This window comes from Bidens hawaiensis, unplaced genomic scaffold, assembly GCF_021521415.1.
Source record: "Bidens hawaiensis isolate Kalapana, Puna unplaced genomic scaffold, B.hawaiensis_p1.1 tig00000904_1, whole genome shotgun sequence".
Classification (NCBI taxonomy): domain Eukaryota; kingdom Viridiplantae; phylum Streptophyta; class Magnoliopsida; order Asterales; family Asteraceae; genus Bidens; species Bidens hawaiensis.
In genome coordinates this window covers 4,515,808-4,625,127 of record NW_027491052.1, presented here as the reverse complement: position 1 = coordinate 4,625,127, position 109,320 = coordinate 4,515,808, and the positions used below count along the sequence as shown (strand labels likewise).

The 109,320-nt window shown below is 35.8% G+C and overlaps 6 protein-coding genes and 2 pseudogenes across 7 annotated transcripts; 5 read left to right on the top strand and 3 right to left on the bottom strand.

Moving 5' to 3' along the window:
• Window positions 1-20,568: 20,568 nt before the first annotated feature.
• Window positions 20,569-22,781, top strand: LOC143546202 (uncharacterized). The gene is made up of 13 exons (XM_077037914.1): window positions 20,569-20,655; window positions 20,761-20,843; window positions 20,936-21,017; window positions 21,072-21,131; window positions 21,206-21,335; window positions 21,428-21,657; window positions 21,745-21,837; window positions 21,913-21,984; window positions 22,071-22,103; window positions 22,169-22,309; window positions 22,397-22,453; window positions 22,539-22,631; window positions 22,740-22,781. The coding sequence occupies exons 1-13, from the start codon at window positions 20,569-20,571 to the stop codon at window positions 22,770-22,772; spliced, it is 1,194 nt and encodes a 397-aa protein (XP_076894029.1). The 3' UTR covers window positions 22,773-22,781.
• Window positions 22,782-24,599: 1,818 nt separating this feature from the next.
• Window positions 24,600-25,399, top strand: LOC143546195 (uncharacterized; annotated as a pseudogene).
• Window positions 25,400-30,333: 4,934 nt separating this feature from the next.
• On the bottom strand, window positions 30,334-34,576 carry LOC143546553 (uncharacterized). The gene is made up of 8 exons (XM_077038205.1): window positions 34,289-34,576; window positions 33,608-33,738; window positions 33,443-33,500; window positions 32,796-32,930; window positions 32,103-32,705; window positions 31,866-32,009; window positions 31,322-31,456; window positions 30,334-31,085 (listed from the first exon to the last, which is right to left on the bottom strand). The coding sequence occupies exons 1-8, from the start codon at window positions 34,343-34,345 to the stop codon at window positions 30,507-30,509; spliced, it is 1,842 nt and encodes a 613-aa protein (XP_076894320.1). The 5' UTR covers window positions 34,346-34,576; the 3' UTR covers window positions 30,334-30,506.
• A 7,208-nt stretch (window positions 34,577-41,784) lies between these two features.
• Window positions 41,785-44,276, bottom strand: LOC143546185 (putative E3 ubiquitin-protein ligase SINA-like 6). The gene is made up of 2 exons (XM_077037904.1): window positions 43,968-44,276; window positions 41,785-42,444 (listed from the first exon to the last, which is right to left on the bottom strand). Exons 1-2 carry the CDS (start codon window positions 44,274-44,276, stop codon window positions 41,785-41,787), a joined length of 969 nt encoding a protein of 322 aa, XP_076894019.1.
• Window positions 44,277-56,643: 12,367 nt separating this feature from the next.
• Window positions 56,644-57,054, top strand: LOC143546175 (uncharacterized). The gene has a single exon (XM_077037895.1). It carries the CDS (start codon window positions 56,644-56,646, stop codon window positions 57,052-57,054), a length of 411 nt encoding a protein of 136 aa, XP_076894010.1.
• A 6,787-nt stretch (window positions 57,055-63,841) lies between these two features.
• Window positions 63,842-67,033, top strand: LOC143545713 (protein PIN-LIKES 2-like; annotated as a pseudogene). The gene is made up of 3 exons (XR_013137479.1): window positions 63,842-63,948; window positions 64,731-65,721; window positions 66,697-67,033. The product of XR_013137479.1 is annotated as a protein PIN-LIKES 2-like (transcript).
• Window positions 67,034-75,314: 8,281 nt separating this feature from the next.
• On the top strand, window positions 75,315-78,653 carry LOC143545702 (uncharacterized). Its single transcript, XM_077037541.1, has 7 exons — window positions 75,315-75,431; window positions 76,274-76,440; window positions 76,515-76,697; window positions 77,056-77,097; window positions 77,187-77,267; window positions 77,843-77,923; window positions 78,304-78,653. The coding sequence occupies exons 1-7, from the start codon at window positions 75,350-75,352 to the stop codon at window positions 78,367-78,369; spliced, it is 702 nt and encodes a 233-aa protein (XP_076893656.1). The 5' UTR covers window positions 75,315-75,349; the 3' UTR covers window positions 78,370-78,653.
• Window positions 78,654-102,613: 23,960 nt separating this feature from the next.
• On the bottom strand, window positions 102,614-106,733 carry LOC143545695 (serine/threonine-protein kinase 12-like). The gene is made up of 11 exons (XM_077037534.1): window positions 106,368-106,733; window positions 106,186-106,278; window positions 104,714-104,797; window positions 104,533-104,624; window positions 104,330-104,450; window positions 104,157-104,236; window positions 103,449-103,511; window positions 103,276-103,365; window positions 103,116-103,182; window positions 102,816-102,898; window positions 102,614-102,741 (listed from the first exon to the last, which is right to left on the bottom strand). Exons 1-11 carry the CDS (start codon window positions 106,623-106,625, stop codon window positions 102,630-102,632), a joined length of 1,143 nt encoding a protein of 380 aa, XP_076893649.1. The 5' UTR covers window positions 106,626-106,733; the 3' UTR covers window positions 102,614-102,629.
• Between the last annotated feature and the right edge of the window lie 2,587 nt (window positions 106,734-109,320).

Sequence of the window (109,320 nt, the reverse complement as noted above, 5' to 3'; positions counted from 1 at the left end):
TTTTTTATTACTAAAAGGCTGCTTATAATAGTAATAATGATGATATAAATAATATTAGTAACAATAATATTATTTTTATTTCGTTGTCATTATTAGTATTTATTAATTATTAGTTTGTATTTATTATGAGTATTTATTATTTATTTGTATTTATAGTGCACATGTGGCAAAGTAGAGGATTAGAAAGCCTTATGAAGTGACACATAGTATAGAGAGATGTTAGGAGAAGCCATGTGACATTAGGGGTTTTCTTTTATTACTTATGTAAGATGTAAGATTTTATGGTAATAAGTTTGGATTTTAAATTTTTTTCTTTTGTAACGAGTTTGAGTATTAACGTTAACTTCTATTAATTTTCTTGTTAAATTCTAACAAAATAGTTTAAATACCCATGACTATTAAGAAACCAATTATGATCGTAAATAAATGAGAACTTTGGTGACGTAAGGCTATCATAGTGACAGGCAAACCGTGGGCCGCGTCACCTTAATTTTATTTTTTTTTTGGTTTTTTTATCGATTTTGTAACGAACCAAAACCGGCTAGATTCACTATCACAGTGCCCCGGCGTCGACTCATCGCCGCAATGTCGAGAACTGGCAACGCTCGGGTTTTACTGTTTTACTAACATCTAAATTTTATCAACCGTTTTGTTTAGTTATGGTATTGTAACAAACGTAACCGAAACCGGCCAAATTTGTGTGGACTCATCGCCGCAATGCTTGAGTTTTACCAACACTCGTTTTACATTATAGTGTAATTACACTGTACTACTAATGTTGTAATTTCAACATACTCTAATTACAACATAGCGTAATTACACTATACTTATACTGTAGTTTAATTATAGTATTTGAACACTATGTTGAACAAACTTTATTATACTACTAAATTATACTACTAATAATATAATTAATTACACTATATGAACTTTAACTTGTAATATATAAATTACACTACTTGTTTCAACTAAAGTAATTATTATGCAAATGGTGTAGTTATTATGTATGTTTCTTCTTCCTTAAATAGCCCGCTTCAAATTCATGATGGTTCAAAAATCGCCATGTAACTAATAAATTGATTAGCAAATCATGATGGTTCAAAAATTGAGTTTTACATCTGATGTATCTATATAAGTATCCTTCGCCTCAAAAATCACCCTGTTTTTAAAAAAAATGATCAATCATGTTAAACTGATTGTTAAATCTGACTCACAAGGCTTAATTGAACAATCAAATATGATTTGCAAGCTTCAATTTATCCATAAAAAGCTTCATTCGGCCTATTCAGATCTACGACTTACTCTACATTCGATCGATTCAAATCATATGATTCAGATGGGCGATTTGATAAGCTCAGTTCATCAATCGATTTGTTTATTGCACTCCACAGTCGACTAATTTATTATTACGATGTTGCCACCTTGTATTTTCTGGGTTTCCTTTGATTCACACGGTTAGTATCAATTTTAGTTTGTATTTGATCAAAACCCTATATAAATATTGTACTTTTTAAGTAAATTGCATAATCAGTCTTTCACCCAATTAAGTTAAATGATTACTCATTCAAATTTGAAAAGTCTGAAATGTCCTTAATCTTAATAGAAAAATTTACAAAAGTTGTTGTTAATACTTAAACTTGTTACAAAATTGAAGCTTAAAACCCAAACTTGTTACTTTGAAACCTTAGTACCCAAAGTTGTTACTTTACTCAAACCTCCGACACCATTTGTGTAATTATGTCTTTATACAATTAAAATACAAATTTATTTAAAATATATATCTATCTACTTATTATTTCAATAAAATAAAATAATTGTGACACATGTCATCACCATATTTCATTTAACAATTTCCCCCCACCAAAACCCCTTAATTGTATATCTCATAAATTAAGATATTTAATTATAATTAACTAGTTTTAGAGTCCGTGTTACACACGGGATAATTCAAATTATAAAATTATAAGTTAAAAAAATTACATAGCGTATATGAAAAAAAATGTATTACATCTATTTTGTATCTATATAATGTGTACATAAATTGATTTTATTTATATCACAAAATGATTTTTTTAAATGAACTTAATAAAAAAAATGTCCGTGCAAAAACGTACCCGGGAATGCTTCTTTTTATTGAAAAATTCATTCTCGGTGCCATATATGTATACTTGAAAGACTTTTGGTTATGAACCAATTTCGGAAATAAAGCTTCTCATACGATAGTAATGCTAACCAGTCAACCTAAATACAAAAGGAGCGTTTCCTTTATTGATACATTTATCAATTTACCACCCATCAAAGGAAAGTAGAACATTAAATTGTAACAATGGATGTTCTTCAAAAGCTATGTTTTTCTAAGCTACACCATGAAAAATTTTTTGATAAGTTTTAGAGGGCTTGTCGACTTTATCATAATGACAACATAAAAAATAACATGTTAACCCATTCAATTTTGTGAATATTCATTTGAGCATAGTTTTACATGACATGCTTCTCACACAACGTTCTGATCACCATTAAAGGAAAAATTAATGTTTACATAAATATTTCAAACTTGATAAAAGTTAGAAGCATTGATAGGAATGGGAGTGGTACGTCGAAAGTGTTCGCAATCTTTTCTTATATTTTAATAGTTTAGGGAAAAATAGTCAGTTTACCAAATCCTGAACCTTTTGATTATTTCAAAAAATACCTTTAAAAATAAATTTGAAACCCGAATCATGTTTAAACTTCTAACTTTCTTACTTTTGACATTTTAAAGTCAACACTTTGAACCCATAACAAATTTGACGATAAATCTATTTTGCATTCTCAAACTTTTAAAAATACTCAAAATTTTCATTTTTGACCCCTTACAAATTTTAACCAATGCAGTTAACCTGTACCAAACAATCAATTTACCAACTTTTGGATCGTAAAATCAAATTTAAGTTTCACAAAAAAACCCGAAACAGTTTTCATTTCAAAAACATGATTTGTTGTTGATTGTTGAAATTCACTAAGTATTTTGAAATATATAGTAAAATAATATGTTAATATTTATATTTATAAAAATATTGTTAGGACATGAAATGTCACATGTATGTCCCCAGTTCTATCAGGTTGGTTCAACATGAAACCAACGATCGTGAAACCAAGTTAACGTACTGAAAATGTCAAACGAAGCTGATTCGATCGAATCAGTGACTGATTCGATCGAACCAGATCTCATTCGATCGAACCAGGTCTCATTCGATCGAACCATATCTCATTCGATCGAATGAGTATCTCATTCGACCGAATGAGTCTTCGGTATATAAACGTTACTTGGGAAATTTCACATGTAGAGAACAGAATACACACTCACGAACCAGCAGCCTACAGAAACTCTCTCGACTGCTCTTCGTGTTCTTGGTCGTTTCCTCCAATCCTAGGCGTCAAACCCCTTTAGGAATCGTAACTACGTGTCCATTGATCACCACCGAATCGCCGTGTTAGAGGATTCCGCACTCTAACACGTTGCCCCGTGAATCGTTGGGAAACCGAGTCCCGAATCGGTCCTACAAAGTGGTATCAGAGCCACGGTTACCGCTAGAAGGGTCTAACAACCGTTCTAGCAAGCCGAGCTCTTGATTTTATGCGTTCTGGACGTTAAAATGTTGGTGTGTTCTTCGTGTTCTTCGCGTTTTCTGGGCTGGCGTTGAAGGAGTCGAATCAGTCCATTCGATCGAATGAGTTCCCCATTCGATCGAATAGGCCTATTCGATTGACTGATTCGATCGAATCAGTCTTCCCGCTCAAAAGTGTCAAATTCAAACGCCAGTTTTCCCGCCCATTCGATTGTCTTCATTCGATCGAATCAGATTGTATTCGATCGAACTGGTTTTCCCGCTCAAAGTGTCAAATTCAAATAGCTGATCGAACCAGTTCTTCATTCGATCGAATCAGATTGTATTCGATCGAACTGGTTTTCCCGCTCAAAGTGTCAAATTCAAATAGCTGATCGAACCAGTTCTTCATCCGATCGAATCTGTTCTTCATCCGATCGAATCTGTGCTTCATTCGATCGAACATGTTCCAGACCAAAAAAAAAAAAAAAAAAAAAAGTCTGGAACGCCCGCTTACACGAAAATTTGCCCAAGCCATTTTTATCAGTCGGGAAGTCTTCTGAAAAAGTTTGGCAAAAATAAAATTTTTTCGACAAAATTTCCGGGAAATTTTCGGTTAATTTTCGGGTCAGTGATGAAGATTTTTCTGGACATCCTATACAAGTTGATTACTATCCAGAAAAAGTTTGGTGACAGTGAAATTTTCACTGATATTTGCCGGCAAAGTCAGAGCGTTTAAATGTTTAATGGTTAAAGCGGCAAATTGGGGCAATGAACAAAGCACAATCACCTGAAGGAATTATCGTTTACAAGTTTAATGGATAACCCCTTGTTCATTGAGCTTCTACAGTGGTGATTGTTATAAGAACACAGAAGAACAGAGAAAAGTGATTACTGATGAGTTATTGTGGGGTAGTCAGGAGCATCTGACTATTTATGGGCCAACCAAGTTTAATTTATTTTCCGCATTCTGAAGATATCATCAGTGGAGATTAAGGAGGATCAAACAAAAGAGTCAAATGTTCCTCAATCATTTCCAAGTTCAACAATTCCTGCAGAAGCTGCTACTGTTGAAGAAGTCAACGAAGTACTGTCAAAAGCAACTTCTGCATCCTGTTGAAGAATGGTGATTCGCAATCACGAAGTTAATGATGTGTCTTTGTCTCCGATGATGAATCTGCATACAAACTAATCTGTTTAGGGGGAGTAGCTGTGGATCGGAAGCCTCATCAAAGATTGCCCAATACATTATTAAGTCAGCGGAAGACGATATGAGCTTACACGTCTATATATTGGGATACACGCCAACGTCTAAGGGGGGATTTCTATAGTTGGTTGTTTTTAAACAGATTGTTTTGTCTGAAGATGTCAGCAATGGAGAACACTTTGCATCATTAACCGAGAGTTCAGTCTAAGGGGGAATCTTGCTGCAATGATGGTATTCTTCAACGTGATTATCAAGATATAGCAGAAGATTTGACTGAAGATTGCAAGAGGTGTCTACAGCAATTCGCAAGCAACGTCCAAGGGGGAATATGTTGGTGCACATTGTGTGGCCGTCGCTTGACGAATAGTTTAGAATGTTTATGTTGTATGCTGTACACCTAGGTAGTGGTTCACGCTGAAAGTGATCCATTTGAAAGAGCATTTTCAAATGGATACTCATTCGATCGAATGAGTTTCTGATTCGATCGAATGAGTCTGCCATTCGATCGAATAGGACTCATTCGATCGAATGAGTCCTGACCGAATGGCAGCGGGTATAAATACCAGCTTTCAGGCGTGAACAGGTAAGAGTTTGAGGATTTGCGTGCCCGGGGCCCAGGTGCTGTCCGGATGAGGGGGGAGGCCATGCTCGACCTCCCCCTGCCATAGATCGTGATTTCAGTGTTTAAACAAGCATGTAATCTTTCGTTTTTATCAATGAAATCGTTTGTTTCGTGTTTGTTTCTATCCGTCTTTGGTTATCAAACCTTCCGTCTCGAACGCGCTCGGATCGTCTCGGTCCCGGCTGAACCAACAAATATATAGTTATTATATAAATATAGTGTAAAAGGAAAGTGAATCATTATTGATTTATTACATATATTAGGGTATATCAGTTTTGGAGGGAAAAAATATGAGAATTAACCAAAATATGACAAGTGTCTACATTTATTTTACTTCATTAGAATATAGGTAGATATATATTTACTATATATAAAATAAATATATTTATTATATATAAAATAATTATAATAGGTTATATTTACCTAAATCTTATATTTAAGTTTAAATTATAGTTATAAAAGTCAACTTTAGTTTCTATATCATCTCAAAATTTAAGTCATTTTTATTTTTACATAAAACCGAATTATTTGACTAATATAATTTCTTTCAATAAACAAAAAGATTAGTTTCTTAATAACATATACAATAATCATATTACAATAGTAAGAAGAAATAAAAAAATATATTAAACAATATTTGGTTTAAAAAAGTTTTATTTTGGGTTCTCATAGTGTTCCTTGGAATTTAACAATATTTGTTTAATTTTATTTCATTTGTTTTGGTTTTGAATATGTTTTGACACGCTTGCTTATTATTTGATTCATATGATTATTAGGGGTTTCTTGTATTTCATTGAATTGATTCGTACTTAATTTTTATCTTGAATAGTTTTATCTTAATTGAATGTTTTATTGTTGTTTTTATGTTGTGAAGTTGGGTTACGTTTCATTTCTAATAGGTAGAATAAGTTAAGCTACGTTTTTAATTAAAAGGAAACAAGTAAAAAATAATCCAAAATATGGATTCAAGTGTGCAAATACCCTTTAAGTTTTCTATAAAAAACAGATTATTTTGTAGTATTGTAAGTTGTGATCATGTTTAACACATCATTTACGGGCATTATGCTATTTTCAACATTTATTTGGTAGGTACCACTAATTTTGATTTTAATGATATAATTGGTATTTGAGAAACAATTAATAAGAAATATATATGTATTACATTTTTTTTCACATATATTATGTACTTATTGATTAACTTTATTTTTATTGTTATTATTTGGATCATCCCATGTAATACACGGGGTCTAAAGCTAGTTATCTTATATATAAATTTGACAGGTATAATTATTATATATATTAATTTTCAACTTTCTTAAGCATAAAGGGTTGTACTCCTAGTTTAAGGGGTACCTTTACTTCACATATACAAAACACAAATCTTTTAGTTTTTTTTAATATTATTTACGTTTTAGTTTAATATTTGCGCGTAAACACGCCGCAACGAACATACGTGGTTGAACGTGAACGGTCGAACGGAAGTGGAAGAAGAAGAAGAAAGATATAGGAATTAGGTATAAGAGATACGATGAAGGAAATTGAAATTGATTGCTTTAGGCAGCCCGACTCTATATATATATATACAAATCTCGCGTTTTCACATAGCAAATAACAAACAATTATTTATGGCACATGGTGTGTTTTTAAGTAAAGTACCATTTTTTTATATTATTAGGATTTTAAGGTAATAAGTTTGGGTTTTAAATTTTTTATTTTGTAATGAGTTTGAGTATTTACGTTAATTTCTATTAATTTTCTGTTAAATTCTAACAAAATAGCTGAAATATCCAGGAATATTAAGAAACCAATTATTATCATATAATAAATGAGAACTTTGGTGACGCAATGCCATCATCGGTTCAAGTGACAGGCAAACAGTGGGGCACGCCACCTTGATTTCCTTTTTTTTTTGGTTTTTTTTCTCGATATCGTAACAAACCAAAACCAACTAGATTCGCATGATTCACTGCCACAGGTCCCCGGCGTCAACTCATCACCGCAATGTCAAGAACTGGCAACGCTCGGGTTTTAGTGTTTTACTAACGCCCGAGTTTTATCAGCCGTTTATTTAGTTATGGTATTGTAACAAACGTAACCGAAACCGGCCAAATTCGTGTTGACTCAGCGCCGCAATGCTCGGGTTTTACCAACACTCGTTTTACATTATAGTGTAATTACATCGTACTACTAATATTGTAATTTCAGCATACTCTACTTACAACATAGTGTAATTACATTATACTTATACTTTAGTGTAATTATAGTATTTGGACACTATGTTGAACAAACATAATTACACTACTAATATAATTAATTACGCTATTTGAAATTTAACTTGTAATATATAAATTACACTACTTGTTTCAACTAAAGTAATTATTATGCAACTGATGTAGTTATTATATCTGTTTCTTCTTCCTCAAACAGCCTGCTTCAAAATCATGATGGTTCAAAAATCGCCATGCAGCTAATAAATTGATTAGTAAATCATGATGGCTCAAAATTTGAGTTTTACAACTGATGAATCTACATATGTATCCTTTGCCTCAAAATCACCCTGTAATTAAAAAAAATGATCAGTCATGTTAAATTGATTGTTAAATCTGATTCGTAACGCTTAATTGAACAATCAAATATGATTTGCAAGCTTCAATTTATCCATAAAAAGCTTCATTCGGCCTATTCAGATGTACGACTTACTCTACATTTGGTCGATTCAAATCATATGAGTCAGATTTGCGATTTGATAGGCTCAATTCATCGATCGATCATGTTTATTGCAATCTTCAGTCGACTCATTTATTATTACGATGTTGCCACCGTGTATTTTCTGGGTTTACTTTGGTTCGCACGGTTAGTATTAGTTTTTCGTTTGTATTTGATCAAAACTCTATATAAATATTGTACTTTTTAAGTAAATTGCATAAGCGACACCCAATTAAGTTACATGATTATTCATTCAAATTTGGAAAGTCTGAAATGTCCTTAATCATAATAGAAAAGTTAACAAAAGTTATTGTTAATACTTAAGCTCGTTACAAAATTGAAGCTTAAAACCCAAACTTGTTACTTTGAAACCTTCGTACCCAAAGCTGTTACTTTACTTAAACCTCAATACACCATCTCTGCAATTATGTCTTTATACAATACAAAATTTATTCAAAATATATATCTATTGATATTCTAATAAAATGAAAATAACTGTGACACATGCCATCACCATATTTCACTTACCCCCCCCCCCTCCACCAAAACCCCTTATTTTTATATCTCATAAATTAAGATATTTAAGTATAATTAATATGTATTTTCTATATATAAATTATTTATAATAGGTTATATTTAACTAAATCTTATATTTAAGTTTAAATTATTATAGTTATAAAAGTCAACTTTAGTTTCTATATCATCTCCAAATTTATGTCATTTTTATTTTTACATAAAACCGAATTATTTGACTAATATAATTTATTTCAATAAACAAAAAGATTAGTTTCTTAATAACATATACAATAATCGTATTACGATAGTAAAAAGAAATAAAAAAATATATTAAACAATGTTTGATTTAAATAGTTTCATTTTAGCTTCTCATAGTGTTGCTTGGAATTTAACAATATTTGTTTGATTTTATTTTCATTCGTTTTGGTTTTGAATATGTTTTGACAAGTTTGCTTATTATTTGATTCATATGATTATTAGGGGTTTCTTATATTTCGTTGAATTGATTCGTACTTAATGTTTATCTTGAATGTGTTTTATCTTAATTTAATGGTTTTATTGTTGTTTTTATGTTGTGAAGTTGGGTTATGTTTCATTCTAAATGGGTGGAACAAGTTAAGCTACATTTTTAACTAAAAGGAAACAAGCCAAAAATAATCCAAAATATGTATTTATGTGTACAAATACCCTTTAAGTTTTCTATAAAAAAAATAGATTATTCTGTAGTATTATAAGTTGTGATCATATTTTGCACATCATTTACAGGCATTATGATATTTTCAAAATTTATTTGGTAGGTACCACTAATTTTTATTTCAATGACATAATTTGAGAAACAATATTAAAATTTTAATAATAAGATATATATATGTAATACATTTTTTTCACATATATTATGTATTTATTGATTAACTTTATTTGCATCGTTATTATTTGGATCATCCCGTGTAATACACGGGGTTTAAAGCTAGTTATGCTATATATAAATTTAACAGGTATATTTATTATATATATATATATATATATATATATATATATATATTAATTTTTAACTTTCTTAAGCACAAAGGGTTGTACCCCTAGCTTAAGCCTTAATGTCACACCCGGCCCTGAGCGGCGGAAACAGCCGGGCGCGCGCGAGTGGGGATTGATAATTAAGCACGGGCCATTGCAAACATTCAAAGTAAGATTTTCATTGCGCATGAAATGTTTAATACAAATACATTACATTGTTTAAAAATTACATAAAAACATCCAAGTATAAAAACTGTTGAAGATTTCCACGCCGTATCCCCTTGCGCGGCGGGAACAACCACGCGCATCGAAGGGATAGAACTAAAATCTTCCAAAAAGCTAGTTTTAGATGTTCAGCGTGAGGTGCTCTAAGTGTGACTCCATGCGCTACCTAGTTATCTCCTGAAAGACACGTAAAAACATTTGAATCAGTATAAACTGAGTGAGTTCACAAGTTTTAGTAACTTGATAAATCGTATTGCATCATAATCTTGATAAAAATCATTCTGAAACATAATTCTAATAGCATCATTAAAACACATGCTTGGTAAAACATAGTTCTATCAACACATTCTGATAAAATCGTCCCGCGGGTTACGCGCGAACATTTCTGGGAACTGTGCTCGTCTGTGTAAGTGGCGCTGCCACTACGAGCGAAACAAGTAATACCGTCCCGCGGGTTACGCGCGGACACATCTGAAAAACCGTGCTCGTCTGTGTAAGTGGCGCTGCCACTACGAGCGAATAATACCGTCCCGCGGGTTACGCGCAGACGTTGTGCCGGAAAACAAGGCGCTCGTCCATGCAAAGAGGCGCGACCCCTACGAGCGGGCTCAAACCCATAGTACTGCCCCATGACCATACTAGGCACTCGTCCATGCAAAGAGGTGCGACCCCTACGAGTGGGTGGATCAAACCAGCAGTCCCTACCCTTAGAGTTCCAATGGTAAAGTGATCACTTACTCGAGTTCTAGCGCACATACATCGAAAACCTTAGATAACCGTTCGCATTGCTCATTATGAAATATAATTTAAACACATAATCGCTTGCATAGCTTGTAAGTATACCATGATAAAACATTATTTAAGTACGTGTCCCTCGCCCCGAAAACAGTTTAAAAACAGTGAAAACAGCGAGAATAGGGGCTGTGAGACTCACCTGTGGTTCTTGTTAAGGGATTAATCGAGATTCGGGTTTTCTTGGTGTTGGCCTCGGAATTGAAGGTCTAGAATGCGATTAAATAACAAGAAGTATATATATTAAGATCAAGAATTAGGAGAATATAAGGGTTGGAAAGCAGATCTCAAGGTTATATTCTTGGCTTACCTGGTAACAGGATCGGAAACGAAAACAACGGATGCTTGGGAGATGATTAGTGCAAGTTGCAGTTCTTAAGAGAGAAGTTTGAAGTGTGTTTTGGGTGATAGTTTAGGTTACATATTTATAGGCAAACTCAAGGGAACACAATCCCTTGCTTTAGGGGATTGTTATCTTTTCATATCTAGGTGTAATGATGATAAGGTATGGAAATTATTATTATTTATTTAAAAGTGGAGTAGTGGATAAAAGATTTTGATTTGATTTGGTCAGGACATGCAGGTCTGGGGTTGGTGAGAATAGGGTGGCTGACAGTTGACTTTTCATGTTACAGTGTGCTTTTTCAGGTACTTTTGTCCGTGTACAGTAAAAAGTGGAAAATCTCTGAAACACGCTACTGTTTCCTTTTGGGCGGGAGTAATCTCCTTACGTCTGGAGAATAGACTAAGTGTTCTGTGCGTATCACTTTGTGCGCATAGCTTTCTGCGTGAAGGACATTTCTTTGCTGCGGGTAGGTGCGTAACCTTCTCGCAGTTAGGACATTGAGTTTCATTTGTAGATTCTCCAGGTGGTCTTGGTATTTCAACATAGTGATCAGTTATGTTGAAGTCAATTCCATCTTGGAGCTTCAGACAAACTAGCTCTCAATGTTCCCGCCATGCGGGGAGGTTAGTTCCCTTCCGCACGCGCATAAACGATTTAGGATGCACCCGCCTTAGCATCATGCGGGATGGTCAACCCATTAGACAACATAACGTTAAGGTACATGAAAACATAAAGCCAAAACATTCGCGCATGGCGCATATAACATATGCCCACGCTGGTTCTTAACATGGCGCGCTCGCGCAGGGCGCACATAATATGCCCGCGCTGACTAACATGGCGCGCTCGCGCAGGGCGCACATAACAAATGCACGCGCTGATTCTAATATGGCGCGCTCGCGCAGGGCGCATATAACAATTACCTAATATTTAGGTTGATTACTTGGTTTAAGGGATTGGGAATTTACCGGGTGTCACATTCTCTCCCTGTTTAGCAAATTTCGTCCCGAAATTTAGGAGATGTTGCTGGCAGAAGCCATGCTCTGAAAGAGGTGTGGGTATTTCTTGCGTATTTGATCTTCTCTTTCCCAAGTGAATTCAGGCCCACGCCTTGATTTCCATTGAACCTTTACTAACTTGATTTTGCTTCTGCGCAACTTTTGTTCTTTCCAACCGGTTACTGCTATAGGTTCTTCTACGAAGTGCAGCTGTTTGTCGATGTGAATCTCTTCCAACGGCAAAATCAACGTTTCGTCAGATAAGCACTTTTTGAGGTTGGACACATGAAACGTATCATGAACTCCACTGAGTTCGGCGGGTAAACGGTGTTTATAAGCAACCGGACCGATCCTTTCCAGGATCTCAAATGGTCCAATGTAGCGCGGATTCAACTTTCCTCGCTTGCCGAAACGGGGGACTCCTTTCCATGGAGAGACTTTCAAAAGTACTCTATCCCCTACTTGAAACTCCAACGGTTTCCTTCGCACATCTGCGTAGCTCTTCTGTCTGTCGCGCGCTGTCTTAAGGCGATCCCGTATCTGAAAAATCTTGTCTGTTGTTTCTTGGATCAATTCTGGACCAGTCATTTGCTTGTCACCCACTTCAGCCCAGCACAGTGGGGATCTACACTTGCGCCCATACAAAGCTTCAAACGGCGCAGCCTTGAGGCTTGTGTGATAGCTGTTGTTGTAAGAAAATTCAACCAATGGGAGATGAGTATCCCAGCTACCTCTGAAATCGATCGCGCACGCGCGTAGCATATCTTCCAATGTCTGGATTGTTCGCTCGCTCTGCCCATCCGTTTGAGGATGATAAGCTGTACTCATATCAAGGCGAGTACCTAGAGCTCCTTGTAACGATCTCCAAAACCTTGATGTGAACCGACTATCTCTATCAGAAATGATGGACACTGGGACTCCATGTTTTGAAACTACTTCTCGAATATACAATCGGGCTAACTTTTCCATCTTATCGGTTTCCTTGATCGGCAGGAAGTGCGCTGACTTAGTTAGCCGATCCACAATAACCCAGATCGTGTCGTAACCCCCAGGTGTCCTTGTCAATTTGGTGATGAAGTCCATAGAGATTTGTTCCCACTTCCACATGGGAATTTCTGGCTGTTGAAGCAACCCTGATGGTTTCTGGTATTCAGCCTTTACCTTCGAACACGTCAGGCACTTACTGACATACGTCGCGATGGCGCCTTTAAGATTGGGCCACCAATACAGCGCTTTAACATCTTGGTACATCTTGTCTGCGCCAGGATGTACGGAATACCGCGTCTTGTGAGCTTCGTTTAATACTTGCTCGCGCAATCCTCCCTTGAGAGGGACCCATATGCGGTTAGCAAAATACCGAGTGTCGTTCTCTTTGAGCTCCAAATCCTTAATCATACCCCCAAGGGATTCGTTTTTAACAAACTCTGGTTTCAAGGCTTCTTGCTGAGCGTCTCGGATGCGGGTAGAGAGATCTGCGCGAATGGTCAACCTTAGAGCCTTGACTCGTAGCGTTTTTATTCGCTCCTTCCTACTTAGCGCGTCTGCTACCACATTCGCCTTTCCAGGGTGGTACTTAATTTCACAATCATAATCATTCAACAACTCCACCCATCTTCGTTGCCTCATGTTTAAATCCTTTTGATCAAATATATGTTGAAGGCTCTTGTGATCCGTAAAGATTATACACTTTGTACCATAGAGGTAATGGCGCCAAATCTTTAGCGCGAAGACAACCGCTCCAAGTTCCAGATCATGCGTTGTGTAGTTCTTTTCATTGGTCTTGAGTTGGCGCGAGGCATACGCTATGACTTTGTCTCGCTGCATAAGGACACATCCGAGTCCCTGATGTGAAGCGTCGCAGTAAACGACGATGTCATCCGTCCCCTCGGGTAAAGACAAAATTGGCGCACTACATAATTTCTGTTTTAACATTTGAAATGCCGCTTCCTGATTTTCGCCCCAAACAAACTTCTTGTCTTTCTGAGTTAGCGCGGTCAGTGGTAGAGCTATCTTGGAGAAGTTCTCAATGAAGCGTCGATAGTAGCCAGCTAGTCCTAGGAATTGCCTCACCTCAGTTGGGGTTTTTGGCGCTTCCCAGTTTTCGATGGCCTTGACTTTGGAAGGATCAACGTGTATTCCTTTCTCGTTTACAACGTGACCGAGAAAATGAACTTCTCTAAGCCAAAACTCGCACTTGGAAAACTTCGCATACAACTTTTCTTTCCTCAACAATTCCAAAATCAATCTCAGGTGTTGCTCATGCTCGGCCTTGGTCCGAGAGTAAATCAGAATATCATCTATAAACACAATCACAAACTTGTCCAAGTATGGTTTGCACACGCGGTTCATCAGATCCATGAACACAGCCGGCGCATTAGTTAGCCCGAAAGGCATCACTAAGAACTCATAATGGCCGTATCTAGTTCGGAAGGCTGTTTTCGGCACATCTTCCTCATGGACCCTAAGTTGGTGGTATCCTGACCGTAGATCTATCTTCGAATAATAACTGGATCCCTGCAACTGGTCAAATAAGTCGTCAATCCTCGGTAAGGGGTACCGATTCTTGACTGTCAGCTTGTTCAGCTCCCTATAGTCAATACACATCCGGAAAGAACCATCCTTCTTCTTAACAAACAGTACTGGAGCTCCCCAAGGTGAAAAGCTTGGGCGTATGAAACCCTTATCCAATAGTTCCTGTAACTGATTGGATAGCTCTTGCATCTCAGATGGAGCTAATCGATAAGGCGCTCGAGCTACTGGCGCAGCTCCTGGGACTAAATCAATACGAAATTCGACTTGTCGCGGCGGCGGTAATCCGGGCAAATCTTCAGGGAAAACTTCTGGAAATTCGCGCACTACTGGTAAGTCTTCAATTCTTCGCTCATCTCCTTTCTTCTCTACTACATGCGCCAGGAAGGCGTAGCACCCTTTCCTTAGGCACTTGCGCGCTTTTAGGCACGAAATTAGTTTCGTCGCAACTCCCCTTCTTTCCCCTTGAATCACCAAGGTTTCTCCGTTCAACAGTGGGACCCGAACCTGCTTCTCATGGCAAATAACTTCCGCGTGGTTCTCGACTAACCAATCCATACCTACCACAATGTCAAAACTTCCCAAGTCTATTGGCAACAAATTAATATTGAACCCGTGACCTCCCATGACTATTACACATTGTTCAGTTCTTTCGTTCGCGCATAACTGCCTACCATTGGCTAGTTCTATAGTATAAGGCGTGTCTAGCCTACTGCTTGCTAGGCCTAGGGAGTTTTTAAACTCAGCGGATATAAAACTTAGGTCAGCGCCAGTATCAAATAAAACAGATGCAAAATGGCCGTTAAGCAAAAACGTACCGGTTACCACATTCGGCTCTTCTTTAGCTTCGCCCGCGCCGATCACAAAAGCTCTCCCGCGAGCTTGGTTTCCCTTTTGCGGGCAATCCCGACTAAAATGCCCTGGCTTCCCGCATGCGTAGCAGTTGTCGCTCGCTCCAGCTTCTCTGACACGGCAATTCATCGTCTTGTGCCCTGGTCTGCCACATTTGGCACATTCGATTCTTGCGCATTCACCCTCGTGGTGATACTTGCATTTGTTGCACCATGGGCGAGGCCCGCTGTATCCTTTCCTTGATGGCTCCGCGGCTTGGATCGCGTAAGCCCTTACGCTCTCCTGCTTCTTGAACGGTGGTTGCTTGGAGTCGGACCCTCGGTGGTGAGAGTTCCACTTCCTCTTGGGATCAGAGGTTCGCTGCTCGATTCCGCGCGTAGTTAACATACCCGCACGGACCGTATCCCTTGTAAGGGTGATGGCCCGCGCTACCGCCTCATCAAAGGTTGGAGGCGCTGCGGCGTTGAGCGGAACCCTAACAACAGGAGGTAACCCAAAGATATACCTCTCGATCTTCTTTTCCTCCGTGTTTGCCATGTCTGGCACCAACTGGCAAAGCTCGTTGAACCGGTTGTTGTAGGCGTCGATATCCGTTCCTACCATGGTGTGGTTCCAGAATTCCTGCTGCAGACTCTGGATTTCTGCGCGAGAGCAGAACTTTCTCATCATCATCTCCTTCAGCTCCTCCCAGGTTTTGTGAAGAGCAACTTCTCGCCCCAAGGTCTTCACTTGAAGCTTCCACCAAGATGAAGCTGCTTCTTGGAACATGCAGGTCGCGTAAAGGACCTTCTGGTTCTCACTACATCCGCTAATGGAGAGAACTGTTTCCATCTTGTCAATCCAGTTGTAGAGCCCAATGGCCCCTTCGGTACCCTTGAATGGCCAAGGCTTACAGGCCATGAATGTCTTGTAGGAGCATCCTTTGTCCAAGGCTCCTGATTCGGGTTCTGGGGTCTCATTCTGACGACCCTGACTTGATTCGGCCTTGCTCGCCTCATGTGTCGCGATCGCTTGCGCGATTATTTCCGCGAGTTCCTCGGGTGTCATGGTAATTCCCTTGGCTTTAGTTGGAGGCATTCTCGCTTTAAAAGAGAATGAAACTATATTAAACTTAGCGCATTTACTCTGAGCACATAATGTTCTTTATCTTTATTCACTAGACACTGTGTGACCCGTGTTCCTAAGTGTGTGTATAGTTTCTTTTGAAAATATTTTCTTTGAAAAATATTTCATGCGATTCCCCAACGGTTATAGTCTAGGTTAAAACTTCTTTTCCTAGTTCGCTATAACCAGTGCTCTGATACCAATCTGTCACACCCGGCCCTGAGCGGCGGAAACAGCCGGGCGCGCGCGAGTGGGGATTGATAATTAAGCACGGGCCATTGCAAACATTCAAAGTAAGATTTTCATTGCGCATGAAATGTTTAATACAAATACATTACATTGTTTAAAAATTACATAAAAACATCCAAGTATAAAAACTGTTGAAGATTTCCACGCCGTATCCCCTTGCGCGGCGGGAACAACCACGCGCATCGAAGGGATAGAACTAAAATCTTCCAAAAAGCTAGTTTTAGATGTTCAGCGTGAGGTGCTCTAAGTGTGACTCCATGCGCTACCTAGTTATCTCCTGAAAGACACGTAAAAACATTTGAATCAGTATAAACTGAGTGAGTTCACAAGTTTTAGTAACTTGATAAATCGTATTGCATCATAATCTTGATAAAAATCATTCTGAAACATAATTCTGATAGCATCATTAAAACACATGCTTGGTAAAACATAGTTCTATCAACACATTCTGATAAAATCGTCCCGCGGGTTACGCGCGAACATTTCTGGGAACTGTGCTCGTCTGTGTAAGTGGCGCTGCCACTACGAGCGAAACAAGTAATACCGTCCCGCGGGTTACGCGCGGACACATCTGAAAAACCGTGCTCGTCTGTGTAAGTGGCGCTGCCACTACGAGCGAATAATACCGTCCCGCGGGTTACGCGCAGACGTTGTGCCGGAAAACAAGGCGCTCGTCCATGCAAAGAGGCGCGACCCCTACGAGCGGGCTCAAACCCATAGTACTGCCCCATGACCATACTAGGCACTCGTCCATGCAAAGAGGTGCAACCCCTACGAGTGGGTGGATCAAACCAGCAGTCCCTACCCTTAGAGTTCCAATGGTAAAGTGATCACTTACTCGAGTTCTAGCGCACATACATCGAAAACCTTAGATAACCGTTCGCATTGCTCATTATGAAATATAATTTATACACATAATCGCTTGCATAGCTTGTAAGTATACCATGATAAAACATTATTTAAGTACGTGTCCCTCGCCCCGAAAACAGTTTAAAAACAGTGAAAACAGTGAGAATAGGGGCTGTGAGACTCACCTGTGGTTCTTGTTAAGGGATTAATCGAGATTCGGGTTTTCTTGGTGTTGGCCTCGGAATTGAAGGTCTAGAATGCGATTAAATAACAAGAAGTATATATATTAAGATCAAGAATTAGGAGAATATAAGGGTTGGAAAGCAGATCTCAAGGTTATATTCTTGGCTTACCTGGTAACAGGATCGGAAACGAAAACAACGGATGCTTGGGAGATGATTAGTGCAAGTTGCAGTTCTTAAGAGAGAAGTTTGAAGTGTGTTTTGGGTGATAGTTTAGGTTACATATTTATAGGCAAACTCAAGGGAACACAATCCCTTGCTTTAGGGGATTGTAATCTTTTCATATCTAGGTGTAATGATGATAAGGTATGGAAATTATTATTATTTATTTAAAAGTGGAGTAGTGGATAAAAGATTTTGATTTGATTTGGTCAGGACATGCAGGTCTGGGGTTGGTGAGAATAGGGTGGCTGACAGTTGACTTTTCATGTTACAGTGTGCTTTTTCAGGTACTTTTGTCCGTGTACAGTAAAAAGTGGAAAATCTCTGAAACACGCTACTGTTTCCTTTTGGGCGGGAGTAATCTCCTTACGTCTGGAGAATAGACTAAGTGTTCTGTGCGTATCACTTTGTGCGCATAGCTTTCTGCGTGAAGGACATTTCTTTGCTGCGGGTAGGTGCGTAACCTTCTCGCAGTTAGGACATTGAGTTTCATTTGTAGATTCTCCAGGTGGTCTTGGTATTTCAACATAGTGATCAGTTATGTTGAAGTCAATTCCATCTTGGAGCTTCAGACAAACTAGCTCTCAATGTTCCCGCCATGCGGGGAGGTTAGTTCCCTTCCGCACGCGCATAAACGATTTAGGATGCACCCGCCTTAGCATCATGCGGGATGGTCAACCCATTAGACAACATAACGTTAAGGTACATGAAAACATAAAGCCAAAACATTCGCGCATGGCGCATATAACATATGCCCACGCTGGTTCTTAACATGGCGCGCTCGCGCAGGGCGCACATAATATGCCCGCGCTGACTAACATGGCGCGCTCGCGCAGGGCGCACATAACAAATGCACGCGCTGATTCTAATATGGCGCGCTCGCGCAGGGCGCATATAACAATTACCTAATATTTAGGTTGATTACTTGGTTTAAGGGATTGGGAATTTACCGGGTGTCACACTTAAGGGGTACCTTTACTCCACATATACAAAACACAAACCTTTTATTTTTTTTAATATTATTTACGTTTCAGTTTAATATTTACATGTTAACACGCTGCAATGGACATGCGTGATTGAACGTTTTACATCTAATTTTCGTTAGGTTTAACAGTCTCGATGCAAAGCGTGGGGTCCACCCCTTCAACACACAACTCGAATAAAACGTTTTAACATTACTTTTTCATGGTTTTACGCCCCCCCCCCTGTGCCGCAATACGGGGAGCTTGATACTAGTTTTAATTTTTATAGCTCATTATACATTAAAAAGTAATAATAAATAAGAAGCTTGAGCTCATGGTTGAAAAATATTTTTCAAGCTACGCTTGTGGGTGCTTTGGATTGGTAGTTTGGCTCATTACATGTCTAGCGGAGTTTAACTTTTGATATAGACCTTGAACAAAGTTATATTAAGAGTCGAGCTCGATCTCAATTCGGCTTGCTTACATCTCTAGTTACCACATCTTGAACTATTGTCTAAAGGTGGAGATTATCAGCAACCTTTAAAATTAGCTAGGTGTTATGGGATAGTTTACGGCTCCACTTAAACCTGACATGGAGCCCTTGGTTTTCATTGAGTCTGGAATTTTGTCTCACTCATTATACAAGCCACTATTTTACTATTTTTTTTTGTCTTGTGGACTTATCACGAAAATGACTCCAATTCCGGACTAATGGTGTGTGGAAAGATGTGGAGTGTCGTTGGATGACTTTCTTAATCGTTGAGACTAACTCTAAACGATATGCAAGAGTAGCTAGTAAAAACACACGACTCAACACAAACTAAGTATATGCCATCTATAAATATTTGGCTCGTCACATTCTCCTACCATCAAAACATGCACATGTTCTGCATTACTTCACACTCACCACACCCAATGACAAATCCAGAATGAGGGCTTTGGGCATTGGTTGCGGGCCTACCCAAATTTAAGATATCTAAGTCCGCATTCTTTTAAAAATTCTGTGTAAGGGTGGTGATATGAACTTTTTGCAAAAAGTAAAAGTTGCTCCCTACTACAACTACACCTTTTGCCCCAAGTCTTGTTCCAAACTCGCTCCCCTATTATGAGTGGCATCGTCAAACTACCTGAAGATACAAAAGTTTAAATAAAGGTGTACAACGTTTAAAAGAAAAACGAAATAAAACAAGGACTTTTAGTCTCTAAATTATAAATGAAATAATTTATATCAAGGTTGGTAATTTAGGCTTTGAGATTGTTTATCATCTGGCGTATGACTATGAATAGCAATTAGAAGAATCGAAAACAATATTTTCACGAAAAAGGTCTTAAAACAATTTTTGTTTTTTGATAAATTATTATTATTATTTTATCCAGGCTTGTAGTGGTTTGGGCTTAATAAATTATTTGGGCTAATACTTTTGAATGGGCTCAGTGTCGAATCAACCCGAATTGAAACCCGCTTTCGACTTCGAGTCCGTTATAAAGCCGACAATCAATTCAATTCAAATCGTGAAGGTTGTAGCAACAGCAAACGAACAACACATAAGAGCTTGCACACAATTGAACACCAAATTTATTCACCAAAAACCCTAAAACTAAAAGGAGCATGGACGCTTTAGAGCTTGTAAAGAAAGCCTCAACTCTTCTCTTCCTTGATGTTCCTCAACACACTCTTTTTGGCACCGATACTCAGGTTCAATTATCAATTTCCATTACTTTCTATTTAATTCATAATCCTTATGTATGTTTTCTGTTGTATTAGATATTGGTTCTTAATTGCTATATTATTATAATGTAGATGTTTTCTGTTGGACCTAACTTTCAAGGTATTAAGATGATTCCGCCTGATACTCATTTTATTTACTACACTTCTTCTAACAGGTTAGCTACCTACCTTTCATGTTTCGGTATCCCCTTTACTCTTTTTCTTGTATGCCGGTTTACTCGTTTGGAGCTATTATGTTTTCTTGCAGAGGTGGCAGTGAGTTTTCACCAATGATCACCGATTTGAATCCTTCTGAGGTTAATATTCACACTAGTTCTTTTGTGAATCAAGTATTACAGCTTTTTTACTTTGTTTTTATCTAAAGTTTATTAAGTACTTCACAGGTGATTGTTCGTAAGTGGGATCTGCAAGAGGAGCGACTGGTCAAAGTACCCGAAGAAGAGGTACAAGCACTGTCGTTTTATGAATATTCGGTGTCGATTTATTTGCTAAATATTAATTTTCTTTTATATTGAAGGAAGAAAGATACTCTCGAGCTGTTAAAAGTTTGGAATTTGACAAGTACCTCGGGCCGTACAATCTAAGTCAATATGGAGAGTGGAAAATGTTATCAAACTATATTACAAAGAGTGTCATTGAACGCGTTGGTAATTCTTATTTATGCTTTTATGATGAAATGAATATGTGGTTGTTGGTCTTGTTTATTCAATTTAACGTATAATGTTTGGCCCACACGCAGAACCCATTGGAGGAGATATCACGGTTATCAATGAACCAGACATCCTTGAAACCAGTCCTAAAACCGCAATGGAGGAAGCTTTGTCTGAGCAATTAAGGAATAATAATAGTAATATTCCAACGTCTGATGATAAGTTTAAAAAAAGAGGATGTTATTACACGAAAATACCACGCTTGATTAAGAAAAAAGGTGCCATTAGCCACGACCTTACTAACTTGAATCTTGACAAGGTTCACGACTACACGTCACATGTTATTCTAATTACAATTTTGTCATTATTGATAGCATTGCATATTTTTAATATATTTTTCATGTAGACAAGTTTGTTGGAAAGCATACTGATAAAAGAATATGGAGGCGCTGAAGATTTGCTTCTTGGAGAGCTGCAATTTGCTTTTATTGCATTTTTGGTACGAGCTTATAATTTTATATAATTTACATTATTTAATGGAATCTTTGAGCTTAAAACACGTTTAACGTGACAGATGGGGCAATCACTTGAAGGATTTCTTCAGTGGAAAGCTATTGTTCATCTTCTATTTGGTTGTACCGAAGCTGTAAGTTATACACTTGAATCAAAACGAATTTATGTGAACGTTACTTTTGGAAGTTATAATTTATTTTTGTTTAATTTATTTTGAAGCCTCTGCATTCAAGGAGTCGTTTATTCACCAAGGTAAGTGTCATATTATTTGTGATGTTACTTTTGATGTTCATTATTGTTGACATATTTGTTTATAGTTTATGAAGGTGCTATATAGTCAACTCAAGTATGCGTTACAGAAAGGTCAAACAGATAATACTGTTGACACGAAGGGACCCATAACATTGTTAGATGAATCTTTTTTATCTTCCGATGGTTTTCTTCATCACTTGTGCAAGGTATTCTCATCTTTTTGTCTTGTTTTTTTTATCTTTCGATAATTCAAGTTGGTTTATTATTTAATAATTTTAATTGGATATTTGCAGGAGCACTTTTCACTCGTGCTTGAAGCTCCTGTTGTTGATGGGGACCTTTTGACTTGTGTGAGTATTTATTATGAAGGATAATCTTTTGCTTTTACTTATTATGGAGTTATAATTTATAAACAACACATATGTATTTATGTAGACAAGGAGATTGAAAGAGTTACTTGAGACGTCTCTAGGGTGGGTGTTTCAGCAGAACAATGGTGATGGAGTCTTTTATGAAGAAGATGATGAGGTTAGTATCATCATTTAAGTACGCACACATTATTTGAAGGATGTACCAGAATAGCATTATTTTTATTATTTTTTGTTTGTGAGTGAGTATACAGCTTTGTTTTTGTAGTTTGCACCGGTGGTGGTGATGATGGATGAGTGAAATTACAAGGAAGATATAACATCAAGATTCTTTGCGGTTTTTTACAAGATGAAGGGTGTTATCAGGAAACAGGATCAAGAATCTTTGTTGCAGTGTCTTTGGTATCTGCTTAGTAAAGTGAATCTGGAGGAATCTATGTTATCTATCAGTAGTGTCAAAGGCTAATTTGTTATTGGTATGTATTTGACAGTAGATTATGTAACTCCCAATTAAAAAAGCACGTGTCTATACAAATGTAACATTTTTTAACAAAGAACAAAATTTAGAAAGCAGTGTTGGGTTTTCATTTTTCGGTTGTAGGTTTTAGTTTTTCACCTTTTCCGGGCTTGATTTGAAGCTAAAACACCCGTTAGTCGTCCCAAATTAGTGTTGGGTTATAATTGTGTATCGTATATGTGTTTAATGATAGTTAAAGGCCAACACTTACGAATAAAGAAGGTATTGGTTCTGAACACATGGGTAGAAGCCTAAAAGCTAGGTGTCAAGAGCCAATTGTTTAAAAATTGTTTTGCTAGGCTTGTACTTGAAGGTTTGGATTAACCGTCTAATTTGGACTTCATCGTACACGGCCTCAACGAGATAAAGACGTGAACATGCGGCGCTTAACGTGTCACTGGTCGCAAGTTATTGTTGCTCCCATGTAGACATGGGCGGCCCTACATATGCAGATCCGGGCTCATGGGGTTGAGTTTCAAAAAATTAATAGCGTTTATATAAAAAAAATTTGAGTGAACCCATACATTAAAATGGGAACAGTCTTAATAGCAAGGAGTTTGATTCAAAATTGAAGTTCATAGGATCAAAGCCGATTAAAAAAGGAATGTATTTTTTTTTGCCTGTGTATATTGTCATCGGGTACTAGTCGCTTGCATTGGAAAGGTGAGTAGGAAATGAGGTGGTTTTTAGAAAGACTATATTGAAAATGTGTTTTTGCTTATAACTTTGCTTCACTGCCTTAGATTTTGTAATTTTGTTTTAGTTTTATTCTTTTCGTTTGTAACCAGGGTGTCAACTTTCTAGCTAGATAAATTATTTGGTCGTTCAAAAGAAATAAAAAGACTTATGAAAGGTTAGCTTCAGACACCTAGGCATATAATTTAAGACGTAATTCATTGTTGATGACGTTATCATTTGTTAGGGTGCCATTTTGTGATTTAACACGGATCACATGAGCCTCAAATACTTTTTAGAACAGGCTCAATAGGGATGGCTACCCAAGTTGTTGGGTTATGATTATCATATTGAGTACAAGAAGGAAGTTTTCAACCGTGAAGCCACACATGTTATAATAGCAAGCAAAAAAAAAATATATTTTTTTTAAAAGGCGCTAGATTTTTGTTCGCTTTAGAATGACCGACCCTCCCTTGCCCGACGGAAAATTTTCTCTGTCCGGTTCTATGAAATTATAGCATAAAAACTGAGAACTCGAAAAGAAAATTTCTGGATCCGCAGTTGCATGCCCGACAAAACCTGTTTAAGGAAGCACAGTTTTGAATTTACAGACAGCTAGTATTGGCGCCACGCATTTCTCTGCTACATTCTTTCTATAAACTCACCAAAACCCATTTTCAGAATCCAAACCCATATATCAGATCCCTATTACCCGACCCGGATCCATTTTCTTCACGGGATCAATAACCCCAACAAACGTCCCCCTTGCCCAAGGTCAGTACCCTTCAATTTCATCTTTAAACTTCATTTCTTTGCAATCAATAGCTTCCAAATCCATTTATTAAGAAATCCCATTAAAATCTTGATGTTATATGTTGCATTACTCTGTCCTGTTATCCTATGCACACCAACTGTTTGTGAAAATGCCTGAATGAATTTGCAGCATCAGTTCGATCATATGCGAAAGGAAAACCACCTCATTACGATCTGTTCAGCAATGGGAAGCCCGGGGACAAGAAATTTAGAGAAGCATGGGGCAAAGAGCTTGATGAAGACGATTGTTTATGGACCGGAAGCGAAGGTGAAAGTGATAAAGAAAATGAAAAAAACAATCTTGATAAAGAATTCAAGAAAATGAAAAAAGAAGCAAAAGCTCACGAAGATCTTATTGATGCTGATGACAGTGATGAGTTACGAAGCGTATGGTCGGGCAGTGATGAAGAGAAGACGTTATGGACTGGTAGTGAATGTGATGACGACGATGATATTCCTACGGAACCGTACCCTAGTGAAAAAAGTGACCCGTATATCGATAAATTATTTGAATTTGATGAAAAGCCTAAGTATCAAACCTTAGCCGAGGCGTTAAAATCAGAGGATGAACCAGAAGAGTTATCACCTGGAAAGAAGGCTAGAAAACTTGCGGTTGAGAATGCGTTAAAGAAACTTAAAAAGGGCCCCGATGGGCGTTACATTAATGTGTGGGAGGTTATGAGTGATTTGGATATTCTTATTGGCGCGTTTGAGAATATTGCTTCAGGGCCTGAATATGAAGAGCTTCGGAAGGATGGCCCCAAGAGGTTGAATATGGAGTTTTTTAAGGATATACAAGCGCGTATGAGAGACCGAATTATAAGTATTCGCCTGAGTTGAAGTTGAAGCCGAAGAGCAAAGTGGTACCAAGAAAGAAATGGCAAAAGGCGGAGTCTAGGCGGAGGAAAGCACGGAAGCGTTAAGGTTTTGTACTTTCATTCTTCAGTTTTACGGCCCTTGTATGTGTTAAACTTTTACCACTATTTTATGATCATTTTTGTTAAATTTGTTATGCAATCTCATCTTACTAATTGAATTTATAAGAGGATAGAGTTTTTTGAACGTTGTAATCAAGTTGCCTATAAACGGACCCAACGTTCAGTGAATCGTTTAAGATTCGTTTGGCCGAACGTTTGTTTATTTAATAAACGAACAAACATGAACACATGTTACATTCATTCATTTATGTTCGCTAACATTCGTTCATTTATTCATTTAAAATAATTATGTTCATTACAATTTAGTCTAACTCTATGAAATTAAAATATGGCTTCTTATAATCTAGTTTAATTTAAAATTTAGGCCTAACAGATTGATATTCACATTTAGTTTTAACAGGCATTCACTCGATTATGTTCGTTCATCTATGTTCATCCGTTTACGTTTGTGAACCGTTCATTTATTCTATTAACAAACCAACATAAACAAACATGCTTATGTTCTTAAAGAATGAACACAAACAAGAAAACTTTGTTTAATTATTCGTCTTCGATCGTTTGTTCAAGCAAAGTTAAACGAACGAACACAAACATGCCCCATTCGTGTTTATTCGGTTTGTTTACAAGTCTAGTGCCTAGACATGATATTAACTGTGCCGAAGCCCTTGTAAGCTAGTTCTCTGTTGATTTCGTAAGCTAGAACTGATCATGCCTGAGGTTAGGTCAAGTTCATGTCAGTGACAAAATTTGACAAAAATTGATCCTTATATCGGGTCTACAATGTTACTGGATACCTTTGATGTTCACTACAAGGTTTATTCTATGTAGGTGAATGGCTATAGGCTGGTGAAACATCAGCACAAAAGGCCCGTTGACTCAAGTCAACATCTACAAGGTGTCCACATTATGACATTTCGTGTTATATGCTGGCTGTGTATTATATCATGTTACTAAAAGAGTCTATAGAAGGATAGATTCATGAACATGATGATCAAGTAACAAAAACATGTTTGTCTAGCATATCTGATCATCTCACTGTTAATATTAATACGAGTCGAATAAAACAACTTACTAGTAAGACTACAAAGTTCAAATTAAGCCAGTCATAAACTCGTAATATATGGTATATAATTAGTAGTAGCGAGCACAATAACCATGATAGAACATAGGATATGCATGGTTAGACATCCATGTTACATGTTATCATGCACCATGGCATTTCCCATACTATCAGGCATGTTCATCATCGTTGGTAAAGGATGATACATGGGCATTCTTGCTTGATGATCATGATAAGTTAGCATTCCACCATTAAAGCTTCCTCGAAGTTGACTTCCTTCTAGGTCAATAAAATCCGACCCATCATTCCATCCCATGTGTGGATGGTTCCTCATATCCATGCTCTGTTTCAAGTACCTTTGGAAAGACATCTCATCTTCGAGGTTTCTTGGATAACCAGGAGTGAACAAAGGTTGACTTTTTGGATCATTTTGAGTTGTGATCAGATTTTGAACCAGGTTTTGGTAGTTTCCATCAGTCAGAAATGTTGAAGTTTCTCGGTCACTAGATGGCCAAAGTTCTGCGTACTTACCAGATTTCACCAGCTTCTTGATTAAGGTGTTGGGGTCAACATTTCCAGATACGTTGACTTTTTGTTTCTCCGAATCTATATCCACAGAGTAAACTCCTGCACTCATAATCTCAAGTCAGTAATCAGACACAGTAATATCTTTAGAACTTTCTTCATATGAAAGACGCCAAAATAATTTCTCATGTAGGCTTGTGAACGAATTGAATGAACACGAATGGAGCATGTTCGTGTTCGTTCGTTTAACCTTAACCAAACAAACAATCGGACACGAACAACTAAACGAACATGGTTTTCTTGTTTGTGTTCGTTTGTTAAGAAAATGAACGTCTTTGTGTTTGTGTTCGGGTTTATGTTTGTTTGTAAGCAATGTAAATGAACAGTTCACACGCATAAACAGACAATAAAAAATGAACATAGATGAACGAAGCCACGAACATAACTGAGCAAAAACCAATCAAAAGCAAAGGTGAACACAAATTCGTTGGGCCAAAAGTTACTAATACTAGACTAAATTTTAAATCAGCCTAATAAATTCAAAAGAATATATTAACGAACGCAAATGAAGGAACTTAATCAAACCTAGAGCAATGAACATAAATGAATGCAACGAACTAACATAAACGAATTTAAATGAACGAACATAAATGAATTTCACGACCAAAAATGAATAAACAAGATATGTGTTCATGAACGGTTCACTAAAAGTTCGGTTCGTTTACACTTTACATGCCTAGTCACTGTATTTTATCCCATTATCTGATTTTCTTGTCCCTCTTCTTTATTGTATTGCTGCAGCAGCTAAAATCTAAAAAAATAATTTTTAAGCATGCTCAAAATAATTTTTATGGTGTTGTTACACTTGTCACCATGGACACTGAATGACTGAAGTATTCTAACATTTAAGAGAAAATAGATAAATAGTCAAAATATTTACTGTCATCATGAATAATAAGCTATAAGAAAGTCTAGTTTCTCTTTTTATGGTGAAAACAAACAAAATATATAAAAATAACCGATCTTCAAAGAAGTTAAAGAATAATGGTCGATTTACCTTCAATTTTTTTGAGTATTTTCTTGACTTTATTCTTGCATCCATCACAGTGAATATATTAACTTTGAGTGAATGGGTCTGTTTATGCAAGAAAAAGAAGGTAGCTAATATTAAATAACAAACCAGAGTAGCAAATAACACATATCTTTATTAACATTTATGAAGAAACAAGGAAAAGAATGGAGACCTTAATCTTTAAGATCTGGACATGCTCATTTGTTGGCATTTTTCTTGTTCTGTTCTTCAGCCTTTGTTGTTGTAACTTGTAAATGTTTTTTTTCTACTTTTAGAAAGTTTTTGAGAGAGAAAGGTTTGTACTCAAATATGTGATGATACCAAAAGAAGAAGAAAAACACACTAAGGATATGTTGAGAGAGAAATGGAGTGTAAAGTTGTGTGATTTGACCAGGATTGGAAGGGTACCTGCAGGTTTTTCTTACATATTCTTCTCTCTTATGATTATTTTGCATATTTTTATATTACAAAAAAAGGGGATTTAATGGCTTTTTTGGTATTTTATCTTTCCTGATGGTAAATAGAGGGAAATTGGTATGTGTAATATAGTTAAAACTATTAAATTTGGTGGTTTATGGCTAAAAGTAGGGTTGTAAAAGAACTGAAGTGCTCAAGATCATGTTCATGTTCGTTTGTTAAGCTTTTATTAGATAACCAAACGGTTCACGAACACCCAACCGAAGAAGAATTTCTTTTATGTTCGTTCATTAAGGAAATGAACTTATTCGTAAATGGTTAACGAATACAAAGAAAATTTAATTTGATTTGGCGTGGTTAATCTCAACAGTTCACTCCAAAAACCAAGTTTGTGTTGGTGTTTTTTTTAAAAGAAAAATCTTATATTCATATGTTAATTTACATATAAATTTGTCACATAAAACTTGTATATGTATTTTTCAATTACATAGTTAATAATTTTGTTTAAATCTATATGATTAGCCTAGAAAAGTCACTAAAAAATATTTTGGTCAAAAATCAATCGGTCCAGCGGTAGCCCCATAACTTTTATTATGGGAGGTCATGAGTTGAGTCTCACCTGAAGCATTTTGTTTTTGGTTTCCAGTTGTGGGTGGGCCAGATCACCACGTTATGTTCTTTGGGTGAAAGGGTGATCCGGCCTTTGCAGTTAACAAAAGTAAATAAATAAAATGATATTAAACTGTTAATGAACACACGTAAACAAGCATCAACGAACACAAATGGGCATAAATGAACAGACATAGCCTATGCCCCCGCTTGTTCATTTAGTTAGTCGAACAAAATTCAATGTTTATATTCATTAATTTATTAAAGGAGCGAAAATCAACGGACTTTTCAATGAACTATTCACAAAACATTTCGTCGAAAGTTTAGTTCATTTATAGCCCAGCTAAAAGGGAGGTAAGAGCATTCTCATCCAACCCCTCATTTAATGTGAGAGGTGTTTTCATAATTTAGAGAGTGATTCAGGGTGTTGGGAGTGAAGAGTTTTTACATTTTAGAAAAAGTAGGGATTTTTCTGTATATTTGAAAAGTTACTGTTCATCCCCTATAATTTTTTAATATATTTTGAGAGTGGTTGTGAGTGAAGGAAAGAGAAAAGGTAATGATAAAAGGTATAAAAAGTATTATTTAATTGAAATAGAGAGAGAAAATATAGTGAGTTTTAGTGTAATTTTTGGTTTAGAGATGAGGGGTGGGATGAGAATGCTCAAAGAAGTGGGATGAGAATGCTCTAAGAAATTATTATATTTGGGAAATGTGAAATTTTATATTTTAGATTTTAGAGTGGGTAAATAATATATAGCTTCTATTTAAACTATTTGTTGGTTTACCTTTCTTTCAATCAGTCACAAATCAATCAAGTCAGCCGTTCTTTGGTAAAAAAAATGTTTTTTAATTGTTACTTCTATAGAAATGATTTTTCTATTTTTTTTTTCAAATAAACATTTCATAAAAGTAGCCAGATGACTTATTTGATTGGTACTTTTCGTTTAATCAATATAGCTCTTCTTGTATGACTCATTTCAATGGTCATTGAGAAAGGGTTTTTTCTTTATTTTTTTCATACTATTTCAGTTACTTACAAACCGAATGGTTTCTATTTCAATGCACTAATGCTACTGATTTAATCATTAAACAGAAAGAAAAAGATCTTCAATTAAATTAGAACTAAATTACACACAAAAGAAAAACAAATACCAAGTTTTGGAAAACAAACCATATAATCAGAAATTGCAATCTTTAATATCTACATATTTAGAAAACTTCCATCACTTATATATGTGTTCTACTATAACATAAACAAAAACAAAAACAAATTCAAAACTCAAAACAAATCATCATTTTCCACATAACCCTACTACATACATTTTCTAAATCACCAAAAAAAAAAAAAAAAAAAAAAAAAAAAAAAAAAAAAAACTATAGCAAATAGTCTTTTGGTATTAATATTATTAAACTTCACCCAAATCTTCAGTGTTCCATATACAAACCTCCAAATTCAACTCCCCAGAAGAATTCAAATAGGCAAAAGGCACCAAAAGAAAATCGGATTGAGTAACACCTTCGACCCGGCCCGGTAAAGTCTGTGTGTACGACTTCAACTTTAACGACGCGTCTCCTTTTTCCGACACAAGACAATACAGAAACCGCTCATTGTTATTGCTTGGGCCAATACAAGTTACCATAACCGTATGACCAATATTTTCAGTCCCTTTATTAAGTAAAAACAGAACACCGTCTTCTTCGGCTTGTAGCACAAGAAACGCTTCATTCATTCCTAACGATACGGGTAATGGGGAGTTATATTGAAACCGCTTCCCGGAATCCCAATGTTTTGAGCTGAAATGATCTGATAATTCTTGAAATAAACCAACAAAATTGCAGTTGAGAAGCGGGCACGAACATGTGGGTTGACCCGATTGACTTGTGTACATATTTGTGTTTGTATATTCTAATGGATTCTTGTAGGCGTAATTGTCAATTCGCATAGGCGGCGCGTTGTCGTTTTTGTACGCGAATGGGACATTTTCCTGCAGAAATTTCAAATTATGTGTCATTATATTTTTTCATAACAAGAGTAATATACACAAATGGTCCCTGTGGTATGTTCAGATTTCAGTTTTGGTCCTCAAATATAAGAAACTATACCACTGGTCCAAACTTATGCATAAATGTAACTTGACCACTCCAACCCGAGTCCTCCCTTATCTTTACAGACTTTATCTCTTAAATTTTATAAAATAACTAAAATACCCTTATTGTTTACCAGGTTTTCATCCTGTCGAACGAGAGTGCCACGATTAACTCTAGCAGCCACCTCCCTTAATGGGAGTACATCAACATGTTCCCTGTCAGTTAAGGATAGCAATCCTAACCCAAGACCTCTCTCCTTGCAAATCACCTGAACATGGAAAAAATATTTAAACTTGAACAATGATAAAGATAGTAGTTTTGCAAAATTATCAATAACGGATCAATGTTCCATGTATGGATGTTCTTTTTGTATATAACTTCTGGGATTTGTCCAAAAATTTTAATCTTTATTAATCATTAAGTTTATTTGCAAAAAAATCAAAAATGGGTTGTTTGCAACAAAAGGCCTTGTATAATGATTTGAAAAGTAAAATATACAAATATACTATAAATATATTAGAGATTTAGAGGTGACAAGATGGGTTGATTTCGGTAGTGAAGCAAAATGGGTTCAGGTTGAAAATGGTCACTTTTTAGAACAGGTCAAGGTCATATTGGATCAACTCAAAAACACGTTTACTACAGTAACAATAGATATAGATAGATATCAGGCTTACCTCTCCGCGACCGTAACCACCAAGCTCTTTCTCATGTTTCTCTCTCTCAGAAATAGCTTCTTCTGTCCACAAAGAGACACATGGAACATCAACCAGGCCCGGTTCACACATTCCCACTATGGCAACACTCTCATAGTAGAATAACTACAAAAGTTAACAAATCTTACATTTCCAAATCAAAACTCACAACAAAAGCAATCACCAAAACACTTAACAATAATAATAATTGAATTCCACCTGAAGAAACAAAAGACAACCACCAACTGCCCGTTGTTTTCCTTGCCTATAACGTGCCACCTCCCTAACTAACCGATCAAGCAAAAACTTTGCCCAATTGTATTCATGAATCGAATCCATATCTGTTAAGAAATGAAGAAACGAAGGGCTAACATCTAATCTTGCAGTCGGGCACAAAAGTGTCCCCAAAACATATAATAAAAACGCCCTTTTGAAGTCATCTCCGGCTTCCGGTTGACTTAATGTTTCTTCAAGAAACCGAACTGAAATCCCTCGGTTTGACGCGTTGTATTTTTGGCGCAATTCGGCAACTAACTCATCAGGGCCCGAGTTGACCACTTCTTTACCGGCTGCAGGTAATCCCATCACAAGCTGAACATCACGAGGGTTTAAAGGTATTCTTTCACCACAAATCTCTAAACTTCGCCTTATGGTGTTGAATCTTTCTAACAACCATAAACATAAGCTACGCCTCAAAGTTCTGCATTTGAGATCAAGAAGACTACCAAATCCCATGCTTTTCACGGCTTCTTTTTGGTCATCCGTGAAGTGCTTCAACACGTTGACTAAACGACCGGGTGAACACCGAGTGACAAGATTCGCCTGCATCATAAAACACATAAGTAATCAGTGAAAAGCCGACAATTTTTTACCAAACAGAGGCGTTGTGATGGAAAACCGACATAAAGTCACCTGCTTTCTAGGTTTAGGTTCGCGTGCGGGGGCAGAACTTAAGTAGTCGTTCCATACTTCGCGGGCCCGTTTTGTGTATTTTGACTTTTCTTCTAAAGTCATTACCTTCCAAGCGTCTGATGCTGCTTTTGTTGCCTAAAAGAAGATAAACCTGACATCAAAATCAACTCCAGATGGTAGGCTTGTAAACTAACTGAACGTTCGGTGAACCGTTCTACGGAAAGTTCGTTTATTTAAAAAATGAACAAAACTGAACAAAATTTTTGTTCAATTAGTTAAACAAACAGACATCGTACATTCATTTATGTCAGTGAACGCTTGTTTATTTAAGTTCGTTAACATATTCATTTAAACTTTTTAGCACATTGTTGTGCACATTTACTTTTAATTGGTTTTCACTCCGTTTTGTTCTTTCATCGAATTCAGTTACGTTTGCTTGTTTACGTTCGTGAACTGTTTGTTTAAACTGTTCACGAATGAGCATAAACAAGCACGCTCGTTTTCTTAACGGACGAACACAAACAAGAAAACCCTGTTTGTTTAACTGTCATTGTTCAATCGTTTGATCACTTAAAGTTAACCAAACGAACATTCTTCGTTCATGTTCGTTCAGTCATCACAAATAAAGTCAGATCCAGGATGCTTACAACTTTCAAACCAGATGATTCGGGATGTGAGGCACTGTATTCCTTTATGAATTCCCGACTAGAAAATCATTCACAATCACATGTGTCAGTTACACAAAGATCAAAAGCTAACACAACCAAACACAAAAAACAGAAAAAGAATAAAAAAAGAAATCTTTTCATTACCTAAAATGTACCCACGAGCAAGCAGGCCGAGGCGTACCACCTTGCTTCTTTCTCTTCCTCCGACTCCCTTCGAGTTCATGACCCGTGATTTCTTTTCTCTTAACCACCATCGAATCACTTTCACTCGGCACCTATTTAGAAAAAAACCAATAATATTAACCAGAAAGTTAAATTCAGCAACAAAAACAATTGTCAATGTACCATCAACAACAATCAATAAAACAAGAAACTATAACTAAAAGCATGGTTGTAAAAATCTCAACTAATCCCCGATCAATAGCTAGTCCCTACCCCACCGATTAGCTGCCGATTAATTGCTATTTGGTCAAACTTGGTCAAAATTGAAAATTTTATATATATGTTTGTATATTCAAAAACTACATATAAATTCCAATCCGATTAATTGCTAGTCCCTACCCTACTGTCAGACTATCGCCTAGCGAGTTTTACAACATTGACTAAAAGTTAAGATCTTCAATAGCTTTAAACTCATAAGCACCCAATTCACAAGATTCATCTAGTTTTCTTCTAATAGCTGTAACAGCAGCAATTGATCAAAACATACACAATTTCACATCAAAAAAAGCATCAATTTTTCAATCTAAATCAAGAATCAAGAACATACACATGTCATTACTATAAACCCATCAAAAAGTATTCAAATTTAACAAGAATCGATACCATCGGAGGGAAGATTTCAGCTCCGTCATCGAAATTGGGTGAGCTATCAGTAACCATGTGTACAAGATTGTCAAATTGAGGATAATTAGGGTTTAATAAAAGGGGGAAACGGGTAAATTAAGGGTTTTTGCACAATTGAGGGTTCTGATGAAGAATTTGGATCGAATCGGAAGTGGGTTTGCATCCGATTGCTGTGAAATTGAAGGATGAAGAAGATGATGATGAGAGCAGATGTTAAAGGTTGATCGGATGGATGCATAGCTTCAAACGGCCCCCTTATTTGCGTTTTACTGATGCTGTGTATTTTACATAATTGGTCCCTGTATTATGTATCAAGGTAGTTTTTTTTGGAGGGGAACTTGTTGGTGTGTTTGTATTCTTTAACAGATGTGATCCTCATACATCAACCTCATATGCCTATACGGCGTATATGCTATGCACAGTGGCGGACCCAAGAATTTTTGTCAATGGGGTCCTAATTTTTTCGGTTTACAAAATTTCCGGGCCGGTCGTTATTCGGGTCGGGTCGAGACGATGAACATAATAAAACACGGAAATATGGTGTCACTGGAAACGAGTAAGTAGTAAGAATTTAGATTAGAAACTAGATAAGAAAAGAGACTTTTAATTCATTTTTATTCATACACGAAAAACATAAACGTAAGCTATATATATGGTATTACATACACGACCAAACATGAAAAATTAACTCTAACACATATAAATGATTAATTATAATATGCATACACAAGATAAAGAATAAACGAATATGCAAAACTCATGTTATCATTATATATGTTGCATGGTGATAATGATTATATGTGAGAAACTAACGAATAACAAAAATACCCTAACTAAATAACTAATATTGACTTGGATATAAAAAACAACAAAAACAAATACCCTAACTAAACAACTAATATGGACTAGGCTATAAAAAACAACAAAAACAGAGTATGGTGAGGCTTGAACCTGCAACCTCTCAAAAGAAAAACAAGGGACTTTCCACTAGACCAGTTCAACCTTAATAGTATGGGTTCCAAGTATTAATTTTTATGGGGTCCTTACAAAATTTAATACACCGCCTCTTGGTAATTTTTAAAAAACATTGGTGTCTCGGGACCCCGATAGGTTCTATGTGGGTCCGCCCCTGGCTATGCATGACTGACAAGGGGGACAAATAAACAGTTTTTCTCAACCAATATGACCGTATAGGTGTTAAATGGCTCGTATTGCTGGCTGACACACCATAAAACCTATACGGTCGTATAGGGCTATACGACTGTATAGAAAACTTTTGCCAAATGTTTGTGGTGCACTTTTATTTTTATGTATGTGGACCAGATGTTTATCAGTATGTTTTGGCCAAATGTTTTCTTGTTTGCTTAATTATCGATTGATTATTGTGTATAGACTATTAAAAAATGTAACATAATATAATCTTAAACGAATGTTCTCGAGTACAACTACAAATTATTTAGCCGAGTATGTTATGTAAATGTTAATAGACAATTTATTCGATTCTAAAATATCATACTTAACCAAGTATGTTATCTATTAATACATTAAAATGTAAGATATTAACGTATTAATATTTAAAATTATGTCCAAAAAATTGTCTATACGCTCGTATAGGTCTATACGGCCATATTAACGTATTAATATTTAAAATTGTGTCCAAAAAATTGTATTTACGCCTGTATAGCCCTATACGGCCCGTATAACCATATACGGCCCGTATAGGGCTACACGAGGCACTACAAACAATGACTGATAAGCTCCGACACAAACAAACATGATTCAGGTGCTATATGACCGTATAGCCCTATACGAGCCGTAAAGAAAAATAAATGGTTTGTGAGGATCTCAAGTGGTGTGGGAGGATCCTAAGCCTTCTTTAAACACACCTAGATTTTTGTAAACCGGGATGCTTTGGTTCCTTGTTTGGTGTTTGTAACAGGAAGAAACAAGAATGCCACAAAAATGTAGTTAAAAAGGATATTTGTGATGCAAGGTTAGTGTCACACCCCGACCAAAGGCGGCGGAACATGCCGATGTGTAACGATTGTCCATAAGCACAAGACACTAATTAAAATGACAGTATTTAATAAACTCATTTCATTTCACAACATTGAATATGTCACATAGCAATTATCCATAAAATAACCATAAACAAGATATCATAAAATATGGCAAATTTGATATTGTTCATTTTTACTAATATCCTAAGGTCTTTGATGTTGTTTTCTTCACAATCATAAATCAACCAAGATGCAAACCTGCAACATTTCATAAAATAAAGTTTGTCAACACAAATGTTGGTGAGCAATTCATAAGTTTAATCATAATAGTATATAATAAAGATAGCCACAAAACTTGCATACGAAACGATAAATAAAAGTGGTAATTTGGATAAATAGATATCGCTAAACACATTAGCGACACCTAGCTATAAGGGGATGCTAAATAGTCTAGGATTTTATAGTTATCGTTAATTGCATTACGTTAACGACACCTTGCTATAAGGGGATGCCAAACAGTCTAGGATTTTATAGTTCCACCAACCAAAAGCGATAAACACATAGGCATATAAGCATAGAACACCAAATCGAGCAATTATTTAGGTAAAGTATACAACTACGTTTGTGGTTTAAGATTCAAATATAAAGCATTTTGTTGAATAAGTATGAAATGTCACCCCCAAAATAAAAGATGGAAAATGGGGTATGAAGTACTCACCTTCAAGTAGTAAACTTGAAAGATGATAATTTGGAGATTTGTCGGAACGACGAGTTTAACGCACAATGCCTAAAAAGAAAATAAGTCTTGAATTTAGAAAGGTTGTCTTGAAGGTCTTTAAACAAAATAAATGTTGAGAAATGTAAATAATTAAAGTTCAAGGTTTTAAAATGTAACTATTTAAGAATTTATAATAATAACCCTTTAAAAATGTAAGTTTGCTCGAAAACCGGGTTAAAGTATCTAACCTTAATATTTACTCAAGCTATGTTAAGTAATAAGGTGGATAAAATGCAAGAATGCAAATCCCTTTGGAATAAAGATACTAAAACGGGTTTTTTTTATCGAGTGTTCGGGTTGTCGGTTCGGGTCTTGATAATTGGTTAAACCCAAAGTCAACTTTCCAAAATATTGAATGTTATGAGATAACTCAATAAAATTTAATAAGACTTAACCAAGTATGTAGTTCCATTGTTTTAGAACTAACAACGCACGTTAAGCGAGTGTTCGGTTTTGTCGGTCCAAACTTTGTTATGAGATCAAGTTGGATCCAACATTTCCAAGTACTTAAGAAAATATTTAAAAATCAATTTGTAACTATTTTTAAAGAAATATACAAGTCTTGATGGCTAAAAAAAACACACTTATGTGTCTTAAGCGAGTAAGAATCGGTTTGGTTCGGTTTCCATCTCACAACAAGTTCATGGATGGTTTCCACATGTCCAAACACTAAAGAACTTGTATAATAATGTACAAATAAAAATACTTTAAGTTTTACAACCAAAAGTTAACAATAAAGTCTTTAAACAAAAGTTCGGTTTTCGGTTCGGATCGTGTTTCGGGTTAAGACCGAGGTAAGATTCTACAAACCCATAACCATAGAATTTGTAAAATTGATTTTAGAAACTTAGATCTAACAATAAGTATGTTTAAACAATTATTTAACAAAACTAGTAACAAAGTTCGGTTTACGGTTTAGAGCTATTTACGGTTAAACCGAAGCATAGACTCTTAAAAACCCATAACCATGGAACTTGTAAACATGACCAACAAACTAAAATAAGCAAGATTAATATATATGAACAAGTTATATAGATGTATATATATCAAGGACACGAAGTCCTCCATGAAGCCTTGCCTTACGAGGTCCGAAACCTCACCGACCGAAATCGGAGAAGTAACTACCAAAGGTAAACAAGGGGTGTATATTATATATATGTTGCACAACCATAAACAAGTATTAATAAGGCTACATAAACTAATTAAGATGAAAGACTAAAAACCTTCAAGAGCACTTAAGAAGATAACCTTGAATCTTTGATGTTTGAGAGAGTTTTTTTTTTTTTTGAGTTGTAGCAAGGGAAAATGAAGAGGAAAGGTGGTGTATATATAGGGTAATGTTGGTGGTCAAATATGGGTGTGAGACACAAGAGTTTTCATGCAAAATGGATCAAGACAAAAACACAAAACAAGAAAAATAAATAAATAAATAAAAATAAAAATAAAAATAAAAATAGGATGTTTTCAAGACCCAACAAGTGTGAAACAATATTGTAACATAAATCCATCATTTTGATTATAACATAAGCTTCGGTTTACAAATCGGGTCGGTTTACATAATAAACAAATACAAAAACGAATACAAACAAGACCCGAAATTGACGAATGTCACAGTTAGGGTTACGGAGCACCGAAAAATTAGAAATTTGAAAGTCATTGATGTCGTAAAAATACATTCAGTGACGTGTCTGTTTTTTGAAGATTGAGGTGAAGCGAGAGAATGATGGGATTTTATTCGATTTTAACATTAACAAAGAAAAAAAAAACCCTAAAGTTCTAAATTAGTATGATTGAGTTTGCTATTCAAAATGGGCTTTCGGCGCAACTTGTTGCCTGTTTACTTGCCACTTAGCTTAAAAATCTAGAATCCAAATATAAGGTTACATGCTGTGGTGAAGGTGAAAGAGATGCTAAGGCCCGCCACCTCAGCAAGGAGGGTGTGTAGGGGCCCCAAGGGGAGGAACGTCGTGATTCTCGCGGGCGTGGGGGCTCTATTTGGTTAATTGATTTAATTTTTTAATTAATGATCAATATATAGACCAATCTTTTATCTCCACTGTGACATCTGCCCTGATCCGACCCGACCCAGGTACCCGTTTCTCTGACCCGATCTCTTTCTTTTATAATTTAATATTTATTTATACTTATATTTTACTTTTAATAATAATATATAATTTCCTTCCCGCCTCTTTCTCTCTCTTTCTTTCCGCCGTCCCCTCCCTCTTCCTTCTCTCATTCCGCCTTCTTTTCCCTCTTGTCGCCGTCCCGCCCTTAAGCCTTGTTTCCCTCAACCCTTTGCTTGTCCTTTGGTTCTTCCCGCCTAAGGATGTCTGCAGCTCCACGCGCCAGACTCCTTACATGGAAGCCTGCGTGAAGACATCTTGTTCCTGCGATGCGTGAAGAGAACTCTTCTCGCAGCGCGCTAAGAATGCATGTTCTTCCCGCGATGCGCTAAGAATGTATGTTCTTCCCGCGATGCGCTTAGAATTCTAGTTCACACAGCACGCTAAGGATGTGATTTTTCCCGCAGTGCGCTAAGGATTTTTGTGCCAGCCTTCGCGCTCGCGCACTCAGCCTTCTCGCGCTTAACCCTTGTATCTTCTGTTTATTCTAGCCGTTTGCTTTTGTAAATGTCTTTTCTTCTGAGCTGTTGACCTAACCTATCTAATGTCTGAATAGTTACTTTCGGCGCAGCATGCGTACCAACCCCATTGGTTGGTAGAAAAAGTGACTGACATTATCTTTTGAGATCTGCTTTTGCCATGCTTGACCAGTACCTTTATCTGAACCGCCCATGCTTTTTACTGTTTCCCTGACAGCTTTATCTTGCCCCCTGCAGCTGCCATATCTTTTGATATCTTTACTTTTCAGAACTTTTTACCGTTGATATCTTTTCTTTTACTTTTTGAGATCTTTTCCCCTTTTTCTAGGGTTTGTGTCTCCTAGGGTTTTCCTATAAGTAATAATAATATTTTCATAACACATCACACACAAACACTTAATCTCTCCTGTTCTCTTGCTCCTTGCTCTCTCTGCCGTCTTCCTCTCTGCCTCCGTCTTCCTCCCTGTTCTGCCCTGCTTTTCCGGTAATATATATATATTATATAATAATTTACTTATTAATTATGCTAACTTATTATCAAGACTTAAAACAGATCGTTAAAACAATAATCTTAATTATAGGTTAACTTGTGCTTGTTTAAAGTTGGTTCTTGCTTTATCTTACACCGCATCGTTTATCAAGTGAGTTATCTCGTATCTAATCCCTTTTTGCTTTTAATGTTTTGGGATGTTCATGTGTTCATACAACTTAGAGTCTTAAACTTGTTTATGAACTTTAGTCGCGCAGTATCCCATGTGTTGAGGACGTAGACTTGGCTGTTTATTTGTATGTGTGGATCATTAACCGTATGGACGGTCTATTCCGCAGTTTTCATGGTACCATTAGATGAACACGGGAGAACATTCGTTTATGATTTTCTCTTTTGTTACACTTGCACAGTTAGTCTTGTTTGTGAGCTCAATTGTGAGCACTGGCAGTCTTGTCTCTTAGAGTTGGTCCCGATCAGATTACACCCTTGTTGAAAACCAGACATACACATGTTGCGCGCAGATTTATTGTTATCTATGTATTGTATTAAACTTGATTTCTCACCAACACGCAAGTGTTTGACGTTTATTTTAACACATGTTCAGGTTTGCAGTAGCTGTTCTGGAGCTTGTGGACACGTAGGACGTTTTTACTTTTGGACCTAGAATTAAAATGTATCAAGACAAGTTAATGTTGTTTGAATGTTATAATTTATAATATATTGATTTATGTTTGATTTATGTTCTTTATTTTCCCCGCTGCGCGTGCGCGATAAAATGTGTATTAATAAATATTGACACTAATAGTGTCACGAGTAGTGAAACAATATGCGGCGCCCCGATGTATAATCCGCCTTTGGTCGGGGTGTTACATCCACCTCATCAATTTTTTTTTTTCATTTTTCTATTAGTCACTCTTATAATATTTTGTATTCTCACAGCACGCCTCGATGCAAATGATGAAACCACGCTTGTACACATGACAGCTACGTGGCATCACTTTGTTTTTCAGTTTCAGCTCATCACTACTCAATCCTAATAATATATAACATAGATAAAAATTACAATGATAAAACAGAAATTTGTGAAAGATATTAAATGCTTCTATTTAACCTTCTTTCTAAAATACTCATTTTTATTTAACTTTCTTTCTAAAAAAATTATTTCTAATCATAACTCAAAAAAATCATTTGTAATCATAACTCAAGTTTAAATATCTTCAAAATATCTTAAATTAAATTAATATCTTTCTTTTGGAGTGATCTTTAATTCCCTTTTCATCTCGTTTAATTTTTAAAAACATGTTTGGATTCTTTATTTGAATTCATGTTACCTTTACTAAATGAATAATAATGTAGCATCAAAAATTCCATCAAAGCCTATTTTGATTGAAGAATCAAATCGAATTTCACTGATCCAGATACTGAGATACAAGAGAAAGCAAACAAACAAACCATATAATGTATCCATTACCACTTCAATAGAAGAACATTAACATTATTCAACACAACTTAAAAAGATCAAGATAAATTCACTGTTACACAAACTAATCAGAAAGCAAATTCTAAAAAAAATAAGAACACTTAGCATACACTACATCTGTTTGTTCACGCCGGCGACACAACTTTTTTAATGCATAGTTGTATATGCACAGTCCCAGTGCTAAAAAAGTCAGATGGAATCGTTAAGTACATCTTTCTAAGCGGATGTTCAGACCACTTCGTGTACACCTCTGGTACACTTCGCAGATAAAGAGACCCCATCGGGTCACTAGCAGTGATATGACATTCAAAACAAGCTTTTAACGTGCTGCATCCCACACAATCGACGCTCAAAGCTCGACCATGTTCTTTAACTTCATGATTGAGGATAAAAACAACACTTTCGTGCTGTTCTTGAAGAAAGATATGTTTCTGGTGCAGTTCTACATTAACAAAGAAATCGGTGTTGTAGGTGAAACGGGTGGTGGAAACCGCATGTTGCATGCCGAAGTGGAGGTACATGTTCTTGGAAGAACCAGAATACGGGCATGATGGGTAAGGACAGGAGCATGCGGCGTGCACACACACTTGTTCATGTTTTGCCTGTTTACTGTAAGTTAAGATCCTTCTGCAACCATTTCGAGTGTTTATGCATGACACTTTGACTGATTCTACAATCTTTTCAACAGCTCTGCAACGGTTGTAACCGATTGGCATGCAGCAACAAGGACACTTTCTCTTCACCTTTTTGCAGCATGAGGAGCATGCTATATGCCCGTTCTCACACTGCAACAACATTAACATAAAAGAAAACCGATAAAATACATGTTAACCTTCCACATCAACACAAAAAGAGAAAAATGAGAAACTGTTAACATGCTTAGGATAACTTCATAAAAGTCAATAATAGTTTCATTTAAGGAAATTGTAGAACTGAATGATAAAAGAACATAACTTGGACACGCTGGCTAAAAACTAAATACAAATAAACCTTAAAAATACAATATTAATAGATAAAAACCTCTTATGACCGGTAGAAAGCACTTGACACTAGAGGTGGGCAAATAAACCGGTTAACCGAACTGGCCAGAAAATCGAACCGAAACCGATTATGTGGAAACCAGTTTGGAACTGATTGAAACCGTATGTTCAGAACCGATTTGTAATTTTCTCCACCAAAACCGGTTAACCAACCAGGCAAACCGATCAAAACCCAAACCGAAACCGATCGTAACCTGGTCAAGAAACCGGTTTCAACCCAAACAGAAACCAATCATAAACTGGTTTTGAGTTTTGTTGATGAAACCGAACCGGCTTTGAGTTTAAAACCGGTTTGTGCACCTGTACTTGACACAGCTTACATAAAAGTAGGGTCCTGCTAATAAGACACCCACCTTCAAAATTCAGACACCATCTATACGACTCATATAGCTTATACGAGTCGTATAGGCTTCCGTACACTGACAACCACCAGTTTCTTGGAAAACGTGTTTGACCAAATTTTTAAACGAGTCGTATGACTTATAGACTTATACGAGATGGTGCTGGTATTTATACGAGTTGTATAGCCTATACTACTCGTATAATACCTATACACCCTCTATACGACTAGTATAGCCTATACGAGTTGTATGTGATATGCTATGTTATGTGGTATTATTACTTCTATTATTATGTGATTTGTATGCGTAATTATAGATTCAAAATAATATAGTTAAACATGATAGCATTACATAATATATATATTAGATAAATAGCAAATGACGGTGCCGCAAAATACTTTTTTTGTTTATTTATGTTACTTTTAAATACAGCCACTTTACAATAGATTAACAAAAATAAATCTATCATAGTGGCTCTTCTACGTTTTGCATCGATTGTTTCACATGATGCATGGGTTCGAATCTCTGTTTACTCAATTTTTTGTTTTCCTTTTTTTAGTCTCTCATTTTTGCAAATAAAAAATTTTGTAATTACTTTGCATGTGATCCGGCATAAAGCTGTCATGTCACATGAAAATTCAAATTCATCTCGTATAGCCCATACAACTCGTATGGGGGGTTACTCGTATTAAAGGGTTCTGACATAAAGCTAATTTCTATACGACTAGTATAAGCTATACGAGTCGTATAGGTAGGGAAGGGTGTCCAAACAGCAAAATGGGTGTCGGAATAGAGAAAGCCTAAAAGTATTTATAGTCGGTCAACATGTATATTTGATAAACTAAACAAAGTTATGATTCTTTCAACAATGAAGTCATAACAATTGGCATTGATACATACATATGAAATGAAATGCAATAATAATACCTGGAAGATTGGGGCGGATAAGGGGTCGAGGCAAATGGGGCAATCCAAGACATCAGTATCCGTAACAATCACATGCATTCCATTTCCTAACCCACCACTGTTTCTCTTCATAATCCTATTTGCAACTGCAACACCATCCGGTTGCCGCTGGTTTTGCATCTCCACCACCGATTCCAGTTCTTGAAGCGATGGAGGAACCGGTGTACGAGATTGCGAGGCGTTGTCGGATAACCTAGGACGCTTGACGATGGCCGGGGGGTTGCCTTCTTCCTCATCATCGTCGTCTTCGCCGATGGAGAATCTGGTCATTGGATTTGGATTTGGATGTTGTGTTCAGTTGTTGAGTTCATTGATCTTGGGGATGATCCTTCGCGGTTTATCTGGATATATTTGTTTCATTTTTACTTTCACTTCATCTTAAAAAATTAATAATAATAATAATAATAATAATAATAATAATAAAACCTAATTACCAATATTCAATTGAATTTCTACAAATAAATTGGGGGAAATTCAAAGTTATATTAGCATGTTATAAAATTATAAAAGTGAAAAATGTATCAAGTTACCGCTCTTGAAGAAGACGGAGCACCAGGAAAGATGCAAGGATCTACCTCTGGTGAACGATCGATTAACTCGATATGCATGATGTAGATTGAAGATGAGCACGATACTTAGAGTTTTATATATGATAATGAATGTGTTGGGTTTCGTTAGTTTGTGTCTTTTTATAGAGGGTTTGATGCAACGGTAACATTATGATACGATGCTCACTTTGGATGTAACGGCTGATTAGTAGTGTAAACACTGGAATACGATATTGAATTTAATTCTAACAGCTACTTAGTAACGTATACGACACAGTTTTTAAATTTTAAAATTTGAATTTGAAATGTAAGTTTTTTGTGTTTCTGGGTCCAACAATTATAAACATAAAAACATTAACCATAGAATACAACAAAATCACACCCAAATGAATTTACGAAAGTATGCAAGAAACTAATGTTTCAACACACAAGCGACCCAAGACAATCCTTTGGGCTTCGACGCTTTCGTTAGCTGACAAAAAGTTATCAAACCTGTTAACCTCTCGCGTTTGGGCATGAAAGATAGTAGCCTAGTAATCGTCCTTAAACTCTATAGTTAATCAAGGTTGTACTTACAATATGAAAACAATTACAATATGTAGTAAGAAAAATGCGAAGAATGGGTACAAGTAGAAAACTTACTTAAAATAGATCTCACCCGCTCACGAAAATTTTTCCTAGGGTACAACAACAAAAACAGATTGTACTATCATAGTTAACTACCGAACTAGAAATTCAAGATAAATATATAAAAAAATATGTGTTTTCGTGTTGACATGATGCAGCCTCTCAAGTGTTAAGTTTTTTGACCTCTAGCGCTACATCTAGCTGAAGAATTAACACCAGGAGTTCGCTATCTACTAAGCCTTATTTTACACAATTGAGCATACATTATCGAGTACCTGAAGATTATTGAGTGGATTGATCGTTTGCCATTCACTATCAAAGGAAATATATACACAAAAGTTTACAACTGGCCATCAGATGATTGTGCCAATCAAACGGATATCAAGGCTAAAATTTGGTATTCTACTTTAAAATAATATACATGTGCTAATACACCCCCTCAGACTAAGCGGGAGGATCACGAATGTGCAGGCTGTCTTTGAAGCGGGTGAATAAAACGCAAGGAAGCCCCTTTGTGAATATATACGTGTACTGAAAATCGGCTGGCATATGAAGAACTTGGATGTCCCCAACTTGGACTTTTTCTCTAACGAAGTGAATGTCGAGTTCCACATGTTTTGTGCGTTGATGTTGAATAGGATTTCAGAGAGGTAGACAGCGGATATGTTATCACAGTAGACAATCGTTACTTTGCGAGTTGGTACTGATATTTCAAGAAGGAGGTTTCGAAGCCAACTCGTTTCAGCGACTACGTTTGCTGCGCCCCTGTACTCGGCTTCGGCGTTGGATCATGAGATGGTGGCTTAGCGTTTCGAGGACCAAGACACAAGGTTATCTCCTAAGAACACACAGTAGCCGGATGTCGAGCGACGTGCGTCGGGGCATCCCCCAATCGACATCGGAACATGCAATTAGATTGGATGATTTAGAGGGTGTAATGTGAAGCCCATGGTGAATAGTACCCCTGAGGTATCGGAGAATCCGTTTTAGAAAATGAAGATGCGGCTCTCACGATGCATGCATGAAAAGGCATAGTTGTTGAACAACATATGTGAGGTCGGGCCATGTAAATGTTAAGTATTGGAGTGCACCCGCAAGACTTCGATATAGGGTTCCATTGGATAATAGTGTACCAGCCATTACACTTAGTTTAGAAGATTTATCAGCTGGTGTTGATGCAGGTTTACAATTTCTCATGTTGGCGCGTTCAAGGATGTCCAAAGCATAGTTTGATTGTGACAAGAACATACCATTTTGTTGATGTTGGACGTTAATGCCAAGGAAGTGATGGAGCTTTTCGAGATCGGTCATGGCAAACTCCTTGGACAAAGAAGTTTTATTCTGCTTGAGTAACTGCTCATTTGATGCGGTTAAAATTATATCATCAACATAAAGAAGTAGGCTATGTTGTTGCCATTTTTGTAAATAAATAAAGATGTATCCGTATCCGTACTCTTGGATCCGCATCGAATAATATATGAAGCAAAACGTTGATTCCAGGCTCATGGAGCATGCTCAAGCCCGTAGAGAGATTTACGTAAACTGCAAACAAGATTAGGATGTGAAGAATTATGAAAACCCGGGGGTTGAAACATGTAAACAGTTTCTTGTAAATCACCATGGAGGAAGGCATTTTTAACGTATAACTGATTGATATGCCATCCTCGGGAAACAGCTAAGCTTAAAACAGTTCAAATTGCAGTTGGTTTAACTACCGGGCTAAAAGTTTCATCACAGTCAACACCGACCTGTTGACTTTTACCATTCACCACCAATCGAGCTTTATAACGTTGTAGTGTGCCATTATGTCACACCCCGACCAAAGGCGGCGGAACATGCCGGGGTGCAACGATTGCTCATAAGCGCATGACACTAATTAAAGCGACAATATTTAACAAACTCATTTCATTTCACAACATCGAAAATGTCACATAACCAAATATTCATAACTCAAATACAACAAAATATAACAAAATATAGCAAATCAAATATTGTTCATTTTTGCTAATATCCTAACGGTATTTGTGATGTTTTCTTCACCGAACTCCATAATCAACCTGTAACATTTCATAAAATAAAGTTTATCAACACAAAGGTTGGTGAGCAATTCATAAGTTTGAACAATAGATATATAGTATGAAAAGCCACAAAACTAGTATACAAAACCATAAATAATAGCTATAAACTTGGATAAATAGTTATTGCTAACAAGTTAGCGACACCCAACTATAAGGGGCTGCCAAATAGTTTAGGATTTTATAGTTATCGTTAATTGCATTACGTTAACGACACCTTGCCATGAGGGGTTGCCAAATGGTCTAGGATTTATAGTTCCACAATCCAAAAACGATAAACACATAGTCAAATAAGCATAGAACACCAAATCGAGCAATTATTCAAGTAAGTTATACAACAACGTTTGTGGTTTAAGACCCCAAGTAAAAAACATTTAGTTTAGATAAGTTGAAATGTCACCCCCAAAATAAAAGATAGAAAACGGGGTATGAAGTTACTCGCGTTCAAGTAATAAACTTGAAAGATTGATTATTTGGAGATTTGCCGGGACAACGAGTTTAACGTATGAAGCCTAAATAAAAGAAAGTCTTGGATTTAGAAATGTTGTCTTGAAGATCTTTAAATAAAATAATTGTTGCAAAAACTAATCAATTAAAGTTCAAGGTTTAAAATGTAACTATTTAAGAATTTATAATAATAACCCTTAAAAAATGTAAGTTTGCTCAAAACCGGGTTAAAGTATCTAACCTTAATATTTACTTAACCAATGTTAAGTAATAAGGTGGGGAAAATGCTAAAATGCAAGTTCCATTAGGCTAAAGATACTAAAACGGGTTTTTAACGAGTGTTCGGGTTGTCGGTTCGGGTCTTGACAAATGGTCGAACCCAAAGTCAACTTTCCAAAATATTAATTGTTATGAGATAACTCATTAAAACATACTAACACTTATCCAAGTACGTAGATCTATTGTTTAGAACTAACAACGTACGTTAAGCGAGTGTTCGGTTTTGTCAGTCCAAACTTTGTTATGAGATCAAGTTGGATCCAACTATTCCAAGTACTTAAGAAAAATAATTAAAATCAGTTTGTAAACTATTTTTTTTAAAGAAATATACAAGTCTTGATAACTAAAAACACACTTGTGTGTCTTAAGTGAGTAAAAGTCGGTATAGTTCGGTCTCCATCTCACAAATAGTTCATAGATGGTTTCTACATGCCCAAATATCATAGAACATGTATATTGGTTTATAAATGAAGAAAACTTAAATTTTACTACAAAAAAAGTTAACTACAAGTCTTTTAAGCAAAAGTTTCGGTTTAGTTCGATTTCCATCTCCCAACGAGTTCATAGATGGATTCCATATGCTTAATATCAAAGAACTTGTAAAAATGATTTTTGAAACTCAAATCTAGCAATAAACATGTTTAAACAACTATTTTAACAAAACTAGTAAACAAAAGTTTGGTTTCCGGTTTGGACTAGTTTCGGTTAAACCGAGGTTAGTCTTATACAAACCCACACCATGGAACTTGTAAATAAGATGAACAAACTAAAGGGCTAGAAGTTAGTCATAAGTGATATGTATAATAAGTTATGTGTGTGTAAATATATATCAAGAACACGAAGTCCTCCATGAAGCCTTGCCTTATGACATTCGAAACTTAACCAACCAAAGTCGGTGAAGTAACAAATAAAGGAAACAAGGGGTGTGTATTATATATATGTTGTACCACCATATTCAAGAGTTAGTAATGTTAGATGAACAAGTTAGAATGAAAGACTATAGTTAGTTTGACTTGAGAAGTCAAAACTTCAAAACATACATAAGAAATAACAACCTTGAATCTATGGAGTTTGAGAGGGTTTTTTGGAGATGTAGCAAGAGTAAAATGAAGAAGATGAGTGTGTGTATATAGGGAAGGAGTGAAGGGTTGGGTATAAAGATTCTTTTATGGTTTGCATAAAAATGGGTATGTTTAAATGGTCAAACAATGCATAATATAAAAATAACAATATTTTATATATTTTAAATGACAAGATCCAATATTTTATATATTTGAAATGTTCGGGTTACAAACGGGTCGGGTTTACATAACAAAAGTGACCCGAAATTGACGAATGTCACACATTAGAGTTAAATTTGTGATGAAAAAGCCACACACAACGTATGATATTTATATACTTGGGTCTCGGTACGAGATCCCATGTGTGGTTATCCATAAAAGCCTTATATTCATCGGTCATGGTAGCGTAACATTTTGGATCATTCATAGCTTTTAGGTGGGATGTGCGTATGGGAGAAATTGTTTCATCGATGTGGGTGTGTATGTTGAATTTGACTTGGAGTTTCGAGATTCCGTGTTTAGCTCGGGTTGTCATGGTGTGATTATTAGTAGTAAGAGGGTTACTTTGGGAGGGATTGAGGACGGGTTCTGTAGAGTGGTTTGGGGTTGGTACTATGGTGGGAGAAGAGGGTAAAGAGGGTGGCGGAGAGTGGTTTAGGGGCTGATTTTGTGAAACTGGTGAGGTAGGGGGATCAGACAAGGATTGAGTTGTTGGCTGGGAAGTGGTGGGCCTTGGCTGGAATAATATAGGGGAGGGATATGTTTCTAGGAAGTGGTATGATTGAGTTTTTGAAGTTTGGTTTTGGAATGGAAATTTGGTTTCATCAAAAACCACATATCGGGAGAGAATTATTTTTCCGGTAGAGAGATTTAGACATCGATAACCACAGTAGTTTGTGGGATAACATAAGAAGACACAAAGGTTGGACCGGAGTTCAAGTTTGTGGGCACGTGTGGCGGTCATATTTGGGTAGAAAGCACATCCGAATACACGTAGATGGTCATAAGTTGGTGTTCTTAGGTAGAGAGCATGTGCGGGTGTAAGTTGTTTTCGGGTTTTTGAAGGAAGGATGTTTTGGAGGTAGCAAGCCGTATGTAAAGCTTCGGCCCAAAATTCGGGTGGTAAAAAAGCATGAGTGAGAAGGGCTAGCATTATTTCATTTAGTCTTCGGATCATTCGTTTGGACTTCCCGTTTTGTTGGGATGTATGTGGACATGAGAAGCGGAATTGAAGGCCGTTTGTAATGGCAAATGACTTGAAGCGGTGATTACCGAACTCGCCCCCTAAGTCACATTGAAAAGATTTAATAGGCATGTTGAATTGGGTTCGGATAAAATGGTAAAATTGGGTATATTTTTCATAAGTTTCGGATTTAAATTTTAGCGGGAAAGTCCATGTGTAATTTGTGAAATCATCAACAAGCACCAAATAATATTTATACCATGTTTTACTAATGACCGGTGAGGTCCATAAATCACAATGTATTATGTCAAACGGTAATAAAGTAGATGACGTTGAATGGGAAAACGGTAAACGTTTATTATTTGAAAGTTGACAAGATGCGCAAACCGCGCTTTTGCCATGTCTAGTAAAAGAAATAAAATTACTGGAAATTAAAAAATCCATAACGGGTCCACCTTTATGATCTAAACGTTCATGCCAAACGTCTTTATTTGAGGAAGCCAAGAAAATTGAAGACGACACCGGGTAGGTAAACGGGTAGAGTTGACTTGAACTATTGTGGCGGGAGATCATCTTCCTACTTGGGTATTCTTTCACAGAAAAACCATGCCGGTCAAAATCAACAGAAGCATTATTGTCAATAGAAAACTTTCATACAGAAATGAGGTTTTTGATTATATTAGGGGTATAAAGGACATTTTTCAGGTAAAAGAGTCAGTTTGGGTTTTTAATGGTGTGGTGACTCGATCCAAGGATGGGAATACGCTGTCCATTACCCACAAATATAGAACCATATGAATCTGAGAACATGGGATTTTGAATCATACCTGGATTACCAGTGAGATGATCCAAAGCACCGGGTGTCCATGTTCCACTCTTCATCATTAGTTGGCGGGTTTAAAGTCATAGCTTGAAAAACCTGATCGAGTTGGGTTGGATCCATTACATCAAAAGTGGCAACATTTGCTAGTGGAGCCTGCTGAGATTGTGAAGGATCTGCAGTGGAGTTACTTGGCTGCCAACTTTGTGGAGAGTTTGACTTGTTGCTACTGGACTTTGGAGGTTGACCCATTCATTGTTGAAATGGGTTGGCCCAAGGAGGAAAGTTGTTCTAGGCTTGGGTGGGGTACGGACTTGGTAGTAGAGTCCAATTGGCCCAACCAGGTTGTTGCATCATAGGACCAGTCATCATAGGCCACTTGTTGAAATTGGCACGAGGGTTACTGGTAAAGTTGGTATTTCCCTTGCCGTGTCCACCACGACCACCACCATGAGAAGAGTGACCATGGTGGCCGCTGCCCTGGAAGAATTAGGACGCCGGTTTTCTAGCAGCTGTGAATCACACCTAGACCTGACAGTTTCCATAGCGGCTGGTGTGGAAAGGAGTTCCCGAGCCATTTGGTATTGTTGTTCGGAGTAAAGCATGTGGCATGCCATCTCCCATGTTGGTGTGGTTTGATTGATGATAGATCTGACGACGTTGTACTCCACGGGAAGACCCTTGACCAGTTGAAGGACAAGTCGGGTGTCATTCACTATCAAAGGAAATAAATACACAAAAGTTTACAACTGGCTATCCGATGATTGTGCTAATCAAACGGATATCAAGGCTACAATTTGGTATTCTATTTTAACATAATATACATGTGCTAATAGTACCCACCTCCAATCACTCAACTTCAGCTCCATCTTGGATGCCTAGTTGCCTACATTCCAAGAACTCGATACCACAAACATGCTACTTCGTTGGCACTTTGTCCTCTTTGGATCCTAGGTATCTAAATGTATATAATGATTGATACTCTTTGTTTGTAGCACGCTCTATCTTTATTACTGCTCTATTAGTAATCAAATTACTGAATTTGGTGCTTAAACTTTAAGATTACGGTTGGAAGATAAATAAAAGAACAATATTATTTCATAAATTGATCATGTCACATTGTCATCAAATTATCTGGTAAAAGGTATTTACCAAAAACACTAATGTTTCTTTAGTAAATGTTTGCTTTTACCTAATTTAAATGATATTATTTTGTTCTAGTTATACCATTGTTTCTGGGTATTTACATATCTCCCCTTCTTAAGGGGTAAGCCTTAAAATAAATTACATATTTTCCCTTTCTAAACCACATATATTATATATTTATTCATTTCATTTAAATTAATTAATTAAATTACTTTTTTACCCTTAATGACCAAACTAAAAGACTATTTACATACATCCCTTCCTAAAACATCAATACATATCTCCCAAATTTCAACGTAAGCCAAGTCGGTGCTAAGGTTAGCTGTGTTTACGGTTCGGTTTTAAACCATCCAAACTGGACATCTTCGATTTGGTCTTATGGTCTGTGAATGAGATGCAAATCTATTATTGATAGTTCAAGCAAATAATTTTGGTAATTCTTAAAAATAATTCATATTAGTTTATTTTCTTTAAGCATGTTAATTAATGTCTACTACATATATTTTTTACTGGTCTGTAGCTCTCAAGAACTATACCCAGTTTGTTGTCATATTTGCTTCTTTTATGAAATAATGGACTATAATATTTATTACATAAATAAACAACAAATAAAATAAAAATTGACAGTCATACCACCTTCGACCATCACTGCCGGAATACCTTAGACCTGCCGGAAAGCTTACAAGGTCGTCGGAATACCAGAATCAAAACCAGCGTGTCCAAGCCACCACATTCTTCTCTCGGCTGGAATTGCGGGGTTCGCCAGATATGTGTATTCCGCCGGAAAGTTCCTCGGGTCCACCTTCGACCATCAAGGTTTGTAGACTGTAATTGCTTCCGGTGTTAGCCTGGATCCATCTTCTTCATTGTGTGGCGGCGGACTTGTGACTTGCAGGTCTCCAGATATGCGAGGGTAGTCTGTTTAAGGTTGCTGGCCTCTTGGCTTAAATAGTTAATTAAAAAGGGAAATATGTAATTATAATTTAATATTGGGGAAATATGTAATTAAGAGGTTTAAAAAAGGAATATATGTAAAAATCCCTTGATTCTAATATTCTGGCAACATGCTTAAGAGAAATGCTATACCACAAGGTTCCGTTTTTAAATCTTATTATTAACATCAAGAATCCAGATTTTTGCAGGTTGAAGCTGGTGTGGGATATATGGAAAGTTGAGGGGAGCATAAAAACTTTTCAGAACTTGCTTCTGTGTGAGAAAAAACTGGTGCCATTAAAGGTTATGCAAGTATAAACACTAAGTGTGTGTTTGACTTTTATTGTCAATTCTTGAAATATTTGACTTATTTGCCTGGTGTAGCAGATGCTCTCATTTTGTTTCCGTGTTTAACGCAATGCGTGCCGAGACGATAGGATCCATGAAGCCAAGACGAGACGTGAAGAGGCATTTATCACATACGTAAGATGTTAGTTTTTACAAAAGTTTTATAAAATTACTTCTACATCATATTTTGTGCATTTTAAATAGTTAACATCAAAATTCAATCAATGTAACAGGTAGTAAAGTTAGAAATCACCACATTAAATATTACATCATAAACTAGCTAATTCCGAGTTCGTCAATGCTCGAGCTCGACTCATTTAAAGCCCTGTATTTAAATTTTGAACACGACTTGTGGGTAGTTTTCTAGCTCAAACTCGGCTCTGGCTAGACTCGTTTATTACTTGTTAATTATTTTATGGATTAATTTATGTATACGTATCTATAGTTATACTTATATATATAGTTCTAGTTATTATGTAATAACATAATATTATTTAGTTATTTTTAGCATAATATTATATATCATAATGTTTACTATACAAATATAAATTTTATTTATTAAATAAAAGTCGTATAAATAACTGGCTCGTTTAGCAAACTTATTGTTAGGCTCAAGCTTGTTTAAGCACAGCTCGATTCAAGCTTTTAAAGAGGCGATCAAAAGTAACATACGAGCAAGTTGGCTCATTTACACCCCTAATTAATACAAGAATATTTTGTGCCAATTAAATATATAGTATACTAGCTTTAGAAACCCGTGTATTGCACGGTATAAGTTAATGTATAAATTACAATGAATAATTTAATACAAATAAAATAAAAGATAATTAATGTAAAAAATGTATTGCAAATATAGTTGCTTTATATCATCAAAAGTATTTGAATTTTAAATCGAGAATGGGTTGTTCTATCATCGGTATACAATAATGAAATACCACTGGAAGCAACATTTAAAACAATGAGGCCTTTAGATCTAAAAGATGTAGTTAAAGTCTTTCACAAAAATGTTTTTCACTCCATACCATAAACCCTAAACCATAAACCAAAAAAGCCACCATATTTTTCTTTTTGAATAGCTTTAGTCTTGTACTAAATATAAAATGTGGAAAATTTGTATGATTTTTAAGACTTATTAAACATTGGATATTTGTAAAAAGTAAACAAAATTATTATAGTTTTCTTCAATACGAAGATGTCTCAAAAATTAAATGTTAGTGTACTATTTAAACACAAAATCTTTTATATACATTTTAATTTAAAGAAAATATTTTTATGACGCGTAATTATTTCATATATTAATATTTTTTTATATTAAGTATACTTACAATAATTTATAGCATTAATAATTCAATCAATAGAGATTGACCAATTAATACGGTATGATGAATTTATAATCAATACTATATTTAGAACCAAGATTATGTTTTTTTCTTTTCCATCAATAGAAGAGAAGTGATTTTGGCAGGAATTTGATAGTTAGGATTAACCTCAGAATGTCATGTATCCAGATTATTTTCTTTTTTTAGTATAGGTAGATGTATTTAAAGTGTATAAACAAATGTTGATTTTAAAAATGTTAAGTATTATAAGTTGATTTCTATACCAAAGAGGAACACCCTCTTCTTCTTTAGATGCGGTTTCTTTTGGTTTTAAAAAAATATCTTAGTAGATTGAAAACGACAAGCTTTAAATTACAATTTTTGTCCTTTCGAATTAGCTAAATTATGGAATGGGTCCTTTTCGAAAATGAGTTTCACTTTTTATCCTTTATTCGCATGTTTCGCTCGGTTTTGTCCTTTTACACTAATGGTCATCCACATTCTCTGTCAAGTCTCCTCATGTGTTGTGCACATGAGGCGTCGCGACCATCTGTTGCTGTCGGCCATCGTCACCAATAGAGGAGCAACACTCGACCCTCTTTCAATTCTCCGGGGCTTAAACCAAGCCATGGAATTCGAACCCACTCGACCTAAATCCTGAATTTCCAATTGAACACTTGAAACTAGGATTGCGATATACATCTAAAATCCACCTCATCGATTGGATTTTATGGAAGCAAAAGAAAGGGAAGAGCAAGTTGGGGAACCACGATTCTTCCCCCTTCAGTTACTAAACAATCAGATTTAGGCTAAACAATCTGATTTAGCCTAAACACCATAAAAATCGCCATCAACGAGAGAGGAGAAAGGTTGATAAGACTAACAGATTCTGGCAATGTGATGGGTTAGATCAATGGGGATGAAGGATGGCGGCGGTGGTGATGGCTTTGACTGACGATGGCGATCGGTAGTGGTGGTGACAAGTTCTCAAAAGTATGGTTGTGTGTTTTTATCCTATTGCAGCGATTGTTTTCACAAATATGAGCCTCCATTTTCAACAAAATTGATTTTTAATCATTCAAAGATCTGTGGTTACTATATGCTGCTTATGTGCACGGCACATGAGGAGACTTAACAGAGAATGCAAATGACCGTTGGTGTAAAGGACAAAAACCAAGCGAAACATGCGAATAAAAGATAAAAGGTGAAACTCATTTTCGGAAAAAACCCATTTCATAATTTAGCTAATTCAAAAGGACAAAAATTGTAATTTTTTCTAAACATAATTAAAAATAATAATAGTAGACTCCGGCTTCAGTTTGTTCAGTTTCAAAGGAGAGTCGAATTCTATTATGCATAAAAAATAATAGAAATATGAATATAGTGTGAACGTGTGATAGTGGCTACTGGCTAGTTCTTCATAATTCATATAGTAGCTGAACTCCGTTAGTTATCAAACCCGAATCTATTTGTTTTCTCAAGTGATAGAAGCAAAGCCACATAAACACCTAAAGGTCCTGTGATCGAGTATCGGGAAGTAAAAAAAAAATTACCTTTAAAGAAAATATAACTGTTTTCTACTTATCCTTATGTTGCAAAGAATAGTAAGTTACAAGTAGGATATTTTGTTAAGCAAAATTTCACACGTAACTTGTCATCATGAATTGAATGCAACTTGCCTTTTAACTTGCACGTTGCTCCCTTAAGGATTTGCACCTTTTACACTTTTTAACCATAATTCTTTCGTCATCTATAAGAAGAATAAACTTAGCCGACACTCAATCCCTAAACCCCACAACTTTCCTTTTATATACACCACAACCCCTCCATAACAAAAACATCACACTTCCAATGAAACCAATATCTTGGTCCAATCCCATCCTTTCTAGTCCCATCCACCACCACCACCGCCATTGTCGTCGTTTGCAAACGATTGTTTTCAGCCGCATTACGGCTAAATCTTACGGAGGGACCAATGATGGAGGGAATGTTGTGGATGAAAATATGATTGTGTTAAGAATGCGAATACAGGAGGCGGAGATGGGAGGTTTGCCGCCAGTGATATCGGAGAATTGGATGGAGTGGGAGAAGAAATATTATGAGGATTATGTTAGAGATGTATGTGAAGCCATGAGGATGTTACAAATGTGTTTGATGAACACTAGGCCAAGTTTGGCTCTTGGGACATTGGCACTTTTGATGTTGAGTGTGCCTTTATCCGCTAGTATTGTCATCTACAATTTTATAAGGCTGTTTAATTAATTAGTTTGTTTATTTAAGTTGCAATCAATCTTATATATAACTAGTTTTTTTACCCGGCGTCGAATAACACATCGGATAGGTCGAATATGTTTATGTCACGTTGCAGTTGTGCATTACTGTGGGTCCGGTTAATTAACATATAAAAAATTAAAATATAAAAAAACGACATTAGTTCGATCGGTAAAACCCTGAGCGTTGTCGATATTGGGCGCAGCAATAATGAGTCGGTAAAATTCGGGTGTTGGTAAAACCTAAGTGTTCCCGGGCATTGCGACAGTGAGTTGACGCAAATTCTGTTGTTTTGGTTACGTTTGTTATGATACCGGAAGTAAACGAAAAGGTTGGTAAACCCGGGCGTCAGTAAAAACCTAAAGTTGTCCATCTTGAGCGTTTCATCAGTAAGTTGAGACGAATAACCTTTTAATTGTCAAATTTAAAAAAAAAAAACAAAATTAGGTGAACCGTTTTGGTGCCGCCACTTGGCCCAATAAAGGCTTTGCGGCACCAAAGTTACAAGTTATATATATGTATAATGTCGGGTCTTTTATATATAAAAAAGAAGCAAAATGATGACGGAGTAGCGCATTGGATAACATATTTAACAGATTAGAACAACCGACAGTTTATTGACACGGTTATAGGTTATCCGCTCTCTTTCTTCTAGCCTTTTTTTTCCAAAACATTTATGGATGATATATGTATTAGTATGCTTATGGACTATACTTTTAGGATGTTAGTTGATTTGGAAGCTATAGGAGGAAAATGAGCACTCATGGGTACTACTCATGCACTGTCCAATCATATACTGTTATTTTATTTCTACCTTTAAGTACCCACAAACCTCAAAATAACTAGAAACACCTACCCACAAGTACCCTAAAACTTTTTTTTGTTAAAATTTAAAAATAAAAAAACAATTAAATGTAATTAAAATTAAAATTTCATTAAAAATAAAAATATTACATAATTGAAAACCGGAAAAATAAAATATAACGATCAAAACCAAAAAAGTTAAAACACGAACATCTAAACTAGATGATCCTTTGGCTAATTATATTTTTCCGCAATTTCTCGTTTGCGGGTAATAGCAATTTTCTTCACTTCGGCATCTAGATGATCGTGTGGCCAAGTATATGCCTTCGTCCTCTAGATGAATATCACGAGATCATCGTTTGAGACATATGCCGTTGGGGGTTTGAGTGAATAGTAATGGTGAATGTTGAGTGATAAAAATGATGAAATGTTTGAGTTAATAAAAATGGTGAAAAGTTAGTGGGGGGTGTGTGTGTGTGTGTGTGTGTGTGTGTGTGGGAGATTTCAAATGAAAACTCCTTTGAGTTTTAAAAACTCGAAAGAATTCAGTGTAACGATTTTTTTTCGAATTTTTTTACACATGCGTAATATATGTAAGTTACATACACGTAAAAAAATTACAGAATTTTTTACACACCGAGCCGACATTTTACACATGTGTAACGGACGTAAAAGTTAGTGTAACCACTTGCATCTTTATTCTCACTCCTAATTAAATGTGTGGCCTAGAATTGAAGTTCTTAAGTTCTTAAAACTCAACATGGTTCTCAAAAGATCCCTCCCCTCTATATATATGTGTGTGTGTGTGTGTGTGTGTGTGTGTGTGGATTGGTGGATTGGAATATGTGGTTGAGATTAGATCTGGCAAAAAAGTCAAAGTAGGAGAGAGAATAAATATGTAAGTGGTTACACTAACTTTTACGTCCGTTACACATGTGTAAAAAGTCGACTCGGTGCGTAAAAAATTGTGTAATTTTTTTAAGTGTATGTAAGTTACATATATTACGCATGTGTAAAAAAATTCGAAAAAAAAATCATTACACTGAGTTCTTTCGAGTTCTTAAAACTCAAAGAGGTTCTTAATTGAAATCTCTCCTATATATATATATATATAGGGGATGGATCTTGTGAGAAGTGATTTTATAGCGAGAAGTGCGAGAAGTTAATCATAACTATTGATGATGATTGATCTATGGTCTACAATCAAAATGGTAATAGTGTAATTATGAGTTTCAACATCTTAATGAAAATTAATGAAGTTTCAAACAAAAAGGGTATGTTGGTATTTTGTTTTGTAAAAGCCACATTTATAACTTACATTTTATTATTACATTCATAAATTTTAACTACATCATCTCTCAAATAAAATATTCTAATAATTTAAGCTCGCAAGAAGTTATCACAACCTGCAAAAAAGAAAAAAAAATTATATAATTAATATTATTAAAACTTTTTATTACCAAATAAATTCGTGAGTTTCACCATATGTTTTCTAGTTTATACAAGCTAACACGTTCTTCAATGTTCATAAAAAAGCGTTGACCAACAATATGTTAAAGTTACATTATTTAGGAATTAATTTGTTCACAATTAATTAATTTACTAATTAAATTCATAATTTAAAAATGATTATGTTAAAAGTAATTATTATTTTGTTAGTGTAAGTGGTATTTCAAATTGTGTATGTTATTTTTTTCGTGCGTAGGTTCATTTATGTACTACGTAGGTTCATACATATATTGTATTTGTGGTATTTTGAATTGTGAAAGTGTAATTTTTATCGTGTAGGTTCATTTATGTAATATGTAAATTCATATATGTACCGTGTAGGTGGTATTTCGAATAGTGTAGTTCTAATTTTTATCGTGTGTACTTTGTAGGTTCATATATGTACTTTATATGTGGTATTTTTGAATTATGTATGTGTATCATTTATCACGTGTAGGTTCATTTAAGTAATGTGTAGGTTCATATATGTACTGTGTAGGTGATACTTTGAATTGTGTATGTGTAATTATTTTATTGTGTGTTGGTTCAACTATGTATTGTGTAGGTGGTATTTTGAAGTGTGTGTGTATAATTAATATAAAAATCTTGAAATTAAAAATAAAATAAAAAAAGATGTAGATTTGTTTGTTGATAAACTGTAAATAAGATGTAAATAGGTTTATATGTAGGATATGATGTATGACATGTAAGATGTGTTGCTTAATGTATATGATATGCTTTATGATGTGTAGGATATATTGTTAAGATTGATGTGTAGCATGTATTTTTAATGTGTAGAATATGTTGTATTATGTGTATAGAATATGTTATTTGTATTGACGTGTAGTGTGTATTTTTAATGTCTCGGGATAATTATTATGAATGAGTTGTTTTAATATAAAAAAACTGAATTTGTGAAAAGAACTTCGAAATAATAAAAAATTAACCGTCAATATAATATAAAAAATGATAAAAAGAAAATCATGTTTGAAACTCCTAACTTATTGATTAGTTACTAAAAACAAATCATGAAAATTTTACTAATATGTCATAGTAATTAATTAAACATAAAATAAAAAGGAAATTATATGATTGGCTAGAAGGACTTCTCACACTTCTCACGATAAGAAAACTTCTGAAATGAACCTAATCATATATATATATATATACAATAAATTGAGTATTAATGAATGTTTTAATTTCTTCAAAAATCTCCAACGGTCATATAAACACAGTAAACCTTTGCCACAAATTGTAATTTGGCAAACTACCTACATAGTTAGGGGTGGGTTTATCATATGATAAACTACCCATGAACCTTACCCACACTAATGCCCCTTCCTCTCTAAGTATGTGAATACAATTTACGTGAAATTTGATCATTTCTTTTATAGTTTTATTATCGATTTTCTTTAATTTTCTTCCTTTGATATTTTACTAGATATATCTCCCAATGGAATTGAGATTGCTTTATCTTACAGGGTAAAGTTAAGATGTAAAGGGAGAAAAAATAAGAAGTGTGAGAAAGATTTGTGGTCACACAAAAACCCTTTAAAAAAATCATAACTCAATATATAAATAAAAAACAAAAAAAATTAAAAAACCAAAATGTTTATCCCGTCATTCCTGTTAAAAAAAGACAAAAAGACACAATGCCGAAAATGAAAAAAAACACAATGATAAACCAAAAAAGACACAATAGATCGCAAAATATAACATAATGACGAACAAAATATGACACAATGTTGAGTAATATAATACAATATCAAGAAAAAAAAGACATAATGTCAAGAAAAAAAGCACAATCAATGACGAAAATAAACACAAAACAAAATGATAAACAAAAAGACACAATGATCTTTTTCACTCAGCATTGTGTCTTTTTTGATTTTTTTTTTCTGAGAACGAGAAAGGCGGTGAAAACATTTTGTGTTTTTTACATTTTCTGTTTTTGTATTAAATTTGAGTTATGATTTTTTTATTAATTTTTCTTTATTTTTATGCGTTTATTTTGCTACAAATCCTTTCTTATTTTTGTCCCTCTCTGTAGAATAGCTTGACTCTTATCTTATATAAACTATTAAACTATTGATAACTTACAAATTTTTAATAAACTAATTTAAACATTCAAGTCGTAATAAGCATTCAAACTAAATGTCTACTTTCTCTACATTTTATCTACTTACTCTCTACTAAGCTTGACTATTAGACCATCCACAGTGGGTATTATAGAGGCGGATAAAGCCCTACACCACCCCCGAACATTATAACGGTGTGAATGGGCATGAACGTTTCTACAATAATGTTATGTATAGCTTGAAGTGATAACGATTGAAGGGACACGTTAGGGGACATTAACCATTAAATATGTTTTTGACTAAAGGAGTGCTGATAATATGACGGAAAATGTTTCTTAATGGGCATTAGCTATTAAGTATGATTTGGGCCTAACCTACATGAAGAAACTATAAAATGTTCTTTTTTATGTTGCATATAAAACAATTAGACTTTCGAACACATGAAAAGTTTCCAGATAGAGCACAGTAAGCCTAAAAAAAGTGACCTATACATATTGCATACACATGAAGTGTTAGTGATCCTAGATAAGCCCAACTAACCCAATCAAGTAGCCCGTTTAAATGCCCAACAAGTAGACATAACTAGATATAAGTCGGAGAGTGAAGGGAAAATGTTATGACGAATATGATGTTAGTGTATGGTCTTCTTTTCCCATCCTCTACTCTATAACTCTGTAATTTCTCATCTCCTTCTTAATTGTATTTTTTTTTTGTAATCAATTTCTCAATTAATACAATATATAGATTAAATATCAATTCGAATGGTTTGATTTGTTGTGAAATTATCCATTCACTTCATGAAGTGCATTTTCAAACCAAATATTTAATTATATTTATTCTTGTGTTTGATATTTAAATGCAAGCTATTGAAATTAAGAAAGAAAATACTGTTCGTTATTTAAACTGAAATAAAAAAAAATACTATTTGGTTGATGTTTCCCTTTTCGTTTTCATATTATCGCCTTTTCAAATAAAGAAAAGAAAGTTTAGGTAAGTATTAGTGTATTACTATTATGGCCAAATGTTTATGGTTGTTATTTGATATTTACCATCAGCCATCCAAGAATAAAACCGACACGATTATTGTTATTATTATTTGATACGCAAATAGTTACCTTCTTTTGAAATTTAAGCCCATGAAATTATTCTATCTTCTAGGAATTTATATATTCTTCAACAAATCACATGTACTGATGTACGTAACCTATTTCAGTCATTGCTTTTGTTACTTTTGTCAAATAGCCGGCTTACCCCAAAGGCGTCTTTACAATGACAAATGACAGACATCTGTCATCCATGTATCATTACAGAAAAACAAATAAAAAATTAAATACTTGACGTAAACTTCAAAACAAAATATATCTTATCATAAGACTTATTAAATTTCAAATACAATACAAAACAGTAAGGTTTTAGCATGTAATATATAATCTTTTTGAAAAATACGTCGTGGTTAGGTTAACTTGTTTGATTAGATTGACCATGAATCGAATGACTTAATTAAACAGGTGGAATTGCTAACACTTTTACCCACTTAAACTATTTTTAAAGCCTATCAACCTGATCAGTATGTTTGGAAGCTGAATACTGTCGACAACATGATACTTGGAAAATTTAGATAAAAGGATTAAAAAATCGCCTTCGGATTACATGATTCCCATACATTAGAGGTGAAATCCCAACTGGTTAACCAAAACTGGAACTGAACCAAAACCTATTAGTAACCTTAGGTAGTTAGGTTAGGAACTGCTTAGTGATTTTCACATAGAAAGTGGTAAACCAAACGCAATAAATTAATTTCAATAAGTTAATTATGTTAACTAGTCATTAACCTAACTTGTCAAATAGGTTAGAGTTTTTCCACTCAAAAACCAATTAAAAACCCAAACCAGCTATTGAAATGAACCGGTTGTGACCGCCCGAAAATATACATGTTCAATTAATAAACAAAAAAACCCACAAAACCGATTAACCGGTAGTCAGAACTTTACCATACATGATTCAACAACATAAATATCTTTACCATACATCCTAGATAAAAATGGATAGTGACATGACACATCTTAAATCACAAAATGTATCATTCCAAAAAGGACATCTTACTACACATATACCTTTTGTAGGGTCCAACCTAAACCCACCCCTACACAGTTTGTTTGGCCCCTATTTGTCTTTTTCCCAATCCATCACCTTCACACCCCCCATAAATTATTACTATTACTATTATTATATCCAATTGACTTAAGCCTTGTGGCATCAATAATTTCTCCACAACCAATAATAATAATAATAATCTTCCTTCAAGCATCTCCACCTGCAAATCCCATGTGCATGTTCTCTGATCCCAATAATTACTTAAATATTCTCTCTTTTTCATAACCTTGCATCTCACTGTTGTTCAATTTGTGATGGGTTTGTTTGAATCAGATGTTCAATTTGGTCAACAAGAACTCATACATGCTGTTGTTCCATTATTGAAGCTACTATGTCTTACTGTAATCGGTATTCTTCTCGCACACCCACTGAAGAAACACTAAGTGACCCGGTGCAGATTATAGATAATCTGGGGGTTAAGTAATGTTTCCCACGAGAATGAGGTCCAACAGAGACAGTTGTTCTTCACGGGACCTGCAAAACAAACACCGTAAGCTCGTCACTGAGAAGGGGGGGTTCCTCCTTGTGACCACCCTCCGGCATGAGAATCAGACTAGATTGCTCTGAATATAAGTGTATATTAAGAGATTGCTAGATAACAGGATAGCAGATGATCTTACCATTCCAAGATGTTGGAGTATTTATAGCCGAAGGTAGGTTTCCTAGAAGGTACAGCCGGCTGAATAGTGACAAACAGTACTAGAGGGTGCTCCTCCTCGTACTGTTGTCGGTGAGCTGTCACCCTGTGATTGGCTCATGGGCTGTTCTGGTCAGATCGTCTGTCATATCCATACCTTGGTAGGTATAGTACAAAAGATCTTTCAGAATCATACGGACTGGCTCATTTAGGCGGGATTGTTCCCGCCTTGCTCATTCCTTCATGTGACTACTGAAGTAGCTAGTGTCTTGTGCGTGTGGCCCTGCTGTCTGCGGGTAGCCTTCCCTGATGGCTTGTATCCGCAACTGCGGGAACAGGCGGGGTACTTCACCATTGGGAGGCTTTCCCTGCGTGTACAGCTTGCGTACTGCGCGTAAGGTTCTCTGAGCGTGGTGGGTCCTGCGGGAGCAGATGGCCTTTGCGCAGACGTCCCTGTTCAAGGTGAGTCTTGCGGGACCAACTGGGCTCTGCTGGGACCTACCTCTTCACCCACGAACACAAATCGTCCCAAAATCGACTTTCAAGCTCCTTAGCAAGCTTGTGTTTGCTCTGTTCTTGCCCTGCACAATCTTTATCCATCTGGGTCAATCAGTTTCCGTACAGAATCTAGCTTTATGGTGGTTTATACCTGTAAACGTCATAATCAGTACGGTAATCGATTGTCTTTTGGGGTTATTAGTGGCGGTTATTTGCCGCCCGCCGCCCGAGTTTTTCCGATTCACTGTTATTGTCACGGGGTTCGGGAACACGGGTAATTTTATTTTAGCGATTGTTGGTTCGGTTTGTCATAGTGGTGACACGTCGTTCGGTCCCGACTGTCATACAGCCGGGACCGCCTACGTGTCATTAGCACAATGGGTATCCGTGCTTTTAGTTTATACTTTGGTTTACCATATGATGGAGCCGCCTATGGAATATTATGAGGTTGTGGAAGAAGACGAGGTGAGATTGAGATCGTTCACGAGAATGAGAATTTACCCGTGAACGATCTCAGCAGGCCACTACTACATGAAGCAGAGTGGCCTGGGATGGATGATAAAGAAACTGTACATTGCAAACCCCGTTTATTGCACGGGTTTTTGCAAGTGTGTCAGACTTTTCGGAGTCTTCTTTGCAAGACCCTGATTTGTTACAAGATGGGCATGAGCGCCCGCGAAGCCCTAAATCGATTAGGTGTTTAGCCGAGCCGAGGATGGTTAGGAAGATAAGAATTGTAGCTGAGCAAACACCGGTTCGTCATATTCTTCAACCGCCAACGATTGCGACTCTTCTCGCTTTAGTAATTGGAATGATTCCGTTTTTGAAGTCTATTGTGTACGGTGATGACGCGCCACTAGCATTCTTGACCGATAGTCTAGACATAGTGGCTGGAGCCATGGTGCCTTCGGTTATGTTGGTTCTTGGTGGGATGATGGCCGAGGGTCCTAACGAGTCTAGGCTTGGGATGCGGACCACAATCGGGATTCTAGTCGCGAGGTGAAGAAACACTAAGTGACCCCGGGCAGATTATGGATAATCTGGGGGCTAAGTAATGTTTCCCACGAGGGTTAGGTCCGGCAAAGATGGATGTTCTTCAGATGACCTGCAAAACAGACACCGTGAGCTCGTCACTGAGAAGGGGGGTTTCTCCTTGTGACCACCCTCCGGCGTGAGAATCAGACTAGATTGCTCTGAATATAAGTGTATATTGAGAGAAATAGCTAGTGAAAGTAAGATACAAGATAATAATACCGTTCCAAGGTGTTGGAGTATTTATAGTCGAAGGTAGGTTTCCAAGCAGGTACAGCCAGCTGTATAATATTCCTGTTCTACCAACTGTGGGCTACGCACGTGCCATGCCAGTGGTTGGTGGGTAGGCAGCGGCTGATAGTGTGTACTGTTCCTTTTCCGCCGGCTGTGTACTATTCCTTTTCCACCAACTGCAGGCTATGTGCGTGCCACGACCAGGGTTGGTGAGTAGGCAGCGGCTAATAGTGACAAACAGTACTAGAGCGTGCTCCTCCTCGTACTGTTGTCGGTGAGCTGTCACCCTGTGATTGGTTCATGGGCTGCTTTGGTCAGATCTTGTCTATTTTGTCCATACCTTGGCAGGTATAGTACAAAAGATCTTCCAGAAGCGTACGGACTGGCTCATTTGGGCGGGAGTATTCCCACCTTGCTCATTCCTTCAGGTGACACTGAGTTATTGAGAGTTAGTGCCTTGTGCGTGTAGCCTTGCTATTAGTGCGGGTAGCCTTCCCTGATGGCTTGTATCCGCAGCTGCGGGAACAGGCGGAGTACTTCACCATTGGGAGGCTTTTCCTGCGGGAACAGCTGGCGTACTGCGCGTAAGGTCTTCATCTCTGAGCATGGTGGGTCCTGCGGAACCAGTTGGTCCTTGCGCAGACGTCCCTCTTCAAGGTGAGTCTTGCGGGTCCAACTGGGCTCTGCTGGGACCTACCTCTTCACGAGGCTATTGGTGCTTCCGATGCTAGGGATCGTGGTCGTGATGTTAGCTGATAAAATGAACTTGTTGATTCAAGGCGATCGGATGTTCAGTTTGTGCTTTTGTTGCAGTACACGACACCTAGCGCGATCTTGTTTGGGGCTATCGCTAGTTTGAGGGGATACGCGGTTAGTGAAGCCTCGGCGCTCTTGTTCTGGCAGCACATTGGTGCACTATTTTCGCTTTCGATGTATTCGATAATATACTTCAAGTTGTTGCTTATGTATGTATGATTCATGATTTGGACACATGAAAATTGTTCTTAAATTTTCATTAAAAATGTTGCATTGGTAAAATTGTACACATTGCATTGCATTGCATTGCATTGCATTGCATTGCATTGCATTGCATTGGTAGGTCGGTGTCCACACTCCATTGTGGATCTGGGAATGTTTTACGAGAGGTGTATATCATGCATCGTTCACTTGTACACTGCTATGATCTCTAAAGAAAAACTTTAGAGCTATTGACATGTGCAAAAAAACATTTCTAACATATATTTATGTTATGTATATCTGTGTCATTATTTTAAAAGGGTAAAGCCCTAAATTATAAAAATCATTTTATAATAAATTTAATTACGGGAAATACGGTCCTATATTTTTCTCTTTTAAAACCACAACATATATAGGTTTCAACAACTATTTTCTACTCAAAACGTCTAACCATGTTATATATTTTTTGAACAATAGATAACTTTACAACCAATATTAAAATTTCAATTTGTAGATGTGTGCCTTGTACCGTCCCGAGTTCTTGATCATCATCCACATTGATGTCCGTGAACATTAATCAGACAACGTCAATTCCTCACATGTCATGCTCAAGAGCTTCTATAGATTTTATCTAATCTTCAACATCAACTATGCTAAACGAAATTTATCCATGTGCTTGATACTCAATAATTCACCGTTACACTGTTTTTCCTCCTTTCTAAACTGTCTCCCACTTTTCTCGATTCCTTGCAAAAGAGTCAAAGACTCCTTGTACTCGTGAATTTCTGATTGTAAATGTGCATTTGTGATGGCAATTGGGATTTCTCACCATGGAACCATTTGTATTTCAATGTGGAGCTTATGGTTTTGCACTTTTATGAGTTATTGGTGAAAGTGAATACTACACTGAATATGATCACTATGAATTATTATTAATGTTAGTTGTGGAGGGTAATAGATGGGCTACAAAACTTTTTTTGGTAGCTCATGGAGGACTATACAGGCAGATACTGTTTGGATTTAGTCGGTTCGAATTCCATATACACGTTTAGCTAAACAGCCATGCTCATGTCAACCCAATGGGCACGTGTTAATCATTATTTTATGAAATAACTGAATGTTTAATTTTGATTAAGAAATTGAATGCAACCATGCTAGTCTATAGTGACACTAGCCAAGATATCTGCTATATGGCTATATGTTATCTGTACAAGTTCTCTATTTCAGTTAGCCGTATGCAACTGTATTTACTATTGTTTTAAAAGTATTAACGTATCTTATTCGTTTTGTATTTTGAAAAAAAAAAGGTTGAAAACAATCGTGATTTTTAGTTAATGCTTTTAGAAAATGAGAGACAAATTTATGGAATGATGATTTTTAGTTAAACTATATGAATAAACATAGAGAATGAGATGTGAATGGTCTTACCTATAACCGTTAAATAATATATCTTATTTAGTTATAACTCTTAAATAATATATCTTATTATTATTAAAAGATTTAGTTTACGTTGTAAATAAGCTATAAGCTACGGAGTATAAGACATTTAATTAAATAGAAACTATAACTTCAAATGCAGTACATTTTACATAGTTTACAGTACGATATTTTTATTTTTTTTTAAATTAGAATTGAGTCACTACAACGAAACGTACACGTGTTAGTATCATTTTGGTCATATCACGTATTTATTTATTAAAAATTTTCTTTCAGTTGTTATAGCGTGTGTTGGTACCGTACCAATACCATAACAAACCTAATCTACATCAACCGAATTCCCGCCGCAACGCAAAAATTGAAATAACTAGTTTATAAAAAACTGCCCTAGCGCTTGCGTTAGGCTAGTGATGTTTGGTTGTTTGTACGCGCGCTTCAGTAGCAAGCCAACGCGAATTCGGTCGATATCGGGTTACGTAACCGTAATAAACAAAAAAAATTAATTCGCCACCTAGATACATTAATAAACATATTTTAAAAAAATGAGACCATGCATTCAGGTGGAAAACTCTAGGGGACTTACCCAGCGCTTGTGTTAGGCTAGTGATGTTTGGCTGTTTGTACACGCGCTTCAGTAGCAAGCCAACGCGAATTCGGTCGGTATCAGGTTACGTAACCGTAGTAAACAAAAAAAATTAATTCGCCACCTAGATATATTAATAAACATATTTTAAAAAAATGAGACCATGCATTGAGGTGGAAAACTGTGACATTTGAGTCAAAACAACGTACACCTCAGTGCGTATTTATCGATTAAACAAATAAACGTTTTTTACGTAACGAACGAACGATTAACCGAACGGGTCGGGTTATGACCCAGATATCCCGGGGGGGGGGGGGGGGGGGGGCATCTATAAATGATATACGTTTAATATAAGCTAATATACTAGTATTATGGCCTTAGTTCCATAGCAAACAGGTTAAACGAAAACATGCTCGTTTAACTACCCGCTATAGATTTAAACGCGAAAGATAATTACAAACCAAGCATTGTATCATCCGTTAAGCCGAAAAAGACTTACCAAACACTTACTTGAAATGTTTTAAGCGATCCGTGAAAATATTTTCGATTTTTACAAACGTGTAATATGTTTTTATAAAATTACACAAAACTAGCCGAAAAACACTCGTTTTCGCACTGTTTGTCGCACCCGATACGTTTTTCGCGCCAAAAAACGAGCCCTATGCAAATTTGGACTTGGGCTTTCGTGTTTGGGCTTGAAAAATCAAATTTTTGGGCCAAAATGGGGCCCAAGGGGAGGCCCATCCCTTGCGGCCGCCATTTACATATTATTATTATTATTATTATTATTATTTAGTAGGTTTAATATATAATAACTTCATAGATATTTTAAGACCAGAATTCTCCAAAAAATTAACAAGGCATATGATGTTCTTCAGCTCAACCCCAAAAACTCTAAGTAAGATTACTAAACTCATCATTTTTAACTAGTTTTAATGATGTTTAATACCATATAAACATGAATTAATTGCCAAAAATCATTCATAACCATGTAAAACTCCTAAAAATGGTCCATAAACATGTTTTGATCATACACATGTTAAGAAACCTGGTTTGATAGTTTTTTTTTTGTAACACCCCGGCTTAAGCGGAAACGCCCGAGTGTGACGTACAGGTTGCTCAAACACACGTGGCACTATTAAGTGACCATAATAACATTAATTCATTTAATAAGCCAAGTAACACAAGTTCGAAAGTAACAATACAAGTTCAAACCAAAACATAATCATAACAATAGTTCTTTTATTGAAATACCCTAAGTAATCTAAGTGTCTTCAATACTTCAACCTCTAATCACGGTACCTGTAACATATGTATAAAATATGGTCAGCTATAAATATAGTTGGTGAGTTTCCACAGTACGTACATAAAAACCATACAATTCATAGACATGTGATAAACGAGCAAGTAAGTCCTTTCCAGTTGGTACAACCAACGTACTTGGATAATCGCGCAAGTAAGGTCCTTTCCAATTGGTAACAACCAACGTACTTGGATAATGAGGCCCTTTTCCACTCGATACAAACGGACCAGAGTGCAAAGGGGGGCGTATGATCATACTTAATGAGACTTCCCAATCATGCAAGTAATATTCGTGCAAGTAATACAAGTAACACACAAGTCCATATATGAATTGTAGTTTTGTAATAGAAGAAACAATGCTTGAATTTTTATAAGGATACATATGCTACCCCAAAACATTAAAACATTAAAAAAGGGGTGGTGAAAAACTCACCTTAGTAGTTGTGGTGAAAAAGGAATAAGAATAACTTGAAGGCGTCAAAGGAAATCGAAGCGGTTAATCCGTACGAACTATAAATAAGAATAAACACGACTTTTAACGGCTATTCTAACGGGATTCTAAAGTTGATTAATTGCACGAGTAATTTTTAGAATTTAGTTATTATTTTAAAATTTTATTACGAATCTTATGGCTCTTACATTATTATATTATTATTTATGTTTTAACGACGACTTGGTTATTAGTATAATTTAAGCACTTTAATGGCGAGAAAACAAAGTTTATATGTTCAAAAAGCTTGAACTATTGTTTACAAGTCGAAAATATAATTGTTGCTTTAACAAAACGATTTTTAGAGAATTAAAGTTTACTTTGCGATTATTACACGATTTTTAATAACGACTTATGAAAACAAGAAACTTGATTTTTATATGTAAAATGGTGAGATATATTTTATAGTTAATTTACATAATTTTTATTTAATTTAAAAAGGTTTTTATAAATTTATTATGATTTTTAAACGATTAAAATCGTTAATTGATTAAACTGAATTAATTAATAATAATAAAAAGAAAAAGCATATGTCGGACCCGGGTTTCGAACCCGAGTCTCGGTGATACGGGTTTATAGTGTTAACCAACTGGTCTGGGTCTTCTATTCGTTAAGGTTATGGTTTCCATTCTTTAAATATAGTAACAGTTTAAATGATTTTGATAATAATGTTGATAATAGTTATTGGACCAAAACAAAAACGCATGACCCGGGTTTCAAACCCGGGTCTCATGGTTATGATGTACATGTTTAACCAGTTGGACTACAAGATCAATTCATCTTGGGTATAAGAAAATATATATATATGTAGTATTTCAGATTCATCTTCTTCATCATAAGAACATGAACCCTAATATTTCAATTGAGGAATCTGTTTCATGTTCGTTTCAATTAGTTTAGGGGTTTTGTTTATTGGTGTAACGACATTAAAAAGCATATATCAATTACCTTTAGATGTTAAGATTTGGCCGAAACCCAGTTGCCGAAAAAGAATTTTATAAGAATTCCCAATTACAGATTACTCGGTGTATTAGAGGGGGATTGAGAGGAATGAGCGAGTTGTAATGAAGCTTGGGCATCTATTTATACTCCGGGGTGGAGCGTATACGCGATATTTGCATAAATGGTGAATCCGTGATTTCCGGCGACGATTACGGGGTGTTTTACGGCAAGGAATCACAATTAATTAGTTGGTTATTGCTTAATATTGACGGAGAATCATTTTTATAAAAACAAATTCGAGTTAAAAACGCGTTTAAGGGTGTAACGGCTTCCTCCGGCGCCGGATTCCGGCCACCGGAGGTTCGCCGGAAAATCGGGACAGGGGGGACGGGAGGGGCTGGGTAAGGTTTATTATTTTAATATAATTTGAATTAAAAATGTTACACTATTAGTCCCTGAAGTTTAAAGAATCTTTAAATGATAATATAAATATCTTTTAAGTTAAATAAAGTTTTCAAGTTTACATTTTAACCCAAACTTTATAATTAAATTATAAAGTTTTCGGTTTTGGATTATTTACGCGTTTTACTCGCGTGGCTCGATTAACGTTAAGGTTTGGAAATTTATAAACAACGAACAACGAATAATGAACATTAAATGTCGGGAATCACTTTATTAAAATATATTTAATACATCGAAACGACCCAACGGGTCGGGTTTACAAATACAAATCCGAATCAAAAATTGACGAATGTCACATATTTGGTCATAAACACGGATAAGAGGGTTGAAACGGCATTTTTACGGTTAAAAAGTTCGGTTTTGTACCATAACCGAAACCCTAAGTTAAGGGGCTGTTTGGTTGATGAAACTTGCTTGGTGTACCTAGCCTGCATATATGCACAAGAGCTTGAAAACTTGATTAGAAAGGCGGAAACGAACCAAACCCGCTAAGGTAATACCGAAACACTCGTTTACGGGCTGTTTAGGTTAAGGTTGTTATGTGCATATTTTTAGGTCTTGAAATTTTTCAGGGACATCAGGGACCATATTGTTGAGTCCCTATTCAAATTTGACAATTTTTCGACCATCCGATAATATTTGGCGAATTTATTAATGAATTGGGATGATTAATTGGGAAAAACAGTTAAAATACTTGAAAAATTATGAAATTTGGTTGGGAACTCAGAATTGGTATATTTTGATCACATATGAAATTTGGGATCATTTGGAAAAGTTTAGGGGTGTTTTGTGCATATGCATTCGTATGAATTTTTATAGCCGAATTTGAGCCGAAAAGAGTATTTAACAAGCTTTTTACATTATGGAATTGACACAAATGATTTTGGGATATAAATTTAACATCCAGGAATTTTGTGGAATTTTTGGAAATCGTTTGGGATAAACGGACAATTTTCAGGCTAAATATATCAGGTAAAACGAATTTTTATAAATTAATAAATTAGTAAATAATTCCATAAATATTTTTATAAAAATCTAAATATTTTAATTGATAAGTGGCTAAATTTTCATAGTTTAATGATTAACGGTTAATTAATTATGCTAATTTGAAAATCTAAACAAATTCAATTTTGATAAAAACCGGCAAGTTCGCGATTAACGTACCTGCGGAAATATCAGAACACCAAGAGTGATCAAAAAACATATTTTTGGATTAATTAAGTAAAAACGAACTTTTTATGAGAAACCTGAACAATCTGGATAGATTGTGCGCGTTTCTTCTCAAATCAAACTGAATAAACGGAAACGGGCCCCGTAGCTAATCCGGGACCCCAACGTATGATCTTTCTTTATAACTTAATCATTTTATCGACCAACACATTTACCCAAACTTACTTCCCCACAACTGTTTTCTGAACGCATAAACGAACAACTTGCCCCAGTTGGGAAAAAGGGGAAACTGAGCCAAGTTTGGTTTTAAGTATTAGACAATGAACAACATCACAACCTAAGCCTATTGACACTTTCTGGGCGTTCCAGCTATACCCAGATTAGACATACAGCCCAGTTTAGTATTGAGATTATAATAATATTAAAATATTAATATTATTATAATATTGATTATAGGAACTAGTGATAGCGAATCAAACAAACCGTGAGCTGACACAATGCTAATTATCTACTAAACAGTGAGTTTCATGACCCCACTTTCTGAACTGTTTTACGAACTTTTGGGGCGAAAAGCATGTTTGATTACGTATACATATCTGAAACTTGTAATGATGTGAATTATCTAAGTGCTAACACACGAAAGTCCCCACGATCATAGTGATTAACTTCGATCCGGTGGCTTGTGAATAGTATTATTGGTTTGACAAACCCAAAATCGGACTGGTTGCCGTGTCACATAGCGTCGTTTGCACATGACCATATTTATACAAACAGGCTATGTAGTGTTAGACATAGCTACCGGGGCATGTTGTGGGCGGAATGGGAGCCACAATGGTTGATTGAGCGTGGGAAATGGATGCACGCAGCACATACAGTCAAGGCTTCACTGTAGCTTAGCATAATTACATCATCTACATACATACATATTTATATCATAGTTACAAGTGTTAACTTGTGAATATTCATAACTGTTTTTTTGAAACTCGTGAAACTCACCAACTCCAGTAGTTGACCCATTTTTAAACTGCTTTTCAGGATTACCAAAGTTTGAGTAAAATGATTTCGTGCTATTTATCGTGGAACATGCTTGGTGCTATGTGAACAGACACATGGTTATTAATATGAATAAAATAGTTTAACGAACATGTTTTGTTGTAACACCTAGTTTGTAAACAAAGATGGACCAATGTAATATAATGTAAATTAGTTTGTAATGTTTCTTTATAAACAATGTTGTTGATACCAGAGGTGTCTGTTACATTCCCGTTTACGCTTCCGCATTGTGATAGTCGGGGTGTGCAAAAATTGACGTGAATATGTTATAATAGCGGCACTTGTATAGCTTATGATAACAAAAAAATAACATATGCAAAATGATGTTTATATGATTGGTAAAACATGAACGTTGCGGCGACGCGAATTCGATAGGTATCGAATAGGTTCGTTCCGGTATCAGAAATAAACCCAGATCTGAATTTCGATACATTAGCATACTTAAAACAATAAAATAACAAAAAAGAAAAAAAAGAAACCAGAAAAATGTTCAAAGAAAAAGGGTTTTCACATAACCCAAAAAAATTATCAAAAAATTGTTAGAGAAGAGTGCTGAAGTTGCATAATTGATTAATAGCCAACATGCCAAGGTATCACAATTGATTAATTGTCAAAATGATTTATATAAAAATAAACTAAACTAATAAAATATCTAAAAATAAACTTTTATGACACCAAACTTCTCAATTATACTAATTAAATAATCGTAAACCGAAAACAACCAGTCTTGATTTAGGTTAGAATAGAGTGACGTGCCCTGCAACAAGCCAAGAACCTACTACAGGTACCAAATATGCCATAGAGTAAAAAGAACAGGTACCTTAATCCAATTCTTTGATTTAGAAAAACAATAATAATAATAATAATAATAGTCATCGATGGACTCTAGATTCAAGTGAAGGCGCATAACCACCACAATAACAATGGTGAACTTGGTTCCCGCCGTTTTGGTGTTTCATGTCTTAATGAGTTACCAGTCAATTGATGTGATTGGACGCAATTTGAGTGATGAAATTCGAGAAGCGGAGCTGAAGATCGTAACCTTAGGTAGTCAATCTCTTTGGTGGATTTATTATTATTATTATTATTGCTAATGCTAATTTAGTATGAGGTTATGATCTAATTGTCATTCTTAATCGATGATTTAACTTGGTTTTCGAGAATTGGAGTACATCATATCATAAAAATTGGACAGATGTTATTAGCAGGGTTGTAGTCGAATCAAGCTGAGCCAGAGAGAGCTCGAGGTTGACTCATTTACTTTATCGAGCTGAATTATTTTTTAAAGTAGTTTTATTTGTTATATTTCTTTTGCAGATATTGGTATATAAAAGATGAAAATATAGTTTTTAACATACATTTTATATAATATTTATATACTAGAAAATTTGTAACATTATATGTTTTTTTTATTCTTTTCTTTTATGATGTTTTAAACATCGAGTGGCATAATATATGGATTATTTTTATTTTTTCCTATTTTGGTATGCTAAATATTGGATTTAATTTAAACGAGCCGAGCCAAGACCATGCCACAAGCCAAGCTGACCCTGGCTCGAGCTCAGCTCATTACGAATCAAGCGGAGCCGGCTCGGTTAGATTCGAGCTTGTTTGAGCGAGCCGCAAACTTTTTGAATAGCTCTATGCAAAGGACCCACAAATGATTAATGGAGATCGATCCAATTGAAATTTTATATGTAAATTTTAAAATTTATAAAAGTTTACATATGTACTTTGTAGTTAAAAACAATGAGAACAAAATTCAAACATTAACGTATTAGTTCATGGGCCGATATTGACCGATTAGGTGAAATCGCATCGGAAGAGTACCCATTAATCGGCGCCTAATAACGATTTTTACAACGATGAAATAAGTTTTTTTTATCCAGAATCTGTTCTTGAGGAAAGCATTTCGATAGTAGATTCCAAAAACATGTATATCAAGGAAACTGAGAACCTTGTGAAAAAGTTAACCAATGAATCTGATCATCTGCAATCTGTTTTGCTAACTATGAAGAATGATTCAAATGAAAGGCTGAATGGACTGGAAGAAGAGGTTTACTTTATTTCTTCTACGCAATTTTTGATTTGCAACGATTGCAAGTAACATAGCTGTTTGTTTGTTGTCAGGTTCGAATTCTTTGGGGTACTGCAAGGAGAAACAATTTTGAGCTTCACAGCTTGGAGTCGAAAGCACAAGATGTTGAAAAAAGGCTGGAAGTCATCAAATCAAGGGTTGAAATGATGAGTGAAATTGTGAATCAACAGTGGATTCAAATTCAACATCTTGAACAGGCTCTTCTAATTGCACAAGTATGTTTAACATTCTTCTATAGTTCTATAATATTAATATTAGTTCTTTTATAGTAGTTGGTTTAAAAGTAACAAGTTCTGTTAAGTTTAGGTAAAATGACAAAAATGCCCTCTAACTTGAAAAAAAAACAAAAAATACGAGTAGTTATGTAAATTATGTAGCAAACCAAGTTAGAGGGCATTTTTGTCATTTTACCTAAATTTAACATAAATTACTCCTAAACCCCAAACCTGTTGCATATTGAAATCACAAACCTCAAACTTGCTACTTTTAAACCTTAGTACCCAAAGTTGTTACTCGGGCTAAACCGTAAGGACATTTGTGTAATTAACTTTGCAATGCATTTTCTGATTACAGAAGGGAAGTGAAGAGATAGTTAGCAGGTGCTCCTTTCTAAAGGTATACATTATTATTATCTTATGTTATTATATTTTGTGTGCATAAAATATTTAGAAAAACTTGGAGTAATCATTATTATTGGTTTTCAGTTTTTGAAAAGAGCATTTGTTAATAAGTGTCCGGAAATACTAGAAGCAACTTGGTCAAAGATTAAACAAAATCATCACCAGGTACTTTCTAATCACAATTTCTGTTTGTTTCATACCATTTTCATTTTATGGAAATCACAATTGATAGCCGAAAGACATCATGTGGTGGCGTTGATAGCCGAAAGACAAGGGTACGTGCACCAATCGGCCAGTGTGCCGATGATTGGGTGTTAAGTGCCTTATGTCCAAGGCTTGATGCAAAACTACTATCGAGCCGGGGGTCTCACCGGAAGCAGCCTCTCTATTCCTACGGGGTAGAGGTAAGGTTGTCTACATCTTACCCTCCTCAGACCCTACCATAGCTTTGCTATTGGTGGGATTACTGAGTACGATGATGATGATGATGATGATGGAAATCACAATTGGTTTTTAATTTTCATTTCATAAATCAAATAGCTAGTAATATTGTTAAATGACAATTAAGAAAATAAAGTTAGTAATATTGTGAATTTATGATAGCTTAAGATGTGTAGAGGTTTAATTTTCATTTTATGATTGCATTTTGTGAATTTACCCTTGCTTTTAGTTGGACAATGAGCATAAAGTTAGTAATATTGTTAAATGACAATTAAGAAAATAAAATTTTGTGTTTACAGCTGCAAGGGTTTGTTAAGAAGGAAATGCAAAAAGGGAAATACACTGCTGCTTTAGCTAACAAAGAAGTAGTCTTTTTTTTGGTAAGTTCCTGTCCTTTTATTAACAAGTAATTTTAACCTTAACCACCCCTCGTAGGGGTGTGCACGAAACCGAACCGAAATCGGAAAAACCAAAAAAACCAAACCGAAACACTGAACCGAATTAGAAACAGACGGTTCGGTTTTGGACTTTAGTAAAAACCGAATACTGGTTTTGGTTTGGTTTTGTGTTTTGTATTTTGTGAAGAACCGAAAAAACAAAACTGAACCAAACCGAATCGAAATAACCAAAAAGAACAAAAAAAGAAGAAAGAGAAAACCGTAATAACCAAACCTTAACCATTAAAACCGAACTTGAGTCCATGCGTACAAAACTAAAATAAATAAATGAAAACAAAAATCATGAATTTTGTGCATTGCAGGCGTCTGCTTTAATCACCTTTCCAGCTTTAAGCCTGGGGGTGTTTCTGTTAAACAACTTTTGCTAGCAAAGGGGAAGTTTGAACCACTACCACGAGCGAGGTCAACACCTTCATTTACCAAGTGATTCCAGCATTTCATTACCATGCTTTATACAAAATGTTTGCTGGTAACTACATAAAATTTACGTTGTGTTTCTGATATGCCACTTAGTTACAAAAGGTACATTTGGCAGCTATTGTTTGATAGTTATAGTGACATACAAAAGAAGTAGTATCTAGTTACACAAAAAATAGATGGCACTTGCTATCGCCTGATGATTACATTCTTCTTATCGTTGCTTTTGCCATGATGATCCTTTCTTTCTTATCTTCTTGGCGGGTATTGATTGGTATATAAGAGTATAAGGTTTTCAACTTTGCGGGATTGTATGTTATAAGTGCCCGGCTACATGGTTATCTACATTTCGGGAATAGCATAATTTAGTTGCATAGCAATATAAGTACATAAGTTCGGTTCGTTCTCTATAATAGCCAATGTGTGTAAAGAAACGAAAAAGATGTTGACATTCCTAACACATTACTTATAACACATTAAAAGAAAGGCAGCAAAGACTAGCAACAAACAACAAAGCAAAAGAAAAACACGTAGCTCTAAACAACCGCTCACTAGTGCCAAACCAACACGAATTAAGCAAGCTGACAACTGAAAAACCTAACCCATCCTGTGTGCACCAAGAAAAACAATAAAAGCAGCATATATCAGTCATGACACACAGGCATACATTAAAGTAAAAAATGTAGTCAAACACAGTAGTAGGACGGTTATGCAAATCAAAGTGCAATTGAAACCCTAACTGTAACAATATGACTCGAAAGCAATAAACAAATTTAAGAAACTGATAAGACTGTAATTCACAACCCAACCCATATTTTATTATTTTATTATAAAAATAATTTCTTTTTTCATCAACCTAACCCAATCAAACCCAACTTTTTACACTCGTTAGCAACCCAATCTACACTATTTATTAAAGAAAAGTGTATTGGTTTTTGTTAATCCCAAGTCCCAACTATCATCTTTTGGTCGTTGTCAGTCCAAACTAACGAATTGGCTGATAACGATCCCACATTTTATCATATTTTTTCCCAAGGGCCCGCGACTAACAGAGTTCTAACGTCGTTAGTTGCATGTGACTGGAAAACATTTTTGGCCGGACAAATCACATTTTTTTCCGGAAAACTCACCATTTTCATCTCAAACATCTTTATAACCTTGGATCGGACATTTAGGAACCTTTTTTAGTAAAAGTCCAAATTATCGAGGTCTCTAGAACCATAGAACCATCATTGGAATGGGTTGGTGCTCAAGTGGTGGTAGTTGTTGGTTAGTTGTGAGTCAGTTGGTGTTGGTGGTGGTGGCAGTGTACATGTTGAGTTTTCTGGCAAAAAATGTGACTTTTTCTAGCGAAAAGCGTATTTCCGGTGACCTGCAAGTAACGACGTTAGGATTATGTTAGTCGCTGTTCGTTGGAATAAATACGTTAAAAGATGGAACCATAACAACTAGTCATTAGTTGGGACCGGCAGCGATCAAAAATAATAGTTGAGATTAATAAAAACCGATACACTATACAATCTATGATTGTTGTCTTTTTTCTTATTAAAAGTGATTAGAAATATAAAAATTAATAATTTATTTCAAAATAAATAAAATGTATAATTTAAAAAAATAAGTTTTATCCAAAAACTCTTACAAACTAATAAAAAGATGGCAAATACAAGACATGATAGATTAATGAGGTTAATATTTATTTTATATTGAAGAATACGCTTTTTTAAATGAACTCCGTTCTTAATTAAATTATACTAGTGTGTTAAAAAACACGGAAAACAACTATGTTTTTAGATTAATTTAAAAACTTAATTATTTGAAGTAATTATAAAAAATCAGGATTATAGCTAAAACTTATAATTGCTGTGAAAGAAAAGAAAAAGAAGTTAAAAGCACATTCCTATCTTGGCATGTGGCACAAACTAAGCTTGCAAACTAGGCTGCTCTCATGAACGGTTTCCTGCAAATTAAAAGTTTTTCAATTGTTTTTTTTTTCAGACAGTGTTACAACTTTTATTTGAGATTGCCAATGGAAGTGGTCTTACACACCCTATAGACATCAAAAATTGCTAACATTGACACGCAGTTGAAACCCTAATAGTAGAGAATATGCGGCAAAACCAGATTCAAGAAAGTAATTACTTGGTGCAAACATTGCACTTCTGAGGAAACGATCGATTGAAAACTGGAACCAATAAATCTGAAACAAACCAAAAGAACAAATGTAAGGCGACCACTAAAGAGAACAATTTAGGAAATCTCGAAACAAACGTCACAATGGAGCAATACTCGTAAGTAAGAAGCTGAAGACTCGAATTCTAAAAAGAAGCTTCATCGCGATTTTAAGGAACACGAAACGCACATAATCGCAAAAGAGATGTCACAACAACACAACCATAAAGCAAAACCACAAAAATGATGGGGCAAAGGTTAATTGTACGTCATGCTTTGAAGAACGAATAATCGGCGGTCCTCCTAGCCTAGCCTAGTCGTCCTCCGCTGACGGTGTCTCGCTTCCTGTGACGGCCTTCCTTCAAGCAATTGCAACATAAGCTTAAACCTATGTACATACATGAATAGTATTAAACCCTAGTTTCTTTATGTTTCTCGTTTTTTTTATTATTTTGAAAGGCATCTGTAATAGGTAATTATTATCTATGGTTTTATTTCATATTATTATTATTATTATTATTATATATATTAAATCACAACTTCTTGACAGCTCCTAATGTGTATTCTTAGCTTCTTTTGTTGTTGTTGTACACATGCTTTGTTTCTTTGTAGACATTGTTTTGTTGTTTGTACCTTTTGCTTTTATAATGGAGTGCTTAATTGGTTTATAAATTGTGTTGTTGCAACCTGCTTCGTCATACCTACATGCTCCACGTTTCATTACCCTCCCATTACACGTGGTGTTTGCCGCTCAGTCTTTGCAATTTTGTCTAGCATTCATTCTCTCTTTTGTCTCTTCATTTAAAAAAGTTTTCTCTCTCTTTGTATCTTCATTGTCCCTCATCGGAAGCCATCGTAGCATATGTATCAACGATCGGCTGTTGATGAGCCATCTTGGAGATGGTCGAGGTACACAAAGGTATTAGTGGAGAGAGAACAGAGTTGTTGTTCTGCCGTTACCGGCGGCTTTCCGGCCGTCTGTGGCAGCGGCAGTGGACTGCGACTTTCGTCATTATCCATTTTTCTGCTTCGTCTGATAGTACATTATGATGTTGTGATTGTTGCCGGGTTCCATTTAGGAACCCTAGGCGGAGCTGTCAGCCACTGGTCGTTTCCATGGCAGAGTCAGAGATAGTTCCGTGAAGGGAGAGAGAAAGCTAATATATCGCACCAAGATCATAAACCAGAATGCCAGTATTGACTCGCTATGATGATAATTTGAGTCTACATATGGGTGATAATGGTTATGACTTATGATGATGAGCTCGGCCTCATCTGAGCCTCCTGCCATAGTTGTTGTTTCTTTATGTTATGCTGGTGATGATTGCCTATTATCTAATCTTTGTGATATTTTTTTGCTTCTTATTTGGTTTTTGTTGTTAGTTCAATGACGGTGAGTGTATTGGAGAGACGCTTCGATTTGTTATCCATACGATTTCATTAGTGCTTCTCATTTATGAGGTTGATACGTGCTATCCGCGTTTCGGTCTTTACCTTTGTTTGGATTTTATGATATTGAACCGTTGCTGGCCGGTACATATGGCGTTGTGACTGTTACAAATCGAATCAAGAAATAAGCTAAAATTTGTTTTTTGGTGGCGTATATAGCAGTTTTTTTTTGGGTAAACTTAGTGGCTTAAGTTTGGATTTGAAATCAACTTTTACATTTTTTTGCTCTGTTTACTTGCTCATTTGCATTTTATACTCTTTGTTTTCAAAATCAGAATGAAATAAGTTTTGTTCCTTGCTGATAATCTAGTATATCATAAAGTTCAGAGTCTGGTATACAATGCTATGTGTACAGATTTTATGAGGCTTAGGCTATATATATGTATATTAACAGGAAGAGACGACATCTATAAACCACTACTATAAAGCATATTAATTTTACTCTAGATCATTCATAGTTATTTGGCGGAATCAGTTCAAAATGAATTTGTTTTTGGGGTTTATATTAACGTAAAAGCAGTTGAATTCAACCTCTACACATCTTAAGCCACCCGCCGCAACACGACAGGTATGAACCCCTACTATAAACCACTCTAGATCATGTTGGATTTAATTACCGAATCGTCCTTAATTATATGTGGCTTGTGGTCAAGTAAGGAGTCTTTGAGTGCAAGTAAAGTTAGTTAAGGATAAAAAATAATTATTAAGTTTGGATTAATTATCTGAATTAATTATTTTATTAGCAATCCTAGTTATAGTCTAACACGTATAGGTTAGGCTATAAATACCGAGTTATGGTATGGATTGTAATCTAAGTTTTTGAGTTATTTTTCTTAGCTTAATAAAAGTACTGGAGAGTTATTCCAAAACCCAGATCTTTTATTTCTATTAATATCAATTCACCTACGTGAATTGGCATCAGAGCTAGAATCAAATCACCTGAAGATCGCAGGAGCAGACCAAGAATCAACCGGGTCTTTGTTCAGACGGCGATACGAGGGCTGTTGCTTGAACAAGGGATCGTTCGACTTCAACAGGGTTCTGTTCAAAGCAAGCAAACGGGGTTTGTTGAACCAAGAAATAGGGTTCAATTCAATTCAGTAGCGGCAACAATAGGTGTTTTCAGCAACACGAATTCGTTCTAATCAAACCAAGAACCAAGGGTTTGATTGATACGGGTCAATTTCTGGAGTTGGCCAAGGAGTCGTATAGGGCTGGAACAAGATTCAAGGTTTCTAGTCAAATACAGCAGGCAAAGAAGATCGAATACCATGATTGACGAAGGAACCGAAACACGAAAGAGAATAGCTCGACATCGTTAATTTGTCTGATGCTAAACTCTACGAACTACACGATTTGGGCAATGAAGTTACGGGCTATCTTTAATGTTCACGGGGTGTGGGAGATGATCGACCCGGGAACGAGTACAGAAGCCGAGAACAACAACATGGCAATTGCTTTACTATTCCAATCGATTCCGGAGGCAATGACTTTGCAAGTGGGGAATCTACCGACCGCTAAGGAGACGTGGGACGCGATTAAGGCCCAACATCTAGGAGCTGATCGGGTAAGGGAAGCACGACTTCAATCTCTCATGGATGAATTTGATAGTTTGAAGATGAAAGAATCGAGTACGGTCGATGAGTTTGCAAGCCAAATAAGTACTCTTGCCTCAAAAGCAGCCTCACTTGGTGAAACAATCGAAGAATCTAAGATGGTTAAGAGGTTTCTTAACGAGCTACCAAAGAAAAATTTTATACATATGGTAGCCTCGATCGAGCAACTCGTTAACTTGAAGACAGTTGGTTTCGATGATGTGGTGGGACGCTTAAAAGCTTATGAAGAACGAATTAAGGACGAGATAGGTCAATCCGAGGGTCAAGGGAAGTTGATGTTCCATAAAGCCGAGTATTCGAACTGTGGTCAGTCGAGCTACACACCAAGAAGGAAAGGTAGAGGCGGACCGAGTTCACGGGGTCGTGGACGGAGTCGAGAAACCGGGGGAAGAGGAACGGGTCGGAACCAAACCGAAGGACAGGTGAAGGTAAAGAAGGACCGTTCTCAAATCAAATGTTTTCGTTGTGACGAGATGGGACACTTCGCGTCCTTGTGTCCGGAACGAAGCCGAGCAAATCAAGAAGCAAACCTAGCCGAAACAAACCAACCAGTCGATCGCGACCCGGCTGGTTATTTAAACCTTCATGAAATCGTTTATCTAAATGAAGAACGAGTTAACCCGAAAAGCTTAGAAACCGAGAAAGTTGAAGAAGGCACTTGGTATCTCGACAACGGAGTGTCGAACCACATGACGGGTAACCAGTCGTATTTTTCCGAACTCAACAATAATATAACGGGTAAGGTTAAATTCGGGGACGGGTCGTGTGTTGATATAGTCGGTAAAGGAACAATCTTGTTTACTTCAAAAACCGGAGATCACCGGGTTTTATCCGACGTTTATTTTATACCAAGTTTAAAAAGCAATATAATTAGTCTCGGTCAAGCAACCGAGAACGGGTGTGACGTTCGGATGAAGGAGAATTATTTACTCTTGTACGATGGCGATGGTAAATTGTTGATGAAATTGTTTCGAACAAGAAACTGGTTGTATACGGTTAAATTAACCGTGGGAGCCCTGGTTTGCCTATTATCAAGACTAGACGATCCGGCATGGCTATGGCACGCCCGAATGGGCCATCTAAACTTCAAGGCGATGAAGGCGTTAGGCACGAAAAACATGGTACGTGGAATTCCATTAATTTCCCATTCTATTAATGTTTGCGATTCTTGTTTAGTAAGGAAACAAATGAGCAAACCGTACCCAAACCAAGCCAAGTATCGAGCAGCAAAGCCACTCGAGTTGATTCATGGTGACTTGTGTGGCCCGATAACACCACCGACACCCTTCGGGAATAGGTATATGTTCCTAATTGTTGATGACCTATCCCGCTATATGTGGTGCTATTTATTAAAGACGAAGGATCAAGCATTCGAGACCTTCAAGAAATTTAAAGGTGTGGTGGAAGCCGAAGTTGGGTTCAAAATAAGTGTCTTCCAAACAGATCGTGGAAGTGAATTTACATCAAAAGACTTCAATTGTTGGTGTGAAACGAGTGCAATCTGGAGACATCTAACAGCCCCATATTCTCCACAACAGAACGGGGTTGCAGAAAGACGCAACCGAACCATTATCGGTGCTGTTCGGTGTATGTTAAAAAAAAATGAACGTGCCACAAGTATTTTGGGGAGAAGCCGTGAGACATGCGGTTTACATCCTAAGCCGGGTTCCAACGAGAGCGGTTAAAGCTATGACGCCATATGAAGCTTTGCTCGGTCGAAAACCAACAGTCGAACACTTAAGGGTATTTGGGTGTGTTGGGTTTGTTAAAGAACCCAAAATTAATCAGAAAAAACTCAACGATCGGAGTCGTCCGATGGTGTGTTTCGGGAACGAACCGGGTACTAAGGCGTACCGTATGTATGATCCGACTAAACAGAAAATGTGTGTAAGTCGGGATGTTCGGTTCGACGAGAAACGTAGCTGGGAATGGATGGAAAATAAAATTCAGCTCGAGCCCGGTGAATTTATTATTGAAATTGGTCCAGATATTATTACAAACGAAACGACCCAGACACCAGCTCAGCTTTCTGAATCCACTTCTGACCAGGAAAACGGTACTGGGTCAGTTCGGTTACAGAACCACAGCAGCAGCCTAATGGGATCAGGTACTACTCAGTCCGATCCAACCGAAATTGGGCCAGATTCTACCCAGCAACAAATCAGCCCATGTGCAGCTCAAAACAACCTAGTTGTAGCTGAAAATAGCCCCGGTACAGCCCAAAAGTCAATAGAAAATCTTACCCGCAGGTCCACCAGAATGCCCACGATTCCGTTACGATTAAATGATTACGTGACCGAAGATGGGGTGGTAAGAAATGCTGAAGTCCATTTAATAACTACTGACGGAGAACTGGGTTCATATTCCGAAGCGAAAGGAGACGTTAATTGGGAACGGGCCATGAAACAAAAGATTGAGTCAATTGAGAAAAATAAAACGTGGTCTCTTGTCGACCCGCCAAACGGTGCAAAAATTATTGGGCTCAAGTGGGTATTTAAGATCAAACGAAATGCCGATGGGATGATCAATAAGTATAAAGCCCGACTCGTTCCTGGTAAATTAACGAGTTCAAGAAACAAATGGCAGAAAAGTTTGAGATGAGCGATTTGGGTAAATTATCTTATTATTTGGGGATTGAAGTTAATCAAATGGCGGACGGGATTGCAATTAAACAAGAAGCCTACGCGTTGAAGATTTTGAAAGAGGCTAATTTGCAATCATGTACTCCTACTTATTGTCCGATGCAACCCGCGGACAAGATGTCAAAGTTCGAGTCAAAATCGGAAGTAGATGCAACGGAGTATCGACGACAAGTCGGTTGCCTTCGGTACTTGGTTCATACTCGACCCGATCTCGCGTACTCGGTTGGAGTGGTGAGTCGGTATATGCAAAGCCTGAGAGTTCCTCATTCGGTGGCAGTGAAACAGATTATGCGATGCATACAAGGCACGTTAAATTATGGCATTAAGTATGGTCGAGGTGAAACCGGTTTACTACTTGGGTTTAGTGACAGTAGTCACAATATCGATGAAGATGACGGTCGGAGCACCACGGGTCACGTGTTCTACTATGGTGATGCTCCTATTACATGGTGTTCTCAAAAGCAAAGTACAGTTGCTTTATCTTCATGTGAAGCAGAGTATATGGCGGCATCGGCAGCCGCGGGTCAAGCCATTTGGCTTCGAGAGTTGTTAAGCGAGGTTACTGAAGAGGCATTGCAGAAGGTGGTATCAAAGATCGATAATACGTCTGCCATAGCACTCGTGAAAAATCCCGTTTTTCATAGTCGAACCAAACATATCAAATCCCGTTTTCACTTTATTCGGGACTGTGTTCAAGATGGTGAATTGGAAGTTGAACATATCAGTGGCAAAAAGCAACGGGCCGATATATTGACGAAAGCTCTTGCAAGAATCAAGTTCAAAGAGATGCAGGATTTGCTCGGTGTTAATGTAACATTCGTATTTTGAGAATAATAAATAACGGGAAGTTTTATTATTATCGGTGTGTCGTTAGTTTGGTTGCGTGTGTGCTTGTATTTTGGATAAGATTGGAATGGAGGTGGATGGTGGGGCCCATGGCCCCATATATAAGGCCATCCCCCATCCTTCACCCATTCTCTTTACACAACACACACACTAGAAAAAACACACACTTTCTCTCTAGCATTTCGGATTCGAATCTAAGCAAGAGTAAAGAAGATTTTGGTGTTCAAGTGCCTTCGAATAGCAAGAACACGTCCAAATCTACAATTCGAACCAAACCCGAAGCAAAAAGGTGAGTTTTGGTTTAAAAGGTTAAGTTTTTATGGTTAGTCTTGACATGCAAACCGATAGAAGGATAGATCGGGGTGTAAGATGGAAGAAAAACATGAACTTATAAGTTATAAGCCCACGAGAGTGTTATATGGTAAAAATGTGATGTTCGGGTCTTATAAAACGCAAGTATACAAAGTTGATACAACTCAAAACCCTTAAAAAGGGTAAAATCGGGTTCTAAGGAAGAGTCACGAAGTAAAATGGCCATTAAATGGTATAAACAAAGAAAAAGAAGAATTTCGCATCGCAGAAGCCATGCGAAGCGAAAAAGGCGATTTCGCATCACATGACCATGCGAAGCGAAAAAGGTAATTTCGCATCGCACAGTCATGCGAAGCAAAACGCTCCCATGCGAAGCGAAACGAACCTCCCATGCGAAATTGTTTAAGCGGTGACCCGATCCATTTTTCTGATGCGTTTTTGTTAAAGGACTGTTATTGAAAATTAAATTTTTCTGAGCTGACCTGGTAGCTCAACCCCAGCCAGGGTCTCTGCCCCTTAGACCCTGCTAGGGGCTGCCGCCCCTAGACCCCGCTACAAGGGGCGCTGCCTTCGGACCCCTGTTAGTTGAGGGTTCATAAACTTAAATGTAGGAAGAAGTGGAAATAGATAATTGACACGTGTAATGTATTGTACAGTTAGCCATACACAACTAAAGAAGGGCGTTACCATTAACGGCACGAGAAACCGACTCCAGGTGAGTTTCTAGCCCCAGTTCTGTGTTATGTTTTGGGGCTGTGTGCATACTCAACGTGATTAGTTAATACACTTACCTTAAGTGGTAAGTGTATGCCGTATGACTGTGTATAAATATACCTAATTAGTGTAGAAAGAGTTAAACGTATGTGTGAAGAGGTATATGAGAACAGATATGGCTAATGAAAGAAAGGTATGTATGATATGTGTAGTGTAAGAATGGTACGTATGATATGTAGAGCTGAAGAATTAAGGGTTGCCTACCCTAATAATAATATAGGCGAAGAATTAAGGGTTGCCTACCCTAATAATATAGGCGAAGAATAAGGGTTGCCTACCCTCATAATATAGGCGAAGAATTAAGGGTTGCCTACCCTGATAATATAGGCGAAGAATGAAGGGTTGCATACCCTAATAATATATGCTAAGGTTATAGGGCGAAAGGCTCTTTAAAAACGTAGAAAAGTTATGTATGTATACAATAATGAAGGTAAGTAAAAGTAGGAATGTATGGAAGTAAGAATGTAAATAATGAGAATGAAATGTATGTTACCTGCTTAACTAGAACTCACTCAGCGTAGCTGACTTTTAGTATGCACGCATGTAAATAGATTGAAGGAGCTGGCTTAAGGATGACACGTGGCAGGGACTGGAAGACTGGCATCTTGGAATAGAAGTGTTATGAAGTGTGGTGTTATGTTAAGATAATTCAACTTTTTTTTAAGACAAGAATTATTGTTTTTGTAATGTGATGGTGAATGTTTAATTATTCCGCAAAAGTTTTAATTAACTTTGATTTTAGAACAGTGTTATGAGTAAATCTAACGCTAAAGTATGGTTACCGGGAACGGGGCCTTACAGTTAAAGATCTCCCTGTTCAGGTTCGGGAATTAGGGGGTGGTTGTTGGATTTAATTACCGAATCGTCCTTAATTATATGTGGCTTGCGGTTAAGGAAGGAGTCTTTGGATGCAAGTAAAATTAGTTAAGGATAAAAGATAATTATCAAGTTTGGATTAATTATCTGAATTAATTATTTTATTAGCAATCCTAGTTATAGTCTAACACGTATAGGTTAGGTTATAAATATCGAGTTATGGTATGGATTGTAATCTAAGTTTTTGAGTTATTTTTCTTGGATTAATAAAAGTATTGGAGAGTTATTCCAAAACCCAGATCTTTTATTTCTGTTAATATCAATTCACCTACGTGAGATCATTCATATTTGACGGAATTGATTTAAGTGATTTTTTTGCAGGGTTTATACTAATGTTAAAATTGAAATGAAACTTATAAATTAACTTAACGTTCTAAATTCTATATAAATTGGCCATTTGACAAAACCGCTATATATAAACTGACCTAACGAGAAGCATTTATATATGATTTATCTAAAGTGTGATGCCCAGCTAAAAATTAGTCTAATCCTTTGACTAATGTAACCCTGCTTATGTAAATAAAATAATATAATAAATAAAGTGACATTATTTTAGTCTAAAAACTCAAAATGTGTGATATATTTATTTATGTTTGAAAAATTAAATTTTGTCGCGCAGCGGACACTACGCGAACGAACACCAGCGACGACTTAAAAATAAAAGTTAAATGTCCAAAGTATCTGGAATAACTCGAAAAATTATTATTATGATAAAAACATTAGTAATAAGTTATATATTTTATTTTAAGAAGGTTCGGTTAGAAATATTTTAAAAAGTTAGCGGTTCAAGAGCCAGTGTCGGACACTGTATGAACCCGAAACCAACCACCACCAAAATTTAATTTCTTTAGTCCATATTGTCAGGAATTCAATATCATATAAAGTCTGATACAAATTATTAGAATCGGAATTCGTTTGATTAATTAAAATTCGCTAAACGTTAAACCGAAAACTTAAAAACTTGTTTAATTACCACATTTTACCACAAAACGCACTAGTTTAAACAAACCCAAGCCGTCCCACCCCTACTCCACTCAAAACCTAGAACTAATAATTACCATGTGCATGCACATGTGTTGGAAAGAGTTGAACTAAACACATGGCCCTACCTTCACCATAATCTTACAACTCACATTCTAGCTTGTAAAACACACCACCAATTTCACACTCTCTTCCTCTATAAACCCATCGGTCACCACCACCATTATTACCTATCACCATTTTCACTTAATATAATCAAGAAAAACTCAAGAAATGGTTTAAGTATGAAGATGAAAGGCTAATCTAGGAGCAAAATAGAAGCATAGGAACACCAACACAAGCACATATTCAAGTGAAATTCACAATCTTCATCCCTTTCATCCAACTTTAAGGTAAGATTTTGTTCAAAAAGTCTAGTTTCTTTGGATTTGTTATACTTAGAATTTCACACAAATCAAACAAAGATACTTGAAGTTTGTGTTTAAACTTGAAGGGTGGCGAGTGTGCATGTGTGTGCCGTGAAAAGATGAAGTTTGTGTTTAAACTTGAAGTTTGTGTAAAGTTAAATAAATAGGTAAAAGTTTACATATAGAAAATGTACACCTTATATTGCATAAGGTACATGTTAGTTCTATACCTTGTATTTGGAAAAGATGAAAATTTGGATTAAATAAGAATGATTAGGACATGATAATTTAGAGATAAAATTTGGATATTTAAGTATAGGAATGCATTTTTGCCTTATGAAAATCAACTAGTTCACATGCTACTACTTATAGTAAGTTAAGCTTGAGCATGTTAACTTGAAAAGTGTTTAAAACTTGTATTTTGTGATGTATGTTAAAGCTGGAAATTTTAGTTATTTATAAGTTAGAAATGAACATATTTGATGCTTAAAGTGTTTGGTATATTTCGTTTGACATTGTTTGCTTGTCAGTAACTTAAACGGTCGAAAAGTTCTGACTTTTTAACGCAAACCGACTTGCTTCTAGAAACTATTTTAGAACAGCCATTCAAACCTATATAATTTTATACATTACTCAAACTAATGTATACATTAAGGATAACTTAGTAAAAACTTGATTCTAGACGATTCGTATCGCGAAAACCGACACGAAAACGTTAAATTTGCTAATTTTATGAAAATAATAACTAAAATGATAAATAAAGTATTTTTATAAAAGAACTTATAAAACTTATACATTTCATACAAAAAGTGTTCTAAAAAATTTAAAACATAAAATTTCACATGAAAAAAGTTTAACAGGTGCGCCATTAATCACGAAACCGACAAAACCGGTGAAAACAACTTTAAAATTTATTCATTTATTTATTTTACAAAGCTATACACTAATAAATATTCCAGCAACTAATTTATAAATTTATAAATTTAAATAATATAATTTTGTTGTTATAATAATAGCATTGTTTTAGTTGTTACTTTATTACTTATATACATGTATATATATTGATACTAGCTATTATTTAAGATAAGTATGCATACATAAATATATATAAGTTAGGATCTTGCGTGCTTATGTGAAAACATAACTTGGACTTAAACAAACTAAAAGTCGTCAACGGGTCGATCGAACTTGAACTAATAAAAAGATAAAAAAAAATGTTTTAAGAAAACTAAAGCGTTTGTGTGAAATATTTTAAGGTAAGTGAAAAACTTAAATGTATAGATTATTAAAAACGTGCACTATATTAATAGGACACGACTTGTTTGGACATATCTGACGTTGTACCTACCGAAGGTGAGTTTCTCACCAATCCCCTCGTTTTAATAATTAAATGTTTTATAAATGTTTTAGGGGAAAGACACATTTCGTAAGCATTTTATTTTACAATTGTATTTTATGTAATGTAATGGGTTAAATCAGACTGGTGTGAAATACTTAGGTAAGGAAACAACTGCCTAAATATAGTATGAACGCGAAGGTAAGGAAACAACTACCCCGTCGTTATAAGCGTTAACCTTGTATTGGGACGTAGAAATATTGATAGATCTATTGGGGTGACGCCCTGCCTGCCGACCAGTCGCTCTGGTTAAATGTTGGAGGCAAATATTTTGAGTTTGGTATGTGTCGGGTTATAGGTTTGAATTCCTTGCATTTGTCATATTTCTTGCAAACTTATGACTAATACACTTGTTATAATAATAAAATGTTGGACAAAGTTTGAATTATGGATTACCTTCGTAAGCATTCGAAGAGGATTATATATATTGATACGACTGTAAGTCGTTAATGCGCTTTTCGCTATTTCAACGGAAGTTGACTTCAGGCCGTATAGACGAAGTGGTATTTATGGAAATAATTAAACAAAGAAAAGCTTTGTTTCAAAATACATGGTTTTAAAATTTGAGAACTCACCAACCTTGCGTTGACAAAATATTTTAAGTGTGTCTTTCAGGTAAATAAAAACGTGGAAGCTTCGTGGAGGGCGCGAGAAAAGATGGCGTGTGTGTTTGAATGGAAACTGTTGACTTTTCAAAGTTTAGACTTTTATTTTAATAAAATCGTATATTATGACACCTGTAAAAACTTTGATGGTTGAATAAAGCCCACTTATGTATTATACGTAAATTTGATTGTGATTGGCTGAAATAACATCTGTCATTCCCCGTAACGACTTAGTCAAAGTCTTCCACTGTTTAATTAAGATTTTCGGGGTGTGACATAAAGCATCTTTGTGGGTTCAATCACCAACCAACCCTAACATTTACACTCAATCAAAACCCATGTTTCATGTTAGATTCATGTCGTTTCAGAAATTCAATTTATATGTTTAATGCATGTATATGCGATTAAATAACCTTTGTTTTAACTATTAACATAAAATTTTAATGATGTTTTTAGCTAATGAGCTCTACAATAAAAAATTGTTAACGCTTCAAGTCTGACTCGAAAATCCCCATAGGTGAAAGCCTTAACAGTCGGGAGAAACCCCCACCTTTGAGTAGGCATCTTGGCTCAAGCCGGCGACCTCTCCTATTAGAAGAGTTGGGCTACCACCAAGCCAGAAAGCGGAGGTCTTGATTAAGGTAACATAAATTATTATTATTTTGTGATTAGGTTGAATGAGTCTCACGAATTTTCATGTACATTAATTATTGATTATTTATCTTAACTTTGAATATATAGTTGAATTAAGTTTCATTTTGAAATAAATGAGAATAAATACATTGACAACTTTATTTGGCCGGTACGATAGCATATTAATATATTATGAAAGTAAAAAAAAATACGTGTTTAGGTACCGTAAATATATTGACCACTTCAATAACTATATCCCTATAATTAAAATACAACATAGAACTATAGAAGTAGTATTTCTAAAACATGTCTTGACGAAAATATAGTTCTTATAAACTATATTAACTTTATATTGTATATTTAACTCATCTATATGAATTTAATTTCTTAAAATTGAGACACGAAATTCAAAATGTACAGTGTGCACCTTCGTCTAAAAGTGATTTATCTCTAAATTATATATAAAAATCTAAAATCACCTAATTTATCCCTCACGTACATCCTATCATTTGAAAAAGATTTATGATTTAGAGAAGTTAAACTTCTCTTATGTCTATAGAGGCCTAAAGTCAAATCTTCATAAATTATACTATAAGTGTATGAAAAAATATAATAAAATAAGTAACTAAATTAACAAAAAATATCTTTTATATATTATATGACACAAAATTAAAATTCAAAATATACTCATCATCTTAATTGGCAGCTTCGAACAGGACGAGAATTTTGTCAAAGTTCGACAAGAACCATGTTTTTGGACTTGTCTTTCGTCCCTAGTAAACCATTAAAGCCACACCATATAAATTACGTAACACCACGATATTCGAACGCAGCTACGAAAATCGACTCTTTCTTCACAGTTTTCCATAGAACATACTTCGAAAAAGGAGAACAATGATGGCTATCCCGATACCTTTTTCCGTGTGTGCCAAGATTTTGCCACTTCAGAAGGAGCATAAAGCACGTGCGCATTTACACATTAGAGCTCAAGGCTTTAAAGATGAAGGTAAAATGAGTACCATCCTTAATTATCCTAAAGCTGTGCATTTTTCTTGATAATCATGGCTAAAAGCATAATCAATCGAGTTAATAAGGTTGGGCTTAAAGTAAAGCTCATTTAGTAAGCGCACTATCGAGTCTGAGTTTCATGAAGCTTGATTAGACTTATGAGTCTACCCGAATCTATTATTTATATAAATAATAAATATGCATGATATAAAATGTCATATACTGATCATATACATGATTGTCGAAACTACTTTTTGTGAAGTGTTAATTTGAATTTGTTGACGCATCTTTCTTGCTAGGGAGATCGAATAATTTTGTTGATTCGAATATGAAGCTTCTCAAAGATAGAATCGAGGTTATTAGAGCAAAAGAGAGATTGGAACAGAATTACAGACCGCATGCAAGGGACTCTACCTCAAAATACATAAACCCATGTCCTGAAAAACAATCCGAAGACCCACAAACACTAGCCTTAATTTGCGGCACGTTTAGTTCATCAATTCTTGTTGGTGTGGCTCTTCTTTGCATATTTTATGTCCTTGTTCATCTAAAGATATAAACCATCTCAACGAAAACAAGTAACTCATCGAACCAGTTCAAGCTTTTGTCTTTATGAGGTTCTAAGTACGGATGGGGTTTGTAGTAAAAATTCATGTGGATATATTACTTTTAATTAAAAAGATGGTTGGATTTTCTTGTTAGAATTAACTGAATGAAATTTCTGTTGAATGTTCTTAATTCTTGCAATAACCGATCAAACTTGTGATTTATCCGGCCTGCATATAATAAACGGATTGGTATAGCCCATGGTTCAAGTAAATACATATATACATAAGTCAATAGAATACATAAATTACTAAACTAATATTCATTATCAAAAGTAGCTTAAATGAGCATAATCCTAATTCTAATACCCTCCCGTAAGCAAGATTGGGGGTACATTCATGAATTTCTAGAGGCACATGAAATCTTTTGGTTATCTCGGCTAACTATTGTATCGTGGTATAGAATTTAATATATCGAAGTACTTGTTTTTCTGTTTCCCAATGAGTTTTTGTAGGTTCTTCTACCATCAAACGACTAATCTTGCTTACTGCAAACATTATGTCCAACTGAGTGTTAGTTCGGTATATGTATGAGACTCCTTACCAGATTGCGATATATGCTTGGATCAATACTATTCTTGGGATCATATTTATATGGATTTAATCCATATTCCATTGGTGTAATTGCTGATTTGCATTCAGTCATTCGAAATCATTCAAGTAGGTTCTTTGCGTACTTTTGCTGTAAATATGATATATGATAATCATTTCACCATTATAGGAAAACTCCATGCCCAAGAAATAGTGTAGTAATCCCATATCACTCATTTCAAACTCGTTTTGATGTGTTCTTGAATTCATGAATTTATTCTAATGAGTTGCTTGCTATATATGATAACATCATCCACATACAAGCATACAAATAATTGGACCTTCTCAGGATTTTTTTTTAATGAATAAGGTATGCTCAAATGTGCATTTGCTAAATCCATGATCAATAAAAATAGCCATTGATGTGCTTGTTTTAATTCGTATAATGCTTTCTTTAGCATACACACTTTATGTTCTTGACCTTGCCTAATTAATATACCTTTCTGGTTGATATATAAAGATAATATTGAACTGACTCCGTAACCGGTAAACAAACGATCGAACAAATATATAAAGATAATATTGAACGACTTCGAAACCGGTAAAAGATTTATAACATTAAACGAACCGATCCCACTCAAGGTGAGCTCCCCTTGGGTGGTTGTTTACACACTAGAAAACACACACATAAAATGTAGACAACAAGGACATATTTATAGCAAAACAAATTCTATCTAGAAGCTTTCCCGATAAAGTTAAACGCGCTTTCGAAGCTCTCGTCTCGTGTCCGGATTTCTCGCCGATATTAATTATTATCTTGACCATAAATATATAACGGGTTTCGTACTTTGATATCGCAAGTCACATTTTGGCCTTACAATCACCCCCTTGACTTGTGATCTCAAAACTTTGTCTCACCGTGTCTCGCATCTTCACAAATCACCCGACAAAACGATGCCTCGTTATTTCAATTCACCCCCTCAAGGTATGATCCACCTATATTTAATCTTGAAGTAGTTCTCGCTTCTTCGGATCTTAAGTTGTATAAAGGCATGAGATGAGCTCAAATATCCACAAATCGATCTCGAATTACCGGATTCAATGATCAAATGAACAAAACTTATTAATTTGTTCGAAGTTCACCTTTCGGATCCAACTTCTTGAACGCCTTAGAAATAACAACCTTTGAACACGGTTAAACAAGACGAAACCCGAACAAATTTTGACTTTCTTCAGTTTGGTCAACACGAAAAATAAACGACTTACTCGACCCAAAGACATCTTGCAAACATGTGGCTTGGTTGTAGTTGAATTACTTTCGTGTGACCAGGCACAATTAAAACATTTTATCCCAATAGCCCAAGTTATAAAACATTCTGATCCATATCAGTAAGCCCAAATAAAACTATTCTGGCCCAGATCACAAAGCATATGAGTAAACCTTGCAGGCCCAAATTCCATTTTCAGCCCAAGCCCATTCAGATTAGGTCACAAAACAAAAATAATACCTTTAGTTTTTCAGTTAAGTTTCAGCCGTCATCACAAGATCTCCGACCGGTGACCGGCGCCGGAAATCCGGATTCCGGCCACCACGTCCGGCACCTTTACGAGCGCCGCCGCCGCCTTCACCTGCAACCTCCAACCACACCCCGGTTACCGCTGCCGTCTCTTAGACCACCGCCGGAAATCGTATTCTGGCCACCACAGATCCGCCGCCGATAACCGACATCACCATCACCACAACCAGCCACATCCAACATCATCTCCCTAGGTCATCGACAACCTCCATCTCCATTTATAACACACCAGACCAGTGGCGGACCCAAGATTTTTTGTCAATGGGGTCCCAATTTTTTCGGTTTACAAAATTTTTCGGGTCGGTCGTTATTCGGGTCGGGTCGAGGCGAGGAACATAATAAAACACGGAACTATGGTGTCATTGGAAACAAGTAAGTAGAAAGAATATAAATTACAAACTAGATGAAACATACACTTTTAATTCATACCCGAAAAACATGAACGTAATCTATATATATGGTCTTACATAATTGACCAAAACATGAAAAAATAACTCTAACACAAATAAATGATTAATTATAATATACATACACAAGGTAAATAATAAAAGAATATGCAAAATCCATGTTAACATTATATATGTTGCATGGTGATAATGACTATATGAGAGAAACTAACAAAAAGCACAAATACCCTAACTGAATAACTAAGACCAGGATATTAAAAAAACAACAAAAGAGGAGTATGATGGGGCTTGAACCTACAACCTCTCACAAGTAAAACAAGGGACTTTCCACTGTACCAGTTCAATGTTAATAGTATGGGTTCCAAGTATTAATTTTTATGGGGTCCTTACAAAATTTAATATACCGTCTCTAAGTAATTTTTAAAAAACATCGGTGTCCCGGGACCCCGATCGGACCTATGTGGGTCCGCCCCTGCACCAGACCCTCACGACATCCTCCATAACCACCCGTCACCAACCACCGGTGACCTTCTCCAAACAAACCGATTACGGTGACTGGCCACATCACCACCGTCGTATACCGACACGTACCAGAACGGCAGCAACCACCGCCTCCCTCACCGTCGACAACCTTTCTTGCCGGAAAAATTGTTCTCCGGCCAACACCCATCATCGAACACCCCTTTTTCTTGTCGATTTTAAAGCATAACCAACAAATCTGACTTTTATCAGTATCGACTCTTCATAAAACTTCACAAAACCCCTAAACGAACCACTCAAACGGCTGAACCCGGATTTAGAGACCCGAGATGAATTTCAAACACCTTTATTTCCCCAAATCTTCAAACTTTTATCTCCAAACACAAAACTTTATTTCCAAAACTTTAACGTCTCGGTTCGGGTAATCGCGGAAATAGAACCCGAATATCAAGAACAAAGTTGAATAAGTTGATGATTCGACCCGCTCTGATACCAATTGTAGGTCTCGAAACCATATCCGACAACGAACGGCTTTGTTCTTGATAAACGCTCGAGACGGGTGCGGTATAAACAAACGATCGAACAAATATATAAAGATAATATTGAACGACTCCGTAACCGGTAAAAGATTTATAACATTAAACGAACCGATCCCACCCAAGGTGAGCTCCCCTTGGGTGGTTGTTTACACACTAGAAAACACACACATAAAATGTAGACAACAAGGACACATTTATAGCAAAACAAATTCTATCTAGAAGCTTTCCCGATAAAGTTAAACGTGCTTTCAAAGCTCTCGTCTCATGTCCGGATTTCTCGCCGACATTAATTATTATCTTGACCATAAATATATAACGGGTTTCGTACTTTGATATCGCAAGTCACATTTTGGCCTTACATTCAGAAATGGCAATTTTACATTCATTTGGTGTGGGTGCCATCCATGTCGAGCAGCCGACGCTATTACTAATCGAATGGTTTCAAATCTAATGTCTGGTGCAAAAACTTCTTGGTAATCATTGTCGTATTTTTGCATGTCCCCTTTAACCACAAGTCTTGCCTTGTATTTATTAATGTCTCCATGTTCTCTGTATTTAGTGTTGCATACCCAATTAACTCCTATAGGTTTGTGACTTTGCGGCATTTCAACTAAGTCCCATGTGTTATTTTTAAGGATGGATTGCAACTCATTATCCATCACCTATCTCCACTTTACATCCTTGCATACTTCCTCGTAGGTAGTTGGATCTGAATTAGTGTAGAAAACTAAGTTCGTTACCCCTTCATGAAACATTTCCCTTGCGTAACTTAATTGGTATTTCAACAAACTTCTTTACCCCTTCATTAATTCTATAAATTATTTCACTTGATCGAGCTTTGTTATTTAAATTGATCAGCGTTGGCAAATCTTGTGATTTGGAGTAAGCATAGGTGTTTAGAATAAGTGATATCGATTGGAGTAACAATAATAATAACCCCACAGTGGACTCTATTGAAATACCTCACAAATTGTATGGATATTTGAGTGAAATAGACATGAAATTAAGTCTTAATGGTATAATTTAGGGTGTAGATGAGGTGGGGTTGAAGAAGCTAAAGTACATTACAGTGATTTTTTAATGATGCAAAGAAGAGATGTGCGAGTGGGTATAGCAAATGGATGATGAAAGAGACGAATCATGTAATTACAAAATGCCACCGTCAAGTTTTTGCAAATCCTTCAATTCATAAGATTAGTATGTGAATTTTGTTTGTATTTAAATCCGATTCCTTAGTAATGGTACTTAAACCAAGTTTTCGATGAAGGGTAAGAGTTATATTTTGTAATTAGAAACCTTGTTAAGTATTCAATAGGACAAAATTTAATGAAAAGAAAATGAGTGCAAATGTATAACCCCTAACTTTAATGCATATATTATTTTAATGATAGATAAGTTGCTCTAAGAGCTATTCTAGACGATGACTTTTGAATAGGCAAGACTTATGGTTTGATTTAATTTGACAAATATTTATCAAGTCATCCTTTTGTAGACCATGAGTTGATAAACGGCTAAACGCTTTGATGCTATATGCTTGGTTATGCTACATTTAATATATCTTTCTCAGATCGGGTCGAGCCCATATTCCTATTGCATGTATAGAATCATTGATCGTTAATCAGATATATTTTTGATCGATATCATATAAACCAAATGAATTGACCAAGGCTGGCCTATCTCTTTTGGAGGCCTAAAATGAACGGGAATTCGAGGTATTTTTTGAATTATGTTGTTACAAATCAAAACAACTAATCACGATGTTGGACTTAATTGGATCGAGCAATACGAACAACACCGATATTTTGTAAGAACTCCTCACGACTCTTTCTATATTATTAAGAACGAAAACCACGCAAAATACAATAACCCTAAACCACCTATTTATACTAAAACCTTAACTTGCTCACCAAGAAACCTAATTAGACTCAAACTAGAAAACCAAATAAATAAATAAAAATAACCAATCTTATTCCTAATTAATAAAACTAAACCAACTCAAACTCAAACTCTTTAAACTTTAAACCTTAATCAAGATTAATCCTTCATTCACCCCCCTTAATCTTGATATGGACTTGTTACTCTTCAAAATAGTGTTGGACCTAAATCTTCACGAACCAAATTAGTAGCTTCTTCTTTCGGTTTTGGTCCGGGACACTCATATGCAAAATGACCATATTTAAGACAATTATAGCATCTAATGTGAGCTTTACCTTGACCCATACCTTTCTCCTTTTGATTTTCTTTGGGTTGGAACCGACCACCTCTTCCTCGTCCAACACCACGTCCTCTACCTTAGCCACGTCCATGGTCGCTTTTCCCTCATCCACAACATTCACAAACATCCTATTCTTTCTTCGACTTTCCTATCCATCAGTTTTAGTAAGCAACAACGTACTTTGTCCGCTATCACCCTTCTCATCTTGCTCTCTGATTCGTTCCTCATAGGCTTTCAACCTGCCTATTGCTTCTTCGAATGGCATGGTGTCCAGATCTGTATATTGTTCAATAGAAGCAACAATCTGAAGATACTTCTTTGGCACCGATTCTAACAGCTTTCGCACTAACACTTCATCTTCGAGAGTTGAACCAAGACTAGTATATCTTGAAACAAATCTGCCTAACTTTCCAGCAAACCCTTCAATCGTATTTGTCTATTTCATTCGTAGTTGCTCAAATTCTCTTCTTAAACTCGCTAAACGTGCCCTTTGGACCCCATCGTCACCAAGAAACCTTACACGTAAAGCTTCCCATATGTCTTTTGCAGTTCGGTTCCTAGCAACTTGAAGGAGTATATCCTTTCATAAAGCTTGATAGATAATCGCTCTTGCAATCTTGTTCTTCTTTTCATCAATGGCTTCATCGGTTACTGGCTTAATTTTCTCCCACATACAACCCTTGTGCATCCCAAAGTGACTTCATTAGAATTGTCCAAGTGTTGTAGTTCGTGGTTGTCAACCTTGGTACTTGAAACGAGGCGGTGTTGTTTTCTCGGACCGAGCCATTCCCTGAATTGTTTGGATTATTAGCCATTCTTTTCTTCGAATATTCTTAACGTCACACAGATCGTCCTTTTTGATTGCTCACACAGATACGATCACAACGAATCACACAGATTTACGCTGCTTCTTCTTTCAACGAATCACACAGATTAACGTTGTCTCTTCTTTCAACAAATCACACAGATTAACGTTGATTCTTCTTCTCGATCGTTCACACAGATACGACCGTCTTCGTCTTCTCCTTGATCTTTCGCACAGATACGATTGTCTTCTTCACTGTTTGATTGCTGCACTATTGCAATCCGTCTTCTCAGGTGGGCTTGATCTTATTCCTTGTTGCCCTCGTCTTCGGTCCGGTTGCCTAACTCTTCTTCTTGCTCGATCACTTTTCTTTTTGTCTCGATCTCTTTCTTTCCCTTTGAGTTAATTGATGGGAATGTTAGCTTCCAGCATGCTTGCTTGCTATATTAATTCATCAAGTTGCTTTTGACTCAAGCAAGCAAACACGCTGCTTACTTTTCTTTTCGATCAACAGTAGCGCCCCAATAGAGGTGTGTGCTTGCTTGCCTTTTAATGTCTTCAATAATTCCTAGCCGTAAAAATATTAGAGATGCCAACTTACTTGATTTCTTTTTGATCAAATTAGATTCCCCTCCAATATCGATGCCTTCAAAAATTGAACGTCTTCACAGGTCTCTTCGAACTCCCACTCTAATACCAATTGTTGGACTTAATTGGATCGAGCAACACGAACAACACCGATATTTTGTGAGAACTCCTCACGACTCTTTCAATATTATTAAGAACGAAAACCACACAAAATACAATAACCCTAAACCATCTATTTACACTAAAACCTTAACTTGCTCACCAAGAAACCTAATTAGACTCAAACTAGGAAACCAAATAAATAAATAAAAATAACCAATATTATTCCTAATTAATAAACTAAACCGACTCAAACTCAAACTCTTTAAACTTAAAACCTTTATCAAGATTAATCCTTTACACGAATATGTTTGTAATTCAAATAACTTAAGACTCATTTTTATCATTTAGAACGTGTTTTGTTTAACGTTGGTTTAAATTGAAGGCCCCTATCCAAGTGGGGGCCTAACTCCCCCTAGAGCCGACATGATTTAGTGATGTTGTCAATCGATATGAAATTGCACTACCACCTTGTTAGAAAGTTGACTTAAACTAGATTTTGTTTGACGATCATAATAACACGCATGAACCAAGAAAAAAAAAAGAATTTTCACTCTCACACACACATATGGATAAACCATTAATATTTGTATATTATTGTTTTAGAGTCATTTTACCTCATTCATAGTGATGCGGTAGCTATGAATGTGGTCAACAGACGCAAGAAGGTTTTCCTAGAGACGAGTACACTTCTTCAAGCGTGTCGATGATGCCACTAAAGTCTGGGCGAAAAACAACATCACTAATGCACTGCCTTATCAACCTGAGCGCAATGAACATCATAAACGTTATGGAAAGGATGATCAATGGGATATGCAATGATATATATTGGCTTACTGTTGAATCCTTGCTGGACATTTACTACTGAATTTCAGTTCAGAATCATTGATCAAGCCAGGCATGTACTTTGCTTCAACCATCTACAATGAAACAGTTATTGACATTGTTAATGTAATTATTGATCCAAGTGTCTCATGTTCATATATAGAAAGTAGGGGTGTTAATTAGTTGTGTCCGACACATGAACTCGCGACAAGGTCCACTTAACTTGAAACTTTAAAAGCCAAACTTGTGAATTTCTTGTCAGGTGAAAGTGTGACACCCCTAATTTAAATACTTGAAAGAGCGTATCATTACCTGATAAAATATGAGTCCAAAAGATTGGATGTCTCTTCCTTTATTGATTAGATGCCGGTTTAGAGTGCTCGAATATTGTTGACCTAAAAACATGAAACGATTCACCGGACATGGGAATTTAACATAAGAGCTTAAGAAAAAAGAAGCCGATGAATTGTACGTACGTTCTTGATTTGGGTGTAGCTCATACAACATTTGGATCCAATATTCACCAATCTTCAAATGGCCACCTTCATCTTGCAATAAGTTTCTAAAGAAAATGCAAAATGAAGCTTTAGCTTTGTTGTAACTGCAAATGTGATGCATGTTATGCTAAATACTTCATAAACTTACTTAGGGTCCAGATGATTGTGAATTATTGGGCAGGGCTTGTGATGATGAAGGTAATTCATCCCCCTGTCAATACAATGTAATGATATTGTGTCATATATTTCTTAAATAAAATAAAATTTCAATTTTAAACAAACTTCAAGCTGTCTATAACATTCGACCCCTTATAACGACCAATATTATCAGTGTTGCTCACTTTGAGTTTGCATATCGAGATTTCTCCCATTCAAACATGCATACTGATGTGTGTGTATATAATTATAAAATTCAATTTTAAGTAATGCATTTTCATGTGTTTATACGAATAATAGTGTAATAATTCTTAAATATGTAAACATAGCATCTTATATAAAAAGAAAGTCATTTTCACAAATATCTATTATTCACTACTAATATAATTATATCAATTATTATTTGTGAATCCCCTCATCTTCATGTATGTGCGTGTCCAACTTATCAGTTGATAACTTTTCAAAACCTCTTTATTTTGTCTTCTCCATAAGTTAAAATCCATAAGGCCTTATAGTTTGCCAAACACCTTATATACCTTATTAACTTTTCAAAAAGTTTATAAGTTATAAGTTGATGAAAATAAAGAATCCCAAACACCCCCTAATTTGAGGCCTGACAGCATCGACTAAGAGCGATGTGAAATTTGCCTATGTCTATGTAGTGTGTACTAAGACAAGTAGTAATTGGGACGAACAATACCTAGCAATATCTAGTGCAAACCGCAAAGCTAGTGATAGATCAAGTCCAACCCTCTTGATCAAAATATCATACAAACTTCCCTAACAAAGAAGATTAACCAAAATAGAGACCATTGAATCATAAACAAAATACAGATTTGAGAGAGAACAACTACATAAAACCAAATTGATTACTCTTGGCAAATGTTCTGTTATGAGGATCATTTGTCCATCATGCATTATAGAACCAAGAAACTGCAGTATATTTGGATGACGAAGTTCCCTTAACTGCGTAATATCGTTAGCTGACAAAACCCTAGGCACAACATTTGAAAAAAAAAAACAAAGAAACATGTTAGTTTCTAGTTTTAGTTTGTAGGAAAACATGATGTACAAACATTTTAACCGGGAAGTCTATCTGTCGCTCGATTATTGTTTTGACGACCCATGTTCCACGCCACTTGACCATTTCGGAGTTGCCCATTACACCCTGATAAGAGGGCAAGAAAGCACGATTAGGACTCGAGTAATGTTGAATTAAGAGGGATATATATACAACCCAGTGTTCATAGTTAAAACCTGTTCAATTCTTTCTGAGTGTTCTGATTTAATTTCAGAAATGTCAATATTAACTTCCTTTGCATCTTCATCAGCAACAACTGTCTAAAGAATGGTGAAATCATCATTTATAGATGCTCTAATCGTATGATTAGTTGTTGAATTGTTAGGAAGTTCAAACAAATAAAAACATTCATACGCTTGGTTTGTTACTACTAGAAATTAACTATAGGTGTTTGTCATGGATTTGTTGCCATATTTTATTTTTATTTTTATCTTTATTAGTTTTTAAATTTTTCGGCACGCATTTTAATTTAAATTAATGTCAGTTTTCACAACCGAATTTAACTGTCACAAATTTTGCAACCATTTTGCGACCAGATTAGTTGCGGTAGCTAATTTTGCGACTATTATGGTTTTAGTTCCAAATTTGCCGCTAAGTTTGTGACTGATTTTTATGGTCGCAAATTTCCATCGTAAATGTCTCATTTTTCAATAACATACATAATCATTTTCAAAATGCTTGCCACAAGCCAAACTCAAACCAATTTTTATTATAAATTAATTTCTTTCTGTTTTATCAATTCAATCCAATCCAATCAAACTTTCAACACTCATTGACTATCAACTCTCACAATTTTCTATTAAATAAATATAATTTATAATTATCCTGTATATTGAAAGTGACTATAAAAATAAAAAATAATTTCCTCATCTAAAAATAAACAATATATGTTTGATTTAAAAATATCTAAAAAAAAATTAAAAAAATCGGTAATGATTAATATTTATCTTATATTAAAAATATATATATTTTACAAATATGTTTTCAATGAAATTTATATAAGTATGTTAAAAAAACTGAACAAGGCTGTGTTTTGAGATTTTTTTTTAAATTAAATATTAAAACTAATTAGTGTGAAAGGAAAAGGGAAAAAATTAAAAAGAAGACCATAGATATCTTGACATGTGGCAGTGAACTAGCTTACAAATTGGTTTGGTTGTGCAAACTAGTTTGGTCTATTTGTTTGATTTTTGATTTTTATTTTCTCAAAGATTGAAACAAACCACTAATAGTTTGCTAATGGGAGTGGTCTAAGGAACCCACTTTAACTGCGAACTATGCATCATGGGAAGGTCTGTAAATGAATATCGGACGAATATGAATATGACCTTGTTTGTATACGTTACTTTAAGTTTAACCAAACAAAGTAACGATAGAAGAAGAATACTTTAATGAATGGATTTTTTTTTATTAGTACATTAAAAAAATATGTTTGTTTGTGTTCAACTCATATAATCAATAAATGGATATAAAATATAAAAAAAAATAAGAAAGACCATCAAACAAAATGTTGAAGTTTTAGTATTTTAATATGGTGTACCAAACGTCCAAGAACAAGCAATATAGTTTACAAACAATACATTTGATGAAAGTTAACTCCCTCTACATTGTAAACTTACAAATGAAGTTTTGTAAAAGATGAGATTACCATTGGACTGTTCATCACAGAATCCTTGCCTCCATTCACTTCAAGAATCCTGCATATATCCCTATGCCCATAAAGCCTTGCATCTGTCAACGGCTACACATAAACAACAAACAATATCATTAACACAATTCAAATCATTCAAGCCCTAGAAAATTCATAAACAAAAGCTAATTAATCCTTACGGTTCGGTTCCATCGATCATCAAGATTAACATCAGCTTTGTAGTATAGCAAAAGCTCTACAATGGAGGCATGACCTTCACTAGCAGCCAGATGAAGTGCAGTCCTTTTATCATAATCCTGTACATTAGGAGATATTCCATCTCTCAGCATCAAATTAAGCCCAACCCTATCACCTCTAGAAGCACAACTTAGAAAGTTTCCGATCCTTTGCATATCGAAATCGTCGGTGCTATCTTTTCCACAGCATTTATATGCCATAGCGAGCTTATTATCAAGATCCGAAATTGCCTGAAATCGGAATGATGGCTAATTTTAAGTGAAATACAGAAATTGGACTTGTTTGTATATGAAGTTTAAGAATGGGCGGGCAAGCCTAAGAAATGGTTTTGGGATTAACGATTATTGCTTTGTCCATATTAGAGCATCATATTAATGGACAATGCCAGAAAGGTTGCACGACTTTGATGTAATTTTTCTTGAGAAAATTATTGTTTGCGTCCATGTGGTTTTAGGGCGGGGATACAATGAGTCCTTGAAAAAATTTTGAACTGGTTGAGTCCCTGTGGTTTCAGAAACGAACAATTTGAGTCCCTATGGTTTCAGTAAAATGAAAGTTTTACCCTGAAAGTTAAGTAACGGCAGGGACTCAAATGGTTCGTTTCTGAAACCACAGGGACTCAACCAGTTCAAAAAAATTTTCGGCGACTCATTGTGCCTCCGCCTTAAAACCACATGGACTCAAACAGTAATTTTCTCATTTTTCTTAAATAATGTACAGCTCGCAAAGGTACTCTTGCGTTGCGGCGGACAGTATTGTAACAATTATACATCATTTTTGTAGCGTATCCTTAGATGTTAACGAGTATCTATGTAAATAGATGTTCACATAGCTAAAATTACCGATAATAAATTGTACCATGTAACTTGAAAAATAAAACCGTGATATATCCAAAAGTATATGGAGTCAAAAGCAAAAAATACGAATGCCGATACACTAGTACCAATATTGTTCGATCAATATCGGTTCTGTTACTTCTGTAAGTAGCAACACTGACACTAAGTATAGTTTACTACAGTAAAGACGTTTTATTTTGAATACAACTTGGTTTATAATAAAATGTATATGTTGGAATGCGTGTTTAGAAAAATATTGGATTGCAACCACCAAGTTATTGCAGAAAATTAAATTATTAAAATATTAAATAAGTTAAAGTTGTATTACTTTTATACTTAGATCATGTGGACAAGGCGTTTGAAGCACTATAGCACCCCCATGACATCCAAAACACTACCCCTGGACCATGGGGTATTTTTTTCCCTGACGCGTCCTGGATTTCTTGAATAAAGCAACGTTATCTTGAATCATTCCAAATATTTGTGGGTTGAGATGAGAAGAGAATAAAAAAGATGAAGCTCAAATTTTTTGAACAAGACCTTCGACAAACAACCTGTAAATGGTAAATAGAGAAAAAACAAAACCTAATACAAATCATTTAAATTGGGTTTTTTTTATTATTATTACTAAAGCCCAGCACATATTATATCTTTTTTTTTTATAAGTATTTTAAGTTTTTTTTTTATTATGTACCTTTTGAAATATTTTATTTTTATTTAAATAAAATATGGGATCATGATTTTATTATTTTTTATTTTTATTATAAAATCTTGATTTTTTTTATAAAAGTTTAGTGTGTTTTAAAAAATATAGAAAAGAAAGAAAAATAATAATATTTATCAATTTATGTAATGGTTAAGAGAGTTCTATGGGGTTATAGCACTACACTTTTGTATAATATCATTATGACAAGGATGTCAATGTAATGTTTTATGATGGTGAGTTACCATTACAAATGGTCCGACAAGTATAATTAAATTAAAAAAAAACATATAAATACTCGTGGTAAATCCATTTAATTAATAGGCTTAAAATTCATAAGTAAAATGTTGAAAATTTGGGACCATTTTCCACATTAAAGGCCTAGGCGTTACACATCGTGTTACAGGGGAGCGTTCCGGCCAAGAGAGCTTGTGGAGGTTTTCGGTTTCTTCATTGAAAAAGGTGGTGTCACACCCCGACCATGACGGAAACGTCGGGGCGCAACCGATTGTTCATCGCACACAACACTATTAAGTGACAATATTTAATCAACTCATTTAAATTCATAAAAACACAAAGAGTCACATAACTTGTTCATACAATAACCAAATTCAAATCATAGTAAATAATATATTGTTCGTTTTGCTAATATCCTAATAGTCTCGATAACGTTTTTTTTTTCTTCAAGTCCTCGAGTCAACCTAAAGTTAAACCTGTAACATTGCATAAATAGATTTTGTCAACACAAAGGTTGGTGAGCAATTTCATAGTTTTTGAACAATAGATATATAATATGAAATTCCACAACTTGTATATAAAACAATAAATAATAGCAACAATTTAGATAAATGAAATCGCTAATAAGAATACATTAACGACACCTTTCTATAAGGGGATGCCAAATATACTCGGATTTTGTATGAAATCGTTAATAAGAATACATTAACGACACCTTTCTATAAGGGGATGCCAGATATACTCGGATTTATGAATCAACCATCCAAAAGCGGTAAACACATTAGCACTTAAACATATAAGCATATAATCACCAAATCGAGCATTTATTTAAGTGAAGTATACAATAAAGTTTGTGGTTTAAGACTCAAGTTTAAATCATTTGGATTTGAATAAGTTTGCAATGTCACCTCCGAAATATAAAAGAGTGAAAATGGGGGATGAAAGTACTCACATTCAAGTAACAAACTTGAAAGATTTGATGATTTGGAGATTAACCGAAACGATGAGTTTAACGAACGAAGCCTAAAGGAGAAGAAGTCTTGTATTAGAAAAGTTGTATTGGAAGTCTTTAAATGAAAATAAATGATAAGAAATATAAACAATTTAAAGTTTAAGGTT

What these genes read in the sequence shown, in the direction of transcription:
- LOC143546185 (XM_077037904.1), bottom strand. Translation starts at nt 44,276, where the DNA reads ATGACCAGATTCTCCATCGGCGAAGACGACGATGATGAGGAAGAAGGC. An exon ending in TATCCGCCCCAATCTTCCAG is followed by an intron (nt 42,445 to 43,967) that starts GTATTATTATTG and finishes ATGTTGTTGCAG; the next exon opens with TGTGAGAACGGGCATATAGC.
- LOC143546175 (XM_077037895.1), top strand. Translation starts at nt 56,644, where the DNA reads ATGAAACCAATATCTTGGTCCAATCCCATCCTTTCTAGTCCCATCCAC.
- LOC143545695 (XM_077037534.1), bottom strand. Translation starts at nt 106,625, where the DNA reads ATGGCATATAAATGCTGTGGAAAAGATAGCACCGACGATTTCGATATG. An exon ending in CACAATCATCTGGACCCTAA is followed by an intron (nt 103,366 to 103,448) that starts GTAAGTTTATGA and finishes CATTTTCTTTAG; the next exon opens with AAACTTATTGCAAGATGAAG. An exon ending in TTGGACTCATATTTTATCAG is followed by an intron (nt 102,899 to 103,115) that starts GTAATGATACGC and finishes GTTTCATTGTAG; the next exon opens with ATGGTTGAAGCAAAGTACAT.
- LOC143546202 (XM_077037914.1), top strand. Translation starts at nt 20,569, where the DNA reads ATGGACGCTTTAGAGCTTGTAAAGAAAGCCTCAACTCTTCTCTTCCTT. An exon ending in TTTTTGGCACCGATACTCAG is followed by an intron (nt 20,656 to 20,760) that starts GTTCAATTATCA and finishes ATTATAATGTAG; the next exon opens with ATGTTTTCTGTTGGACCTAA. An exon ending in TTCTTCATCACTTGTGCAAG is followed by an intron (nt 22,310 to 22,396) that starts GTATTCTCATCT and finishes GGATATTTGCAG; the next exon opens with GAGCACTTTTCACTCGTGCT.
- LOC143545702 (XM_077037541.1), top strand. Translation starts at nt 75,350, where the DNA reads ATGAGTTACCAGTCAATTGATGTGATTGGACGCAATTTGAGTGATGAA. An exon ending in AGGCTCTTCTAATTGCACAA is followed by an intron (nt 76,698 to 77,055) that starts GTATGTTTAACA and finishes TTCTGATTACAG; the next exon opens with AAGGGAAGTGAAGAGATAGT. An exon ending in TTAAACAAAATCATCACCAG is followed by an intron (nt 77,268 to 77,842) that starts GTACTTTCTAAT and finishes TTGTGTTTACAG; the next exon opens with CTGCAAGGGTTTGTTAAGAA.
- LOC143546553 (XM_077038205.1), bottom strand. Translation starts at nt 34,345, where the DNA reads ATGGTTACTGATAGCTCACCCAATTTCGATGACGGAGCTGAAATCTTC. An exon ending in GTTGTCTTTTGTTTCTTCAG is followed by an intron (nt 32,010 to 32,102) that starts GTGGAATTCAAT and finishes TAACTTTTGTAG; the next exon opens with TTATTCTACTATGAGAGTGT. An exon ending in GTGGTTACGGTCGCGGAGAG is followed by an intron (nt 31,457 to 31,865) that starts GTAAGCCTGATA and finishes TTCCATGTTCAG; the next exon opens with GTGATTTGCAAGGAGAGAGG.